Here is a 143,100-nt window from a genome sequence, read left to right on the forward strand (position 1 = left end):
CTGTCCTCCGTCCTGGGAACTTGTGAACTCCTACCCACCTCCAACAGATGTAGCTTGGAATCACCTATTGTGGAATACATATGAGCAATCACTCCAAAAAGAAAAGACTGTTACCTTTTCCATAACTGGTTTCTTCGAGATGTGTTGCTCATGTCTATTCCACATCCCACCCTCCTTCCCCTCTATCGGAGTTGTCTGGCAAGAAGGAACTGAGGGTGGGGGGAGCGCGCAGCTCCCCCCACCCTCCTTCCCCTCTATCGGAGTTGTCTGGCAAGAAGGAACTGAGGGTGGGGGGAGCGCGCAGCTCCCTTATACCATGCCAGGCAGGCGCCACTCCAGCGGTCGCGGGGGGTGCTCCCCCCCAGGGGTACTGCTAGGGGGAAAACTTCCGGCACGTGGTACGCATGCACACCTATTGTGGAATAGACATGAGCAACACATCTCGAAGAACACCAGTTACGGAAAAGGTAACTGTCTTTTTTGTCTTAGCGTTTCTGATTTTAAGCAAGTACCTGTAACCTGGCAGGATATCGGTCAGTATATTATCCACCTTCTGTACATACAGGCAACATTTCTACTACCTCTTTCTTCAAACACATTCAGTTAAGGCCTAGCAGAGTTTGAAAATCTGAAATTACCAGTATCCTGTTGGTTATAAGGTAAGTGGAAATGGATAACATTTACCCTGGCTTTCAGTTCCCAAATAGTTTTAATGGCAAATTTTGGTTGTGGCATCTGGGAAGTCACCTGCAGTAACTGCAAGAACATATAATTCTGAAACACATGAAAAAAGTTGATAACTAGTGGGACAGAACTGCAGAGAGGTGGGAATGGGAGAGTAGCAACCCTCCTTGTCCAAATATTATAGATTGCAATTAGGACAGAGCAAATGCAAAATACAGCGAACAATTTCTTTATTCCAGGAATTTCTAACAAACAGATTGTGCGTCAACCACTCTTCTAGCAATGCAGGTTAAACTTTTTGAAAGCATCTGAGTGATAAAGGAGCATAAGAGCTGCTGAAAGTAGCTGGGACTTGTGTTCCTGAGGCACTTTTGAAAATCGCACTCTCCTGGAGAAAGGATGCACCTACTTCATCCAGCAGACTGTGAGGGGAACTCATGTCACTATGCCATACCCAGAAACCAACTCTGAGGTTTCTTTTCCTTTTGCAGTTTCATTTGAGTAACTGGCTTTGATTCACACATTCTTTAATTTTATACAGCACCTCAGATGCCTGGAGATGGATGGGTCCTTTAGAAAACAAATGAATAAACTATTCCCTTTCTCTTACCCATTGAATGAAAATGTGACATTAGACCAGACCTAACGGTGATTCCTGTGACATCCTGCTAGAGACTTCCCTGAAACTAGTTACAATGTCTGTCTTTGTTTGCAGCCAGTTAGAAGCTTGGTGCCCTGTGCTAATGTATGCTTATTCTATAGACTTCACTTTGAGTGGTGGGTGCCCAGTTCTTCTGCAAACCCGGCCTTTAGTGTTTATGAAGCACTTTGACTCCCCTCACTATGAAACTCATTATAGATGTGCAAGGTATTGTTTTTGTTATGCTGAAAGTTACCGCCCAATCAATGTAACTTCAATTGCTAATGGAACACATTTAAGAGAAAATCTTTGTAAACACCTTCAGGTAAATGGAATGAGGAGTAATAAAATCAACCTGAGTTTATAAAGAGGGGACAATAGTCTTGGGCCTAAAGCAGGTGAATGGCAGACAGGAATCTAGTCTCTACTCCTGTATCAGACTTCTTCTGTGACTACAGAGAAGAATAAAACCCCCCACAACATCTTTTTGCCCCCCCATCCCAAAACCACCCCACTGTTGAACCAAAACTCTCTGCTGTGCACACAACTCTCCCCCTGGGGAGAGGATGAGAGTGAATGAACCGCGTGTGACAGATATTAATTATGTCACTTAATGCACCTCTGGAAGTTGCTCAGATACTATGGTATAAACACCTGTCTAGAATAGAAGCCACTGAATAATTGTAAATAATTGTAAACATTGTAAGGAAAGTGGTCACTTTAGATAAGCTATTACCAGCAGGAGAGTGGGTTTGTGTGTGGGGGGTGAGAAAACCTGGATTTGTGCTGGAAATGGCCCAACTTGATTATCATACACATTGTAAGGAGAGTGATCACTTTAGATAAGCTATTACCAGCAGGAGAGTGGGGTGTGGGGAGGTATTTTTTCATGCTTTGTGTGTATAAAAGATCTTCTATACTTTCCACAGTATGCATCCGATGAAGTGAGCTGTAGCTCACGAAAGCTTATGCTCAAATAAATTGGTTAGTCTCTAAGGTGCCACAAGTACTCCTTTTCTTTTTGCGAATACAGACTAACACGGCTGTTACTCTGAAACCTGAATAATTAAGCTTCACAATAGTCCTGTGAGGTAGTCAGTTTCACTCGCCACTGAAATGCGCTACTTCTGAGATGAAATAGGGTAGCTGTTTAAAAGCACACAACAATTCTGCATGACAGGAAGCAGAGGATACCGTATCCACTTGAAATGGCAGGAGGAATTTAAATAGAATAAATATTTGAGATGGAATTTGCTCAGACATCAGGACAAACATCCTTACTCCTATAGAGAGTTCTATGGGATATTTAATGTCTATATGTGGTCAGACTTTGATAGGTAATATCAGAAGTAACACAGTCCCACAATACCATGGTGGAGAACTGGTTTAATAGATATTCAGATGGGAAAGCATTGCCCACTGAATTGTCACTACAGCACCTATGTGCCCATTGGACGTCAGTCTACTATAATCTATATATAAGAACCTGGCTCAACCAAGATTATCCTGGGAGATACCACAATGAGAGGTGGTATGTCAAAACTGCAGATCCCTTCTCTTTCCTTTCTTTGTGGATTGGTACCACATTTGCTTTTTCCTGGTCCTCTGGTATCTCCCCACTTTTCCTTTATTTTAAAATGTATCAGTATCTTAGTAAATTTGATAACTAAATAAGTCTCTTAAGCTGGGATGCATACTGTCCAAACGCACTTATTTTATGTTTGTATTTTCCAATATTCCTTTACCGGCTTTTTATGACGTTATTTCGGTCATATTTCTGATGGTTTGAACCTCTCTTATTCGTTCTTATTGAAGACATTTTTCAACATTCTGTGTATCAGCCATTTTGAGTTCATCCTTTTCCTCTTTTTTTCCCTACAGACCTTTTTTACCCTAACATATTGGTTCAAAGTCCTTCTCATTCCCATTAACTTCTTTGGCTTGTATAACTCATTTAAATGTGTTATTGAACTTCTCTCTTTCCTGTAAGCCTCAACTGATTCTGTATTTATTTGTTCTTTCCTTCTATTTCCAATTATGAGCTTATTTTTTTAATCCTCAGATCTATTGAGTTAGTCTCTGAACTATACTGACTGTTTCTTGTTCTTTTTCCAGAAGAACTCTAATGTGGTGCACCTTAATTATGTTATGTTTTAGTCTTTTCTCCAGCCTTCTTTTGTACTTGTGGATTTTAATACTTCTTCCCGTTGCATTGTGCTCATTCAATACTTTAATTCCTGAAAATTTGCTTTCCTTCATTCTGCTGCATTCTGTGCATTCTGACCTGACTTGACTCAAGTAAAATAGTTTGACTGGTTATGGACTTCCCAATTGTCCTCCATTGTTCCTCCCAACTGGCTTCTCTTCTGTCTGGAGCTCTACTTTCTAGATCATAAAGTTGTTGTCTTTGTAACTTGGGAACATCTTTGCATATCTACGCTTATTATCCAATACACGTCTTGGTAGCTAAGTCCCTTGTGAGTACAATATACAGTGGTTTCAAGAAACTCCAAGAAATTTTAGATAATTGATCTCTTTTTGTCCTGGGTGGGTCTGTAGCCTATAATTTTGCTCCTTTTAATCCACTGTATCATTGTCCAAAATACTTTACTACACTCTTTATTGTCAGACTGTATTTCTCACTGGGATATTCCCTAATGTCTCACGCATTAAGAGTGAGATCTGTGGCAGTTCAATAGTTCTGTAGCTATGCCTTGCTGTCTCTCTTGTGAAACACCAATGACACACATCTTCTGTTATTGGAAGAGACACCTAGGTAAGAGCTCACTGGCCTGAGAAAGGAGTGGGGCAGAGATTAGTGGAATGTACTCCCACCATTGGGGCCTGTCTCCTCCTCCTACCATCTTAATATCCTGTTTGTGAAATAATTACAGTGTAATAATCCATAATAGAGATCTAAAAATTTGCCCCCACTTTCCCCCATCATCGAGAGGTAAATCCATGCAGAGAGGTCACTGGGGTTTGCCCATGTGTTGTGCTCATTCACTAGCATTCCAAGGGAAGGCTTAAATCTGTGTTATAGAGACTGCAGTGAAAATTCACTCTGAGTTAGATTCTGGTCTTACCTGTTTCTGATGTAGACTGGAACTTGAACTTGTCTCTGGTATGGACTTGACAGGCATGTGTGAATTTTTCATTTATTGTCCCTTGAACTGGGGGAAGAGAGAGACAGAATGAGTAACAGAGGGAAAGAGGAAGAGAAGTAGACAGAGAGGGGAAGAAACAAACTGAGATAGAAGTAGACACAGGGTGAGAGACTGACAGACAAAAGCAAGGTGGAGGTACACATGGAGCCAGCCACTCCCCCCTCCCCCTGCCCCCAAGGAAAAAGTAAGACACTTTCATGAACAGGGGAGAGAGCCCCTTTTGCAATGGTCATGCAATCAGTCATGTGTAGGTTGTTGTCCAGCCCTGGGGGAGTGGGGGAAGGAATGTGGGTTGGGCAAAGTGTAGAATTGCACCACTGCAGAATTTTTCTTCCACACTTTAAATAGCCAGTACCTTTCACTACAGCTTTCACATTTCCCTCCAATCAGACCCTTGACAGCTCCTTCCTTAAGGTAAATGGCTCACTGTTGTCTTCTGCTTTCCTTCCCCCAACTCCTTTAGTTACCTTGTGGTTGGCTGTTTAATAATTTTCTAGTGTGTAAAGTTTTTTTCTTCTTCTTCTGAGGAATTGCTGTCAGATGCTTGGGAGTGTTCCTTACTGCGGGGTGTGTGTGTGTGTGTGTGTGTGTACACAAGCACACTTTCTGGAGTATGCTGGGGTACAACCCCCACTCTTCTGGCTATTTTTGGGGAACACCATTTGTTGACATTGTGTTTTTCTGCTCTTTGCGAGAACTGGCGGTACAGGAGAACTAGACGGGGCTTTGCCAAGCTGCCTCAGTGGGGCACAGGGGGGATCAATGGCAGATGCTGTGTGCAGGAATGTGCTTCCATTGCTCAAAGAGTTCTCAGCAATCCTTACTTATGCACAGTACCGAAGTAGGAGCTGCAGCCATCCTCTTCCTCCTCTGCTGATGCATCCTGCTGAGTTTTGCTGCCATTAGTACTCCTCGTAGGGAATGAATATGCACAAATATCCCATGAATTGCTGCAGCAAAATCATGGTACAATCTGCACCCCCTATCCAATGTTTCCCTGCAGTATTCTGGAAACACTGGCTGTGTAGGAATTTGCACTTAATTCAGTCCCAGTCTTTAGTAAAAGACTCTCTAGGGACCTTTGCAGGACAGTGAGCAAACAGGATTAAAGCAGCTGTGAGCTTTCCTACCAGCAGAAGCACTTTATTAAATAGTGTATGAGCACCAGCTCTGCAGGCTACTGCAGTCCCAGCCTCTGCTAGCAGGAGTCACTGTAGGGAATAGCATAGAAGCATTGGCTTTGGGCTGCTCACAGCTATTGGTTCCTAGCCTCACCTAGCAGACATTGTAGGGCAATGGTTTAGGGGAATGGAGCTGGGGCACTGGCTGTGGTGGAATTCACAGCTCTTGCCGCTCCTTTGTTATACATAATTTCATAACTGCTATGCCTTTTCCTCCCCCCATAAACTGCACCTTTAAATCACTGAGAACTCTGCTCTCTGCGGAGAGAGGCAGTTATTTTGAGAGGCAGAGCTGCTGCAGCCTGTTGCAAAGGAAACTCTCTGTGCCCCCATCGAAGCCGTAGTTTACTGAGCATTCTTGTTCTCCTAAAGGGACACGGTCAGCGTGGAAAAAATCCCATTTCTGTCTGAAAAACTTGTTATCCTCTACTTACAAGTAACACTGGTAAGATCGCTTCACCTGACAGTCAAAAGAAAACACTTTTTCCTCTATTTGTTGGTTTGTTTACTTTGTGCATGTGATGGTGGTTGGTGCATGTGAGGTAACTGAGTATAGTTAATTTCATGACTTCCCTGTGAGTTAATCAGTTTCTTCCTCCCTGAAAAAACCCTTATAAACTACAACAGGGGAGTAGAAAAACCCTTATAAAATATCTTCAAGACATTTAAAAAAAATTGGTTAAGGCTTGTCTCCTATGTTTGTACAACTCCTGGGGCAGTGTGGCCTCGGTGCTAGATTAATGTACATAGCTAATAATATTAGTAATATGTGTACTATTTAAAGGATGCGCTTTCAAAAGGATGGAGTGTTTTGAAATGAGTCTGTTTTAAATGATGATAAAGAAGGTAGCACCCCTTTAACCCAGAATAAATCCATGAGATTGAAGGTATGTAGGTGCATTTAGTATATGGAAAAAAACATAACATTCCCTATCAGGAATTGTAAGGATTGATACAAGAGTAACTAGTGGGATGTGTCTGTCTGTGTCCCTCAGCTGCTCTATCCTGAAAGAGAGGTAAATAACAGGGTCCCCCAAGGATCTGTACTGGGACCAGTGCTGTTCAACACATTCATAAATGATCAGGAAAAAGGGGTAAATGATGAGGTGGCAAAGTTTGCAGACACAAAATTGCTTAAGATAGTTAGGTCTAAAGCTGACTGTGAAGAGTCACAAAACTAGGTGACTGGCCAACAATATGGCAGATGAAATTCAATGTCGGTAAGTGCACATTGGAAAACATAATTCCAACTATACATACAAAATGATGAGATCTTGGAGTCATTGTGAAACAGCCGTTCAATGTGCAACTGCAGTCAGAAAAGATAACAATATTAGGAACCATTAAGAAAGGGATAGACAATAAGACAGAAAATATCACAATGTCACTATATAAATCTATGGTACACTCACACCATGAATACTGCATGCATTCTGTTTGCCCCATCTCAAAGACATATTAGAATAGGAAAAGGCACAGAGAAGGGCAACAAAAATAATTAGGGGTATGGAACAGTTTCCATATGAGGAGAGATTAAAAAGACTAGGACTGCTCATTTTTGGCGAGATAACTAAGCGGGGGGGATAAGATAAGAGGCTTATAAAATTAAGAATGGTACTGAGCAGGTGAATAATGAAGTTTTATTTAAGCCTTCACATAACACAAGAAATAGGGGTCACTTGATGAAATTAATAGGCAGCAGGTTTAAAACAAACATAAGGAAGTACGTCTCCATACAACACACAGTTAACCTGTGGAACTCATTGCCAGGGGATACTGTGAAGGCCAAAAATATAACTGGGTTCAAATAAGGACTAGATAAGTTCATGGAGGATAGGTCCATCAATGACTATTAGCCAAGATGCCCAGGGACACAACCCCATGCTCTGGGTGTCCCCAAGTCTCTGACTGCCAGAAGCTGACCTTGGATGAAGGGAGATGGATCACTTGATGATTACCCTGTTCCGTTCATTATCTCTGAAGCATCTGGCATTGGCCACTGTCAGAAGACAGGATACTTGGTTAAATAGACCACTGGTTTGACCCAGTATGTTCTTATAAATTTCTGACTAGTTGAATGAATTGTAAACATAATGCTGAAAAATGGTACCAATTCTTTGAAGGTGGGATGGATTACAGAGTCCCGGGGGCAGTTAGCAATGGAGAGACGATACCTGCTCATCCAGGCATGGAAAAGCAGAAGGAAGAAGAGAATCAAACACTGGAACGAGGCCATTGGAACAACAAGCTGGAATATGTGCTATCCGTGGCTGGGGAGATTATTGGCCTGGGTAATGTCTGGAGGTTCCCCTACCTCTGTTACAAGAATGGTGGAGGTAAGTACAGCCCTAGCTCTAACCACTTACATCAGCTACCCCATCTAGCCACTGATGTCCCTCTGTTGTTCTCCATTGGCCTTAAAGCTCCATGGTCACTTGCATTTTGAATTGCTCTGTGCCTATCTGCACTTGAGAGCTTTGTTTCCAAGAGGTGGTCTGAACTTGTCTGTACCTCTGGGGTATGCACCTGTGTGCACAGCGGGCCTGATTTCTAGACGATCTATACTTGCCCAAGAAATGCATTTCCTTGGGGGAGGGCAGAGGCAGCCGTATGCGCTTGGCACCATACATCTTGCAGTTTTTCAGAGTGTCCGTCTGTACCAAATTTCCCACAAGTGCTCAGTGTGTTTGTCCACTGCTAGGAAGCTTGTTTCCTAGAGGTTTCCAGAGTCCACATCTGTGCCCCAGGGACCCATTTGCTGGAATGCCTGGGGCCTGGCTGTCTATGCCCAAGAGGCCAATTTCCCAGCAGTGACCAGACTGGAGTTCTTCACATACAGGCCTGACATATCTGCATATTTCCTGGAAGTTCCCGAGGAGTTAAGGACTCCTGGTATAGTATAGGGGTTCTCTGTACCCGTGCCACAACAACTGTTTTTCTACGTGTAAAACTAGGGCCGGTGTTAGGGGGTAGCAAGCAGGGCAATTGCCCGGGGCCCCACAAAGCTAAATTGCTCAGGCTTCAGCTCCAGATGGTAGGGCTTGGGGCCCTGGGCTGCAGTCCTGTGCAGCGGGGCTTTGGCTTTCTGCCCTGGGCCCAAGCAAGTCTAATGCTGATCATGCTTGGCAGACCCCCTGAAACCTGCTAGAGAACCACTGGTGTAGTACATGTCCTGGATGCTACCCAGCATGTCTGTCTGGCCCTGCAGGGATGCCTGTCGTACTCATTGTGTGTGTGGCAGGGATGGGATCCTGTAACATGTGTAGATATTAAATCCTTGTAAGTGAAGGGCCTGACTACCATGAAGGTGAACATTTAATAACTAAATGCCTGTGCACCTCGAGGGCACCAGTTTTCCAGAGGTGCCAGGCACGCAGCATTACTGAGGGGATTCAGGACTAGTTTTTCTCTCATATCCTCTGACTCTCTTCGGGTATGTATCGCTAGTCAATGGGTGCTAACATTAGTGGTACACCGTCTCCAGGAGAGACATCGGGGTGAGTACAAGCGCAGAGACAGCAGTGTCTGTGAGACTGGCTTTATGGGGAAAAGAGCTGAGGTAGTATTCAGAGACTCCTTTGGTGTCTGTGAAGAACCCCAACATTGCTTCCATTCCCTGCAAAATCTTCTTGCCTGAGTGGGATGGTGTGTATGTGAGATGTGTGCACGCTCATGTACATGGGGAACGTGACTGACAGTGTGATGTAGGTGGGAGATGGAGTGTGCATCTTTGTGTGTGTGTGAGACCTGCCTTCCAAGCACCCTGGGGCTATGCAGGTAATAATTAGTAATGGATATGTGAGCCTGTGGGGTGTATTTCCATTCATCTTTTCTATGGGGAATTCCCCAGTGCAGCAAATTCACTTTGTGGGTAGATTGTTGTTTTTAGGCTTTGCCGTTAGACTTTTTTCTTAAAGAAAAATTGAAACCGTCTCCCCTCCCCGCAAGTCCTGCTAGAGGTCAGAGATATTTCTGTGTTTTCTGTGGAGAACTTCTCCAGTGTGTAGAGCAGGAATTACTCTCCCTGTTTATGTTTGGTGATTTATTACTGATCAGACTCTCCGGAAGGTCTCAGTTGGCAAAGTGAGTGGCATGGGGACCTTGCACTGAAATCTCCTGGATTTCACTTGGAAAAGTCTCCTGGGTCTAACTAAATGTTAGGGGGCTTATTTCTTCATCCACTTACTTCCCTGGTCCTTCTCGCATGAACAGAGAGCAACAATACCCGAAGTCCAAAGGTGCAAACAATTCAATGTTTATTGGGGTGAACTTCCAGCAAGCATGATTCCAGTTTCCTTCCTTAGTGTCCCCCTTCCCAGCTCTGACACCACAGAGCCTTACACCTGTGCCCTGTTCCCATTCCTGCCCTTAGCCAAACATGATTCCAATTTCCTTACCCCCATTCCCTGTTCCCATTTCCCCCTTTAGCAAAACATGATTCCAATTTCCCTGTTCCCATTTTCCCCACATACCAGGTGTAGGGGTCAACCTGGGATGAGATTAAAAAGGAAATGGAGGAAGTGTCAGGGGACCCAGAGGGATGGGAGGTGGCTGAGGAGCCCACCCTCCTTGGTATACGAGTAGTGGAAAAAGGTCCCTGACCATGGGGACTGAATGCCTCCCAGGGAAAGGAGGCATTTCAGTCTGCTTGTGAGAGGTTTGAAGTAAGGGCAGCATTATGGGAAGCTGTTAGAGTTAACAGACCACCTTTAGAGACTGGAGCTGGGACCTGGTCCTGGGGGAGTGGAGAGAAAGAAGGAAAAAAAAAAAAGTTTCAAAGTGCAACCTGCCTTTCCATGCTCTTTTTTGTTTTTCTGATGTTTTAATGGAGGATACTTTGGATACTTTATGTGAGATGTCAAGAAGGAAGTTTTTGTTTAATGATAAAACCCAGTTATATAAATGTAACTGTATGTGCAACTCTGAGCAGTCACATTGGATGGAAGCTTGGTAATTAAATTATCCAAAGGGGTCAGGTTAAGTGGCTACTACCACCACTATGCTTCTGTCCCCAGAAGCCTTTACAGCTATTCTGAGGGGAAATGGGCCCTTTTCCCACAGAAATGGTCTATAAGGGACTGCTGCAGGCAGCAGGCGGAGAAAGAATCTGAGCAAAAGTATTTGACTATTGGGTAACGTAATCAAAATCACTTAAGGATGTAAGGGGTTTCTATTGGAACTTAACTTGGCTCCCCCTGGTTGTGTCTAGTTGTACAAGATGGGAGTGTAATCAGGTACAGTTGTATAAAAAAGAGTAATCACAGTGCAAGGGATGTTAGGCAAAAGAGAATTTTGTGCGTGTGCATGGGAAAAAGAAAAGGAAAAGGGGAGGAATGATGCGAACACTGACTCTTGGGGTGTCTCTGGAGGATCAGATTGTTGCTTTGGTGGGTGTGCATGAAAACTCTCTGGGCATGGGGGAGGCAGTTACACCTTGTGTAAAATTAATATGGCTAATGTTATGGAGGTTAAACTATATGGAAGGAATTTGCATTTTCCCAGGACATATGCAGTGTATATTGGAGAAGGGGTAAAAGAAATGCAAATAAAACATGGTATTTTATTAAAATCCTATTAGGGCTCCAAAAGGGGCCACAATAGGTTGTGCTTTCTTTTTCAGATCTCTGTGTGTTTTGGAGCAGGAGATGAAAGTGGAAAGTAATCAGAACTCTAGTGGAAGTAAAATGTTTCCCTTTTAAGACAGTGTCTGAGATGCCAACAGCTTTGGATCCAGAAGCAAGCTAGTAAGCCTCTGTGTAAATGCAAATTATCTAGCTGATGGGCACAAAGGAGCTGCAAATAATGAATACATCTGGTCAGCAAACAAGCTACTACAAGACTCAGATTACGGCCCTCCAGGAAAGGGAGGTGAAAAACAAGTCAAGCCTGAAAATAAGGGGGACAGGTTAACCATAAGGGGTGGGTGTGTGTGGGGAAAATGGGAACAGGGAATGGGGGTGGGGAAATTGGAATCATGTTTTGCTAAAGGGGGAAATGGGAACAGGGAATGGGGGTAAGGAAATTGGAATCATGTTTGGCTAAGGGCAGGAATGGGAACAGGGACACAGGTGTAAGGCTCTGTGGTGTCAGAGCTGGGAAGGGGGACACTAAGGAAGGAAACTGGAATCATGCTTGCTGGAAGTTCACCCCAATAAACATTGAATTGTTTGCACCTTTGGACTTCGGGTATTGTTGCTCTGTTCATGCGAGAAGAACCAGGGAAGTAAGTGGGTGAAGGAATAAGCCCCCTAACACTAAACCACTTTCTCATGCCACTGGCATGAAGAGGATTAGCCAGTTAGCTGCTTTCACTTGGTATTTGCTTCTTTTCACCTGGTGCTTGGGAATGTTTTATTTTTGAGGGGGATTAGAAGGGAGGATTTTTCTTGTTTTTCATTTTTAATCTGGAATGTATCTAGGTTGCAAGCTGCATGGTTTCTGCTTTCATTCACCGTACTGTTCCCTTGGGCTACCTGCACAGCCCCTGGAAGTACTTGGGGATAATGTGAAGACTGCTCACTGCTGGAATGGGAAAAGCAGTTCACAGAGCCACCTTCCTGCCCCTGTTGTTGGTGTTTGTTAGTGAACCAGGATGTGGTAATGATTATCAAGTGCTAGAGTCCTGGAAGGAAAGGGATGGCTTTGGGTGGTGTAGAACCTTTGTGAAGCTATCTTATCAGAGAGAACCCAATTTGCTCAGATAGTTCAGGATAAAGAGAGATGGACTTCCCAAATTTCATAAGCGCTAGAGGTGAGCCAGACCCAGAACTATGGATCCAAACACTCACAGGCTGTGGTGGGGTTGAACTCTGTATCAGAATCTGGCATTTGGGGACAAAAGCTGCGTGAAATTATTTGTGCAATATTTTTCAACAGAAAATGCAGATTCAGTTTGACCAAAACAATTTGTGAATTCAGGTTGATTTTTGTAAATTGTTTCAGTTGGGGGGGACACCTGGAAATGTCAAAATGGTTTGTTTCAGCATTTCCAAAACAAAATGTGTTTTGTTCTGGAAGGACTTTTTGTTTCACAGCATCCCTCAATTATATTTAAAAAATTAAACATTTAAAAGCATCAAAATCCAAATGAAACTCTTTTTTGATGGTTTGGTTCACTAAACATGTTTGAAATATTTTTCTTTTGGGTCGACCAGAAATGTATTTCTTATTTTTCAAAAAAAAATTTGGACCTGCACTTGAACTGGATATTTTGCATTTGGGACCTTTAGCTGCCTTCCCCCTAGGTTAGAAAAAGAATGAGTCATAATGTGACATTGGGGGGGGGGGGAGGAGAGGAGGTGGTTGCCAAACAGCCTTTATTGGGGAAGAAGAAAGTGAAATGGGGGGTAGGTGAGAAATCATCCGTTTGAACTTTGTGAAACGGAGCAGCTTGTTACTTTTCCTTTCTTTTTGGCTCTCTCCACTTTGCAAACAAAGAATCATCTTTTGAATATTTAGAAAGAAAAGGAGTACTTGTGGCACCTTAGAGACTAACGAATTTATTTGAACATGAGCTTTCGTGAGCCACAGCTCACTTCATCGGATGCATCCGATGAAGTGAGCTGTGGCTCACGAAAGCTCATGCTCAAATAAATTGGTTAGTCTCTAAGGTGCCACAAGTACTCCTTTTCTTTTTGCGAATATAGACTAACACGGCTGTTACTCTGAAACCTGAATATTTAGAGTTCAGTATCCAATACCCAAGTCCAACATGAAAAAAGGAATAACTGTTCCTTCTTTTTCACTCTGACTGGGCTTAGGTTATGCCTCCCCTGGAAGGGGTTAAACCCTCTCTAGGGACGTTGGCCTCTCTGATTGAGAAATACTGGGGAAGTGTGTGGGTGTGCATGGGTGTGCCTTTCTCCTCTCTCATTGTGTCTCACCCCCACATTCACACCACCTCTGGTCTTGTGCTTGGTTGGAATCTTATTTGTGAGAACAAAGCAATCACACAATGGAACAGAGGGAGGCTAGAATTACAAAGCCAGACCTCAGAGTCCTTTATCAGGGTCAAACTCCCCCTGGCTTCACTAGATTAAAAATTTTGTGAGGGCTTCAGGATTTGACCTAGCCTGTGCCTGAGGCAGGATAAAATGAGATTCAAACTGGCAAAATTGAACTAAGACTTGAGCCTGTTTCGGAGATGCAATTAAGAGGCCTCTCTTGAAGTACAAAACGGAACCCTGTAACCAGGTTGGCTGTGTTGTAACCGCTTCCTCTGACTGTTGTCTTGTCCCTAGGGCCTCAGGCCTGAGCAGTTGTGAAATGTCCTTGCTTCACTACATTGTACCACTCTTTGGCTGTCTATGTAGCGGCAATCCTACCCCCATCCCCCACTGCTGTAACTACATCAGAGGCCCTTGTGTTTTACACTTGGTTCGTAACCAGTCTCAATCATAGTTCCTTATCATGGTTGTGACATGTATTTTCCAATCTGTGCAGGCAAGAAAAAATGGTCATGTAATGGTTTTGTATGTGTGATGCCCACTACTGGTTGGGCCATAAGGAGGATAAGAGACTGCCGCCCAAACAAAGCATCCTCCTTTCCTACTAGATGCCTGGGAGCCCATGAAGGGGCCTATAGAGCTTCATGTTCAGATTCCTTGCGCCTCTTTCCTGTGAGCTTGCAGTACACGCAGCATGCTACCAGAAAGGGTCCAGTGCACTGCACTTTCACCGTAACCCCCTGCAAGGCACAAGTTACCCATGGAGGTTCCAAGAGAAAAGAATGGTGAAGGCTGTTTGGCAGGTCAAGTGTGAAAAGGCCACAGTTCATCAGTGTGGGAAAGTGCTAAGGGTGGGACTAGGCTTTGCTTGGAAATGAAACAGGGAAGTGCTAGAAGGGGTGTCCCAGGTATATGTAAAAAGAAAAGGAGGACTTGTGGCACCTTAGAGACTAACCAATTTATTAGAGCAGGAGAGTGAGTTTGTGTGTGTATGGGGGTGGGGGGGATGTGAGAAAACCTGGATTTGTGCAGGAAATAGCCCAACTTGATTGTCATGCACATTGTGTAAAGAGTTGTCACTTTGGATGGGCTATCACCAGCAGGAGAGTGAATTTGTGTGGGGGGGTGGAGAGTGAGAAAACCTGGATTTGTGCTGGAAATGGCCCACCTGATGATCACTTTAGATAAGCTATTACCAGCAGGACAGTGGGGTGGGAGGAGGTATTGTTTCATATTCTCTGTGTATATATAAAGTCTGCTGCAGTTTCCACGATATGCATCTGATGAAGTGAGCTGTAGCTCACGAAAGCTTATGCTCTAATAAATTGGTTAGTCTCTAAGGTGCCACAAGTACTCCTTTTCTTTTTGCGAATACAGACTAACACGGCTGTTACTCTGAAACCAGGTATATGTGTGTGTGTGATGACCTACCCTTGCATCCTTATGCCTGAGGTGTGCAATGGAGTGGTGTCTCAAGCACAGGTGCTGCCTCACCCCCCCGGCTTGAAATGGTTTCCATCATATTGGGGTTTACAGTTTGGTTCAATGGCTCTCAGCACCCCCCATTACACACATTGTTCCAGCGCCCCTGGTCTCAAAGCAGAAAGCCCTGTAATTGACTGGCATTGAAAGCTAAATTGCAACAGCCCCTATGCCTCACACAAAGACAAAGCTAAGATGTGTCAGCTGGAGGTCAGGCAGAGGCAAGCCTGCCTTAGCTTTGGGTTGTATGCTCCAGGAAATAGCCACTTGGCATTCACATGTGTGCAAACTTGATCGTGAGTAATTTTATAATCCATGCGATAGAAGGGGAGTCTGAGTTAGGATTCCAAAATGAGCAAACCTTTAGGTTTATTGGAAGCCATCTTGCTAATGGACAAACTAGAGAAGTGTTTCTCAAACTGTGGGTCAGGACATCAAAGTGGGTCGCGACCCCTTTTTAAAGGGGTTGCCAGGGCTGGCATTAGATTTTCTGGGTCCAGGGCCAAAGCCCAACTCCCACCACCCGGGGCTGAAGCCGTAGCCCGAGTCCCACCACTCAGGGCTGAGGGCTTCAGCCCTGGGTGGCAGGGCTCAGTTTACAGGCCCCCCGCCTGAGGCTGAAGCCCTTGGGCTTCGGCTTTGCATCCCCCCACCCCCCCAGGGTGGTGGGGCTTTGGCCCCCCAGCCCGGGGCGGCGGGACTCAGGCAGGCTCAGGCTTTGATCCCCCCCCCTCCTGGGGTCATGCAGTAATTTTTGTTGTCATAAGGGGGTCGTGGTGCAATAAAGTTTGAGAACCCCTGAACTAGAAATAGCCAGAGATCCTGAGGAAGAGGGAGGGCCAGAGCTCAGGGTACAAGTGGATGAAGCCCAAGTAAGACAACTATTGTTGCTAGATAGGAGAGGTCATTTGGTAGCCTGTGTGAAATAAGTGAGGGAGGCTGCAGTACTTTTCCTACTGGACAGAGGTCCACCTCAGAAAGACACCCCCCTCCACATGGCACCAACAACACTCTCAGGAGAGGTCAAGGACTGTGAATAGGCCATGAAGACTGGTCTCTCCTCTTGTTCCTGGCTGTGGCCTCTCTGCCTCAGGGCTGAAGCTTCCTGGGGAGGCTGGTGTTGCTGTCCCTGGGTGAGCCTGTTCTGCGAGTGAGAGGACGTCTGCTTCCAGACCTGTCAAGCCAGCACCTTTTACTAACATTACATTCATGTGAATTATTTTTCAAAGTTTGTGTGGGAAGATACCAACCCAACCCGGAGAGGCCAGCTTTAGCTCAGTACTGAATTTTAAAAAACAAGAGAGCAATTCTGAAGCAACCGCATCTGAAAGGCTGAACTCCTTTCTGCTGGAGGAGGTGAAAGCATCACCTATGGGCTCCCATTCAGTCAATAAAGCAGATTTACCTAGGCAGTGCTTTGCAGCAGCAGCCGCAGCCAGAAGGAGCCATTCTGTGTCATAGCCCAGTGCCTCATTCGAAGGACCAGTCAACTTCTGTACTAGCCTGGCCAGACTTCAATCGCAATGGCAGTGCCAGGACCAGTAGAAAGCAGACGCAGCAGCTTTGCTGATTCAGGGCTGAATGAAGTTCACTATAATTTGCAATTTCTCACAGTTACAATATTGGCCTGGCCCGGGGATGGAGGAAGGAGTTTAATAACAGCAGCAATTAGTGCACAGAAACGGTGTTAAACCTTGCAAGAGCCCATTACAGTAGGAGAACCAGGCAGAGAAACAGCTCTTGAGTTTCCTTGAGCAAGTTCACTCATTTCATTTGGCACAAATTTCTTCTTTAGATAAAATGGATGTCAGCAAGATCCATTCTCAAGCCCATGCTGATGCGATGTAAACTGGAGCACCTTCTGTGTGCGCCATGGGATCACTCCAGAGCCCGACTTGGATACACACTGCAGAACTGTAATGCTGCTGCAGCTCACCCAAAGATGTCTTTAGAAAACTTTTCTGGCCAAAAAATTAATTTCCCTAAAACCGTTCCCACTCCTGTGTCAGCAGGATGCCAGCTTGCTCACAGGTGGGGTATGTGGTGGTGGTGATGTGGGAATAACGGTACTGAAGTAGCAGCAGATTTGAAAAACAAGAGATTTTGTTAAGAAGCTTACTTCAACTACATGGGTAGAAGAGAGAAGGAAAGCTTCTAGCCTTGTTCCAGAACTCCACCCACACAACTCCCCCAGCAGGACACTGAGTGATGAACGGCTGAGCCAATAAAACACAAGATAGCAGTATTGCATCTTCAGAACTTTTGGTGGCTCAACTTACTGTGAGTGGGGACGATGCTGTTACCTAGCAACTCTGGGGAGATGATTAAGGCCTGGCCTACACACAGGTATACTATGTTGGTTAGGGGGGTGATTTTTGTACCAATTTGGTTATACAAATACAAGCCTAGCGTGGACGCAGTTGTATCAGCACAAATGAGAGGCCCTATAGACTATTCCTATGTGAAAAGGGGAATAAACTATACAGGAATGAGCTATATCGGTATAAGCACCTTTACACTGGCATAACTCTGACCACACTAGGCAGATGTACTGATATAACTATACCAGTGTAGTTAAAGTGGTGTAACTTTTGTGTCTAGGCAAAAAGTAACTCTCATCCCCCACACTCCTCCCCAGCATTTTGGCCCTGCAAGTTGCACTAACCAGTGAAAAGCTGTTTAAAATAAAATAAAACCACACAAGATTAGAGCCGATTGACAAATAAAAACTAATTACATACACCAGTTGTAACTGGCTTCATTTTTCTGGTGACATTTTAATTGAAAATGTGAATCAAGTTTTGTTATTTCCCATGTTTTCAATTTTTGAAATATTTTTCAGAAAGGTTTTTGGTCAGCTCAGACACAAGACGTGTGTGTATTTTAAATCCAAATAGTTGATTTCTTACTTCTCTGATGTTCCTGGGGCCTCTCGCTCCCACTGTAGGTAGTGGGAAATTTGCCATAAACTCCAGTAGCAGCAGCAGGACTGGGCGCCCAATGTGAGTGAAATACCTTTCTGTACTACTTTCCTTTAAGTTGTGCTTCTGCCTCTTACAAACTGCTAGGAAATAAGGTGAACAAAAATCCAAATTGGGTGGAATGGTGGGAGCAGGCTGAGTTTATTCAATATTTGTACATTAGCCATCCTGATTATTACCAACTCCAAGCATTCAAAAATCATGTCAGTTTCCAAAAAAATGCTGAGATTTCTTAAAAAGTGTAAGTGTGTGTCTGGAGTTTCTTTGTATTTGCCTTCTGGTTTTTGAGCCTTTAGGGTTCATGTTTAAGCTTTTCTTCCCACCATAGGAGCTAGAAACATTTATAAAAAGATGAATCTGAGATTCTCATGGAATTATATGACTCCAGGAGTTGAGGCTTTAAGAAACTATCATGAGACTCGTGCTAAAATTTGTGAGAACATAGGCCACGTAGGCCTGTGCATACACATGTAAAGACATTGACCCTGCCCAGGAGAGCTTACAACTGAAGCAGTAACAAGACTTGGGTAATGCAATCTGGCCTCTTCACCACAGATGCAGATTTTCATTTCCTGAGGCAACTGGCAGGTTTGTCTTTATACTACATCAGGTTTTAATGCCTCATTCACACTATGGTTGAGACTATGCAAGCAGTAATTGTGTTTGAACGGGTTATTGCTAGCACCATTTCCTTGATAAATTGATAGGGATTTTTTTTCTTTACCGTGTCTCCCAGGCCCCTTGCATCCTGGCCCTTCCCTCTTCTGTTCTCTACAGCCCATATCGCCATCTGTGTCTCCTTTCTCAGGGACCCTTCTTGGAGCATTCTCTGTCCTGGGGGAAATTTTCAGTCTATGGTCAATGGTCTAACATGTTTTCTTTCCCATGTACAATGCTTAAATCTGCCAGGTGCTTTCTTTATCCCCTACCTCATCTTCCTCTTCACCTGTGGGATCCCAGTGTTCTTCCTGGAGACAGCGCTAGGGCAGTACACCAGCCAGGGAGGGGTCACTGCCTGGCGGAAGCTCTGCCCTCTCTTTGAAGGTGAGTAGACCTCAGAGTGCACCACTTTTTTGGTGGGGGAATGAGGGGAAAAATAGTGCAAGGGTCAGGAACTAGAGCTGGGACATCTATCCCTCTTAAGAGACCCAGGTAAAGCTCTCCCACTGTACCCATGCTGTTCTCTGAGAAATTCTTTGAAAGTGCCTATGGTGTTACCATGAAGAATTGTGTTTACCCTCTCAGATCAGTTCATGATGTACCTCATCTGGTATTCTGCTGCCTTTCACACCATCAGTATATGATGATGCTTTAGAGGAAGGTGAGAGCCTGCCCTAAAAGTCTCCTGGACTCTCCCCTCGCTCCCCTGTTGTTCATCCAAAATGGTGCTGAAAAAAATCTCTTGCCTTTCCCATCACTCTGGTCACGTTCGTTCTCCTTGTCAAATCACATCACTGGCTCTCTTCACCTCCTGCACTGAGGTGTGAGCTCTGGCTATGGAATCTGCCCACAGGCAGAATTGTGCTCCTGGAGGGAAATTTTTATTTAAATAATTAAAACTGCTGTAACCCTTATTATTGCAAAGAAAACCTAAAATATATGAACTTACATTTAAACTGATGCCATGTCATCTTCCTGAGTTTGCAGACAGCCTGAAACAATAGTTCTGAGAGGTGTGAACTACCCCAGTCATCTTAATGTGGTGTTAACTCTCAAACCAATTATGACATCATTTTAGCATAATCATCCAATGGGGTGTTTATCCCTCAATCCAAACACTACTGATGCTTTCCTAGGTACCAGAAGTCTCAACTGTCTCCTATCCATCTGCCAAAACCCTCCAGCTCCTCCCCTAACAACTTCTACAGATCTGGTAGTTTGCTGCTCATATAAAAACTTCCAGCACATTGAAAACTAAAAATGTGAGGTCGAGCAAAATCAAAACTCAGTGTAATATTGAACTGAATGACAGGAGACACACTTCTCACTTCCATATTTAATTCAATAAAAAAACCTTCATGTTCCAACTTCCCTGAAAGGGCTGCAAGGTGTTCTGTCCAAAACACCAGGTGCTGTGGAAAGCCAGGGAGATAGCTACTGAATTAACTGAGGATTGCCAGAGTACATGTGGCCACTTGGCTAAATGGAACAGTGGTGTAAATTTCTGTTTCTTTATGTTAGTAGGTGGCTGCTCACCCTGCTGTGCAAATACAATCCACATGCTGTGCAAAGTCCAAACTCCCATCCCTTCCTGGGGCATGGCTTTATTAACAAACAAATGCATTATATGAAAACACAAAGAGCAGCTCACATCTCCTCAGGCATGGCTGCTCCTAGAGTGCCTCCCTGAGGACTGCTCAGTCCACTCACAGATCCTCATGCCCCAGGAAGCCTCCCACTCTCCATTATCTCCAGATGAAATAATGAGTTACCTGCAAAGCCTGCTTAACCCTTTCCCAGAGGAATCATCCCTTGCTAACAGGGTGCAGTATTTCAGGAAAACACCACAGAGGCTGGAACTGCAATAGCTTGGAGCGCCCTATACAGCTACAACTCTGCAGCCATTCTCCTACTGCAGGGGTTCTCAAACTGGGGGTCGGGAAACCTCAGGGGGTCGGGAGATTATTACATGCGAGGGGGGGGGCAGGGTTATGAGCTGCCAGCCTCCACCCCAACGCTGCTTTGCGTCCTGCATTTATAATGATGTTAAATATATAAAAAAGTGTTTTTAATTTATAAGGGGGGGGGTCGCACTCAGAAGCTTGCTATGTGAAAGGGGTCACCAGTACAAAAGTTTGAGAATCACTTTCCTATCATGAGCTCCTTACAGAGATGCCTGCTGGCACATGTTGCTCGGAGTATCTGTAAACAACACTCTCCCTTTCCCTCCAACTCAGCAAACGCTCCTGCATCATTTCCTAAAGTGAGTCCTGAGTGGAGTAGCTCATAATAGACTGTGGTTTATTTGAACCATGAATATCCCAGCAGCTGTGTCTGAATTGGTATAAGAGATGCTGGCCTATAGAGGACCCCAATGTGTACAGTGCTTTGCCTTTAGAGGTTGTTGACCTCCAGGAGTTATAAACATTATTCCATAGCTTTGGCTTTTCTCTTTTCGCTGCTGGTAAAAGTTTGGTTCCAGTGATTATTAAAGCGTAATTCTGACCCTGCTGTACTCATTAGTCTCTACAGACTCTAGCCAGGATTCTCCAGCCACTTAGCAGCATGAATAAGGCAGGGGTCATGAGGAAACCCTGACACCTGTTGGCAACTGCCCTGAAAGTTGCAGCCCACAGGTGCAGTAGATCACAAACACTTTTCTTATGTGGAAGTCCGTCTCCCAAGGGAGCTTCACTGCCTGCCATGACAACGTGAGGCCATGGAAGGTAGTCTGGATATCACTGGGAAGATGGTGATGGATGGATTGGTCGCCAGGCCAATGTTCACATTGCAGCAAGGGAACCCCAAAATGGTGAGAGAACTGGAGCAGTGGGCAGTACAGACAGAGGCGGATTTGGAGGGCTTGGAGAAGCAGGGTGCTGTGGCAGGCTCTGGCCCTGAGGCTATTCTAGCTCGTGTTCCTCTCCTTGTTTATGAACACTGAGGCCCTTCTCTCTGCAGGAATTGGTTATGCTTCCCAGGTGATCGTCGTACTCCTGAATTTCTATTACGTTATTGTCCTGGCTTGGGCCTTGTTTTACCTCTTCAGTTCGTTCACTATAGACCTTCCCTGGGGCAGCTGTGACCACGAGTGGAACACAGGTAACACTGAATTCCTCTCTATCTTGTTGTCTCCTCCAACTCTCCATCAGTTTGCAGGGAAAAATCTGCCACAAGCAAATACCATCTAACCTGAGAAAGCAACATCCAGCTTGCTCTGGGGGAGGGGCCAAGGCCGGTGTGAGTGGGGGAGGGGCCTGGTTTATTGCCATACTACCTGACACAACATCAGTCCTCCTGATGGTAGAGGAGAAGAGGCTTGAAATTTCATTTGATTAGCTGGGTCTCTTCTAGAAAATGCTCTAAAATGCCAGCCACCCACAGCTCCCATTGATTTCAGTCTTTCACTATGCTTGATCAGAGCAATGAACCAGCTGGTGTGTTATGCAGGCTCCCCCGTGCTGCTCCAACAACAGATCTCAGTTCTGGAAGAGGCTTCCCTTTCCTGGCAGCTGTGGGGACGGGAGGGAAATTCAGTCTATATTCAGCCCTCTGCTTCCTGGGCTCTGCTTCAATAATGGGAGCCCATTCCTACTTGGGAGGGCCCACCTCTCCCCTTGGAGGGAAAAGGGGCATTTAACCTTTATGATCATACAGTCCTTGGTTTCATCCCAGCACTGCTTTGCCAATGGGACCCCAACCCTGCCCTGGAAGGACCTCTTGTTCTGAGCAAGAGTAGGGATTTTAGAATATTTGTCTCCCTTTGAACATTATGCTGCTGGATGGAAAGGGGATCTGCAGCATTTCCAGAGGTGAAAGTGGGCCGGTATGGCATACCGGTAAGAAAGTGGCTGCCGGTACACAGCCAGTGTTAAAATGCTGCTGTGGCAGCGCTTTAAGCACCGTACCGCAGGGCCGCTGAGGGAGTAGGGCAAAAGGGGCAGCTGCCTTGGGACCTGGCGATTTAAAAGGGCCCGGGGCTCCTGGCAGCGGCTGGAGTCCCAGGCCCTTTAAATTGCTGCCAGAGCCCTGGGCGGTACGGGCTGTGCAGTGCTGAAGGGCTGGCAGGGGGAGTCTGGCCCCAGCCCTGCCCCTTTTGGGGGCCCAGAGCTGCCCCCCCGCCTGACCTTGTCCAGGAGCCCAGCTGCCCTGCATACCAGTAAGTCCTTTGTTACTTTTGCCCCTGAGCATTTCCCAGGGGCTTGGCTGTTCCAGTTGTATCTGTTTATGTTCTCTCTCCCTGGGCCTGTCCTGCAGAGAACTGCGTGGAATTCCAGAAGGCAAACGCCTCTCTAAACGTGACGACCGAAAACGCCACCTCCCCTGTCATCGAGTTCTGGGAGTAAGTGAAAGGCTTGTGTTTCTCTGACTCCTCTGGGAGTTACAATTCCCCAGCGATGACTCTCAGCCCCACCAGGCACTTCTGAAAACCCTGAGGTGTATAAACTAGGAACACCTCAAACAGGATAGCACCCAGGAGAAAAACATGGGCCAAATTCTGCTCTTGATTACCATTCTGTTAATTTAGAGTAACTTCACTGAGGTCAGTGGAGTGCCTCTGGATTCACACAGGTGTACCTGAGAGGATACTCTGGCATCCTGTGTTGTTTATGTTCTCCCTGTCTTTCCTACACTGTGACCCAAATGTTGGCCCCACACCTATGCAGCCTCACTGACTTCAGTGAGGGGTTGCACAGGGGTAAATGAGATTAGAACTGGTTCTCTGTGAACAGACCTCATCTTCACTGCTCTTTCTCCTGCCCCTGGTCCGATTCGTTCTCTGTTGATCGTTCTCATCTCACATCCTCTACCTGTTTCTGTTCTCTTCTCTCTCTCTCTCTCTCTCCTTCCGGTTACAACACAACTACTCTTCTCTTCCAGCTCTTTTCTCCCATATTCTCTTTCTCTTCAACCTGCTCGCTGTCATTCTTTATACGAGCGTAGCCCGATGCGATCACAGATTTTCAGTCTAAATCTCTTCTTGACACATCGGGTCAAGTTCATCCTGGGTATAAACTCCACTGACACAGTGGAGTTAAAGTAGGATATCAGTGGAGTTGCACCAGGGATGAACTTGGCCCTTGTTTCTGCTCTAGAGAGAAGCTCAACTGGCCTCGGGGTTACTCTATGGGTTATCTTTGTAATTTTATCCCGGGCTAGTATAATGTGGAAAACACTGTCAGTACAGCTGGGAATGGGGTGAGATCAGTGGACCTCCATAGGGTAGCAGCCACACCCCTCGTGTCTTGCAAGGTTGGGCCTTCTCAGTGTGTGAATTTGGGGGGGCCCCTCAAGAAACATTAGTGCTGCAGGACTCAGTGCTGGTGACTCAGCAGATGGGACTCTCCCTTAGCGTCAGTACTCAGCCCAGCACGTTGGGCTGGAGGATGGGGACGTTTGGATAAGATGTAAAAACAAGGGCTTGTGACCACTGAAGATTCCACAGCCCCTGGTGGGAGGAGGGGAATTGCTAGGCATGGTGTCTCGGCTTCATTTCAGTCGGAGTAAACTCCCTTCGGCAACCCTAAATCCCCCTTGCAGATGTAAACGGCTGCAGTGTTCCTCCCTGCCTGTCCCAAACTGCTGTGCAGAGCTGCTGTGCACTGTTGAGCAGCAACCTTTGGCAGCTCCTGTTGAGCACAGGGACATGATTCTGACCTCTCTGATCCGCACAGGAACGCGGGGGGTTCCTTCTGGGATGGAAGGTGCTGTGTCGATGTGTTGTTAATAAGCAAACAGAGTTTGCTTCTCTCCTCTCTCGTGCTGCCTTTCACTAACTCTCCTTGTTTATCCCCCCCTCTTCTCTCTCCTGTGGCTTCTCTTGGATTATCACGTGTACAGCGTGAGCTGCAGGGCTGGCATTTCTTGGCCTGCTCTGCCCATGGCTGGCAGTTGAGAGACTGAGATTAAAATCCAATGTTTTGAACGGTTCTGTAGTATTGGGACAACAGCACATGGGAGTGGAAATTTCCATTGTTCCAGCTCCTTGGTCTCAGCCTCTGATACAGGGGAGAAGCAGGCTCTGCTCTCACTCGCTGGGAAATGGAGGGTAGGGGCAGGGGAAGAGGGTAGACGTTTGCTTGAAAGATGCAAATCTGCACTGTATTGTGTGCCCTTCTGGGACTCCCTTGAGCTGCACTTGGTGCCTCCTTGGTCTATAGTCCCATGCTCTGTTACTGTTTTGCTCTTGTACCCTGCCAGGGTCCCTTCATGCTGTATGTCCTTGTGCCGTTCACTGCTGCATGCACACACGAGGCCTCCATTTAGCTGGCCCTAGGAAAATAAGTGAGATGGGGAAATGCCAGAAAGGGAAGGGGGATTTCCCTTGGGCTCTGTGAGATCCTGCCTTTGTGCGGGACTGTTGATGGGGAGAGCAGGTATTTTCTGGGTCCCTGGCTGATGGGGCTGTGGAGCAGGAAAGGGTGCAAGTGCATTGCCCATCTTGGATTGTTGGCGTTCCAGGAGGCGCATCTTTTAGTTGTTGGATGATGCAGCAGGAGAGGGCACATGTGCATCACCTGCCTCTAACTGCTGGGGCTCTAGGGTGTCGCTTGGCCCAACCTTTGTGGGTGGGGACTGCAGAAAAGAGGAGGGGTTCATCTTCTGATCTCTGGGTGTGGGGACAATATCGTGGGAGAGGCCTGCAACTTCCATTCTTCAGCAGCTGGGAAAGAGTAGCTGAGGCTGCAGCAATGGAAGCTGCTGTGCAGTTAGTGTCCTCGGTGATCTGCATTATTCTCTTGCTTTGTCACGCTGTCTTCTACAGTCCTGGGCGTGGCATGTGCTGCCTTGCAGATTTGGCTCCTAAAGGGGAATACCTTTATACTGTGTGATCCCAACCCTTTGTCATCCCACCTAACGGGGTTGGAAGGAATTAGCTGAGGGTGGTCCACATGTAGAATCCCTTGTGATCTCTGTCAGAACACCAGCTGGTTTAAAGCACTTCTGAGAGGTAGGGAAATCTTATTATTTGTCATGCAGTATGCAGCAGCTGTGATCAGAGGCCATGTTGTGTTAGGTGCTGTACACTCATGTAGTAAGAGAGTTCCTGACCCAAAGACCCTGCAGTCTAAATAGACAAGACAAAGGGAGGGAGAGGGAATGGAGGTGAAGTGTCCTGCCCAAGCAGGTCAGTGACACAGCTGGGAATGGAGCCCAGGTCTCCTGCCCCCTAGGCTGGGATTCTGCCCACCAGACCTTTCATTTTGGAGAGGGAAACAGCTGAGGAATGTCCTTTGTGCTTTCCTGAGGTGCACAGTTCAGGGTTAGGGCTTGTTCTCCCGAAACGGCAAGGCATCATAGGGGCCCTCAAGGACGACTGGCTGGTCACAGAGGATCTAACAGCTGAACTTAGCAAGACTCAGTGTCTGTCTGCCTTCCCAGGAGGAGAGTGTTGAAGATTTCCACTGGCATAGAGCACTTGGGAAGCCTGCGCTGGGAGCTATCTCTCTGCCTCCTGCTCGCCTGGGTCATCTGCTACTTCTGCATCTGGAAAGGAGTCAAGTCCACAGGCAAGGTGAGTGCCTGGCTCAGGTCTGGCCTCCGCCTTCATTGCAGTCCAAGGTGCTGCAGCTCCTGAGCTGAAACCCAGCTCTCCCAGACCCAATGAGAACTGGCAACTCCCTCTAGAGCTGGGCAAGGCCAACAGGGTTCAGCTGCCAAAGAGGTTTTTGAACTGGACTCTGTAGGGGATGGGAGCTGATGGGTTTCTACGAATTTGAACCTCCAAGAAGAACACCTGTCTTTGGACCCCTCCTCCAAAGAGGACTCACTTACCACCCCCAGCTACCTCATCACCCCAGAAAACCCCGAGACCCATTCTTATCATACATGTCTGCAGAGGAGGCCCAGTGCTCTCCCCCTGCATTCCCACTCCTTCAGGCCAGGTCCTCAAGTAGCTGCCACTTCTCTCCATCGGGGTCTTCAGGAGAGGCTACTTGGCATGGGCTGGTGCTTCTCCCACATCCTTAAAGGATCTTTTTTATTTGGGGGCATGTGTGATGTGCCAGCCACCTGTCCCCCACTTATACAGAAAGAATAGGGAGAACATTCCTTCTCCAGCTGGCAGCTGGGGTTCAGACTAGCTTCCAAATCCTTCACGTGATAGCTAAGGAAACCCTGAAGGGTCAAAGGGCCCTCTCTGCCCCAAGGCCAAAGGAATTTTCTATCTCCTGCTCTTAGTCCCAAAGATATCTGTATCCTAGCATGAGTTATAGAACTGAGGGGCTGCCAGTGAATTTACTCCTGGGTAATACAGCCCCAGCCTACTCCTTTCCATTCCTGCTTGCTCGCCCACTTCCTGACTGAATTATTTGTGAGTTATTTGCCCATCTGAGATATCACTAATCCAAGAATGTCCAAGGTGTTTGACTTTTTGCATGACATTTTGATTTAAAAAAATCTAGAAGGATATAAAATTAACATGCAGTGTAGTTGTAGCCATGTCAGTCCCAGGATATTAGAAAGACCAGGCGAGTGAGGTAATATCTTTTATTGGACCAACTTCTGCTAGTGAGAGAGACAAGCTTTCAAGCCATACAGAGTTCTCCTCCTCCACCTCCGCACTCGGTCTGGCACTAAAGCTAGTCTCTCAACAACAGAGGTTGGTCCAATAAAAAATATTGCCTCACCCATCTTGTTTATCTAAAATTAACATGGCACGCATTCAGTAGGTTAAAAGCTGGCTAGCTGATGAGCCTCAAAATGTAATTGTAAATAGGAAATCATCGTTGAGTGGGTGTGTTTCTAGTGGAGTTCTGCAGGAGTCAGTTCTTAGCCATGTGCTATTTAAGGTATATCGCAATGAACTGGAAGAAAACATAAAATCACGACTGATAAAGTTTGCAGGTGACCCACAAATTGGGGGCATGGCAAATGAAGAGGACGCGTCACAGATACAGCGTCATCTGGATTGCTTGGTAAACTAGGCACAAGCAAACAATGTGATTTAATACATCTAAATTTAAATGTATACAATGGAACATGGACTGGAGGCCATATTTCCGGGCTGGGAACTCTATCCTGGGAAGCAGAGACTCTGAAAAAGATTTTGAGGTTGCAGTGGACAATCAGCTGAACGTGAGCTACTAGTGTGATGCCGTGGCCAGAAGGGCTAATGCAGTCCTTGGATGTATAACAGGGGAATCCTGAGTAGGGGCAGAGAGGTTATTTTACCTCTGTATTTGGCACTGGTGCAACCATTGCTGTAATTCTGTATCCAGCTCTGGTGTCCACAATTCAGTAGAGATGTTAATAAATTGGAGAGGATACAGAGAAGAGCCACAAAACTTATCAGAGGATTAGAAAACATGCCTTATAGTCATAGACTCAAAGAACATAGTCTATTTAGCTTAACAAAGAGACGGTTAAGGGTTATCTTGATTAGTCTATCTAGATATGTACCTACCTGGGGAACAGATATTTGATAATGGGCCCCTCAGTTTAGCAGAGAATGGTATAACGTAATGTCATGGCTGGAAGCTGAAGCTAGACTAAATTCAGACAGGAATTAAGGGGTCAATATTTAATAATGAGGGTAATCATTGGACTATTGGAACAATTTCCCAAGGGTCGTGATGGATTCTCTCTCACTGATAATTTTTAAATCAGGGTTGGACGTTTTTGTCAAAGATCTGCTCTCGGAATTATTTTGGGGCAGTTCTATGGCCAGTGTTATATGTGAGGTCAGACTAGTTGATCACAGTGGTCCCTTCTGGCCTTGGAATCTATGAACCTAAGTGTTGTGTCTCAGTGCTTTGAGGTGTGGAGTGCCCTGGTTTGCAGTGCCTGCAAATACCTGCTTTGGGAAGTGGACAAGCCGATGAACTAGCATCACCAGGACCCAGCAAAGAGGCAGCCATACCCCAGGGTCCTTTAACAAAGGTTGGAGGTGGAGGGGGGAGGAGGCAGGTGTTGCAAGGAGATGTTGCCTGCCTGAGAGGAGATGGGGCTTAATTCACTCATCTTTGTAAAGTGACTTGTTCTCCTCAAATGAAAGGCACAGTAGAAGTGCAAATTATAATAAATGCAATCATGGGCAGTAGAGGGCAGGAGACTGGAATTAACAGGGAAAGAGAAAATAACTAGATGATCATAATGGTCCCTTCTGACCTAAATATCTATGAATCTATGAAACTCTTCTGCTCCATGACAAGCACCCCGACCTAATCTGCTCAGCTACCAAGCCCTCCCACACCCTTGGTGACAAGACCACTACTCTCCTGCATGCACCCCTTTCCCCCCTGTGACAACAAAGATGTCTCAGTTAATCGTCCTGCTCACCTTAGTTGCACTTCCTTGGTTGCCTGCATTCTCTCTCACTCATTCTCTTCTGGTATGGAGCTGTGTAACTCTGTCCTGATTCTATCCCATCCCTGCTCCCTTGATCTTTGTTAATACAAATGACAGTAGCATGTTCTGTAAGATCATTAGTTAGTTTCTGTTCCCCCTCTTGAACCATTCCCAGCCGGCTTTATGCTTGGAGTCAGCAAGAGCAGAGGGACATAAAAAAGTTTTAATAACAAATGGTGTCCTCTTCATGCACTTTAAACAAAACAGAACCATTACATTGTGGTCGAGCTGACCGAATCCACTTGCCATGAGCGATAGCATGGATGTTGGTGGCTTTCTTGAGCTCATTATGGCCTCCGGAGCTGGCAAACCTCTTAAGAATTTGCAGGAGTAGGAGGGATGGAGTAAAGGAAATCAGCCTGTGAAGCTGATCCTCCCTGGCTCCTATGGAGCAAACTATGAAGAAGAAAAAGGCAGTTACTTACTGCTGTAGCCTAGTGAAAGAAGGCAGAGGCATTTATAACACATTACTACCAGCAGGGGCACTGCAAACTAATTTACAAAGCATATGCTATGCCAAAAGCAAACCCAGTTGATGCTAGATACATATTCCTTGCAGAAACACCAAAGGATCATAACAAAAAAGAATGGTGAGAGTAATTTCTTTCGCACAGACCCCGTGGTCAGAGAAAGACTTCTCAATGAAGGAGCTCTGCTTTCCCTAGAAACAGGGAATAGATGCGTCTAGGGCTGATCAACGTACAGAAACCCAGCATCAAACAATGGCTGGTGGACTGCAAGCCTGTCCGAGGCGAAAGGCTTTGCCTGTACTGGGGAGTTACCAGTTGCCAAAAGAAAGGGACAAAGAGTAACCTGAAATCACCCCCCACTAAAAGCAGCAGGAGTGACCTCATGCATCCAAAGACACAGATATCCAGGCAGACCCCTGAGTGTGGATATTTTCCTGGAGCAGATTGTCACAGATGGAATCACTTTGCAGAGGCTGACTAAACACGACCATGTATGTTGTTGATCAGCGTGTGACTCTGATCCCAGCAAGGGTTCTAGCAATAGGGTTTGTGCTAACGATGCTTGAGAAATAACAAGGTTGTGTCTGAGCCAAGCGTTGAGTAATCCCCCTCATTAGACCCAGATGTTCACGTTCTTCCACCGGAGAAACCAGTCTCCGGATTGGGACCGCCCGTTTCACAGCAGACACTCGCAAGCACTAAATGAAAAGCTTAAATCTGGGAGCCCATGCAAGCTACAAAGCAGATCTACAACAGCCACAATGAAGTGGGAATCATCTGCTGTGGGCACTTGGGCAGCACCAGGTTATGGGCCTGGAATCGTGAGTGGATCTTGAACTTATAAAAACTGATGCAAGCGCTAGATCCAAATGGGCATGCGAAGCCTGATAGTCTCACAGAAAGCTTCAAAGCGGATGGGCTATTACCGTCCAACATTTCCTTTTATCTTACCCCAATTCTCACCCCACTCATCTGTGGGCCAGGAAAGACCTCACCTGAGTACTCTGATCACCTGCATCAGGTAGTAGATCACATAGTAAATACAGGGATAATAATTAAAATGACAGCCTACAGACTGGACTTACTTGCTAGCTATTGAACAGAAGCCCCCAACAGGCAAATCTGGAGTCTGCGTAAATCCTCGAGATCTTAAATGAGTGGTAAAACCTTTGCCAATATTTGAAGACATTACCCCTAAGTTTCCTGGATGCAAAGTCAGAGTGTCAGTCAAGTAAACATCCTGAACCGTCAATCCAAAAGACCACATATTTTGTGGATGTGGATTCCTTCACCTACCTTTTTGGCACAATCTGAGCCTGAGATAAAATAGAGTGCAAGGCTGATGAGATATGTGAAGGATTCATTGGAGTTGTAGCCATCATCAATGACATTCTAGTATTTCCTTGTTCAAAGGGAGGACACCATGCAAACCTTTCTCCCCTTCCCTACTTCAGAGCTGACCAAAGGTGCTGGAACAATTTTTATAGTGGGGCGCTGATGACAGAAACCATGTATTTGGTGTTTGTTATTACTACTTCAAGCCAGGGGGTGCAGCAGCAGCCCCAGCACCCTGGAGGTGACAGAGAAAAAGATGTGCACGTGACCTAGGAAAAAGCATGATTTGCATTACAGCAGAAGATGGGTTGGCCATTGCTTTATGGCAGGCAGATAGAAGGAATCCAGATCCAGTGAACATCACTGTGGTAGAGGAACTGCCACCTAATCTGGCAGAAGAGGGGGAAATTCTTGTATAAGAAATATGGCAGACTGTAAAGCACATGGTTCTATTGTGAGCTATCCGGGGCAGGGAACCCTCTTCATTATGTGTGTAGAATGCCTAGCATGATGGGAATCAGTCCCTGACGGGAGTCTCTAGGCACCACTGCAATACAACTGATTGATGATCCTAATAAAAGAAACGGATGCAGTGGTTTTCCTACTTTGATCCTCACAGAACTATCAGCAGACAGGTCGAGGAAGGGAATTGGTGCAGCATTGCTCTAGGAAGGCTAGCTGCTACGTTGTATATCAAAGTCCTTCATGCCACCAGAAGAACAGCATGCACAAATGGGAAAATGTATGTACATGCATGTATGTAGTTGTATTTGAGTACAGTCTCCTTTGTCCGCATATGTCAGAATATGTAACAGTTGAATCTGACCACCTAACTGCTTGGATCAGTCCAGAAGAAACCATCCATCGCATCACCGTCCAGGTTACAGACCAGGTCTTCAGTTGCAGAGGGATAATGGCCAAGTTGTGTATTTCCCAGGAAAATACACCCGCCCCCTCCATGCAGGTGCTAATGCTGACACTGGTACTTCAGGCAAGACACATGTTGGCGTTCATAGGCCGGTGCACAGAATCTTCCAGCACACAGGCTAGGGTTAGAGGCAACTGAGATGGCAGGAGGAACAAATGAAACAAGTAATATTGGATGGATGGGGAGAAATTAGAAAGAAAATGGTTTCACATCATCATGCAATACAGGCACCGTATAGATGAACTTTCACTCTTGTGTGGCATAACCTTTAAAGGTGAAAAAAATAGTTATCCCATTGCATTCAGACTAAATATGCGGAGATGAAACCTCACTAGGCACATGGCCATGGAAAAATCCAAACAGAGGCTTTGACATATTCTTTTGGCCTAGTACGTGTTAACCAGCTTGTCTTAAGATGTCCGATATGCCTTAAATGCAAGCGTGTCAGTGATACTACATGAAATGCCAACAAAACCATGTCAACCCATGGGCACTGATTTGTTTATGTTGAACAATGAAGACTACAGTATGTCATTGTTGTGGATTACTATAGCAATTAGTTTGAACAATCCCCAAAGTACCACAATAACCCAAGTTTTATAGTTGCAAGACCTAGAATCCCAGAAAGGATTAGCACTGACATTGGACTTCAGTATTCCTCAAAGGAATGCAGCTACTTTGCCAAAGTAAGGGCTGCCAAACATCTCTAAGTCCATCTTATTCATAAGGCAAGTAGGCTAAGTAGTAGAACACATGATGCATAAAACAAAGCATAATGGTAAGACCCCTATGTTGGACTACCTGAGTATTAGAACACTCCTGTTAAAGCTCTAAATCACACGGTCCTGATGTTGATGGGATGTCTGTGTTCAGCTTTGCTCTTTATGTAGGAACAGCTGAAACATGAAGCAGTGAGTCTCTGCCAAATGCCAGCAGCTAGTCCCAGTGCTCAATGCTGATGCTTCAGTACAAGGGAGGCAGGATGGTGGCCACTGGAAACCCCTTGCTCTGAAACTGGCAAATACTGAAAGACCATATCGGGTTCACACCCTGAATGCATGTGAACGTTAATACAACCATTGTTTGCTTCAGATGCCAGAAAACCATCAAATTCTCTGAACTTGCTGACTGTATCCTGGCTCTAACATCAATATGGAACTCAGCAGTCCAGAAACTGATATAGACACACCCGTCAGTTCCACATACTGTTTCTCCACCTGTAATCCCAACTTGTGAACTACTGTAAGTAGTGGCAGGAACAATAGTGCCCTCTGGAATGGCACAAATGCCCCTACTTATGAACCCATTTGTTACCAGGTCTGTCTGATCAGCAGAGCCGAGGGAAAGTTTAGACCCGCAATGTTTTTCATGTGACATCACAGTTTAAATGGGCTTCTGTCTTACAACACCCAGGCAGCCAGTGCATGTCTTTATTACTTCAATAAAGAGTTGAAATGGCTATTTACTGCTAGGTTACATTCACTTCAAACAATAAGACTAACTCTTATTACTACTGATGATTCCTTGATGATATCCCAAGGACTGTCTCATCATGAAGGGAGATGTACTAGGACAAGTTGCTGTTGTTTGCATCCGTCTTGTTAGTTTTAGATTATGCCCTCCTGGCCTACTCCTAAATAGGGAGAGACTTGCTCGGTTTGACTCCTTCCTTTGCTTTCCTGTCAGAATGAGCAGATGGAAAGAAGAGCCCAGATTCTCAGCTGGTGTAGATTGATGGAACTACATTGAGTTCAATGGAGCTACCCTGACTTACGCCAGCTAAGACCAGGCCTGGTGCTTAGGTCACTACCAAGACTAGAGAGGGATTTTCTAGTTGTAGATATAATGGCCACATTGCGACTTTACTAACTGCTCAATAAGAGTGAATTGCTTTCTACCTTGCTTTAAAGAAGACCTAAAACATAGTAACCCTGCCCCTTTCCTGCCCCCATCTTACTGATCCTGTCTCATCTGGCCTTTCTAACTTGCTCTTGCACTGCACTTGCTCTCCTTGTGGCAAGATTTCATTGGTGTCCTAGGTTTCTGCCCATTTCCCAGGCTGCCCTCTCACATTTGCTCTGTTGTGTTCTCCTGCTAGGTGGTGTATTTCACTGCCACGTTCCCATACCTCATGCTGGTAGTTTTGCTGATCAGGGGAATCTCTCTGCCAGGGGCGATGCAGGGAGTCCTGTTCTACCTTTACCCAGACCTCACTCGTCTCATGGATCCTCAGGTAAGATGGAAGGAGGACTGACTGGCTGAGCTCTGCTTGGGTGTGTGCATGTGTCTGTAATTCTCTTTCTCTTCCATCCAATTCCCTTCTTTGCCCCCCATTCTCCTTTTTAATTTCCCCCCTGTTCTTTCTCAGTCTCTCTCTCCACTCCATCACTTACTCTTTGCCTTTTCCTCTTTCATTCACTCTTCTTCTGTGTCCTCCTCCTCCTCCTCCTCCCCCTCCGCCCCCCCGTGAACGTAATGCACGTTGACATTCACAAGCATTCGGCTGACACCATCAGGGTCCCCCAGCTAAGCTAGCTTCACTGTTCAGTTTTTACCAGCAGAGTTCCTAAAATCCCAAAGCTCTTTCTCTCCACGATGTTCCTTGGCTGATGCTATTGGTAAATGATGTAGGCTTCAGGCGCAACTGATGGGGCCACTAAACTTTTTAGCTGCTTGGTGACACCAGTCAATCACCTCTGTCTTCTGGAGACACTCATTGTAAAACTCCATTCCTCTCCTGAGCCAGATCGAGGGGGTATGGAGGTCCCATGGCCACAAAGATTTTGGAACCTTTATTTTTTGCTGGAATGTTGTGATATTTAATATCTTTGGAGGCAAAGCAGAGGCCATCAGCCCTTCCCACCCCGTCCTAGAGTATGGGCAGAAGGTACTTCTGAATGCTGCTGTGGTGTCAATCCACTAAACACACTGCTCCCCATCTCCCTTGTTTTCCTCTTTCCCCTTTCCCTTGATTAGAAATTCCTGCCAGTTTGACTGAAGGTTCAGTGCCCGACTGCCGTTTTTAATCTCTTCAGGACAAGTTCCTCCACGTTAAATCCTGGCTCCAGCTGAGCTGCTGTACCAGCCTTTGTGCGAAGGTGTCTCCAAAGGAGATTAAAGGGTGCCTGCCTGGAAAATAGGTCAGCGAAACCCTTCGTAACCCCTTTAACTCTTTCCAGTCCTGGCCAAGCATTTTTTATTTTGAGTACAGATGCGTGAATGCACAGTGTGCGGGAGGGGATGACCTAGGGAGGCCATGCTGTAGCAAGCCCCTGATGCACTGCTCTGTGTATGGAGAATGGACTTTTTTGGATGTGAGGCAGCGTTCTCTAGTGGTTCCAGTCAGGGAGTCAGAGTCAGGACCTCCGGGTTCTGTGCTTGGTTCTGCCATTGATTCTCTCTGACCTTGAGCAGGTCATTTAGGCCAACATTTTCAAATCTGGGCGCATAAATGTGGAATCACGCAGTTAAATAAAAGCGGTCCTGATTTTCTGAGTCGGCGACTACACTCAAATCCTGCTGAAATCAGTGGCAGCCAGAGCTGCTCCGTACCTGTGCACATCAGGCCACTTTTAACTATGGGCCTAAACAATGATTTAGAAGCCTAGTGTCAGGCACCCATGTGTGAAAATGGGGGCCTTTCTCTCTCTGTTTATGTATCAGTTAAATGGAGGTGACAGTGACCTCCCTTGTAGTAAGGATGTTACGAGACTTAAGCTCTTTTGAGCTCCCTCCCCCAAGTGACTTAGGCCAGATCCACACTAGAAACGTGTGCCAGCATAGTAATGTCGGCTAGGGGGTGATTTTTTTTGACACTTTTATCCTGGTGAAAGTCAAAGTGTAGGCCCAGTTACCCTGGCAGAAAATTTCTTTTGCTTAGGGAACCTGTATAAGCTATACCAGGAAAAGCTGGTTTTGGGCTGGAATAAGCTGCACCTACACTATAGCTATACTGACCAACCCTTTCTGGTGTGTACTAGAAACACAACTGCCAGTGAAAATCAACTTATTTACATACATTTATTAATTGCACTTTTAATATTAATAAAGCACTTTGAAGTTCCCTGATAGAAAGTACTATGGAAACCCACATGTGGGAAAGTCCCGTAGAACTTACTAGGGATGAAATCCAGCAGGTGGGGAGGTCGTTTCCAGCCATACGTTGGATTTGGGAAGCTCCTCTTTTCATGACTGATGCTTCTCCTATATGAAAAGTGTCCTATAGATTCAACAGAAAATGATCACCTTTCTATAGTGGTTTTTAATCATCCTGTAGAATTTAACAGAAAGGCTGTAAGTTTTAATTAAATTCTATAAGACTTTCACATGAGGGAAGGAATGGTCAATGTGTGTCGTAGGAAAGCCTCCACTTTGCAAGGACCGTGTGATTCCTGCTAGCCATTCTGATGCCCAGGCAGTTTGAGCAGGCTCTAATTGGCTCTAGAGGGCACTCCTGCAATATGTTGGTACTTGGAAAACTGCAAGTTTCTTTCCTGCCTCGCAAATCATTATAGAAAATAAAACCCATCCGTTCCAATCTGATCCTCGCAACCAGACGCCTCACTGATAGGCAAACGATACATCAGAAGAGTGGGGGATGATAACCCCTTACAAGTATTTGAAAGATGTCATTGCCGAGGAGGGAGGGGAATTGTTTTGGGTGATACCAAGGAGGATGTACAGTTGAGGCATGGTACAGTGGTCAGGGCATCGGATTGGTATTTAGAAGACCTTGGGTCTGTGACTGACTCTGCTAGGTGATCTTGGGCAAGATTTTTAAATTCTCCAGCCTGTGTTATACAGGAGGCCAGACTAAATGATCTGATGGTCCTTCTGGGCTTAAATTTTATGGATCTATGACAGTCCCTGAAACCTTTCTGGCCTCAGTTCTCCCTCTGTAAAATGCTTACATTTAAAACACCAAATATAATGGACTCCTTGTCGGCAAGCCAGCAACCAAGAAATAGTCACTGAAATAATTCCACAAAGATTTTTGGGTAATAAAGAATTCTGAGAGAATCTTGATCTTCCCCCGGACGATATGAAACCAGGACAAGGTAAAATTCACCAAACAAACTATTCATTTGGAATTATTTGACCAGCTGTAATAATCATTTTCTTTTTTGAAAAAGGAGTTGAGTATCCCAGCCATTATTGGGGCAGCATTAATTTAATCCCCTTCCTTATTTATTATTGATCCTATGTTATCTCTAAACCAGAAGGTCTCACTCTTTCACAGCAGGTGGCCCATTTCAATTGAGTGTCTCAAGGACATCTACTGATCACATAATTTCCCATATAACTGTTATGTGCGAAATTAATACTGGGAAATTCCTGATGTAATCTATTAGCCAAAGGCATAACAAGATCCATTGTTTTGAGCTGAAACTAGAAAATTCAGATGATGTTAAGCAGGAGGACAGTCTAGATCAGTGGTTCTCAACCAGGAGCCTGGGGCCCACTGGAGGGCTGCGAGCTGGTTTCAGGGGTCCACCAAGCAGGGCCGGCATTAGACTTGCTGGGGCCCTGGGCAGAAAGACGAAGCCCTCCTGTATGGGGCTGAAGCTCGGGGCCCCAAACCCCACCGCTTGGGGCTGACACCGAAGCCTGAGCAACTAAGCTTTGTGGGGGCCCCCTATGGTGGGGGACCTCAGGAAATTGCCCTGATTGCTACCCCCTAATGTTGGTCCTGGCTTTTATATGCAGAAAATCAGTTGTTGTGACACAGGTGGACCGTGGAGTTTTTGTAGCATGTTGCGGGGGGGGGGGAGTGCCCTCAGGAAGAAAAAAAGGTCGAGAACCCCTGCTCTAGATTATGATGGTTGACCCTTTTAGGGATGAAATCCAGCTTCTAGCCTCAATGCCTATGAATCTATTCTGGCTCTCTCTCATGTGATTTAGCAGGTGCAAATAAGAAGGAGGAGCAGTTATCTTTCTGGACCAACAGCAAGGGTTCCAGAGACTGCAGTTTGAGAACCTGTGGTGTAGTGTTGGTTTCCCATTGACCTTTCTAAAAGCCCTCCCTAATCTCTCTGACCCTCTGGCTAGCAGGAACTCATTCTGCTTACATAAGAACTAATTAATTATGTTCCGTAGTGCTGAAAAGCCTCTGTTGGTGTTTGGGGCCCCTCTCTACTAAGCATTGTACAGACACATAGGAGGACATTGTGTAGGAAGAGCTTGCAGTCTGTGCTTCCGATTCTGCAGTGAGACCCACTTGGGGGAGCTCTTACAGCTGCCCAGAGTCCCAATGAACTTGATGAGACACGACATGGTTAAAATGTCTGCCCCCAAGGATCCAAGCAGGACAGGGGCTTAACTTGAGACAAGATGCAACAAGAACGTGTGAGAAACAAGAAGGCGGGTGAAAATTACAGTAATAAGCTCCCACGGTTACAGAGGCTAACAGTGAGCTCAAGCCTGGAAAGGGCTGAGACCTCTGGCCCTGACCCAGGAAGCACTTAGCTCCATGAGGAGTTCCACTGACTTCAGTGCAACTGCTTGGGCGCAAAGTTAAATATGTGTCAGTGCTTTCCCTGATCCAGAGAGCACCACCCATGGCAGGTTTGGGCCCTGTATGCCCAACTTGCTGGCTCTGAAGCATTTGTCTTTTTTTTAAACCTCTGTCTATTTCAGTTTTTTTAATAACCTCTGCCTAGTCGATTTTATTTTGTCAGACGGTTGCCTGTTTCTCTCCTTTTTTTTTTTTTTTAAGAGACTGTCTCTGCATATTTCCCCCTCTCACATTTACATTTAATAATGGTACCAGTTTTGGTTTCCTTCTGTAAACTTTTGCCTGTTAGAAATAGCATTGATCTTTAGTACAAAAATCTTAGCTTAAACTGCTCTCTTACCCTAGGCCCCATCATGCACCATCCTCCCTCCAAACAGTGAGGTTGGCCTCTTTCCTTGCAGCCTGCCCAAACCCCTCTCTGCCAGCTGCAGTGCACAGATCAGGGGAGAGATTCCAGAGGATGTTACAGCAAAGGTGGCCTGGGGGAGAGAGGTTAGAGTGCCCTGGGGAAGCACCACCCTGGTGGATGAAGGGAGGTCAGAGAGAGTGGCCAATCAGGCGGGAGGGGGCATCTGCAGGGTTTGTTTCAGAACATGCCTTGTGCTGACATCACTGCTAGGAACAAAGGGCTGCGAAGGAATTTGACTATATGGCTGAGGGAGGAGGGAAGCATGGGGCTTTGTACCCATGGTGAGGGAAGGATTTGAATCCCCTTGCTTCAGTCTGGATTTGGGAGAGGCCCCAGCTAGGCCCCTCCCCACCACGCTGCTGCTGCTGTTACTGCTTGGGGAGCCTCGTTGCTTCATAGCCGGAGGGGGGGAGCGTGGTTGGAGCCAGCTAAATATTATTTGTTCCCCTTATTTATTTTTCCCGGCATGCCTTTAACTGACTCTGTACATTCTTGTTTGGTTGTCGCCTCCCCTGCCCCATTTCCATTTCTGAGAAAGAGAGAGAATATTGGTGGGTGTGTTTTGTTTTTGCTTCCCTGCCTCACACATGGAGGGCAGAGTGCTGGGGTGTGTATGTGTGCACAGATGATGTTTGTTTACGTGATGATCTGCTCTCTTCTGTGCACGTCTATGTCTAATAGTATCTCCAGGCATGTGCCTGCGTGGCCTCCTGATCTCTGCTCCCATGCACGTTGGTAGGGGCACACGGGACAGCATACATCTATCTGTATCCAGTGAAATGAGCCTGGCTTGTGGCCGCACTGGAGCGGTGTGCAAGTTGCTACCTGATTGCACTGAGCCTCTGCTTGCTCTCTTGCTTTGCGTCCCCAGGTTCTTCCCTGTCACCTGATGGGTGTGTGTCGGTCGGGTAATGGTTCAAAGGGATGCTACTTGCTCCTCTTCCCTGGCTTTTGCACCCTGCAGTCTAGATGGCTCTGGGCTGGGCTTCCTCTTGCAAGGGCCAGTTCCCCACTCCCCATCTCTTCTTGTTTTTGGACCTCCCTGCGCTATCCTAGTGGAATTATGTACAGCTGTGTTTATCTTGCTGCCCCCTCCGCACCGTTTCTCTTGAACCTCTCCAGTTTGTGCAACTGGGAACTAGTTCTGCTGGCCAGATCACTCCGCCTGGGGTGGCACCCCCATGCTGAGTTTGTCCACGGTGCTGACATCTAAGGAACAATTAGGGACGTTGTTTTTAATTCATCAAACAGCGGGAGGGGGCCGAGCAAAGAGAGGCTCTAGAACTCTGGCTCCCGGGCTGTGTAAACAAGGGGCAGGGAGTGGATTCCCTCCTCCCATCTCCTGTCTGCAAGCCGCTGTGCTTTGCAGTTTCAAACAAAAACCTATTTGCTTTCTTGTGGGGTTTAAAGCGTAGGTAAAGGAAAATGGCCCCTCTTTTGCTCAGTCCAGTGGTTGGAAAGTTCACAGAGGCCAAGAGCCCTCATTTCTCTGCATACACTGTGAAACGTGTATCTTATAGAACGCAGTGTTGTTTTCGCCGTGTTGGTCCCAGGATATTAGAGAGACAAGGTGGGTGAGGTAATATCTTTTATTGGACCAACTTCTGAGAGGCAGCACAGGCTAGAGCATGTGGCTGGTAGGCAGGAGCTTCCAAGCTCTGGTCCCATCTCTGATTTGCCTTAGTTTCTGGGGTACAAGTTGAGACACCCACGGCCTGGTATTCACAAAAGGAGGGGCAGGGAGTATGGTACCCTGGCTATGTTCTCTGCCACTGTCTGGCCAGGTTAAGAGTATATATCTGTGCAGCAAAGGAAAACCCTCAGCTGGCCCATGCCATGTAGACTTCCAGGCTCGGGCTGGAGCCTGAGCTCTGGGACCCTCCCATCTCACAGGGTCCTAGCCCCGGGTTCCAGGCCAGGTTAAGGGTATGTCTACACAACGGTGAAACAGCCCCGCAGCCTGAGGTCCGCGAGCCCAAGTTGGCTGGCATGGGCCAGCCATGGGTGTCTAGTTCCTGTGTAGACATACCCTTAACCTGGCCAGGCATGATGGGAAAAGTAAACGGGAGGTCCCTTTGAGAAGCTGCAGTAACTTATTCCGTGCCTTCCTCCCTCCCCTTGGAGTGAGAGGGCAACAGGGGAGGAATTGTGTGATTTCCCCCTCAGTTCTATTCCTGAGTGTTGCGTTGCACACCATGCATTGCTAAGGGCTGTGCCCAAAAGGCACACTGTAGCCCTTAGGCTGTGCTCTCTTTGGGGCTGGGGCCATGTCTTCCTATGTGTTTGTACAGCTGGCAGCACAATGGGGCCCTGAGCCTGAGTGGGGCCTTTGGGCGCTGTGCTTAATAATAACAGCGTAAATATTAATTGACTGAGCACCTCTGGAAATCAGGCCCTAGGTGCCTCAAGCAGAGCTCCCAAAAATCAGAGGCCCTGCTTGTAAATTTGGACTCAGGAGACTTGTTCAGTGTCTCACACTGTGTTAGTGGTGGTCAGAAATAGAGCCCAGGCCCATCTTCTACCTACCAGGCCATGCTGCAAAGCTGTGTGCACAGCCAGGCACTCTAGTGCCAGTGGCCTGTTCTCTCTACCAACGCCAATGGCCTTTGCTCTGCATGATCACTGGGGCAAGCAGGTTTTTGTTCCCACTAATGTTTGGGGCAAGGGGAAAAACTGGATTGTGAATGAAGGACAGAGATTCGTGGAGGGAATGATGCTATTTGCACTTCTCCTGTTTTTATAAAGTTTGTCATCCAGCCGGGGCAGATGTGTCACGCTGCCAGTTAGTCTTGTGGCACGGTGGCCACAGTACAGTCTTTCTAGCCCTCGGTGCTTCAGCTGTATGACGAGCATACATATGAGCCATTGCCATGTACAGGATGAGCTGAGGCAGCTGATGGTGTGCATCTCACTCTCCTGCTGCTGCTATGGAGCCTTGGCTAGCTGTGCTGCGAGCATCACAGGGCATGGGTAGCCTCTGGATGTCAGCAGCTCTCTGCAACAGAACAAGAAGGGAGAAGAGGCGAGAGGAAATTACGGGAGGCGAGTTCAGTAGAACAGATGAGCAAAGCAATTCTGCAGAGCGAGCCGGGGAGGTAGGGCCAGGGGACAGAGAGAAACAGTAGTTGTGCTGGAGGGGTAATGATGGTCAGTGTCTCATCATATCTCTCATTTTGGTGGTCTAAACCCTGCATTGTAGCCCTGGGACAGGGGGAGGCTGCTCTTGCACAAGGCATTTAGGGAGACTAGGCAGATGGGTGCAGGCACTGTTCCTACTCTGGAATCCACGAGCTGAGCAGGTGATGAAGATCTCTGCAGACATTTGCAAAGTGGCAACTTGGGAGGTAGGATGTTCCCAGCTTGCCTCTTCATTAAAAGCTTTATATCCCGCTATGGCTGATTGAGATGATGCATTGCCACCAGGAGAACTTCTTTGAATGCCCCATGTCTCCAGCTATGTCAATAAAGCAAGTTCACTAATTCAAAAGAAATGTTGGCAGCTCAGGCAACCAGTGAAAGGGGTTTTGGACTGTGTTCTCTGGTCCCACCCCAGAGTGGCTGGGTGCAGGGTTGCTGGAGAGGTGCAGAAATGCAGAGGTTTCTCCTCTGTCACTGCTGCCCCCAAGCTGGTATCACCAAAGTCCCTTTGCTGGCAGCAAAGTCTTTCCAAAGAATCACACTCTTCTTTAGCAGAGTAGCGGGTCCCAGGGCTTCTCTCTGGGCCTCTCACTAGAACAAACAAATTTAACACTATCAAAACATCTTTTGACCCTCTCAGGACTTGAGCCTCTCCTCTCTCTTGGGTTCCTCTTCAGCTCCTTGTTCGTTGTGTGGATCACTGGCCCTGGAGCCTGGCCCCTTGTTCCAGGGGCACGTTAGAGTGGTTAGTTCCACTCCTGTACCTCCGCGCTCCAGCCACAACCCAGCTCAACTATTCCCCTCAGCAGCCAGCCCCTAACTGTTGGGTTTCCTCTCTTTTTAAGTCCTATACTCAGCACAGATGTGGCAAGGCAGGCCTAATTAAACAGGGCTGGCTAGCCCCAGGATCTTGGCCCTTACAGGTATGTCCACGCTGCGCACTAACCAGAGGTTCTGACTCAGGTTTGAACCCAAGCCCCCATTCTGTCCACACACACATCAGTCTGACTCAGGTCAGCAAGCACTCAGGACCCATGTCGCAGGACCCTGGTGGGTCAGAGCCTGAGTCCCACTGTGACTTGGGTCTGAGCCCTGTCATTCTGCAATGTGGATGCAGGGAAAGGCTCTAGCAGCAGGCTAAAAATGAGCAGTATAGATGTGAGAGGCACTGCTCAGCTGTGTGGAGATACCCCGAGGTTCTAGCATGTCTTTACTCTGCTTGTCTAAGCACTGCCTTCCCATCTACTCTGATCTTTATACTTGTGCTAGGTGTGTGTGCAGTGCACGTACTCTACACGTTACCATATGTGTAGATGTAGCCATAGAGTTTAAGGCTAGAAGGGCCCACTGGATTATCTAGTCTGACCTCCTGCATATTACAGGCCACCAACACCACCTAGCACCTGAACAAATGAAATTAGACCAAAGTTTTACAGCCCCACAAGAGTCTAGACTATGATGTGCCATGGGCAGAGAATAGAGGACCTGAGGCCCCTGCAATGGCAGGCAAATGATTGTGAGATGTACCCAGATAATCCTGGCAAGTGACCAGCAGTCACATGCTGCAGAGGGAGGCGAAAACACCCTGAGGTCCCTGCCAATCTGACTAGGGGAAAAATTCCTTTCCAACTCCACATATGGCTTTCAATTATAGACCCTGAGCATGTGAGCAAGAACCAGCCAGCCAAGCACCTAAGAGAGAGAATGCTCGGTGCCATTTCAGGGCCCTGTCCCTCCTCTTCCAAAGTCCCATGTCCAACCATGGCCATCCCTGTGCTGTCAGAGGACTCTGGTAGCCATGATTGTTGTAGTCCATAGGGTCAGACCCTCTAGAGCAGTGGTGGGCAACCTGTGGTCTGAGGGCCGCATGCAGGGTAATCTGCTGGCGGGCTGCGAGACTGTTCGTTTACATTGGCCGTCTGCAGGCATGGCCGCCTGTAGCTCCCAGTGGCCGTGGTTCGCCGGTCCCAGAGAATGGGAGCTGTGGGAAGCGACGTGGACCACAGGGATGTGCTGGCTGCCGCTTCCCACAGTTCCCATTGGCCAGGAACGGCGAACTGCGGCCACTGGGAGCTCCAGGCGGCCGTGCCTGCGGACGGTCAATGTAAACAAACTGTCTCATGGCTCGCCAGCAGATTACCCTGATGGGCTGTAGGTTGCTCACCACTGCTCTAGAGGCTCAGCCAAGAGTTCCGGGAGCTGGCAAATGCCGAGTGGGGGTTACCTGTGCATTGGATGGTAATAGCATTTTGCTCTGAGACAGCTCCTTTTGTTATTTGTAAAGTGCTTTGAGATATTCCAAATGGAGGCACTATTTCAGTGCAAAATATTATTAAATTCCAGTACTTATAATAAATCAAACATAGCTGGGACAAGTAAGCAAGGAAGTGCCCTCTAATAGGTTATAACCTTTCTGACGAACTGTATCTCAGATGTTGGAGGCTGAAGTTGAAAACAGAGTGGGAGGTTACTTTGGTGAACAGGAATAAATAAAGCATAGAAGGAAAATGAATTAAATGAACTGGATCATTTAGAAGACTACATCCAATAATCAAATTAATATCCAGGTGGGCAGGGGTTTGGAGAATTCTGAACACCAAGATAAAGGGTACCATTCTCCTTGGGACTGAAGTCCAAGGAAGAGCTATACCCTCTTAAATTGGGTACAAAGAGCTCTTTCAGGTTCTCTTAGGTGGATTGATTTAAATGAAATGGAAGCCTCAATTTAAATCAGCAATGTTAATTGGCTATTTCATTTGTACTTCAGTTGTTTGCTAAAGACAGGTGCATTCTCATTGGTTTGTCTAACCATTATTTAGTTGTAAATCACCATATTTTAAGAGCTTTACACTAGATTTGGTACATATTTTTGCTACCTGGGATGGTACACTGTAACTATATACATTTATTTAAGCAATTATATAGCTTAATATTTTCAGATTCTTATTCTATATTTTTAAGTATGTTAGAAAATGGTGAATGATATATTTCTCAGGTTTCAGAGTAACAGCCGTGTTAGTCTGTATTTGCAAAAAAAAAAAAAAAAAAAAGGAGTACTTGTGGCACCTTAGAGACTAACCAATTTATTTGAGCATAAGCTTTCGTGAGCTACAGCTCACTTCATCGGATGCATACTGTGGAAAGTACAGAAGACGTGTTTATACACACAAACCATGAAAAAATGGGTGATTATCACTACAAAAGGTTTTCTCTCCCCCCACCCCACTCTCCTGCTGGTAATAGCTTATGTAAAGTGATCACTCTCCTTACAATGTGTATGATAATCAAGGTGGGCCATTTCCAGCACAAATCCAGGTTTTCTCCCCCCCCGAACACACACCCAAACCCACTCTCCTGTTGGTAATAGCTTATCTAAAGTGATGACTCTCCTTACAATGTGTATGATGATCAAGGTGGACCATTTCCAGCACAAATCCAGGGTTTAACAAGAATGTCTGAGGAAGACGGGTGGTAGGAAAAAACAAGGGGAAATAGGTTACCTTGCATAATGACTTAGCCACTCCCGGTCTCTATTCAAGCCTAAGTTAATTGTATCCAATTTGCAAATGAATTCCAATTCAGCAGTCTCTCGCTGGAGTCTGGATTTGAAGTTTTTCTGTTGTAATATCGCAACTTTCATGTCTGTAATCGCGTGACCAGAGAGATTGAAGTGTTCTCTGACTGGTTTATGAATGTTATAATTCTTGACATCTGATTTGTGTCCATTTATTCTTTTACGGAGAGACTGTCCAGTTTGACCAATGTACATGGCAGAGGGACATTGCTGGCACGATGTCATATATCACATTGGTAGATGTGCAGGTGAACGAGCCTCTGATAGTGTGGCTGATGTTATTAGGCCCTGTGATGGTGTCCCCTGAATAGATATGTAGGCACAGTTGGCAATGGGCTTTGTTGCAAGGATAGGTCCCTGGGTTAGTGGTTCTGTTGTGTGGTATGTGGTTGCTGGTGAGTATTTGCTTCAGGTTGGGGGGCTGTCTGTAGGCAAGGACTGGCCTGTCTCTCAAGATTTGTGAGAGTGATGGGTCATCCTTCAGGATAGGTTGTAGATCCTTGATAATGCGTTGGAGGGGTTTTAGTTGGGGGCTGAAGGTGACGGCTAGTGGCGTTCTGTTATTTTCTTTGTTAGGCCTGTCCTGTAGTAGGTGACTTCTGGGAACTCTTCTGGCTCTATCAGTCTGTTTCTTCACTTCAGCAGGTGGGTATTGTAGTTGTAAGAATGCTTGATAGAGATCTTGTAGGTGTTTATCTCTGTCTGAGTGGTTGGAGCAAATGCGGTTGTATTGCAGAGCTTGGCTGTAGACAATGGATCGTGTGGTGTGGTCAGGGTAAAAGCTGGAGGCATGTAGGTAGGAATAGCGGTCAGTAGGTTTCCGGTATAGGGTGGTGTTTATGTGACCATTGTTTATTAGCACTGTAGTGTCCAGGAAGTGGATCTCTTGTGTGGACTGGACCAGGCTGAGGTTGATGGTGGGATGGAAATTGTTGAAATCATGGTGGAATTCCTCAAGGGCTTCTTTTCCATGGGTCCAGATGATGAATTATGTCATCAATATAGCACAAGTAGAGTAGGGGACGAGAGCTGAGGAAGCATTGTTCTAAGTCGGCCATAAAAATGTTGGCATTCTGTGGGGCCATGCGGGTACCCATAGCAGTGCCGCTGATTTGAAGGTATACATTGTCCCCAAATGTAAAATAGTTATGGATAAGAGCAAAGTCACAAAGTTCAGCCACCAGGTTAGCCGTGGCATTATCGGGGATAGTGTTCTTGATGGCTTGTAGTCCATCTTTGTGTGGAATGTTGGTGTAGAGGGCTTCTGTCAAGGTTCCTCCCCCACTCTGAACTCTAGGGTACAGATGTGGGGACCTGCATGAAAAACCTCCTAAGCTTATCTTTACCAGCTTAGGTCAAAACTTCCCCAAGGTACAAAATATTCCACCCGTTGTCCTTGGACTGGCCGCTACCACCACCAAACTAATACTGGTTACTGGGGAAGAGCTGTTTGGACGCGTCCTTCCCCCCAAAATACTTCCCAAAACCTTGCACCCCACTTCCTGGACAAGGTTTGGTAAAAAGCCTCACCAATTTGCCTAGGTGATTACAGACCCAGACCCTTGGATCTTAAGAACAATGAACAATCCTCCCAACACTTGCACCCCCCCCTTTCCTGGGAAATGTTGGATAAAAAGCCTCACCAATTTGCATAGGTGACCACAGACCCAAACCCTTGGATCTGAGAACAATGAAAAAGCATTCAGTTTTTTACAAGAAGACTTTTAATAAAAAATAGAAGTAAATAGAAAGAAAGAAATCCCCCCTGTAAAATCAGGATGGTAGATATCTTACAGGGTAATTAGATTCAAAAACATAGAGAACCCCTCTAGGCAAAACCTTAAGTTACAAAAAAGATACAGACAGAAATAGTTATTCTATTCAGCACAATTCTTTTCTCAGCCATTTAAAGAAATCATAATCTAACACATACCTAGCTAGATTACTTACTAAAAGTTCTAAGACTCCATTCCTGGTCTATCCCCGGTAAAGACCAGCATATAGACAGACACAGACCCTTTGTTTCTCTCCCTCCTCCCAGCTTTTGAAAGTATCTTGTCTCCTCATTGGTCATTTTGGTCAGGTGCCAGCGAGGTTACCTTTAGCTTCTTAACCCTTTACAGGTGAGAGGAGCTTTCCCCTGGCCAGGAGGGATTTCAAAGGGGTTTACCCTTCCCTTTATATTTATGACAGCTTCTACATTCATAGTGGCCAGGATGGTGTTATCAGGAAGATCACCGATGGATTGTAGTTTCCTCAGGAAGTCAGTGGTGTCTCGAAGGTAGCTGGAAGTGCTGGTAGCATAGGGCCTGAGGAGGGAGTCTACATAGCCAGACAATCCTGCTGTCAGGGTGCCAATGCCTGAGATGATGGGGCATCCAGGATTTCCAGGTTTATGGATCTTGGGTAGTAGATAGAATATCCCAGGTCGGGGTTCCAGGGGTCTGTCTGTGCGGATTTGATCTTGTGCTTTTTCAGGGAGTTTCTTGAGCAGATGGTGTAGTTTCTTTTGGTAACTCTCAGTGGGATCAGAGGGTAATGGCTTGTAGAAAGTGGTGTTGGAGAGCTGCCGAGCAGCCTCTTGTTCATATTCCGACCTATTCATGATGACAATATTTCTCGTTTACTAGCTAATTAACTTTTTGCTCATGATTTATGTCAAGCTGCATTAGGATGGTAACTGGAATTTAATTACATACACAAAACTGCATATAAAATTTATTTTAATTAAACAAATCAACCTTAAATGTTTTGGATATGAAAACTTCAGTGTTCTTCCATGAGTTTTCTTGGTGGATGAAGTCATAAATATTCGTAATTTGAGAACTGAGCCAATCATTGTTCAGCTAGGGAGAAGCTATGAGAAATACAACTATGAGCCCACCAAAGTGGGCTCAGTGGAAGAGCCTGATGAGATAAAGGATGATGTCTCCTGGAGTCACAGACAGGGCCCCAGTACCTGTGATGGCTTTACCAGTCTCTTGAACCCAATAGCCCCTGGGTCCCCCACACGATCAAGCCCTTAATATAGTACATGACCAATTGTGCTGTATTTATAAAGCTTGATCTCAAAAGTTAGATATTTCCCCCCTGATTCTTTCTTTATATAGAAAAGCATCTTTTAAAGCAAAGTTTTTGATAGAGGTTCATGGATTCAGCATATTTATTTTGTAATATGTTTCAGCGTTAGCATCTTTTCTACTAAATTCAGATTTCATTTTAAACAGGTTTATTTTTCAAAAGAACAATTTATTATAATTTAAATAAAAAAATCCAATTTAAATTAAAAAAATCTGATTCAAATTAATTTTTTTATCTGGCGAAAGGTCATGACCAACTATCATAAAATTAATAAATGACAAGGAATTTTTGTCAGACATGCAGAAGGAATTTTTTTTTGAAAAAATGTATTTCTTCCAAGACATTGTGGGAGAGAGAACTCAGAGAGAAAGGGTTGTTTTGTTTTTAAAGTAACTCCTGATATGTGTAATCCAACAAGAAATATTGTTCTCAGGATAGCTCTGGATCAGGTATAGAGAGGCACCTTTCATGATGAACTAGAGGTAGTCGTACCTGTGCAAGAGGTCTCCTTTGATCTCTATTGTGCAATCAATAGTCTTGTTGGCTGGCTGAATTTTTAAAAAATACAACCAATATGGTGAGTTGGTAGGGTTCAAACTGAGCTCTTATGGTAACCAAAGTTCTAACACTGGACATCCAAAATAAAATGCTATGGGCTTGCCTACATGGAGGCACTCAGAAAATTTAATCCAAATTAACTAAAGTTTTGAAGTTAAAGTGGATTAGTTAAACCACATTAAAACCCATTAATTAAATGTATCTTAATTCACAAACTAAATCGAATTAAGGGCACTTTAATTCTGAATAAGAGCATCCGCACAAGTTAAATGCAGTTTAACTAATCCACTTTGAAAATTAATTTGGATGAACTTGGATGAACCTGATTTTCCCCTTGTAGACAAGCCTTGAACTGATTAAACTGGGATCTGTTCACCTTAAATTGCCAAAAGACAATATCCTACACAATAGCAAGGGTGATTCATTTTTAACCCTCTGCATGCCTGCTATCTCCAGGCAAACTTCATTTTCTGTTCCCTCTGGCCTCACAGATCATAGACCTCTGACATAACACCCAATGAAATCGCTGGGAATCTTTCCACTGTCTTTGGAGGATGGATTGAAAATTTTGGCTGGATCCCTTACAGAAGGGAAACAGTCTGTGGAAGAAATCAAAAGAAAGTGTAACATAAGGGCTCTGCCTTTTCTACCATCCTTACCGATTTTGCTACTTTATGGTGATTGGGGGGAAAACATTTAATGCAGCTGCCTAATGAGCTAGAACAGATTTTCCTCTAGAAAACAACAGGGAAAGGCATCACAGCATCCCGTTACAATGCACATTGACATAGGAATAAGATTAAAAAAATACAAACCCAAACCACCAATGACAATTGAATCAAATCAACACTGACACGCACAATAGCCTGGGAGAAAGAAATACAAATGGATGAATGAGAAGAGTTCTGGGAAAAAAACTATTCAACCGCACCTTTGATCTGAATACCTACCCTGATATTCTACATTAGGCTTGCTTGCCTTTCATCGGAGAACTTGTGCAAAAGAGAGAGAACTGAGTTATCCCTTTTGTGGGAGCAACTACAGAGAGAGGTGATTTAGGGCATATGGAGTGGGCTTGCCCAAAAGTCAGTGTTGTGAGAGATGGTTCAGCTGTGCCCCTGGAAGATGCAGGAGGGGACCATCTTTCTTGTTGCCTGAGAGAGAAGGGTCTAATTCAAAGCCCACTGAAGTCAATGGGAGTCTTTCAGTGACTTTAAGCTTTGGATCAGGCCTTCTTTTTTTTGTAAATAACCCAGTGAACTCTCGTGCAGTGTTGTTAGCTAAGACTGACTTCCTCCTTCTTCATATCCTGTTTTTCACTGCCTCCCTGAGTGCTAAAGGCGAAAGGTGGTATAAAACGGGCGGTGTTATTAATACTCATTATTATTTCCTTCCTCATTAACTTCTCCTTTAGCTTGTCTCTACATCAAGCTATAACAAAGCCTTTTGAATGAATGTGAATGGTATCAGTGATTGCACAAAGCTAGGCTTTTAGATTAAAGGTGGCATTGACAGACACATGATGTGACTTCCTTAGAACACTCAGACATGTCCTTGACAGTGATTGCAATGTAGTTCAAATGGACCTCATGAATTCTGACAGGGACTAAAATCTCTCTCCTGTTTCCTCTTTTAGTAACTTTTTATTGTAATAGTTTCAAGTAACTTTTTTCATGAATTTGTTTTTAAGGGTTTGAATCTTAATATCAAGCCTCAGAGCCAAGTAATACTATAATAAATTGCCAGTCTGTATGTTTAGCATTGCCCTCTAGTGGATGGAATCATAACTGCCAAACTGTGTGTGAGCTTCTAAACTGCTAACGGCAAATGGAGAGTCTCCTTTAGCTCCAGCAGTTGGACTCTCCTCTGTGGCATCTGATCTCCTGTTGCTGTTTGGAGAGCTCTTATAGCCACAAAGTCTTGTAGGTTGCTCTAAGGGAAAAATCAGAATCCTTACAAGGTCCCTGGAATTCCCACACATGTGACTCTAAACACCAGTGGGTGCTTTGACCATGCTCTAGAATTTAGGAGATCCTGTACATGCAGTTCTAGAACCCAGCTGTATCTAGACATTCTGTCCTAGAGCATGCTTATCTGCATACTCCATGTTTAATTTTTCTCAGTCACTGTTCATGCTGGTTCGGTCATGGCCTCTGAACCCAGCTGTCTCTCCTCACTTTCTGGAATCTGTGTAGCTGCCTGCCATGTTGGCCTTTTCGCCTCCTCAGCTGCGTTTGTCTTTTCCTTGCAGGTGTGGATGGACGCAGGCACGCAGATCTTCTTCTCTTATGCCATTTGCCTGGGGTGCCTGACAGCCTTGGGTAGCTACAACAAGTACCACAACAACTGTTACAGGTAATCAGGATGAGATTCTATTGTTCAGGGACCCCCACCCCCACTGTTGCCCATTTTCCTCCCTGAATGCCATTGAGCCCTTGCAGATAGCAGACGGCTCTGCCAAAGGAGACAGCTGACCAGGTTCATTTTGAGGAAGTGCCTCCTGCTCTCTTTTCTCTTGAGGCAGAAGCGTGCTCTTGCCAGTTGCTGCTTTACTTGAAAACTAGTTTCTCCTGCCATATTTCTGAAACCAAATCCTCCATGATCTGTCCCCAGGAAGAACTTCAGTAGTTTCCCAGTCGATTCACAGGTGAGAGGTCCTCCTTCCCCTGCTGAGCTTGCCGCTTGCTCACATTGTAACCCTTTAAAAGCTCTGAGGCAGAATTCTGCTTATGATGCCATTAAGCAGAACCATTCTCCCCTTTACAAAGGTTTGTGAATGGATTTAGAACACACACACATGATTTGCTGGAAGCAGTTGAATTGAGTCTTTCCCCCGAAGCTCTGCCATTCCAGTCAATCCTCACCTTGCAATTCTCTTTGCTATTGCAGTCCTTATCCCTCACACAACTTCTCACTAAACCTCACTCCTGTCCTATAGCAACCACGGGCATTCCAGTCCTGGAAACCACATTCAGTCTTGCCAATGCATCTGACTCCTAACTTGCAGCCTTCCCCCTGCTGTTCTAGTTAGCGCTGAGCTATCCTTGAACAGAAACTGGCAATCCTATTAAATTGTACCAAGTTGTCTGATAGTCTTGTGAGGTGTGCAGGTGGGGAAGAATGTGAGAGCAAAGTCATTTTCACATTAGATGCTTCCAGCATTTGGAACCATGTCTCCAGCGGTGAAAGGCTCGTGCAGCCCCAGAAAGCTGCCCACTCACCAATCAGAACACCTCTTTATCTTGATGCGACGTTTATCGGTCAGCACGCTATCCAGATGAATTATATGAAGTGGGAGGAACTGGGGCATTGAGTTTATATCCAGACAAGTCCCACCTACTCTGTCAGTTAAACTACTCTTTAAACTGGGATATCTTTTCTTTAAATATATTATAATTTTGTTTGTTGTTGTTGTGACCCCTGTAGGTTTGCATGGTGCTTCTCTAAAAGCTAAAGACCTGGGCTGTGCTGTGCCCTGAGGAGCTTATGCTCCAGTGCCGCAGTCTCTTCTCCCCCTTCAAGTAAGGTTCACTGCCAGTTGTAGTGGCGTGGACACCTGTCCAGTGAGAACTGGACTGAGAGCCCCCATCTCATTTGAGGGGAAGAAGGATGGCAGAGGAAGGAACAAAGGATTTGTGGTTGAGGCATGGTACAGGAAGACCTGGATTCTTTTCCTGGCTCTGCTGCTGGTAACACAGGCAATCTATCTGTGTCTCCATTTCCCTACCTGTAAAATGGAGATAATGACAATTACCTACATCACAACAAAGTTGTAAAGAACTTTGATAGCCTCAGATGGAAAGTGCCTTTGAAGTAGAAAGTGATGGTGTTCCATACAAGCCATTTAACCATCTAGCGATCAAATAGTAACAACATTTCTTTGCTGCTGAGCTGTGCTAGATGAATAGCTCTTTATACTGGTGCCAGTCCTTCATACCATCCTTTTTCCTAGGTAGTTCTATTTCACATGGGTCTGTCCTACATTCTGCAAGCCTGGGGCTTACATAGAAATAAACAGTCCATTTTCAACGTGGCAAAAAAATAACAGCAGGATGCCCTATAGATCCTTACCAGGACCAGTGTTGTTCCATATAGTCATTAACGATTTGGAAAATGGGGTGGACAGAGAGATGATTTAGGTCAGTCAAAGCTAGAGAAGATGGTGAGGAACGTCAGAGGGACATAACCAAGCCAGGTGATTGACCAGCGTGATGGCAGATGCTGTTCAGTGTTGACATATGCAAAGTAATTTATGTAGAAATGAATAATTTGCACTATTCTCACCTTGTGTGTCCTAAATTAACTGTAACTTCTCTGGAAAAACAGCTGGGTGGTGTTGTGGATGGATCAGTGAAGACAACTACTCATTGTGCAGGGGGTCTGAAAAGCAAATCCATCATTAGCTTGATTAGCTTATTGATGGATGGATTCATTCATATTATTTATTAATCTGTTAGCACATAGTGGTCACTATAGGTTCAGTCTCCAGAGGGCTGCTATTATCAGTCCCGTTAGAATCAGAGACCCTAGAAGCACATGAGAAACAACTGCAATTTATCACAAGTCCCTTTATTAACAAATCCACTGAAAAGATAAACCAATCCCCCAAACACTGAAATACAATAGCAGACAGAGAGTGCAAAGTGTTTAGCCTTTTGACTAGCATCACATCTCCTTTTGGCAGACCCTGGAGTGTCAGTGGTCATCTTCATCACCATCATAGTCACCTGGAGTTGTCATCCTGGCATCTTCCCATGTGTGTCCCTCCACAGCACTCAGGCCAGTCAACACCCATTTATCCTGAGTTATGCTTATGCCTACTAAGGCCCATATATATATGCATAAGGGATTCAATCCCTTTTTTATACTTCCACATCCCACTAATTTAGAGATGCCCAATTTCCTATAGGCTATTTCCCTTTATTCTCATTAACATCTGTGTTAATGAGTTACTATAGCAACTTGAGGTTATTAAAGAATCCCCCAAAATGTCACTATTGGGCATCTTGCAGTGTCAACCAGCTCTACTGCTGCATAGTTTCCAGGCCATCAGCACTTAACACATCTTTTACTGTAATCATCCCCTTTGCTGGTACCACCTTTATCTGTCAGTCAACTAATTATGCCAACCTGTTTCAGGACTAAGGCCTTGTGTCACTAAACTGAATATCTTACAGGCCTATAGGCTGTTACGTGTTACGATGTTAAGTAATACTTACATTTCACCTCTATATCCTAAATATACTTAATGTCTTGAATTCTTGGCTACAAATTATGTAAAGAATGGATAGATGATAATACTGAATATATTAAATTCCATAAATTAATAGAAATCAATGTATGGCCTTTCCTGGAATGTAGTGTTCAGTTCTGCTCTCTTCATCTCTAAAAGGTAAAACAGAAACATAGTGCTTCAGAGACCGTGAGAATGACTAGAGGCCTGGGGAGACTTGAGTATATAGGGAGACTGAAAAGATTGGGATTGTTTAGTTTAAAGATTTGATGAATAAAAGAAGACATGATAGAGGTATACAAAATGAATAGTTTAGAGGAAGTGAATTGGGTGCTTCTCTTTACCATGTCTCATAACCAGGGGACAGCCAATGGCACTGAAAGGCAATGAATTTAAAATTGATACAACAAAATTGCAAAAACCCTAATGTGCGTAACATGTGGAACTCATTGCTGCAAGATATTCTTGGGGGCAGAAGTTTACTAGGGTTAAAAAAAAAAATCAGGCATTTTTATAAGTAATGAGACTATCCACAAGTACATTAGATAGGATACACTGGTCTGATTCAGTATGGCAATTGCTATAAGTGGTAGGATGGCCTGGTGGTTAGGGTGCTAGTCTGGGATATGGGAGACCTGGGTTCCATTCCCTGTTCTGTTGCAGACTCACTGTATGACTTTGGGCAAGTTGCTTAGTCTCTATGTGCCTCCATTCCCCATTTATAAAATGAACAGAATACCGACCTCACAAGGGTGTTGAGGATAAATAAAGATTGTTAGGGACACAGACACTGTAGTAATGGAGGGCCAGCTGTACCTGAGATAGAGAGAGACAGGTTGATGTTAATAAATAAAGAGTTCTGAATTTATTTTAGGTTTTATTTTGTGACATTATGAGGCTGTCAGTATGTGGGATGAAGAAGCAGCATCAGTGTTATGATGTGAAGATGCACATGTCCTATATTTATCCCTGGATGAATCCACAGCCGCACACTGTCAAGACATCTGCTCAAACATCTGCATAGAAATTATTAATATAGATGTATGTGCGTGTTTCTATGTGGGCGCTTTCATCTCATTGGCTGCTGTGCCTCACTGATGCTTGTTTTTGATTGGCTTCTCCCCCTCCCCTACCATGCTGACGCTCTTTTCTGATTGGCTGGCTGGTTCCCCCACACTGATGTTCGTCTTTTCTCCTTCCCAGGGACTGCATTGCGCTGTGTTTTTTGAACAGTGGTACGAGTTTTGTGGCTGGCTTTGCAATCTTTTCCATCTTGGGCTTTATGGCACAGGAACAAGGCGTGCCTATTTCTGAGGTAGCTGAGTCAGGTGAGTAGGCTCGGTGTGCAGGAAGAGCAGAGTGCAGGATAGGGTGGGCCATTGCTAATGTGGGGCAATCTCTGGTCACCTGACACTGACCCTGGATTCCTTTTCTGCATTGCCTCTGACAAAAGAGCTCCTGTTAAGAGAGCAGAGCAGAGAACAGAGTGACTGAGGGGTGTCCCAAAGGTGCTGACCCCCTAAGATGTACAATGAACCACAATGAAATGAGATTAATTGCAACCCCAGGTTCAAATCCCAGAAGGGTCAACTCAGCTCTTCTGGTTACGGCGTGTGGATCTTTGGCATGAAACCTTAAGATCTGTTTGCTCTGCAGGGACATTAACAATCCATCAGCTCCCAGCCCTAGCCATGGAGGTGGAGCCCACAGCCTGCTGTGGCTTGTCTGCCCCCACTCCTGGCAGTAAAGCCGTAGCCTGCTCTGGTTCCTCTGATCTTCCTCACCCAGCAATGGAGCCACTGTTTCTTGAATGGTGGTTCCTAGTGCCAGGAGTGAATTTACTGGGGAAGGTGGGGTGTGTTTTACAGATGGGTGGGTGCCATAGACCAGTTCTGAGCTGCTAGTCTCCCTGATTCTGCTTTGGTGGCCTCTTCCTCACAGCCTGGCAGGGCGATGATACAGCTGATGGCTTCTAGATTTGGCCCCTACCATCTTCTATAAATGACCCTCTTCTCACAGGGCCTGGCCTGGCTTTTATCGCATACCCTCGAGCTGTTGTCATGCTGCCTTTCTCCCCACTCTGGGCCTGCTGCTTCTTCCTGATGGTTGTTCTGCTGGGACTGGACAGCCAGGTACAGACGCACAGACAGGACACGAGTGCTTCCTTCTTGTCTGACCAGCTTCCCTTCAAACTGACAGCTAATACATTCCACTTGATAAATGGCCAGCTTGTGAGGGAAAGACCTGGGTACAAGTTCTGAGGTAGCAAAGCACGTTCCCCTGTCTAGACAGAGTAGAGCGCCCCTGCATCCAGTCAGCTCTCATTTAATCTAGTATGGGCTCAGATATACAGATGGGCCCAGTGGACAGGGCACTTGACGGGGATTCAGGTGATCTGGGTTCTATTCCCAGTTCTACTACTGACCTGCTGTGTGACCTTGGGCCAGTCACTTCACCTCAATTGCCTGTCTGGTCTATTTGGAGCGTAAACTCTCTGGCGCAGGAGCTGTCCCGTTATGTGTTTGTCCAGTGCCTGGCACAATGGGGGCCCAATCTCAGCTGGAGCATCTGTGCGCTATGATAATAAAAAATGTCATGCTCCCTGTGAGCTTCCTCCTTCCATCCAGCCCATACAGCATAGGGAAGAGCTGCAGCCCATTCTGTGGTTGTGTGGGAAAGGGTCTGAGCAGGTGTCCTGTGAACCATGATGCTAGTTTCCAGCAATACCTTCTGGAGTCAGAGCCATGATTTCAGCAGCATGCCTAGTGAGGGATTGGGAAATGGCCTGGCACTGGTTTCCAGCAGCACGTCCTTAGTAAGGGATTGAGGCATGGATGCCCATGGAAGTTCCCAGGACAGCTGTGGCATGGCTGGGGCTAGCTCTCAATGTTGAATGTGTGCAGTATCTCTTGGCTGAGGGAAACCTGTCCTGTGAGCAAGAGGCCGTGGCGCAATGAAGACCAGCCAGCTGGCATAGTTGGAGCGTGCTGACAGGTGTGTGAATTTTCTTCTTCCTAGTTCGTCTGTGTGGAGAGCCTAGTGACAGCTGTTGTTGACATGTACCCCACCATCTTCCGGAAGCAAAACCGCCGTGAGACCCTCATCTTGCTTGTCTCCATCCTCTCCTACCTTGTAGGACTGGTCATGCTCACAGAGGTAGAGCTCAGAGACAGGAGTCCCTCCGTCCATCCTCCTATAGCTCACAGTCTGTGGGGTGCTCTGGTCACGTCTGACTGAAATTTCTCTGGGTGGAAAGAGGACTCTAGACCCTATGGCTGGATTAGGAGCAATTCCACCTGGGGCTGCAGTCTGTGCTCTCCTAAGCTAATAAGTGTTGGGTCAGTGCTCAGATGGGAGACCTCTGAGGCGCACCCCAGGTGCTGCAGACAGTGGTGTTACTGATTCAGTACGTGGTGCTCTGCCCTCTTTCTCAGCCTGGTACTAGTGGGCACTGTGTGGTTGGAGTTGCCAGTTCTGGGGCGGGTTTTAAAGTGAAGCCCTGGCCCGAGTGGTCAGTAAGGATTCCGGGGTGTATTTTACAAGAGCTGCTCTGCAGTGTTGTGGCCCAATTCCAGTGCAGCGTTTTACATTCTGCCTCGCTAAAAATTCTTTCAACTGGATATTGCAGTTTTCATTGCCTGTCCTAAACTCTCGTGGACCATTGCTCTGTGCTGGCCTGTGAGAGAGTGTTTTGGAGGTCAGGACTTTTCAGAGTTTCATGCAAACCAAGCCCTATCCCTGTCTCATTTGAAGGCTATTGGAGCATCTTTATCCCTTTCTTCCCTACTTGATGGGACCCTCCTGAGCACTGTGTGTACAGCTAGCTGCTGGGCCTGGTTCTGACCTCACGTCCATTTGCATGATTAGCCCCATGGAAGGGAATAGAATTCCGTCGGTATGAAAATTGGTCTGAGATCAGAATTGGGACCAGGTTCCCTTTTTGGCAGTGGGAGGAGGTGACTCCAGTGTGTTTTTTCTCTCTCTCTGATATTTGAAAATCTGCACCTGATTTTGCAGCTGCAGTTTTGCGCCTGGAATTAATTGCAGGCCCGTGTTGTAGCAGCGCCTGTAGAATTAGGCAACTAAGCCAGCTAAAATTTGGGTCCCCAACGATTTGTGCCTGCAAAATTGCACTCAGTTATATCTGGGTGCAAATTTGGAGTCTGGGTTGATTTTTGAACATCAGAGAGATAGGCCTGTGGGTCTCTCTTCCCATTTCCCACTACCGGGCTTATTTTTTCAGATTGTCCTAAAAGTAACCCTGCGCTCCTGGACAGTGACTAGGGTGACCATATGTCCCAAGTTTATAGGGACAGTCCCGATATTTGGGGCTTTTTAAAATATGGGCTCCTATTATCCCCCCACCCCCTCACACACACCCTGTTTCAATTTTTCACGCTTGCTATCTGGTCACCCTAACAGTGACTTATCCTCTCCTGGAAATGACAGGCTGCAGAGAGAGCAGGGATGGGATCTGGGGAGAACAGGATTTCCACAGATGTCCCCAGTGCTGATCCGGGTTTTGACCAGGTTGGGCTTATAAGGGGAATGCTTGTCATCAGGGTCTGCCAGGAGAGGGTGGGGCAGGAAGGTGCCAAAGACCTGAGTTGGTTCTTTCTCTAGCTGAATGGCTTGACCTGTCCCTTAGTTAGATTTCTTCTCCCTGCTTGGCCCCTCCCAGGGTGGGATGTACATCTTCCAGCTCTTCGATTACTATGCTGCCAGTGGCATGTGCCTGCTCTTCGTTGCCATCTTTGAAACACTTTGTATTGCCTGGGTGTATGGTGAGTATGGGCCTGGCGGCCAGCGGCTTTCACTGACTCCAAATCCCTGTGTGAACTCTTGTCCACTCACTGGGGCTGGTCTCTCTGTTATCCCCAAGAGCACCAGGCCCAGATCCCCTTAGTAAACCTTTTACAGACAGTAACACAACGTGTCCTCACTTCAGTGCCCTGGGACTTAGATGGTGGGAGCTTCCTTACAGCAGAGCCCTGGGGGAGCTAGCTGGAGAAGCTGCTTCATGCCAGCAAGGAAGTCTGTGACCCTAACAAATTTCCCTTGTTTGCGCTTATCTGTATTACCCATAATGCCCCATTTCTGAGCTCCCTCCTCTCCACATGGGTCTTCCTGTCAGTCAGTATCCTCTCTGGGCCATGCAGACCCTGTTACTCTTGTTCCCTTTTATTAACAGGCTCTCCTTCCCTGTCTTTCTCAGGTGCTGATCGTTTCTATGATAACATTGAAGACATGATTGGTTACAGGCCATGGCCTATTATCAAATACTGCTGGCTCTTCATCACGCCAGCTGTCTGCATGGTGAGAGCTTGGAGGCCTTTGGTCTGGGGGTCTGAGAGAGGAGTGGGGCTGGTTTAGGTTGTTGTGGGAGTGGGGGAAATGGCTAGCTCTGGGGCCACTGTGTTGGGGACATATTGAGTAGGTAGTAAGCACTTTCCCATGGAGCGGGCAAGGTTGTAATGGCTCACTGGCTCTGTGTGGCCATCATGTTGTCCTCCAGCAGCTGATCCATAAAAGGTAAGAACCCTATTGCTCCTGGCAGCTCTGGTACATCTCCACGGCCAGCAGAAACCCGTGGCAGCAAGTCTCAGAGCCAGGGTCTGCAGATGCAGGCTCATGCTATGCAGCTAAAAAAAAGCTATGTAGACACTTGGGGTGGAGCTCAGGCTCTGCCTCAGAACCTGAACTTCAGGCCAGTCCTGAACATATGCACAGCTATTTCTCATGCTATCAAATGAGCCTGAATCTGTAGACCCAGGCTCTGAGACTGGCTGCCGCAGGTTTCTGCTGGCCATGTAAATATACCCCTCGTGAGTAGACTCCCGCTTTAGCTCAAGTGGCCTGTGATTTGGAAGCCAAAGGCTTTAACCCTGCTGCTGTGTGTGGTCTATCTGATCACCATGGACATCCGTGAGTGGGGATGGAATAACTGGGGGAGGGAATAGATCACCTGCTCGGAAGAGCTCTTGGCTGAGATAACAAACACTAATTGAAGGGACAGCAGCACCAAAGTGGGTCTGATGGATGCTCTGATTGTTGCCCCTTGCGGGCTGTCTGTCCCAAGGAAGTCCTGCAGTGGGTGTGAAGTCAGAAGGCAGATCATGTTGGCTAATGGCATTGCTTCCCCACTTCCTCTCTTCTTGGCTTCTTCCATCTCCCCAGGCTACCTTCCTGTTTTCTCTGATTAAATATACCCCTCTGACCTACAACAAGAAGTACGTGTACCCCTGGTGGGGAGACACCCTGGGCTGGCTGCTGGCCCTCTCATCTATGGTCTGCATCCCTCTCTGGATTGTCTACAAACTCTCCATGATCAAGGGCTCCCTGAGAGAGGTGAGTCTGCTGCTTCGGGAGTGGGGTCTGGGCCACACAGGGGCTGATGGAGGGCCTTACAGGTCACTGGCATATTGAAGTGACAGCCTCTTGAGGTGTGATTGGTGTGTTGTAGGTTAATAAACAGGAGCGTAGAATTAAGTTAAGAAGCTCAGTCTATTACTGTAAAGAATTAGTGGCTTTATTGAATTCAAGCTGGCTGGAGGGCTACGCAGAGCTAGCTGCCTTCCTGTGCCTTGCAGTCAGTGATGAGCTGCCAAAATCTTAACAACTGGTTCCCTCCTCACCCACAAGGGGGTTGTGGCCCGCCCCCCGGGACTCCTGTCCCATCCAACCTCCTGTGTTCCTTGATGCCCCCACCCCAGGGACCCCTGCTCCATCCATCCCCCTCCCCTGTCCCCTGACTGCCCCCAGAAGTGGCCAGGAGGGTCTCATGGGCCACAGTAGTGGGTGCCCACACCGCCTCTAAGAGCCGGAGGGACCGTCCGGGGGGCGAGGTGGGGAGTCCCAGCGGTGCTTACCTGGGGCAGCTCCCGGGAAGCATTGGGCAGGTCCCTCTGGCTCCTAGGGGTGTGGTAGCGTAGCTAGTGGGGGAGTAGGGAGAGCAGCCGCTACCCACACTGATCACATCAAAAGTGGTGCCTTAGGCACCGACTCCATGGGTGCTCTGGGGCTGGAGTCCCCATGGGGAAAATTTGGTGGGTGCAGAGCCCCCACTGACAGCTCCCGCCCCGTGCCCGCCCTCAGCTCACCTCTGCTCCGCCTCCTCCCCTGAATGCGCTGCCCTGCTCTGCTTCTCCACCCCCGCCCCCCCCCCCCCCCGGCTTCCCACAAATCAGCTGTTTGCATGGGAAGCCTGGGAGGGCTGAGAAGCAAGTGGTGGCTTCGCGCTCAGGCCCAGGGAGACGGAGAGAAGGGGAGCTGGGGTGGGGGGCGCAAGGAGGGCTGTCCATGCCACAGCACGTAACCCGGGGGCTCGCAGGGGAACCGCTCCCCGCCCCAGCTCACCTCCACCTCTCTGGGCCTGAGCACAAAGCCACCGCTTGCTTCTCAGCCTTCCCAGGCTTCCTGCATGAACAGCTGATTTGCGGGAAGTCGGGGGTGGGGTGGAGAAGCAGAGTGGGGTGGAGCGTAACTAGCGGAGTGGAGGTGAGCTGGGGCTTGGGGCACGGAGGGGAGCTGCCGGTGGGGGCTCTGCACCCACCAAATTTTCCCCGTGGGTGCTCCAGGGCCACTTTTGGCCGGTTGTTAAATTTAGAAGCCCTTTTAGAACCGGTTGTCCCGCGACCAGCGAACTGGTGTGAACCGGCTCCAGCTCACGACTGCTCGCAGTTATTGGCTCTCCATCACTTGTCAAATGCCATAGGAAAACCACTTTGTGGGAAGTGCTGATAGGAGACCAAGTGCAGGCCTCAGGCCAAATGCAGTCCACAGTCATGATTACCAAATTCCTCTCTGCCTCTCCCCTCCATGCTGCCCTTGCTGGAAGGCTACTTAGAAAGGGGCTGTTTGGTGGGGGTGAGGTTTTAGGGAGGAGGCTGTGGGTGAGCCGGATCCATCCCTTCATCCTTGTTCAACACCCTACTTTGTCTTTCAGAGATTCCGCCAGTTGGTCTGCCCAGATGAGGATTTACCTTTCAGTCTGCGTGCGGGGCAGCCCATTCCTTCCTCCAGACCTGGCCTCCTGATGCTGACAGAGCTAGAGTCCCATTGTTAGGGCCACCGTGGCCCCCCGGATTGTTTGATACATCCCTTCTAACTGTCGGATGACTCAAGGATACTCCACTTGCTGGGGGGAGCAGGACTTGTGAGTTGATCTCTCTTCCGCTGGAGGATTTGATGGGCTCAGCAGGGGCTGCCATAGAAGGGTCTCCAGGGACAGTGTGGAGTCAGCGATGCACCTTAATGGTCTCCTGGGGAGCACACACAGGAGCTGATTCAAACAGCTGAGAGTCCCCAGCGCTCCAGTGGGTGGGACAGGAGATACTCAGCCCTGGAGTGGAGACTGTCAAAGGGTCACGGAGGCTATTCTCCAACATGGACTTTGAGGACCTCTCCATTCATTCCATTAAATCCTTTATCTTATCAGTCCTGAGTGGATCTGCCTCAGTTTTGTGTCTTGTGGTTTTTTTGTAAGGGAACTCTCCCCTCCACACCAGGAGTCCTTGCTGCTAAAGGTGCTGCTTGATTCCAGAACTACATGGAGTCCAATCTACCAGGACCACCTCTCTGGGCAGGGGTGATGGGTATTCTGCTGGCCCAAGAAGCCAAGTCCCAGGTGGTAATGGGGGTGTGTGTGGCTAGTCTAAAGAGGAAAGTCCACACCGAATTAGTTATGACTTCCCCTCACTCACCTCCCAGAATTAGAGAAATATTATATACTGTTACTCCTTTTTGACCCAAGTGGTTATTAGGATAAACCGATGATGGAGTCAGGCATTCCTGTTTATTTACAAGGAATGTATAAAGTCCAGTTTCTCTGACCACAGTAGGAATTAAATAAGAGATTGTGTCTTTACTCTCAGTTCCAAGCCTCTCGTCAGCACTTAGCCCAAAACTCTCTCAGCTTTTGTTCAGGGCCACATTCCCAGTGTTTATCCTGACTCTGTCTTTGCTGTGATTCTCCTTACTTCTCTGCCTTTTTGCCTCTCTTCCACAGACACACAAACCTTCTCAAAACAATAACCAGCAAAACCTATCCACCCACAAATGCCTTGTGCCTGTGTTGCAGATGGAGGCCTCTGTTTCAGCTACCTGGCTCCATATAGGAGCTTAAATGTTTCTTACAATTATCTTAAAGGAAGGGCGGCACTTACATCCAACCTATAACAACCATCCCAAGGAGGGCCACACAGATGCCTCCTCCTTCATCAGGCCCTGAACAGTGCTGGTAAACCCAAAGGAATGTAGGAGCTCAGATCCGTGACTCTAAAACCCAAGAGCAGAGGCTGCTGCAAGGCAGGAGTGAGGTGTGCTGGCCAAGCTGTGTGGGGATGCAGGACTGGAAGAGCAGGAGATGCAGTAAGAGCAGGAGTAGAGTAATGCATTGGCAGAGGGTCTGTGTTTTTTTCCTGGGGAGGGGGTTGATTTTAGGACTAAGGAAGTTTTTGCAGGTCAGGACTATGGTGTTCAGGCAGGTCTGGAGGTTTCTGCAGCTCAGGTGCTTTGCAGGGCAGATGGGAGGGAGAACTGGAGTAGCAGGGGATGCTGCAGGCCAGCATGGAGGTGCATTAGCAGATCTGCATTGGGACCCTAGGACTGGAATAGCAGCTAGTAACTGATGTATTAGGAGGACAGAACTGGGGAGCCCAGGCAAAGCTGTGCAGCCCAATTTAAAAGTAATCGTTCTCTGTGAATATTGTTTAGGTGGTATCTTTAAGCAGTAAGTTCCCACGTAAATATTCAGGGTGGGTGCAGATCCTAATGTGTCCCTGGCCCCAGAGGTCAGGTGCTCTTTTTGCTCTCCTCACGTCATGTGTTCCAAAGCAGGAACACACAAGAAGTTGAGCCCAGGCTCCCAGCAATTTCTGGATTGTAGCTGAATCCTTGAATACATTGCTGCATGATTCAGTCCCCTGAGTCCTTACTGTGAGCTCTCACTAGGGCTGCTCAGGATATCCCAATTGGGTGTTTAATGAAAAACAAAACAGGAAAGGTGCAATTGCTGCTGGTAGTCACAAGGTGGCCTCGCTGCTTTAGATCCTGCTAAGATATGAGCAACCACTGCAAAAAAATGTCATTTGGGTGAATTTACAGCTAAGCTGGCCAGAGGCTTGGGAAGCTCCCAGTTTGTGAAGGCAGCTGGATTCACATCCTGGAAATCACATTCCTAGTGCAAGGAGGAACTACAGTCCGGCTCCACTAGTGTTCGGCTTCTCATTCCCGGCCTCCCCAGGCAGCAGGATCCTGATCCCCATGGCGGGACTTGGATGTTAACTTGGGTCTGTTGTGGTCAGAGCTGGTGCTATAAGAAGTGGGCAGAATGGTAATTAAAATTCCTTTCCTCTGGAACAGTGTCAGCTGTGACTTTATGCAAGGTGCTATATATGGTTGCCTACAGGGGACAAGAAGGATTTTTACACAATTGAGCTATCAGCAGTTGGTCACAGCTGGAGACCGGACACCAGAGAGGGTGGACCAGTGCGCTGAGGTGGTGCACAGAAGCCTCTTTTGTTGGATACGTTGTCTGTGATTGCTGCTCAGGCAGACATAACTGCACAAGCTGCAATCTACCTAGCACAGCTAAAACTAGCAGTGAGGATGCAGTGGCATGGGTTGTTCCGCTTGTTGCTAGCCCTCACTGGAGCCCATACTGCTAGTTTTAGCTGTGCTAGGTAGATTACAGCTAGCATGGGTATGTCTGTCCAAGCTGCAATATCACCTCCACCTGCAGTGTAGAGATCTACTTAGGTGCATGGCTGGTTCTTGCTCACATACTTAGGGTCACACTGATCACCAGAATTGGGGTTGGGAAGGTCAGACTGGCAGGGACCCTTGAGGGGTTTTGCCTTCCTCTGCAACATGGGGTGTGGATCACCTCATAGCATCATTTGGCCATGTCTCCTCCAATCAATTCCCTCCCCTCACAAGGGCCTCAGGCACCTCCGTATCAGCTGTTCTGTGCCTGTGACACACAACAGTGTGCTCTCCTGAGGACCGAAGTCATTAGGCTCAACAAAGAGGAATCTGGGTGAACTATAGTGGCCTGTGATATACGGGAGATCAGACTGGGTGACTTGGTGGTCCTTTCTCGCCTGAATCTCTGGTAAATTCCAAAGGGCTGAGCAAATCTTTTGTTCAGAAGGATTCTTATGAAGTTGTCAGTCTGCGAGCACTTTAACAACAAGGTCAGGGTCCTCTGATTGAAGTCCCTGGAGTGGTCATGTGCAAGGAAAAGGCCTATAACTTATCAGCATGTGTGGCAGCATTCACCCCCTTCCAAGGTGGCAGGTTGCAAGAGGTGGGCCCGGGAAGCCTGATTTCTGGCATCCAGAGCAAAAGGGCCAATTTTCCATTTCCTAGAATTGAGCATTTTGATTCATTTAAAGGATTTTAGTGGCGTGTGGGACCCATGGCCAGACCTCTGCTGTCATCCCCGGCACGGTGCCATTTAAAGGCCCAATCAATTACTTGGATTTCTGAAAAGACTCAGTTACTGTTCCTGTATATGGGCGAAAGGCTGGTCTGGAGGTTCAAGCACGGGCCTGGGAGGTAGGTGACCTGCATTCAGTTCCTGTTTTTGGCACGGATTTTGTGTGGCCTCGAGCAAGTCTTGTAACCTTACTGTCCCTTAGTTTCCCCCATTTGTGACAGAGAGAGAGTAATACTTCCCTATATTGCAGTGGTGGTATGAGAGTCCATATTTGAAAGTACTTTGAAATCTATGGAAAGGCCCTTATGGAAAAATCCCATAGAATTTAATAGAGATGTTACCAGTAGGATTCCATATGAAGTTAGTACAGAACTATAAAAATGACATTGAAAACCAATGGAATTTAATAGACAATGAAATCCTTTCCATTGGGTTCCTGGGTTTTTTTGTTTTGTTTTGCAATCTGCTGAAGAATGCAGTAGCAGGGCTACTGTTCTCCACTGAATTTTATAGGATTGTTCCAAAAAATCTATAGAGATTTTGATTTTCCATTCATCTGTGTAGGATTTTCCAGTGCAAATTACTATTAATATAAATATTACCGCTGTGGAATGTCCAGTGAGTTGTAGTTAATCAAAGAGGGAGCCCAGAGATCCATTGAAAGGGTTCTTTCAGTCTGCTTAATTAACCAGTGACTAGGACGCATGGACAAAGTCAGCTCATTGATGGGGTGAAATGTCCTAGCTGCAAACCAACGATGCAACAGGTAAGGTAAATGTGAGTGCTCTTGATCAGGACTCCCAGAGCTGAAATCAATCTACAGGGTCATTACAAAACAACCAGTAAAACAAGGCTGTGAATTTAGGATAATTCTTGGAAACCAAGAGTTTGAACTGATTATATTTGAAATTCTCTCTCCAGACCTCCAGTTCCAAAAGTCTTTGCATGGCTCTTCTCTAAGGCAACTTAAGAATCTCCCAGCTGGAGCAGGGCAGGAATATGCACCAGAATTTAGCATGTGCAATTTTCAAGCACTCATGTTGGCTCAGCTCTGCTGCCATTGAAATCAATGGGAACTTTACCATTACTCCTGCCTGGTCCACTTGGGGAGACTCGTATGTTACATTAGCTCAGAGGCCACCTACTCTGAAAAGTGAATCTAATAGTTTGGGAAGATGGGGTGAGTAGAGAGAGCCGCATCTGTTCTGTTTTGCGTTCTTGCATAAAAAATTAAGAGGCTTATGAGATTGTGAATTGCCTCAGCAATCCCTGGAAAGAGGTCAGACTCTTCTTTTCCATCTGATCTTAAAAATAAATCTCTCCTTTCTTTCTCTTCTACCCTCCCCTCCCCCCCACCCCCCGGCATTAGATGGGGCACCTTCTTAGGCAACACTAAGAAGAAATTTTAAAAATGCAGAGTCCTGAGTGGGAGGGTAAGGATGAACTGCTTGGCAACATTGCAGGATCCTCTCAGACAGAGAGCCACCGCAGTGTTGTTAAGACTCTCTCCTAGATGCCTGTGTGAATGAGCATTTCAGTGGAGAAAATGATGGGTGTTTGAAAACCCAGACAATGCGTCGCTGACCTGGCATCCAGGAAGTCTCTATACCAGCCTCCTTTTGGAGCACTGGGCACAGCAGTTGTAGGGGGTAGCGTATCTGGGGGAGTTATGGTATAACTACTTGTGAAGGGGCTGTACCAGGTGACTCAGTCTCCACCCCCTCCGTTGTTTCACCGTAGCTGTTCACAGTCCCACCACTTTGCCAGCAGGTGCCACAACCAACCCCAATTTGCCTGTCCTCCCAGATCCACATTGCTCTTTGCACCCTCACAGCCTGTGTAGTCCAGGTATCTGTTGGTCTCCTGAACCTATGTCCTGTTCCAACAGGTTCATCTCCTGTCCAGTCAGCCACCCGAGCATGGGGAGAACAGATGTCCAAGACTTTGCCATATTCTTTCTTCTGGGGCCCTCTCTGCCACTGTCCCTAGCAGAGCAAATGTCTCTGTTACAGAATCACAAAGGCCAACTGTCAGCAGATGTCTCCATTACCTACATGCCCCTGCGTACAGACACCTCTTCTACTGCTACGACTGAGATCTTTATGATGAGGCCCCTTCTGACTGCTCTCCATCTCAGTCTGTGTCCCTACTTTTTGGGGCAGCGCAATAGATGATTCACCACATCACATCCACCCTGAAGCAGAGACACCTTGACAGCCCTTCTCCATCCAAACTAGTGCAGAGGGCTAGGAATGATGTTCTGCCATAGGGGAAAGCACTGGCAGGGAATCCCAGCTCGTGAATCTTTTGTGGACTTTGCGACATCTCCTGGCCAGTATTCAGGATGACTGTTGATGGACGCATGGAAGATGTGAGCCAATCACACAGCTAGCTTCTGGGATATAGTGAGCAACAACCCCCAACAAAAAAACCAAAACCTCGTAGGAGGGATGGAGAGTTTAGGATAAGAAATGTGAATCTACCACAAATCTGTCTGTCACTTCAACAAGGCGTGGCCAGTATATCCAATTATAGTTTTCACTGCATAAGGAAAGACCAAGCCTGTTTTCAGTTGTATGGAAGCCCAAATAGCAACATTGTGGACTAAGTTACAATTTTGGTAGGAACTGAGGCTGGAAGGACATTGCCAAGATTTTTGGCTAGGATTTTTTAGTTTAACTTAATTAGTGCATTGGGGTGATAGATGATGTCATTAGTCTCTTTTCCCTGCTTACGAATTTAGGGCAGATGTGGTGTTTCAGGAAGACGGGAGTCCCCAGGGAGGTGAGATCAGACAGAATTCATCCTCATCTAATGGGATGTTGGACATCTTGGGGAAAGGAAGCGAAAGGCCTGCACTGAGCTGTGTGGAATTGTTGGGGATATAGCTTTGTGACTTGGTACTGTGCTGCTGAACTTCTAAGGCATCAGCCTATCTGTGTGCACAGCTGCCATTTTGTGAGGCAGAGTAGATGTAGCATGTTCTATGGGAGATTTGCACTGTGCTCTCTCACTGAGATTTCACTACTTGTTGTGTCCCTTGATTCAGGCTGGAAAGAAATACTAGGAACACTCAACTCTAGAGCTGTCATGGTTTTGGAAGCCGTGTGTGTGTGTTACCACTTGATCTCAAAATCTAGAAGGCTTTTATTAAGGGTATGAGTCTGGGGGAAGGGGAAGAAGATGCAGCATATTCAAAAATAAGCTTCTGCACTTTGTGGCACTGTCAGAATTGCTAGCAGATAAGATGATATGGAAAAAAGCAAATTCCTGGGAAATATCATGAATGACCCCAATATCTCTTGCCTTGTGGACCAAAGCAATTGGGCGACCAGCTGTGTTACTCCGCCGGTGAACCATTATTTCCCCAGCTTTATTAGAAAAAGCATGTAACCCTTCTGCCCGTCAGAGTTGGCAGCAACAAGGGCCGGGTTCAATATCTAGGGGATTCATTCCAATAACACAATGCAAACCAGCCCGAGCCCCCACCCAGTGACCTGGGACAAATATATACCACCCCCGCTGGGTGCCTCCAAGAGGCAATACTTCCCCTCTCCCAAGCACATAGTCTGAGTGTAGCAAAAGCCTTTTAATAACAGAGAGAAACAATGTGGCATTATGTTGGGGAAACACCACCAACAGGATTCGTAACACAACCCATGAGCAAAAACCCACCCCAAGCAAATTGGGGCATGCTCTTTCCCTTTGGTTCTTGAGTCCAGCAACCCTAAATCACCCAAAGTCCCAAAAGTCCAATGACCCAAAAGTCTCTTTCCCTGGTCAGGGGAGCCCCAGAGTTCGAAAGTTTATCTGCAGAGCTTTACCTCCCAGCCTGGGTGGAGATGGGGGAAGAGGGGGAAGAGAGGTAAGGGGCACCTTACATGATCTGAAGCTGACCACCCCACAACTCCATAGGCCTTTGCTCCGCTCCACCAGCCGCCCCACGAACTGCTTCGCTCGGCTCGGCTCCGCTGCCCACCAGCAGCTCCCGCCATCCCACAAACTGCGCCACCAGCCTGTCCACAAGGCACTCCAGCTGTCCCGCAAACTGCTCCACAATATATCTTCAGGCTCCCCCACTACTTAACACAACACTCAGTGATTTCAGCTCTTAGTCAGTTCAGCTCTTTGGTGAATTCAGCTTGCAGTAGGGGAGCCTCAGTGCTGGTATACCATTAGCCCAAAGTGAGCTCAGCAGCCTGTAACTAGACTCCTAATGGAATCAAAATTAGCTCTGATATTCCACAGTGGAGAGAGGAGGAAGTGCAATTAGCATGTAAGGCCCTCACCAAGGAGCCCATGCCACCAAGTATTAATACTTGTCCCCAGCCTCTCTCAATTCACAGAGTTTTGGAACCCATGACCCTTGCCTAGCGAGTGCTACTTAATTGATGGCCTTTTGTTATGATGGAGAGATTCACCAAGTACAGTTCCCAGCACAGTTCCCATAATCAGGGTAATAACAATTTATTCTTCCTGCCCCAATAACAGAGACACTGGGGATCCCACAGCAGCCAAAGTGACCATTTGGGCAGCTATGGCCTCATTGTAGGCGGGGCGGGTGTGCCTATGCAAATGAGATCGGCCCCTGAAGTTCTTTTCCACAATTTGCCACACCTCACCACCAGATGTCAGGATGGAGCTCATCCTGACACTGCTTACATCCATAAATGCAGGACTCTTGATAATGGATTGCAATGGCAGCTCTTCTTGAAGGAGGGAATTATGGCAGGGGACGTGTGTGTGTGGGTGGGTGCATTGGCTTCAGGGGGAGCAGATCTTGGGGCAGGGAAAATGATACAGCTGCATTTCGGTTCTTAGCAGGTGACTGTTTAGCTGGGGAATGTCTGTTTGTCAGGCAGTGTTCTGTGAAATACAGGAACAGTTGGCCCTGATTCTCCCCATTAGGGTTCCTAGTACCCCAGAACAGCCTCCTGTGCTCCCCACGGGTGACCATCAGCTGCCAGCAACATCTGGCTGGTTTTGGCTGTGGCTTCACTCCCAAGAGAACTGCCCCCTTCCTTCTGGAAAGGAGGCTGAATTGTTCCCAGCCTTCTCTTAAAGGCACCGTAATGCACCATAACAAAGGGTTGCAACACAACTGTGTGGAGCGGTCACAATTTCAGACGTCTCTTGCTGCACTATGGACTTTATTTGGGTGTAGTGTAAGCATTTGCTGATTATTAACTTATCTCCTCGCTGCAGTGTAGAAAATCAGAATGCCCCTCTTAATCCCCAGGTTCTGCTGCATCTGTATATGAGTGTGCTTGTGTGTGTTTGCAAAGGTCTGTGTGTGAACATGCATGCCTGTGTGCATGCTTGCCTATCTGGTTCCACACAGGTGCATGAGTGCGCCTCGCTCATGGAGCACTTTCCCAGAGGTTGGCTGAAGTCTAGGTGCAGGTGAGTCAGGAAGCTTAGACCACCAACAGAGAGTCTTGAGAGCTGTGCCCAGCCATCCAATGGTGCAAAGATGGGGGAGGGGAAATATTAGAGTTGTCCCTTGATAGCCCCACTTGATTGGAGGAGGCAGCACGGGTGCTAAAGAACACATGGGAGAAACATACCCTTATATCAGCACTGGCTGTTTGAATGCAGTAATTTCTTAGATTGCATCAATAGTATTTGAGAGCCACTGTTTGCATCCCCAGCGTTTGCTCTGCTGGTGGATCAAGAGTGACACTAACTACGGGGTGAGGGGCGCTGTCTGAAATTGACCTTATTTCCAGGACCTCGGTAGGTACTCTACTATCTCTGGAGGCAGCGTGGCTGATGGGGAGAGAGCTGTGCCCGCCATGCCAGGAGAGGGGCTCCTAGCAATTGCTGTTGTTGCTAGGGCGGTGCTGCAGGGTGTCTGTGGGCACGCCTGGATGGCCTGGTTGGTGTGTGCCCTCTGCTAGCTAGAGCATTGGGCATGCTCGTGTGTGTGGGGGTGGGGGTGGGGGAGTGCATTGTCCTTGAGGCCCACGGTGGCAATAAGACCTAACGCTAGCACAGTTACCAGAGTTGTCTTTAACTCACGTTAGCTCAGCTGCACATGGAGCTGGAGGTGTAAATCCAGCCCGAGAGCACATACCCCAAGCTAGCAATGAGCGAGCTAGCATGCTAAATATAGAAGAGTAGCCACACTAATGCAAGCCATGGGAGAGGCTAGCCGGGTGAGTATGTGATCATCCAAGACACTAGGCCTGTATCTGGGGCGGCTAGCACCCCACCGTGTGCCACTGTGGCTACGCTCCATATTTAGCGTGATAGCTCAGTCGGAGCTGGTTTGGGTATGTCTCCTCAAGCTGGAATATATACCTCCTGCGTGAAGTGTAGACATACTCTTAGAGGGCCCTTTTCAGCAGAAGGATCTGGGTTCTATCCCTGCTAATGATTGTGAAGTTCACGTGGTCCCAGGGAGAGGAATAGCCGCGGTCCATGCATTATCAATATGCCACCCCACAAGCCTTCAGAAATCATGAGCTGGTCTCCCAGAATCATGAGACTTTAAAAGTAACTAAGTTGGGGTTCTTTTTCTTTGCCTTCTGGTTTCTGGACATTTTGGGTGCACTCAGGTCACGCTGCCAAGCTTTTCTCTGCAACCCATGGAACTAGAAAGTTTTTAAATGAATGCTCTGAGTCTCCCCTCATCCCATAATTCTATACTCCTGGGGGAATTCTGTGCCACTGCGCAATGTGGAATTTTTGTGTGTGTCGGTATTGTCACAGACATACTTGCTGATAGGTATTTTGAAATAAATTGCCACCCGTCTGATTTTCACCCGAACAGTCTGGAGTTTGGCTTGTGTGTCTGGGTGCCATTTGACAAGCCCCGATGTCCGTTCTTTTTTAATCCATGGCAACTCTAAGCAGAGGGAAGGAGGCAGCGCAGCAGCAGCCGCCTCTGGGGCCAGGCTGCTTGTGCAGCTGGCAGGGTGCAGAGGTGGGGCTCTGGGAGGAAAAGGTGGGGGCAGGGGTGGGACCTTGGGAGGAAGAGGCAGAGCAGAGGTGGAACCTTGGGGGGAAGATGTGGGGCAGGGGGTGGAGCCTCCGTGGTCTGGTTATCCATTGGAAAGGTGACCACCCTACTTTATGCTCCCCTAAGTCCCAGGGGTGCTGTAGGCCAGTTTGGTTCTCAGTGAATGGATTCTTCATTCAACTTATACTGGCTGTAATAGCGCCAAGGGATTGTTCCACCAGCCAGAGATCAGCAGAACAGAGCAGCCCTCTAGTCCCAGCCTGAATCTGTCCCCTATACTGGGAGCACTGGGGCTGGGAAGGGGCAGCATGCAGCTTTTCCCCAATTTGGAGGACTTCCCAGCAGCCCAATTAAAGCAGCTTTAAAGTGTCTTTATGTGGCACTGGCGGCTCAGGGGACTGGTAGAGTGGATCAGGCTCTGGCCCTACAGTTCAGTGGTTGTATGGAGACAAGTGCAGTCCAAAACAGAACATAGGCCCTTTCCCCCTGCTTCGTAAAACGCAATCCTGAGTGGCTGTCTTATGGCTCATGCTGGTGGAACTACCATTCACAGGTGACCATCTAAACGCTGCCCAGACGTCCCTGAGCTCCTTGCCTCCATCAGGAGTCACTGAGCATTTGCAGATTTACCAGCTCCCTTTTGGAGTCTAAGCAGGATTTTGTTGGGAATTGATATAAAAGAGCCCACAGAGTCTCTCAGAAGGCCCAGCACAGCCCGGAGCTGGGTGCTTCCTGCTGCTCCCCAAGTGCCCTCAACTTCCACCTAATGGGCTACCGCTGATGGCAACTGAGGGTGCTGGGCACCCAGTAGTGTCCAACCCAAATAAATGGATCAGGAAATGTGCTGGAGCCCTGTGTGACTGTATAGGCCCTGATCCTGCAAACACATCGCTTTAGCACATGGGTCTGTGTCTGCAGGATGGGCGCCAAAGAGAGGGGAAGATACTGAATGCTAATGAGAAAACTGGAGGCACTGGCATCCTGGGTCCTGCAGCTGATCATGTGAGTAGCCCTGCCAAAATCACTACAGAAAGAGGTACAAATACAGCTACAGAGATGTTGCTCTAAAGAGGAAATCGGAGCATTTCTGAAACGCACATGGGGAGTGTTCCTTTAAATAAGACCCGTCCTCACGTGAAAACAAAGGGGTCAATTGGCATGTGTCAAAATAAAGGCTTTGGGCATGCTGACACTGGCCCACAACTATAGTGTTACACCAGCCGTGAACTCAGACTGGGTGTACGTGTATGTGCGTGGTAAAAACACAGACATTTCAATATGTTGCCCTGAGTGCAGTAGAATAAATATCCCCCTCGCACAGCTCCCAGTTCCTCCATTGCATTCTGCAGGTTGACAGCTGGATTCTTCATTCTTGTTGTTCTGTTCTGAGCTCCAGCACTGAAGCAGGTTTAGCATAATCATTCCTGGTGGAGTTTGAGGTGATTCGTTCCATGTCCCAGGGCACTGTAAGGGGATTCCACAGTTTAAAGAGCTGGGAATGTGAGGCAGTCTGGTTAGGCTTTATCAAACTGTGTGTGAGAGGAGAGCTTGTTTCGTTCCAGTGAGTGTAAAGGGACTTGGATTAGTTCCACTGAATGTTGTAACTGTTGCCTGCAAACTTCTGACCTTAGTTCTGCCTGGCATGGCCTCTTTCCCTCCTTCTCTCTCTGCCAGTGCCTCTTATTATAGGTCAAGGTCTGGAGAGGGAAGTATTGGAAGGGAGGTGAGGAGAAATTTCCATTGCTCACACACATTCCCCCTCTCTCCCACTCCACCCACCAGTGAACTTGATAATCATTTAACAGGGAGATCTGATGGAGGGGGGTGGGAGGGAAGAATCTTTTGCCCAACCCCATTTCTCTCAGAATTGTAGGCACCTTGACTTGCCTCTTCTTGTGTATAGTGAATTGCCTGTTGGTGACTCAGTGGGACAGTACTGCACTTCACTGCCTGCGGAGACTTGAGCTGGATTCAGGTAAGCTGGGTAACTGTTCTGTCCCTGTGTCTGTTTGAGTCTGTACGTCATGCTGCCAGTGCTGGGGCCGCAGGGGACTCCACAGCCCCTGATTGTCACTGAGGCAGTCACCTTGCAGGCTTCACGAACATTTCAACAGAACTGCTTGCTGGAGTCCAGGGGTGCCTGGAGTATTTTGATGGGTGGGCAAAGGAGTTTGAAAGAGGGAGAAGCCCCCACCGCTGTTAGGCTAGGAAGAGGGACCTGAAGAAAGTAAATGAATTCATTTTGAGGGACCAACTGAAGGGAACTTTCCTTATTGATTTCCAATGGAAATTCTGAGGTGAGAAGGTAGGGACACCAGAGGGGGAAATGGGTAGTGAGGGGACTTGGCAGCAAGGGATGCTAGAGAGATTGGCAAAGAGGTGGATGGATAGCAAAGGGAATGGGCACCGAGGGATTGCTAGGGGGGTGGAGAGCACAGGGCTGAGAGAGGGACAGGCAACAGGTACTGTTAGGGTTAAGGAGTGCATGGGCCAGGTAGCAAAAGGGATGGGCAGAGACAGTTACGGGCTGTGAGAAGGACACAGGCTGAGAGGAGCAGGCAGTGATGGGGTTGTAAAGCAGGGATGGGTGGAGTGGGAGGGAGCACACAGTGGGATAGGCTGCAGGAATTTCATTTGCTGTAAGCAAAGTATAGAAATTCCTTCTCTTCTCTCCCCGGGGAGAACAGCGTTCTGACATATACTGGGTGCCTGCAGGCGCTGCTCTGTGAGAAGAACTTTACCGGTCTCCTGGTGTGCGCGTTTGTCTGTGTGTTGGGGAATGTCCTGATCTGAGGATTCTGCAGAGGGGCGTGGGGAAGCACTGTGAATAGGGCAGTGTGAAAACTAACCACTTTTTTTTTTGGTTTGCTGGTATTGGAAAAAATATTTGGTTTTGGTTGACCCGGATCTACACATTGTGGAAAATATCAGTGAACTGAAGAAGTCTGTGCTAGGTTGAATGAAGATGGTAGGCCCCCTTGTAACTTTTAGGCTACATCTACATTAGACACCTTAATGCGGCACAGATGTACTGATGTAGGTGCGCTGCTGTAAGGTCTCCCATGTAGCCGCTCTATGTTGACAGAAGAGAGCTCTCCCCTTGGCATAATTAAACCACCCCCAACAAGTGGCATTAGGTATGTCGGTGGGAGAAGCTCTCCCACCAAAATAGCTCTGTCCACACTGACACTTCTTTCAGTGTAACTTATGTCAGTCGGGGTGTGTTTTTTCACACCCCCTGACAGACAAAATTTTACTGACAAAAGTGCTGGTGTAGACATAGCCTTAGACCAGTATTTAAGGCATTAAAGGTTCATTGGCACGGGGACTTGAAGTTGGATCTCCCACATTCCAGGGGAGTGCCCTAATCTCCAGACTATAGAGTTATTCTCATTGTGTCTTGCTCTCTGGCCCAATGACTATTCAAGTATTTCATACAAAGCACAACAATTTCAACAGGAGAGATGGAGAGAGAGACCCACCCCAGAAGAGCTAAGAGCCTGCTGGTTAGGGCAGAGTTGGGTTCAAATCCTTGTTCCAGAGCTTGGGGGACACCTGGATTTAAGTCCCTGCTCCAGGGGAGGAACTCAGACCTAGGTCTCCCATATCCCTGGTGAGTGCACTGTGCTAAAAGCTATAAAGTACCCAACCTCTGCCTTCTCTGGCTGTTTTGTGAATCTAGTCTGGAAATGTCTCTCTCTCGCTGAAACTATTCAGCAAATTTGTATTAGATTCATGAGTAGTTTCAGGTTGACTGAATGGTGTTCATCAGAAAAACGATTCACCTGAAAAAATGTGCCAAGCTCTAATTGAATCCCTTGCTGAGAGCGAGAGAGAATGTGTGGAGCTAAGATGTCTATAGGAAGAGGGAGTTTTGTTTGTTTATACTTGGACCATCACATCTTAAAAAAAAGTCTTGTTTTACTAACTTTAGTATTGTTAAAAATTCACAGAGAGAGAAAATGATTTTGAAAGTTGAGTATGGAAAAACCACCTCCCCCCCCCGCCCTTCTGCCTTTTGAGGTACTGTTACTCAAATATTTGCACGGCACATTTTGAAAGTCAACTGAAAAACAATGAACTCCATATCAACTAAGCCAACAAGTAGTTAGGTTTCCAGAGGATGCAGGGAGAGAAATACATATTTTTTTATCTAAGAGATAAAGAGCCTAGATTTTCATGAAAGTTGCTGAAAGTTAGATGAGCAATTAACTGAGTGGGATTTGTCAACTGCAAAGTTGATTCTTGGTAGGCTATGCCAAGTGACTTTGTTTATTAATTTGGATTTCATCCTAAAAGAAACATCCCACAGCCATATGCACCACGGACAACCTGCACAGGTGTTTGCCTATGCACCTGTTATATCATGTCTTTAGACTGTAAACACCTGGGGACTATCATTTACTATGTATCAATTTAGTTCCTAGCACAATGGGGCCCCAACATGGTTGACGCCTCTGGCAATATAAATCTTTAATATTAATATTTTTGAAACACCGCGCCATGGGAAGGGTAATACATAACTCCACTACCAGAGTGGCAGTGCTTCCAGGCACTGAAGCATGTGAGTAACTTTAAACATAGCAGGATTACTCACATGGTTGAAGTTATGCAAGTGCTTCAGTGCTGTATTGTCTAATCAGTTAGTAGATGCAATGGCATTTGAAGTGCTCTTGAACCACAAACTGACAGATATGTGTTGTCCTACACCCTAGGACACATAGTACATGGTTGCAAGTACCCCTGCTTCAGGGACTCACTCTGGGGACCCTTGGTGCACAAATTCCCTCAAAATGTGCTGGGCCGCAGACTTGGTCATGTTCCCCTTACACCTTTCTCCACATTGGTTGCAAATATGGTAGCATGTCCTCTAGGGATGGTGTGCCATGCACACACCCTATCCCTGCTCGCTGGAGTTCTTGGGAGGCAATGTGCCTATTCAATTGAAAATGAGGCATATGGGTGTCATGTTGGCCCAAGGATGTGTCTATTTAAGAGCTAGCTCTTCTAGATGTTCCTCTGAGTTGCCTTGCAAGGGAGAAGAATGTGTGTGTTGCAGGAATTCTGAGGAAAAGCTGGGAATAGAACATGGATCTGCTCACTCCCAGGCACGTGACTCTCACACAAGACCTTCCTTCTTAGCAGCATGTATGATTTATATTGTAAGAGGAAAAAGATTTATAACCCAAGAATAAAATATCCCCTCTGCCCTTGTATATTATGATTGTATTCATTATTGATCATTAAGAAATATCTTTTTAATAATCAAGAGGTAACAGGTGCAGTTAGAGCTATAAAGGCTTGTTGGGATTTGCCCCTCAATGAACCGATGTGCCGGGGGGTGGGAAGTTTCGCCTAGGGTGCAAAATATCCTTGCACTGGCCCCTGGTTGGGATCTGGGAATTTCTGATTTGGGCCCATCTCTGACTTGGCAGTATAGTCCCTCTAATCTCCAGCCAGTCTTCAAGAACCCATTCAACAATTCGTATAGTGGGGGTGCTGAGAGCCATTGAATCAAACTGCAAACCCTTTATATGATGAAAACCACTTCAAGTCAGGGGTGCAGGTGCACCCCCAGTACCCCTAGTTCCAGCACTGGTGTGTGCAGCCTCCTGTTAGATGATGGCCTGGATCAGTGGAAAGCAGCCAAGTTGATGTAATTCCAGGCAGGAGTCCTCTCCCCTTTGTCACTCATTGGCCTTCCTCTCCCATCCTGGTATATTTCAGATGGTGTCTGGGTTTGAGTGGCTGGTGAGTCACAAGTATATATTTATGCCATCTCTGAGCTAAGGTTCTTGCTATTCACCTTCTTGTCTCTCTTGAAGTCTCCATGTCTACACTAGCAAGCTTACTGCGGCACAGCTGTACTGATACAGCTATGCCACTGTAAGATTGCTCATGTAGCTGCTCTATGCCGATGGGAGAGAGCTCTCCCATTGACATAAATAAAACCACCTAACAAGCGGCGGTAGCTATGTTGGTGGGAAAGCATCTGCCACTAACATAGTGCTGTGCACACGGGTGCTTATGCCAGTGAAACTTATGTTGCTCAGGGGGGCGTATTTGTGTGTGGCACGTACCTGGAAGAATGTGAGCCGTGGTGTTTCTGTGAGGTGCAGCTCCCTATTCCTTCGGAACATGCTGGGAGCTCTTTGTTCTCTGGTAGCAAGTAGAACCAGCCTGGGAGTTGAGCAGTAATTGTTTCTTTAACTTACTTGGATCAAAACAGTTACTTTTCTTTAATACAAAGGCAGAGGGAGCTGATTCTGCTCTTCCTTACACCAGTGTAATGCTGGTGACTTTACCAGTTCCTCCTGATTTACCCTGGTCTATGTGAGAGCAGAATCTGGCTCGCGCTCTCTCTCTCTCTCTCTGTACAGTAGATACAACGTGAACCTTGCCTGACCAGTAGATACAATGTGTGCCATAACGAAGCAAAAGGGGCAGGGCAGGAGAAGCTCCTTCCTAAATTCAGCAGGGTGCTTGTTCCCTGAAGCGTGAGGATCAATAATCCTTGTAATTAAAATCCTAGTTCACTGTGTTGGCAGATGCAGAGTCAGATTTTGATCTCACCCACATGTGTGTAAATCCAAAACCACTAAACTGATTTCAGTAGAGTTACTATGGTTTACCACTAGTACTATGGGTATGTCTACACTACGAAATTAGGTTGAATTTATAGAAGTCGGTTTTTTAGAAATGTTTTATATATTCGAGTGTGTGTGTCCCCACAGAAAATGCTCTAAGTGCATTAAGTGCATTAACTCGGCGGAGCGCTTCCACAGTACCGAGGCAAGCGTCGACTTCCGGAGCGTTGCACTGTGGGTAGCTATCCCACAGTTCCCGCAGTCTCCGCTGCCCATTGGAATTCTGGGTTGAGATCCCAATGCCTGATGGGGCTAAAACATTGTCGCGGGTGGTTCTGGGTACATATCGTCAGGCCCCCGTTCCCTCCCTCCCCCCATGAAAGCAAGGGCAGACAATCATTTCGCGCCTTTTTTCCTGAGTTACCTGTGCAGACGCCATACCACGGCAAGCATGGAGCCCGCTCAGGTAACCGTCACCCTATGTCTCCTGGGTGCTGGCAAACGCGGTACGGCTTTGCTGCACAGTAGCAGCAACCCATTGCCTTCTGGCAGCAGACGGTGCAATACGATTGGTAGTCGTCCTCGTCGTGTCCGAGGTGCTCCTGGCCACGTCGGCTGGGAGCGCCTGGGCAGACATGGGCGCAGGGACTAAATTTGGAGTGACTTGACCAGGTCATTCTCTTTAGTCCTGCAGTCCTATTGAACCGTCTTATGGTGAGCGGGCAGGCGATACAGACTGCTAGCAGTCGTACTGTACCATCTTCTGCCAGGCAGGCAAGAGATGAGGATTGCTAGCAGTCGTATTGTACCATCTTATGCCAGGCAGGCAAGAGATGAAGATGGCTAGCCGTCGTACTGTACCATCTTCTGCCGAGCAGCCATGAGATGTGGATGGCATGCAGTCCTTCTGCACCGTCTGCTGCCAGCCAAAGATGTAAAAGATAGATGGAGTGGGTCAGAACAAGAAATAGACCAGATTTGTTTTGTACTCATTTGCCTCCTCCCCTGTCTAGATCACACTGCACTCACTCACAGAGAAGGTGCAGCGAGGTAAATCTAGCCATGTATCAATCAGAGGCCAGGCTAACCTCCTTGTTCCAATAACAACGATAACTTAGGTGCACCATTTCTTATTGGAACCCTCCGTGCAGTTCTGCCTGAAATACTCCTTGATGTACAGGCACACCCTTTGTTGATTTTAGCTCCCTGAAGCCAACCCTGTAAGCCGTGTCGTCAGTCGCCCCTCCCTCCGTCAGAGCAACGGCAGACAATCGTTCCGCGCCTTTTTTCTGTGCGGACGCCATACCAAGGCAAGCATGGAGGCCGCTCAGCTCACTTTGGCAATTAGGAGCACATTAACCACCACACGCATTATCCAGCAGTATATGCAGCACCAGAACATGGCAACGCGATACCGGGCGAGGAGGCGACGTCAGCGCGGTCCCGTGAGTGATCAGGACATGGACACAGATTTCTCTGAAAGCATGGGCCCTGACAATGCATGCATCATGGTGCTAATGGGGCAGGTTCATGCTGTGGAACGCCGATTCTGGGCTCGGGAAACAAGCACAGACTGGTGGGACCGCATAGTGTTGCAGGTCTGGGACGATTCCCAGTGGCTGCGAAACTTTCGCATGCGTAGGGGCACTTTCATGGAACTTTGTGACTTGCTTTCCCCTGCCCTGAAGCGCATGAATACCAAGATGAGAGTAGCCCTCACAGTTGAGAAGTGAGTGGCAATAGCCCTGTGGAAGCTTGCAACGCCAGACAGCTACCGGTCAGTTGGGAATCAATTTGGAGTGGGCAAATCTACTGTGGGGGCTGCTGTGATGCAAGTAGCCCACGCAATCAAAGATCTGCTGATATCAAGGGTAGTGACCCTGGGAAATGTGCAGGTCATAGTGGATGGCTTTGCTGCAATGGGATTCCCTAACTGTGGTGGGGCTATAGACGGAACCCATATCCCTATCTTGGCACCGGAGCACCAAGCCGCCGAGTACATAAACCGCAAGGGGTACTTTTCGATAGTGCTGCAAGCTCTGGTGGATCACAAGGGACGTTTCACCAACATCAACGTGGGATGGCTGGGAAAGGTGATGATGCTGGCATCTTCAGGAACTCTGGTCTGTTTCAAAAGCTGCAGGAAGGGACTTTATTCCCAGACCAGAAAATAACTGTTGGGGATGTTGAAATGCCTATATGTATCCTTGGGGACCCAGCCTACCCCTTAATGCCATGGCTCATGAAGCCGTACACAGGCAGCCTGGACAGTAGTCAGGAGCTGTTCAACTACAGGCTGAGCAAGTGCAGAATGGTGGTAGAATGTGTATTTGGACGTTTAAAGGCGCGCTGGCGCAGTTTACTGACTCGCTTAGACCTCAGCGAAACCAATATTCCCACTGTTATTACTGCTTGCTGTGTGCTCCACAATATCTGTGAGAGTAAGGGGGAGACGTTTATGGCGAGGTGGGAGGTTGAGGCAAATCGCCTAGCTGCTGGTTACGCGCAGCCAGACACCAGGGCGGTTAGAAGAGCACAGGAGGGCGCGGTACGCATCAGAGAAGCTTTGAAAACCAGTTTCATGACTGGCCAGGCTACGGTGTGAAAGTTCTGTTTGTTTCTCCTTGATGAAACCCCCCGTCCCTTGGTTCACTCTACTTCCCTGTAAGCTAACCACCCTCCCCTCCTCCCTTTAATCATTGCTTGCAGAGGCAATAAAGTCATTGCTGCTTCACACCGAGTACATAAGTCATGCATTCACAGTCATGCATTCGTTATTCATTCATCACACAAATAGGGAGATGACTACCAAGGTAGCCCAGGAGGGGTGGTGGAGGAGGGAAGGAAAATGCCACACAGCACTTTAAGCACAGCACTTTAAAAGTTTACAACTTTAAAATTTATTGAATGACAGCCTTCTTTTTTTTGGGCAATCCTCTGTGGTGGAGTGGCTGGTTGGCCGGAGGCCCCCCCACCGCGTTCTTGGGCGTCTGGGTGTGGAGACTATGGAACTTGGGGAGGAGGGCGGTTGGTTACAGAGGGGCAGCAGTGGCAGTCTGTGCTCCAGCTGCCTTTGCTGCAGCTCAACCATACACTGGAGCATACTGGTTTGGTCCTGCAGCAGCCTCAGCATTGAATCCTGCCTCCTCTCATCACGCTGCCGCCACATTTGAGCTTCAGCCCTCTCTTCAGCCCGCCACTTACTCTCTTCAGCCCGCCACTTACTCTCTTCAGCCCTCCACCTCTCCTCCCGGTCATTTTGTGCTTTCCTGCACTCTGACATTATTTGCCTCCACGCATTCGTCTGTGCTCTGTCAGTGTGGGAGGACAGCATGAGCTCGGAGAACATTTCATCGCGAGTGCGTTTTTTTTTTCTTTCTAAGCTTCACTAGCCTCTGGGAAGGAGAAGATCCTGTGATCATTGAAACACATGCAGCTGGTGAAGAAAAAAAAAGGGACAGCGGTATTTAAAAAGACACATTTTATAAAACAGTCGCTACACTCTTTCAGGGTAAACCTTGCTGTTAACATTACATACATAGCACATGTGCTTTCGTTACAAGGTCGCATTTTGCCTCCTCCCACCGCGTGACTACCCCCTCAACCTTCCCCCCTCCCTGTGGCTAACAGCGGGGAACATTTCTGTTTAGCCACAGGCAAACAGCCCAGCAGGAATGGGCTCCTCTGAGTGTCCCCTGAAGAAAAGCACTCTATTTCAACCAGGTGACCATGAATTATATCTCACTCTCCTGAGGATAACACAGAGAGATAAAGAACGGATTTTGGTTGAATGCCAGCAAACATACACTGCAATGCTTTGTTCTACAGTGATTCCCGAGTACGTGTTACTGGCCTGGAGTGGTAAAGTGTCCTACCATGAAGGATGAAATAAGGCTGCCCTCCCCAGAAACCTTTTGCAAAGGCTTTAGGACTACATCTAGGAGAACCGCAAATGCCAGGGCAAAGTAATCTTTTCACATGCTTGCTTTTAAACCATGTATAGCATTTTAAAAGGTACACTCACCAGAGGTCCCTTCTCCGCCTGCTGGGTCCAGGAGGCAGCCTTGGGTGGGTTCGGGGGGTACTGGCTCCAGGTCTAGGGTGAGAAACAGTTCCTGGCTGTCGGGAAAACCGGTTTCTCCGCTTGCTTGCTGTGAGCTATCTACAACCTCCTCCTCCTCCTCATCTTCTTCATCCCCAAAACCTACTTCCGTACTGCCTCCATCTCCATTGAAGGAGTCAAACAACACGGCTGGGGTAGTGGTGGCTGAACCCCCTAAGATGGCATGCAGCTCATCATAGAAGCGGCATGTTTGGGGCTCTGACCCAGAGCGGCTGTTCGCCTCTCTGGTTTTCTGGTAGGCTTGCCTCAGCTCCTTCAGTTTCACGCGGCACTGCTTTGGGTCCCTGTTATGGCCTCTGTCCTTCATGCCCTGGGAGATTTTCACAAAGGTTTTGGCATTTCGAAAACTGGAACGGAGTTCTGATAGCACGGATTCCTCTCCCCAAACAGCGATCAGATCCCGTACCTCCCGTTCGGTCCATGCTGGAGCTCTTTTGCGATTCTGGGACTCCATCATGGTCACCTGTGCTGATGAGCTCTGCATGGTCACCTGCAGCTTGCCACGCTGGCCAAACAGGAAATGAGATTCAAAAGTTCACGGTTCTTTTCCTGTCTACCTGGCCAGTGCATCTGAGTTGAGAGTGCTGTCCAGAGCGGTCAGAATGGAGCACTCTGGGATAGCTCCCGGAGGCCAATACCATCAAATTGTGTCCACAGTACCCCAAATTCGCGCCGGCAACGTCAATTTAAGCGCTAATCCACTTGTCAGGGGTGGAGTAAGGAAATCGATTTTAAGAGCCCTTTAAGTTGAAATAAAGGGCTTCATTGTGTGGACGGGTGCAGGTTTAAATCGATTTAATGCTGCTAAATTCGACCTAAAGTCCTAGTGTAGACCAGGGCTATGAGAGCAACATCTGGTCCATTGTTCAACTTCTCATTCCTGCCACTGGCCTCCATGAATCTCACTGAGCGTACACCTTGAAAATACCCTGCGACAGCAAGTATCATGAGTTAATTATAAGAGGAGTACAACAAAAAAATAATTTGCCCTTTTCAATTTCAAATAAGCAGCTCTTTAATTTTGAGTGCTGTCTTGTAGGCTAGGGTAAATAGGTATGTTGAGCGCATGCTTTCCCTCCCCACCCCCATACCTCTTTGCCGTTCTCCTTTCTACACTGGGAGCTGGTCTGCACAGCTTGGTATGGCTCAAAATATATTGCTTTAGAAACAGATATAGTTAAAGCAGTACAACCCCCTAGTGTGGATGTAGTTATATGGGTAAAAAGACACTTCCATTGCTGTAGCTTTCCTGTAAATTTACAGGCATAAACTGTACCAGCAGAGGCACATTTGTACCGCTTTAACTATACTGCTTTCTAAACCAATACAGTACTAGTGGTGCAAAATCTGTGTGTAGGCCAGCACTAAATAATCCTGTTTTTTAATATTTCCTTCTATGCACTTCCTTCCCCCGGTATCTCTCCCCATTGTTGTTGCCCTTGTGATGCTGGCCAGTCAGGTGCCAGCTTATGCTAAGGACTCCATGCCTCAGTGGAACACTGACAAATCCATAGCTGAAACCGGTCTGGCCAACCTGGGTGTTACTATTGGTCAAATTGGTATTAGATTAATACAAATGTGCTTTGTTTAGGCTGTACTGAATGTTTGTAAGTTCCTGCATGTATCAATCTCACGTCTAACCTCTCTGTCCCATGTCGTAAGGTGATAATTGAACATTTGCATTGTAAGCCTTTGTAACAGCCGGGATAGAAGCATTAACTAGTGTGAAATACTAGTCTCCAACAGAAAGGACAATGTCCTGCCGGACGAAGAAGTCCCATCGATATCAGGCAAACTATCAGACCACAAAAAATATTGCTGCTGGCTCTCCCCCCACCCTGCAGCCCCTGTGAAGAGCAGACATGCAAGTGAATTCTACCCATCAGCTAAATTTGCAACTTGAAGCAGAAGAGGGTAGGGAGGAAAAACCCCTAACAAGGAGGAACTGTATTATTATGCTGCTTGGAGGGTGAGCAGCAAGAAGTTTTAAGCATAAGCAGAAGAGCCCCAGTGCTCAGCCTGGGTCAGACCAAAAGGACATATAGAGCTTGCTCACTATAGAAGCTTCTATTCATAGGTGGCGTGAGTGCCGGAAGATCTCTAGAAGTGGCAGGGGGGGCCATCGGCAGCTGGACTGTGGCTCTGCCCCCTGCTCCGCCCTAGGCCCCAGCCTTGCTCGACCCCCCCCCCGAGGCCCTGCCCGTGCTCCACCTCCGCTCTGCCCTGAGGCCCTGCTCTGGCTTGACCTCTTCCCCTGAGACCCTCCTGACCGCCGCTCGCTCCTCTTTGCCCCTTTTTTTGCCCTCCCCCTTTTTTCCTGAGTTAAGGGCGAGCAACGGGAGGCGGGGGAAGGGGCGGAGAAGAGTGAGTGATGGGTGGGGAGGGCCTTGGGGCAGAGGGTTGAGAGGAGTGGGCGGGGAAGGCCTCGGGGGAGCGAGGGCACAGTGATAGGGAGAACTGGCGCAGCATGGGCAGGGCCACGGGGGAAGAGGCCAAATGGGAGTGGAGCCTCAGTCTGGTCACCAGCGGCCCCACACCTTTTCAGGAGCTTCCGGTGGTGGTGCTCCAAAGACAGTGGGCTGGCTTGCCTCTAAAGAGAAGTGTGTTGCATCTGGCATTTCTTGCCTTATTTGGGGAGGCTCAGCCTCCCCAAGCCTCTTCTACCCACCGCCCATGGCAGCTTGCTGGGACAGTACAACCACTTTGTCAGCACTTGAATGGATATGTAAGCGGGGGAATAGTCCCGCTATTTTGGGGAACTTTCCTGGCTTCTGCACTACCCTGGTGAAGTGGGCTAGTGAAAGGATCTGAGTCCTCGCTCCCACTTCCTTTACCCAGTGGCCTCCCTGCTCTTGAGGACTCCCCTTCCTCTCTCCTGTCTGGCAGAGTCCTCGTAACCCCAACAAGGCTGGGCCCAGGATTCCCGGGGGGCTCGACCCCCAACCCTGCTGTGGTCACCTAGGACAGGGGCTAGGGTGTCCCACTCCGGGGTACTCTCTCTGCACTCGCCACTTCTCTGACCCACTGACCATTACATACATACATACAAATGCAAGTTATTTAATCAACAATGAATTTTAAAAAGAATAAGGAATAATGGGAAAGGTGAAAGGAAACACATCAACCCGCTCTGTGGGTGGGAACATCACAGTGTCTCTGGAATGTCAGGGCAGTTCACAGTCTGTTCCTTGTAAGTCCCAGGCCTCCTTCTCAGGCCCTGGCTGTGCTGCAGGGATGCTGTGGGTTGGACACTCGCTCTGGTGGTGGCTCTCAGGCTCTCAGTGGTAGGACCCTCCTTCCCAGTGTCGCCCCCGCCCTGTCGGGGTTACGATCCAAGCCTGGCCTGCAGAGCCTCCTGGCTGAGGCGTCTCCCTGTGCTGGGCCTGCTGCCCAGGGTCCCCCTCGCTCTCGCCAGCTGCTCACCCCACCCAGCTCCGGACTGCTCCAGCCCCAGCTCCACCACTCGGTCTCAGCACTGCTGCTGCTGCTCTGCCTCCAGCTCCCGGGGCTGCTTCTTTGGCCCCTCTGCCTCTGGTTGCTACAGCTCCTCTGCTCCCAGGACAGGTCTGTTCTGCAGGCTGCTTCTGTCGCTCTGCTCCCAGCACTGACCTGCTTCCTGGGCTGCTTTTCTGGCCCCTCTGGCTCTGGTTGCTGCAGCTCTGCTCCCAGGGCAAGTCTGCTCTCTCTGGGCTGCGCCTCTGGCTTTGGGGCTGCAGCTCTGCTCCCAGGACAGGGTCTGCTCTCTCTGGATCTGGCCCAGCTCTGCTCCCCAGCTCAGCTTGGGCCCCAACTTTCTCCTTAGCTCGGCCCCACTCTGTCTGACCCAGGCAATTCCAGCTCACATGGAGGACGGGACCTCCCTGGCCTCGTGACTCCCTGATAGCCTGCTCGCCCTGTCATTCAGGCTGACCTGGAGCATTGGTCTCTCCCCATTGCTCCTAGGGACTGGCAGTCTCAGGGTCCTGATTCCCCATCGACCCTTCCCCTTTTAGTACTGGGAGCTAGCAACTAAAACACCCCCACTGAATGTTAGTAAGGGGGCAACAGTCCCCTTACAGAAAGAAAAGCTTTAGAAACATTGAGGAAAAGGAGGAGAGAATTGGACACAAGTTTATAGAGATGATTAAACCAGTTTTCCACGTTGTGGCTCTTAGGTACTTATGAATGACCTTCCTACTTCCCCATTATCCTATAAGTAAATCTAATGAAGGGTTTATTAAATAGCGTGATATCAAATGCTACAACAACAGGCACTGTTATAAATGTATGTAATAATTTCTTAGTTCTTTTTAGATGCACCCTGCAGTGTCTGGTCTGGGAGAGGTAAGCTTTGTTCAGTTCTGCGTGGGGTGGTGGTTATTATTGCAATAGTGCCTAGGACTAGGGCCCCATTGTGCTAGGGGCTGTACACATACAGAACAAAATATGGCCAGTGAGAGAACAGAACAGCTCATTCTAGTATTGGACTTTGAAGAAGAGAAGCTGTATAGAAGTGCCAAGTGCTGAATGGTGTAGCCTGTACTTACTGCTACCTCCAGGTTGTGGTCGTTGGTTTTAGTGGCTGTCTGAATTTCAGTCCCCATATGGTTCCCTATTTCTCCCACATTAAGTCCCTCCTGTGAAAGGTGGCCACCTGCAAACAGTGTTTCAGGCCGCATGCTGACCCACCCAGCTGCAGTTCTTTTGTGCAGTGTCATGTGTTAAAGCAGCCAGATAGGAAACCGCCCACCTGCCCTGGAAGCTGACAAAGTGTTGTTGCACACAGACAAGCTGCCTACAGATGCAGATAAAGGCACCAGACAGAAGTGTTGAGTTTGGAAAGCTGCAATAAAAGGCATCAGTGAGCGTGGTCAGAGAATCAGGAACAGAACAGAAAAGGTAGCTGTAACACAGATCCAGGATATTTTTACGGAGCATAGAATCTTTTTCATGTAAACGGGAGGAAAACTTTACTGGTGAAAGTGCGTTCTGAAGAAGGAAAGAGTCTGAGAATGATGGTCTCCAAGAAGTACGGACTGGGAGCATCTTTATGTTAATAGACTGCAGAATGCTCCTATCAAGTGACTTTTACTCCAGTTTGAGGTATTTGAGCGGTGGTGCAAGAACGGTGGTACGGTACAGTACACCATATGAGTAAGGTATTTATAGCTGGCATGGTGTACCGGAAAGACACAGGAGGAGCCCGCCCCCAGCCCTTCCTCGCAGCGGCATCTCCTGAGTCCTCCTGCCTGGGGTCTGTACAGCAGCACGGCCAGAGGACAGGGCTGGTGGGGGGTGCGGCTGACAGCGGTACAGCAGCTGTGCCGGAGGAGCTGCCGGCGTGGGGCTGCCCGGTGGCCCCACATTCTGCTCCTTTCCCCGCTGCGGTTCCAGAGAGCCCTGATCAGCAGTGGTAAAGGAGCAGAACGTGGACTGCCAGGCGGCTCCACGCTGGTAGCCCCCAGTCCTTCCACACAGCTGCATCTCCTGAATCCTGCCTGGGGTCTGTACAGCAGAAGGCTCCAGGGCAGTGGGAGGAGAACAGAGCCACCCTCCCCGGCAATGTGGCCCATGATGCGTATCATGGGAAGGGGACGAACGGGGAGAGCGTGGGGAGGTTACGTGTCACCCCTTTGTGTCCCTCCCAGCAAGAAATGAGGTCTGCCTGCACCGCTGTATTTGAGATCGCAAAACAGGTGGAGATGGGAAAAACTCACCTCTGAGGAGATGGAGAATGCATCCCGCGTTGTGTCTAAAAATGATGCAGCGAGGCTGCTGCTGGTCCCTGAGCATGGACAGTGTTCAAAGGAAACCAGAAACCATCCAGGATTTCCTCTGACCTGAAAGCACGAGGGAAAGGAATGAAATAGGGCCTCACGGCTGTGGGTTGTGCAGAGATTTTTTTCTTAGAAGCAACAGGCAAAGCAAAGGTGGTGAACTGACCAAAGGCAGCATAACTGTTGTGCTGGGTGGTAGAGAGAGAGAAGCTGTTACTGAGTAAGCAACACAACCCTGAGCATCTGTTTCAATTGCAGCCCTGCCAGTTACTTGGGGGCCCAAGAAGAGAGCCTGGATGCCATCTGACATAACGGGTACATTTTCAATCACATCTTTTTTTTATAGGAAAATTAGGCTACAAAAGCACCGTGACTTGCTGTTATTAGACAGCACTCCTTGCCATCTGTCTGTCTAGGTGTTTATCCCATGCTTGCTATTGTATACACTACCTCAGAGTCACTGCAGTTTCATTTGGCCTATTATAGAGAGAAGGGCCGTCTGCAAAGTCCACATCCATGTTCTGATGTCTCTGAGGTTCAGGGTAGTTTGTGGTCAGGGAGTGGGCACAGGGGTGGGAACTAAGAGTATGGGCGGGTGCTGCAGCACCCCCAGGTTTTACGTGGGGCTCCGCTACTGGCTCCGCATGCAGAGTCCTGGCTCCCAGCCCTGTGCCCAGGCTCCACTCCTGGTCCCCCACACAGGGTCTTGGCTGCTGGCCCCAGACTCAGCCCCCTTACCCCTGTCTGAGTCCCCCCTTCCTGGAGACACAGCCCTGCTCCCAGCCTCAGCTCAGGGGTTAGGGGCCTGGCTTTTTCCGCCCCCCCTATTCAAAATGTTCCAGCGCCACTGGGAGAGGAACCAGAACTAACTGAAACCAGAGAACCACTTTGAACCGCTATTTTTATCTGAACTGGAATTGAACCTGATCCATAATTTTGTTCTACCGACTGAACCTGAACCAGAACTGGAGTAGGGTGAGCGGATAGCAAGTGTGAAAAATCAGGATGGCAGCTGGGTGAGGGGGAATAGGTATAATGGGACCCCCGGCATGCAGCTTGGGACGGTGGGACTGCTGTGCCCCCTTAACTCTCCAGCCTGGGCTGTTGCTCACAATGCTTTGCTAATGACAAGCAGCAAACCCCTGGTTAAGATAAAACATTAAAATAAGTTTCTTAACTACAGAAAGATAGGTTATAAGTGATAAGTGGTAGGCATAAAGGCCAGAAATAGTTACCCAAGAAATAAAAATAAACACGCATTCCAAATCCTAAATGTTATCAGACTCAGTAAGTTTTGAATCAAGCAGCTTTTCTTGCCCCACTAGATGTTGCAGACAGGTTATAGTTCTTAATACACAGGCTGAATTCTCTGTTCAGCCTGAGACCCGTCTCCCCAGTTCAAAGTCTTTGTCTTTCTCGTGTTCCTGTTGCCTTCAGTGCAAGTGGGGGAGGAGAGAGGAGATGTCATGACGCCACCATCCTGTATTTTTTATTCTCAGTTCATGTCCCATGAGCATTTCCCATAAACTCGGTACCAGGAGTCGGGCTTTCCAACATGGCAAGGTGCTTGCTGGAGGCACTGTGTCCCTGTAAACCCATCTAGTGATCATAACTGCCTGCGAGAAGAGCAGGAAAGCTCTCCAGGCCTGCCCTCCATCCCTGGGGTTAGGGGTACATGGCTGTCAGTTGTCCCTGCCTTGCTGCCCCCCTCTTTGTCTAGGACCAGAGCCTGGACCCATTTTCTGAGGCCCTTTGGGGCTAGACCCCGAATGGCCTCATGAAGCGAGCTGGGCAGGGCAGTGCCCGGCTCAAATAAATGGGTTAGTCTCTAAGGTGCCACAAGTACTCCTTTTCTTTTTGTGAATACAGACTAACATGGCTGCTACTCTGAAACCAGGGAAGATACTGGCCCAAGCATGTCCTGGTAGGCCCTTGCTGAGTCACAGAGTCATCCCTATTGTGTGGTGCTTGCACACTGTGTCTTATTGAATTGTAAATCCCTTGTTTACAGTTCCCTTGCTGTTCAATGGCTGGTGATAGTCATTTAACGCTCACCTGGGTGTGGGTCCCCTCTTTTGTTGCCACTGGAGAGCTAACTGTAGGCGTCTCCCAGCCTTACAACATATTTCAATAACAACCATATGGCAAAATCTTACAACTTCCCCCTGGGGAGAGAAGAGGTGGAATGCTCCCTTGTCCCAGAAGTTAACAATAACGTGTCAAGCCCACAGGCAAAGGTATTGGCACCCCAACCCTTCTCCCCCTTAGATGGACCTCCTCCCTCCCATCCCCAACCCCTGGGGCAGCCTCTCCCTCCATTTGCTCTCCCTGAACTAAAGCCCAGGCCCCAAACTCAAATGTATCCTGTCACTGCAGAAGTCCAATATTATGTAGCAAATATTAGATGTTAGTTTAGTCCGCGCAAACAAATAAAAAAATGTGTTTGACAATACCAAACCACGAGGACAACTCATGTCAAGTTAAATAAATGGTGAAAAATAAAAATAGTTTCAATTTTAAGTTTCAACTCCCCTTTTTTCTAATTTACTTCACTAAGATTGAAATTTGATCTGAACTGGTGATTTTTTTTGAGTGGCTGGAACCGAAGCTGAACCCGAACACATTGAATACAGTTGGTCCCGAACCTGAACCAAACCAAAATAAATACCAGTTTGACTCTCTGCAAGGTTAAGGTACTGGACTGTGACTCAGGAGATCTGAGTTCCAATCCTGGTTCTACCGCAGATTTTTGTGTGAGATCTTCAGCAAGGGACTGAATCTCTCTCTGCCTCAGTTCACAATCTCTAGAATGGAGATAAGCTGCCTTTTCTCTCACCCATGGCCTTGTCCATTTAGGGACTTTCTCTCTCTCTGGTGTATGTGTAGCACCTAACATAATGGGGCCCTGATTTAACCAGAGTCCCCTAGGGACTTCTATAATACAAAGAGATATGAATAAAAGGAGGCTGACTCTGTGGTTTTGCTTCAGGTCCATCTCAAATAAATGAAGTTAAACCTTCTGCTCCCAGCATCGAACAACATCTCCAGTCAGCACAGACAAAAGCATCATCCTGAGTGATGATGTGCACTGGGCTACAGCAAATCGGCGTGTAGTGAAGACTGTGACAGATCAAACGAGGCATCTAAACTTCCTCTCTCCTTCTTTGCTCTTGTGCAGAAGCATTGCGATGAAATCATTAGCTGGGTGGCCTATATGCTGCAGATGAGGTGGCAATGAAAGATGCTTTGCCCACTTGGGAAGCTTAGAGAAGGCTGTCAAGAGAAAGCTCTCAGAAGTGGCTAGAATTCAGAATGACATGTTGGTAGGAGATCTGACTGACGGTGACAGTGTGCTGTCTGACAGGTTCCCCACCCCGCTGAGCCAGAGGGAAATGCACTTGTGCTTCAGCAGTCAACAACCTGGGACAATTTAGGGATTTCTGTAGATAACAAAACTTTAAGGGATCTCTGTGCCTAATAAGAATCATACTAGATTTTATATAATACTTTTCATCAGCTGATCTCAAAACACTTTACAAAGGAGGTCAGTATCATTATCCACATTTCACAGATGGGGAAACTGAGGTACAGGGCAGGAAGTGACTTACCAAAGATTGCCATCAGGTCAGTGGCCTGGAGTAGAAACCAGGTCTCCTGGATCCCAGTCCAGTGCTCTGTCCACTAGGCAGCACTGTTCTAGAGAAATGTGGGGCTGGATCCTGTATGTTGCTAGACATATGGGCTCTGATCCAGCATAGCACATAACCATGGGACTGCTCACAAGCTTAAAGTTAAGCACATGCTTAAGTGCTATACTCCACACCTTGCAGGATCAAGCCCTTACTAGAAGTCTGCAGAAATTCTAAATTACTCTAGAATTCAACAGGGAGTGAGAGCTACACGAAGGAGTTTTTTAAGCCAACCTAAAGAGTTCTACGGTAGGGTAGAATTCTATTAAACTCTTCTACCACCCATGCTTTTACTCTTGTTGCTGCAATCTCTCTTAGAAAAGACAGGATCACCTGCTTTGCTCAGGGCCCAATCCCCTTTGCGTTTAAGTCAATGGGGGTTTTGCATATTGATGTCAAAGACAGCAGGTCACGATGGGGCCTTCTAGCCCCCAACCAGTTGCAGAAGTGAACGCAGTCCTTGCTTTGCTATGCATGCCCGTAGGAGAAAACACATTGCCCCACAATTTATGCTGTGATTTCTTTATTTGTTTGAAATGTAGAGATAAGATGCATTATCCCTGAGAGTTTTGTTATGAAACTTAGATAAAAGTATCCTTCTCAGCTGTCTGCTCCTTTCTTTGCCCTTGGCCTATTATGTACAGAGAGTTAGCGTTTATCAGATCATTTTATTTGCATTGTGCTACCTATAGATGCAAATAAGACAGTGATGATAATGTTCTGTACTGCACAGTACTGTGTCAGCTTCCCCTCTTCCCCTGCCCATTTCCCACCTCCCTTCCCCCTCCAAGCAAAATTCTGCTTCATCTTCACCCTGGTGTGCATTTCTCCATTAAAATGCATGGAGAATGATTGACGTTTGTAGCATTACCTGGTTAACAAACTATTAAGACACCACCTGTTAGAGCAGCCCCAAAAAATAATAAAGCCCATAGTTATCCAGTTTCACTGTGCTCTATAATTAGTCTTGTAGGGGTAATGAAGACCGTGGGTGAAATTCAGCTTGCTATAAGCAAGAACTTACACCAGGGCTTGATTTGGCTCAGAAAGTAGGTACAAAGTAGAAATGGCCCCTAACCAGAGCCTCTCTTAACTTTGGGGACGTTGAGATCCAACTGTAGGTCTGAGCTTTCTGGCTCAGGCCTGTCTCTAGTGGGCCAAACCATGACACGTTTTCCAACCCCCATGATTTTCTCATGAGTCTTGTGATATCTGTTTCTTTTCTTAATGCTCCTGGAGGTGCTGTGGTTTTAAAAAATAAATAACTAAGAGAGCGAGAAAGAAAGATCTTAATTCTCATGTAATTCTCAAATTCTCATAGTTGTGGAGAAAAGCTTGAAAATGTGACCCGATTGCACGCTAAAGACTAACAAACCAAAGAGTAAATACAAAAAATCCCCAAATGTATTTTTTTTAAAAAATCATGTTTTTTATGCTAATATCATGAGTTTTTGACCTGGCCTGATTCCTGATTTTTGTGCCCGGCAATAGTGGAAACCCTAAATATGATTCCTGAACCTAACTTTGCAACTTGGACCCATCTCTGGTGCCAAGAGACCAAAGTCTATTCCATGGTTCCACAAATGAACTTTAGCCACGACTAGGATTTCACTGGAATAATTCATTAGCTGACACTTTTCCCGTGACCAGTCGCAGGTGAATCTCTGTGTAGAGATCAATGCTTAACGTAAGTCATGTAAGGATCTCCCCACCCTCGGAGCTGTCCTTAGAATATATGGGGCCTTACACAGTATTATTAAACTGGTGCCCCTCTGCCCGACTTGGGGCACAGCCACCACCCATGGCTGATACGCACCGAGCGGCAGCCTGGACTTGCAGCGTGGAGGGGAGGGACGAGGCAGCAAAGAGTCTACTGAGCCGCCCAGTGGAAGGTCACAGTTCCCCACAGAGACCTTACCCCCATATCTCTTCCCTCATGCAGAATGGTGCATTCGGCTCTGTGAATATGGCCCCTGCCTTCTGCCTAGTGAGGAGACTCCAGCGCGTGCTGGGCGTGCGGGAGCTGACCCGCTCTTACCTGCTGTTCTGGTCATAGGCGCTGTCAGGGTTCCTTCCCCACTCTGAACTCTAGGGTACAGATGTGGGGACCTGCACGAAAGACCCCCTAAGCTTATTCTTACCAGCTTAGGTTAAAAACTTCCCCAGGGTACAAACTTTGCCTTGTCTTTGAACAGTATGCTGCTACCACCAAGCGTTTTAAACAAAGAACAGGGAAAGAGCCCACTTGGAGATGTCTTTCCCCAAAATATACCCCCAAGCCCTACACCCCCTTTTCTGGGGAAGGCTTGATAATAATCCTCACCAATTTGTACAGGTGAACACAGACCCAAACCCTTGGATCTTATGAACAATGAAAAATCAAGCAGGTTCTTTAAAGAAGAATTTTAATTAAAGAAAAGGTAAAAGAATCACCTCTGTAAAATCAGGATGGTAAGTACCTTACAGGGTATTCAGATTCAAAACACAGAGGATCCCCCTCTGGGCAAAACCTTAAAGTTACAGAAAACAGGAATAAACCTCCCTCTTAACACAAGGAAAATTCACATAAAACAAAAGATAAACTATTCCACCTTGCCTGGGTTACCTATACTGGTTGCAATATTGGAGACTTGGATTAGGATGGGTTGGAGTAAAATGGATTTCTGTCTGGCCTCTCTCAGTCCCAAGAGAGAACAACCACATAAACAAAGAGCACAAACAAAAGCCTTCCCTCCTCCCCGCCCCCCCCACCAAGATTTGAAAGTATCCTGTCCCCTTATTTGTCCTTTGGGTCAGGTGCCAGCCAGGTTACCTAAGTTCCTTAATCCTTTACAGGTAACAGGATGTTGCCTCTGGCCAGGAGGCATTTTATAGCACTGTATACAGAAAGGTGGTTACCCTTCCCTTTATATTTATGACAGGCGTGGACTCTGTGGGTGGGTTCTCTGGGGCTGGAGCACCCACAGGGAAAATGTAGTGGGTGTAACAGAGCACCCACTGGTGCCAAGCTCCCCCGCCCACTCTTCTGCCCCCAGCGCCTCTTGCGTGCTGGCGGCCCCATGCTTACCAACTCCTCCCCCCTCCTCCCAGTGTTTCTGGAGCGCCGTGAAAAGCTGATTTGCGGTGTTCAAGCTCTGGAAGGGAGGGGGAGGAGTGGGGATGGGGCACGCTTGGGGAAGGGGGTGGAGCAGGGGCGGAAAGAGGTGGGGCGGGGCCTGGAGCAGGGATGGGGGTCAAGCACCTCATGGCAAGATGAGAAGTTGGCGCCTATGGTCCTGGTGGTGCCCTACGCAGCTGCGTGTGCTGTGTATGCCTAAGGACGGCCCTGCCATTCTCCTGTGCAGAAGTTAAGATGGCACCTTCAGCTGAGTCATGGCTTTCTACCTTACCCCTGACTTTTCTTTACCACTCTCAAATGTCAGCTACTAGTGTGAAGGTGTTGATGTTAATGGGACCCATTCATGTGGGTTTGGGCTAGGTTTAAACTCATTAGCCAATCAAAAAGACCATGGGTATGCGGGGAAATGCATCAAGTGAGTGCTCTCTAATACTTTTTAATGAATAGGATGTTCAACGCAATTTAGGACGTACTGTAGAAAGAGAGAAGTCATGGTTAAAACCTGTTAGCTGGTCATTATTTGTACAGATTAAATTTTTTCAGCAAATAGTAAATTTGATGAAAAATGCATCTGTGGGGGACACTGAAACTATTCATGAAATTGGGTGAAATTTGGCAAATAGTTTTGGCCAAAAAAAAGAAATGGAAAAGTTTTGAAAGAATCAAAACCGGTCTTTTGCCATTTCAAAATGAAATGTTTCAACATTTTGTTTCAAAATGAAACATTTTGACCATTTTGAAATGTTTTGTTTTTGACTTTTCATTTTAAGAGGATATTTCAGTTAGAAGTTTAGCTAAATAAAATACACACACACAAAAAGGGTAAAGAGCGCCTGGAAATCACCTGAAATGAACTCCCTCTTCCAAATCATTTCAAGTTGAAACTATTTTTTTTTTTCCATTTCAGCAGTGGGGAAAATTATTTCAGTTAGAACCAAACCTAATTTTCTCTCCCAGATTTTCTTTTGTCTCCTGAATTGAAAAATCAGCACTGCAGAGCTCTGGCTCCAGCCTGAGCCCAAATGTCTATACCACACTTTTACAGCCCTGCAGCTTGAACCCTGCAAGCCTGAGTCTGCGGGCGTGGGCCAGCCATGGATGTTTAATTGTCATGTGGCCATATCTTGCCTGTCTAATCTTATTATATCCTGCCCTTCATTAAAGTATCTGAGCATTTCACACATTTATAGAAGTGTATGTAAAAATTTCTCTCTCTCTCTCTCTCTCTAATTTCAGGGACTTTGTGTCTTTTGGTTTGTTTGTTTGCGAGGTTGGATCCTAGTGTGAAGGTTTGTTCTTCTTTGAGCGCTTGCTCATGTCAGTTCCATTCTAGCTGTGCGTGCGCCCATGTGTGCGGCCGTCAGAGATTTTTGCCTTTAGTGGTACCTGCAGTGCCAGCTGTAGTTAGGGTCCCAGTGGGATTTCGCCACAGGCGGGGCATGCCCTGGTCTCCCGGGTTCAAGCCCTGTTCAGACTGCAGCAGGCCCATGCCTGTGAGTGAACTCCACAGCAACTGCCTTAAGTGCCTGGGGGAGTCGCACGTTAAGGAACGGTGCCAGATCTGCAAAAGCTTTTGGCCCCACACCCAGAAGGAGCAGGGCATCCGCCTCAGGGCTCTCCTGATGGAGTCCACCCTTCGCCTGGCTTTTGAGTCAGCTGGGCAGGTCGCACCAAGTGCCTCAGCCTGCACCTGTTACCTCTTGATTATTAAAAAGATATTTCTTAATGATCAGTCATGAATACAGCCATACAATACAAGGGCAGAGGGGATATTGTATTCTTGGGTTATAAATCTTTTTCCTCTTACAATGTAAATCATACACGCTGCTAAGAAGGAAGGTCTTGTGTATGAGTCACATGCCTGGGAGTGAGCAGATCCATGTTCTATTCCCAGCTTTTCCTCAGAATTCCTGCAACACACACATTCTTCTCCCTTGCAAGGCAACTCAGAGGAACATCTAGAAGAGCTAGCTCTTAAATAGACACATCCTTGGGCCAACATGACACCCATATGCCTCATTTTCAATTGAATAGGCACATTGCCTCCCAAGAACTCCAGCGAGCAGGAATAGGGCGTGTGCATGGCACACCATCCCTAGAGGACATGCTACCATATTTATCTCTTAGATAAAAAAATATGTATTTCTCTCTCCCCATCCTCTGGAAACCTAACTACCTGGTGGCTTAGCTGATATGAGTTCATTGTTTTTCATTTGACTTTCAAAATATGCTGTGCAAATATTTGAGTAACAATACCTCAAAAGGCAGAAAAGGGGAGGGGAAGGTTGTTTTTTCCATACTCAACTTTCAAAATCATTTTCTTTCTTTGTGAATTTTTAACAATATTAAAGTTAGTAAAACAAGACTTTTTTAAAGATGTGATGGTCCAAGTATAAACAAACTCACTGTGTATAAACACATTAAAATACTTTATATTTACTCCTCAACCATGTAATTGGTCTTTTTTTTATCTGAAATTTGAAGAATATTCCCATCTTGCATGATTAGCTATAATCTAGGCAGGGCTTCTTCTGAATTCTGTACCATTGTTCTGGAATGTAACCAAGATTTTTCAATGGTGAATACAGAATCTGCTTTTCAAACACAAAACACAAAAGGCCAAAAATGCAATGTGATGGGATATCAAGTTATTGAAGAACCCTAAATAAGCATTTATGCGCCGGCTCCCGTGCACCCCCTGGCTAACCTTGCCACACTCGGGCTCTGAGGCTCCCAGGCATGTGAGCTGCCGCGACTGCCGGGGCATGGGGCCCTGAGCCTGCTCTGGAGGCTCACACTCCCAGGAGCCGCAGAGCCCAAGCACGGTGAGGGGGGAGCCGGAGGGTGCACAGGGGCCGCTGCCCACATGCATCTCCTGCAGGAGCCACCTGGGGTGGGGGGTGGGGGGGCGCCGGTCCGCAGCCTGGGCAGGAGGGGCGGGGGGCACGGCTGTTTCCCACTAGCAGCGCTGCTGCCTTTGCAGGGCTGCTCCACTCCCCCCACCCCCCACCCAGCGCTGTACCAGCTCCTCCATGGCTGGGGCTCGCCACCCCCACAAGCTGATGCTCTGGCTTTCTGGTGCCTCCAGAAGGCGGCTTCTCCCTGCCGAGCCAGGGCACCGCTTTTTGGCGCCCCCAACCACTTGGTGCCCTAGGCAATCGCCTAGTTCGCCTCGTGGTTGCACCGGCCCTGGGGACATATAAGGCAAAGGATTCTTCTTCCGCTACTTCCTAATCCTGAAGGAAGAAGGCCAAAGGGGGCCTCAGGCCCATCCTGGACCTGCGTGGCCTCAACAAGTCTCTCAAGAACTTGAAGTTCTACATGGTTTCCCTGGCCTCCATCATCCGCTCCATGGATCCGGGGGGACTGGTATGCCGCTCTCGACTTAAAGGACGCTTACTTCCATGTCTCCATATTCCCGGGCCACAGGCGCTTTCTGTGATTCATAGTGGCTGGGTGTTGCTTCCAGTTCATGGCATTACCCTTTGGCCTGTCCTAGGCCCCCAGGGTGTTCACAAAATGCGTGGTGCTGGTTGCAGCTTACCTGAGACGTCAGGGGGTCCAGATCTTCCCGTATCTTGACAACTGGCTCATCAAGGGCTGGTCCAATGGAGCCTCGACCTGGTGCAATCCATCTGCGATGATCTGGGCTTGTTAATAAACACAGAAGAGTCCACATTAACACCAGTCCAATGCATATTGTTTATCGGAGCAGTTCTCGACTCCACACAAGCCAGGGCCTTCCTTCTGGAGGCATGCTTCCAGGCCATGTCGGACTTGATTGCCCATGTAAAGAGCCATCCACCTACCACAGCCCACACATGCCTGCAACTGATGGGCCACATGGCTGCGTGCACATACGTGGTCCACCATGCCCATCTTCATCTATGAACTCTGCAGACATGGCTGGCCTCAGTCTATATTCCCGTGCCGAGCCACGTCCTTTCATCCTTGGACTGGTGATTGGATTGGGCGTTGGTGTTGCAGGGGGTTCCCTTCATGTTCCCGACTCCGTCGCTTACTCTGGTTTCAGACACATTTGACCTGGGCTGGGGAGCCCATCTGGGTGAGCTCAGCACCCAGGGCTGTTGGCTTCACAGCGATCTGGCCGTTCATATCAATGTTAGGAAGCTCGAAGCGGTTCACCTGGCCTGCCAGGCATTTTTGCTTCACCTGAAGGGCAGGGTGATGCAGGTCCTGATGGACAATTCAATCGCGATGTACTACATCAACAGGCAGGGCGGAGCCAGGTCTTCGGCCCTTTGTCAGGAAGCTCTCAGTCTCCGGGATTTTTGTGTGCGACATGCCATTCATCTGGTAGCCGCCCACCTGTCCGGAGCCAAGAATATCTTGGTATATCGCCTCAGCAAGACCTTCTCGTCTCGCCACGAGTTGTCGCTTCATCCAGAGGTGGTCAGCCTGATCTTCCACAGGTGGGGGACTCCCCAGGTAAACCTGTTTACGTCCAGACAGAACAGGAAGTGCCACATGTTCTGTTCTCTGCAGGGCAGGGACAAGGGCTCCCTGTCGGATGCCTTCTTGATTCCATGGTCAGGAGCGCAGATGTACACCTTCCCGCCAGTGCCGCAAATACACAAGGTAAAGTAACACAAAGCATTGATCATTCTCATAGCTCTGGCGTGGTCTCATCATCACTGGTTCAGCATGCTGCTGAGTCTCTTGGCAGCCACCCTGCTGCAGCTGCCTCTTCGACTGGATCTGCTATCACAGAACCACAGCAACCTGCTGCACCCGAACCTAGAGTCGCTGCACTTGGCAGCTTGGCTGCTGCATGGCTAAGTGCAGACGAATGGGGGTGTTCCACTGGTGTCCAGCAGGTCTTACTGTGCAGCAGAAAACCGTCCACCAGGGCTACATATGAGGAAAAGTGGAAGCAGTTCATGTGTTGGGCCACAGACCAACACATTCATGTGGATGAGGCCCCGCTGCAGGACATCCTGGACTATTTACTGCACTTTAAGCACCAGGGTCTGTCGCTATCTTCGATCAAGGTACACCTAGTGGCCATTTTGGCGTTCCACCCTCCGCTTCGAGGCAGGTCAGTCTTCACCCATCCCATGACGGGGAGCTTCCTGAAGGGGTTGTAGCACCTTTACCCGCATGTATGAGACCCGGTCCCCCCTTGGGACCTGAATCTTGTGCTGTCCAGGCTCATGGGGCCCACCTTCAAACTCTTGCTCCCTTCTGCTTCTCTCTTGGAAGGTGTCTGTCTTGGTTGCTATAACTTCGGCCTGTAGGGTGTCCGAGACCAGGACGCTCATGTCAAAGCTGCCCTAGACAATCTTCTACAAGGACAAGATCCAGCTGCGTCGACACCCGGCCTTTCTGCCCAAGGTTGTCTCCCAGTTCCACACTGGTCAGGACATTTATTTACCAGTTCTTTGTCCAAAGCCTCATGCAAAGTATGAGGAGAGCAGGCTGCATACCTTGGATGTCAGAAGGGCATTGGCCTTCTACATTGATAGATCAAGGCCATTCTGTAAGTCAACACAGTTGTTTGTTGCTGTCGCTGACAAGATGGAAGGTTGCCCAGAGTTAGCCCAGAAAATCTCATCTTGGATCATGGCCTGCATCCGCTATTGCTACGAGCTGGCAAGGGTGCCCCCGCTGGTGATCGTGATGGCTCATTTGACTAGGGCACAGGTGTCATCAGCTGCCTTCCTGGAGCAGGTGCTGATCCAAGAGATCTGTCAGGCTGGGACCTGGTCATCCGTTCACACGTTCGTGTCACACAATATGCGCTGACCCAGCAAGTGCGAGATGATGCTGGCTTTGGCAGAGCATGCTGCAAGCTGTGAGACTCTAAACTCTGAGTCCACCTCCGTTCATTCTGCTTGTGAGTCTCCTAGAATGGAATCTACATGAGTAAGCACTTGAAGAAGAAAAAACAGTTACCTATCTTTTGTAACTGTTGTTCTTCGAGATATGTTGCTAATGTCCATCCCATTACTCTGTGCATATCTCTCTATCAGTGTTATAAAGGCGGACAATTTATGAGTTTACCCTGTATAAGCTTTATACAGAGTAAAATGGATTTATTTGGGGTTTGGATTGGGATCTGGGTGCTAGAGACAGGAGCACTTCTTAAGCTGTTTTCAGTTAAGTATGCAGTTTTGGGGGACGTGGTTCAGGCCTGGGTCTGTGTTTGCAGTAGGTTAGCATGTCTTGCTCTTCAAGACAGGGTACTGAAGTCCCAAGCTGGCAGGGAAAACGGGCTCAGAGGTAGTCTCAGGACATCAGGTGGCAGTCCCAAGGGGGTCTCTGTGACCCAAACCGTCACACCGGACATTTTAAAAAGGTTTTGTCATCAGTGACAGGGAGGCTATTGGGAATAAGAGGATGGGGAGGAGGTGGGTCTAGTCAAAGGGAGGTGGAGATGAAGGTGGGGCCAGGACTCTGTTTCAGCTGACGAATCAGTTGGCTTCTGTCTTTTAAGAAACAGCCCCTTGTATGGTGCAACTAGTTCTCAGATGGAGTTTCCCTGGACTATGCTGGGAATTGCCCTGAGCTGAGGCTTCTGTCACAATACGAATTTGGGTGGCTGAGTCCCTTCCCAGCTCATTTCACCTGTGTGTTCTGTAACAGCTTCTTACAGTATGTTCTCTGTTTTCCCTCCCAGTTTCCCCTGCTCAGTTGGGCCATGGAGAGTAAAGCAGCTGTGGAGGCTGAGCCAAATGGGGGCATGGTGCTGCTCAAAGAAGAGAAGCCTGAAATGGAGGCAAGAGGCCAGTGGAGTAATAAAATAGAGTTTATGCTATCCGTGGCTGGGGAGATCATCGGCCTGGGCAATGTCTGGAGATTCCCTTATCTCTGTTACAAAAATGGAGGTGGTAAGTCCATAAAAGTGCAGGCTACGTGAGATGTTGGCCGAGGAATATGAGCACCAGAGCAGGCATTTCATCCGTTCATATATACATGCCCATATATACAGCGCTTTCATCCGTTCATATATACACGATGCTGCCTTTGGTGGGACACAACTGAGAGTATCAATGCAGGACAAATTGCTAAGAGCATGGCAGTTACATCCCCCTTCACTGCTGCTTCTTGCATGACTTGCTTAATTCCTTAGTCCAGTAAAACTGCAGTAAGTTCTTCACTACTAAGGCACGCCAAGCCAGCCAAACAGAGAGGGCTTTGGTCTCACCCCACTGGCTAACCATAAGTCATACAATTCCCTTAGACACTCCAGTTTCCCAGAATCACCACCAGTGTCACTCGTTATGGGGATGAATGGTTACGAAAACCAATACCCCAGTAAAAGAAAAAAGGTTCTCCCAATCCCAAAGGACCAAGCCCCAGACCCAGGTCAATATACCAGTTAGACCTTACCGACAAATCATGCTGTTGCCAATCCTTTAGAATCTAAAATCTAAAGGTTTATTCATAAAAAGAAAGAAATATAGATGAGAGCTAAAATTGGTTAAATGGAATCAATTACATACAGTAATGGCAAAGTTCTTGGTTCAGGCTTGTAGCAGTGATGGAATAAATTGCAGGTTCAAATCAAGTCTCTGGAATACATCCACAGCTTGGATGGGTCAATCAGTCCTTTGTTCAGAGCTTCAGTGTAGCACAGTTCCTCTAGAGGTTAGAAGCAGGATTGAAGACAAGATGGAGGAGCTGCAGCAGCCTTTTATAGTCTCTTGCCATGTGGCCTCTGCTTTCTTTGTCCTAAAAACAAGCTGTCTAGCTCATGGCATGGAAAAACCTTGGAGTTCTGTCTATAGGTGTGTCCCTGCATGCCTTGCTGAGTCACAAGGTGTATCTGCCTTCTCTCAATGGGTCACTTGTGTAGCTGATGGTCCTTAATGGGCATCAAGGAAGCTAGGCTGTGCTGATGCCAAATTGTCTGGGGTGCCACCCAGAAGAATAGCACAATTTTGAAATACAGACAGTATAAAGCCAATACTTATAACTTTAAATACCAAAATGATGCATGCAAACAGATAGCATAATCATAACAAGCAAACCATAACCTTGTCTTAGACACCTTATTTGACTCCCTTTATACAAGATTTGGTGCCACTACAGGACCTGGGTTGCAACAATGACCTATATGGTCCCAGTTTGTGTCAGTAATGTCACAGCCCATACATAGAGACCAAGCCCACCCCCATGCCTTTAATGAAGCAATCACGCAGTGAGGTAAAATGAGCTGTGGGAGACAAATCTCACTCCATGGGTGGATGCTCAGAGTAGCTCTGCCAGACAGAGAGGAGCAATCCAGCTTTCAGTAGGCTCCCCATCTTAATAATGGATGAACCTCTAGGTTTGCCATTTGTAGAGGCAGCCAACAGGTGAGATGCTTATCTAAAACCACAGCTGAATTATCAGAACCTTTGGGGGCTCCCACTCCCAGGGAACCCACCCTGACAGTTCCCCCACCCAACAGTCCCTGGGACCCTTCCTCCCCAGCCCCAATGCATTCCCCCTCCTCCCAGCTATTCCTAAGCTCTCTCTGATCATAGCTGATCTTCTGGCAGGGGAAAATGCTTAGTTGCTGTTATCTCCTTCAGGGCCTGGGCTCCTCCTCAAGGGCACCTGGACAACTGTTCCCCTATCCTGTATGTTCTGTGACCCAGCTGGTGCTCCTGTCCCCACGAAACTCACCCTTCAGGCCTGACTGGCCCATGATTGTAGCCTTTCTCACAGTACTTTGGTATTTTTGGAAATCCCTGACAGGAAAAACACTTATTCCAACAGAGGTGTGTTGTCCCCAATGAATTCTAAAGCTGAGTAAGGTCACCAGATTTTCAAAGCCAAAGGGCAAGGCACTTGTCCTGGTGGTTGTCATAAATATAAAGGGAAGGGTAAACCCCTTTGAAATCCCTCCTGGCCAGGGGAAAGCTCCTCTCACCTGTAAAGGGTTAAGAAGCTAAAGGTAACCTCGCTGGCACCTGACCAAAATGACCAATGAGGAGACAAGATACTTTCAAAAGCTGGGAGGAGGGAGAGAAACAAAGGGTCTGTGTCTGTCTGTATGCTGTTCTTGCTAGGGACAGAACAGGAATGGAGTCTTAGAACTTTTAGTAAGTAATCTAGCTAGGTATGTGTTAGATTATGATTTCTTTAAATGGCTGAGAAAGGAATTGTGCTGAATAGAATAACTATTTCTGTCTGTGTATCTTTTTTGTAACTTAAGGTTTTGCCTAGAGGGGTTCTCTATGTTTTTGAATCTAATTACCCTGTAAGATATCTACCATCCTGATTTTACAGGGGGGATTTCTTTATTTCTATTTACTTCTATTTTTTATTAAAAGTCTTCTTGTAAAAAACTGAATGCTTTTTCATTGTTCTCAGATCCAAGGGTTTGGGTCTGTGGTCACCTATGCAAATTGGTGAGGCTTTTTATCCAACATTTCCCAGGAAAGGGGGGGGTGCAAGTGTTGGGAGGATTGTTCATTGTTCTTAAGATCCAAGGGTCTGGGTCTGTAGTCACCTAGGCAAATTGGTGAGGCTTTTTACCAAACCTTGTCCAGGAAGTGGGGTGCAGGGTTTTGGGAAGTATTTTGGGGGGAAAGACGCGTCCAAACAGCTCTTCCCCAGTAACCAGTATTAGTTTGGTGGTGGTAGCGGCCAGTCCAAGGACAACGGGGGGAATATTTTGTACCTTGGGGAAGTTTTGACCTAAGCTGGTAAAGATAAGCTTAGGAGGTTTTTTCATGCAGGTCCCCACATCTGTACCCTAGAGTTCAGAGTGGGGGAGGAACCTTGACAGTGGTAAAGATGAATTTGAGGAGCTTCAGGAAGGTGTGCCTGGGACGATGAGCAAGGAAAGGATACCTCTACTTCTTTCCCAGTAATAGATCTATAAGTAGCCAACTCCTGGCCCGGGGAAACATTCCCACAGAAAGAGTCCATCCCCCTTCACTGCTGCTTCTTGCATGACTTGCTTAATTCCTTAGTCCAGTAAAACTGCAGTAAGATCTTTAACATGGTTAAAAATGAGATTTTTCTAGTGACCATAAAATGAAACACAGAGCAGCGGGGGGTGGGAGATAATTGAACGTCAGCAGTTTGTTTATAAAAATGGTTGGATTTTGATTTATTAAGGAAAACTAAAACTGAAAGAACATAGTCCTGTAAGGTATTAAGAACACACCTTGTGCTTCCATTCCATGGTCAGGTCCTGAGATAATGTTTACAATCATATATACCACTCTCCCTTTGACTTCCCATTCAGTAAAGGCCAGGTCACAGTGACCTTGCATTTGGATCTCTTTTCCCAGGTGAAGCAGGAGTATCAGGATTGATAATCCTTGCAGTCTCTATCGTGACCAGTGTAACTGAAAAGACTACTTGCATACTTTCTGTTGCATTAAAAATTACTGAATTATTTGCCTCAGTGATTTTTTCTAATGTAGCTGTAACATATCAGGCTGTGATCTTATTAGATCTCTCAAACTGAACACAGCTGGGTCTGGGCAAAACTTGGCTGGGAGACTACCACAGAAAATTCAAGATGCTGCAGAAAGTGGCTTTCATGTTTTAGTACAAAGCACCCTTCCCGTTGAGAACCAATGGCTCAGAACTGTGTTGGGGGGAGGAGGGGGTCGGCTGACCACTTGTACAGTCATGAGAGCTTCCATGTCATTTTTTGCAAAAGTAGATGTTAACCCTGGTGTCCTGGCCAGCACTTTGGGAACTTCAGAATGGAAAGAAGCTTTATAAATGTAAGGTGGCACTCTTATAAATGATTATTGATTAAATTGATCAGCCCAGGACAATCAGAATCAGAAAACAGGGTATGGGATCTCCCTATGGATTCATCTAATCAAGTACTGGATAATACTGTTGCCTCACAAGAACTCTGACTGAAGGTCTTTTATGTGGCTGTGCAGTGAGGTGGTGTGGCTCCCTGCCACCCTGGAGAGAGACGAGTCACTCCGGGCACCAGAGTGGGCGGAGCCAGGGAGCTCTAAGACCGCCCCCAAGGGGGTCAGGCGTTGCCCCGGAAGTATAAAGGCCCGACCTCAGAGCTCACTGGGAGAGCAGCTGCCGGGGAGGTCTGATGCCTCCGGCCCAGCTCACAACTGGGAAACCCCAGCGGCATGCAGTAAACCCGAGGACTGGCCTGACCTGCCCCGTGCCAGCTACCCGGAGGAGTAGCTGAGTCTGTCCCACGCCAGCTACCAGGAGGAGCTGCCGAGTCTACCCCTCGCCAGCTATCCCAAGGAACCCATGGTGCTGGACCCCCCTGAGGACACCACCCTGATGCAGGTTCCTCAAGAGGGGGAGTCTGGAAGTAGCACGGAGGCAGCTGACCCTAGTCTGGCTGCGACACTGCCAGAACCCATGTCCGTGTGTTGCAGCCAGGATCCCCACTGATGCAGCTGCTGCTGGTAGGGCCCCGGGTTGGGACGCAGTGGAGTGGGAGGGCCTGCATCCCCCCTGCCACCCAACTCGCGGGTGGCAGTCTCCCCCTCTCCCAGGCCCTTTGGAACCTAGGGCCTGGGCTCACTGTGTATCTACTGTTGTTGCTCAGCCCCGGCCTGAGGGCCTGACTCACCATTGCCTCGCCCTGACCTAGGGTCTGGGCTTACTGTGTTTATTTCTGCCCTCACAAAGGCCGCAGAGGAAGACTCCCGTGCCCGAACTAATTCCCCACAAGACATCTTCCTGAGTTTAGTGAGGTGGTATGGTTCCCCGCCGCCCCGGAAAGAGATGAGCCCTGGCTAATCTGTCTACACGTGGTGGAGAACATGGGCATGATCACTCGACCCCTGTGAGAAGGGGTCTCGGGGGGAACGTACCCCAGAAAAAGCCATGGATATGGACAAACTTATCAAGTTCCTGACTGAGAGTCAGGAGTGGCAGCTTCCTCGTGGTTGAAGCGCCGGTGGGGCCAGCTACCAGAGCCCACCCCCAGGGCCAGAGCACCCTAAACCAAAAAAGAAAGGGGGCATTCAGACCGAAGTGCGGAGTCTCCCATGCGGGCAAGAGGCTAGCTCGGGGCTTTGGGCCAAATGCCCTAAACTCCCACCTCAACAAGGATCCATGCCCACCGTATCGAATGTTCTGAGGACCAATCGGAGTCCACCAGGGGCCCAACAGGAGCCCCCACCTAGGGTGGTCGCCCGGAAATCGGGAAATATGGCCACTTGCAGTGTGACTGCACTGAGATGGACTGCAGCTTCGGCCACGTCTGTGCGGGAGAGACCCGGGCCCGGCTGTCACAGGTCCCCAAGATCACGGTTCTGGTAGTTGTCGGGGACCACCTAACCCTGGCCCTGATCAATTCAGGCTGTGGCCAGATGCTAATCCGTCAGACCTTGGGGCCCCGGGCCAACCCCCACCTGGGGACGATCTGGCTGCAATGCATCCATGGCAGTGTGCGGCCCTCCCCCAGTGCCTGGATCCCGCTAACGGTGTCCTCGGTCACACAACAGATGGTTGTCAGCCTGGCTCCTCGACTAGCCTACCAGGTGATTCTGGGGCGGGACTGGCCTGTGTTCGAGGAGATCCTCCGCTCGACCCCTGCACTGGAAGGAGATTGCCCCGAGGTCCAATTGGAGGAGGAGACCCCGGACCCTGAGGGAGGGACCGAGGAAACTGAGGACCCCCTGCCTGGGCCGACTGTTGAACCCCGACTTAACACCAACTTTTGCCATGATCAAAGAGCAGACCCCACTCTTAGTTGGGTCTACAAATGACTAGCCGCTGTTGATGGAGCCGTGATCGACCCACATTGTGCATATCAGTGGCCCTGTTTCGAGCTATGTCATGACCGTCTTTACCAGGCGGAACGGGATCCACACATGGAAGAACCATGGACGCAGCTGCTGGTGCCTCGGTGCCACCGACGAGCAGTAATGAAGCTCGCACACGACATCCCTGCCGCAGGGCACTTGGGCCATGAAAAGACCCTTGCCCGGATTTTGACATGGTTCTTCTGGCCCAGCGTTCAGCAGGAGGTGAGGAACTATTGTAGCTCCTGCCCAGAGTGCCAGTTAGCGCCTTCCCCCACGGGTGCCCAATGCCCCTTTGGTTTCCATGTCCATAGTGGAGATGCCATTTGAGTGGGTGGCCATGGGCCTGGTGGGCCCGCTCCCGAGAAGTGCCGCGGGATTCCACTATGTGCTGGTCATCATTGATTATGCTGCCCATTTTCCCCTAGGCTGTGCCACTGCGGAGCACTACTGCCTGAACCATTGCTGATGAACTAGTGAAGATCTTCTCTCGAGTGGGCCTGCCCTGGGAAATCCTAACGGACCAGGGCACCAATTTCACCTCCTGGCTGTTGCAGCAGGTATGCGAGCTCCTGGGATTTAAACAGTTACACACTTCCGTCTACCACCACAGATTGACAGGCTGGTGGAACGATTCAATCGGACCCTGAAGGAGATGTTGTGCAAGTTTCCCCCAGAGGAGCGACGCCTGGGACCAGATACTCCCACCCTTACTGCTGGCAATCTGCAAGGTACCCCAGTCATCAACAAAATTTTCCTTGTTCGAGCTACTATATGGCCACCGCCCATGGGGCCTGTTAGATTTAATGTAGGAGACATGGGAGCAATCTCCATCTCCAACCCAGGGCCTCCTGAAGTATGGTCTCCAGCTCCAGGAGCACCTTGTTCAGGCTGGAACCCTAGCACACAAAAACTTAAAAGCTGCGCAGGAAGTCCAGGCACGAACCTATAACCAGGAAGCACGGGTCCATGCCTTTGAGCCAGGTGATCAGGTCCTGCTCCTCCTACCGTCGAGCGAATCGAACCTACTGGCCCTTGGGCAGGGACCCTATGAGGTGGCCCGGAAGGTCGGGCCCGTCACCTATGAGGTCCACCAGCCCGACCGGCGCAAGAAGACCCAGCAATATCATGTGAATCTATTGAAACCATGGCGAAAGCGGGAGGGCCTATTAATTAACCCTTACCCGCCAGAACCAGAGTTACGGCCCAGTGCGCCCCTGACAGAAGACCCTGCAGGCCCCCAGCTCGGCGACACACTCACAGAGGAGCAGCGAAAGCAGGCCCAATGCCTCCTGCAGGCTTTCAGGAGAACCTTTATGGTCCTACCTGGTTACATGACCCTGGTCCATCATGCCATCCCAGACCAAGCCAGGGAAGGTAATCTGCTGCACCGAATGCGGCAGGAGGTCGAGGAGGAAGTACAGGCCAGGCTAGCCCTAGGAGTCATCGAGCCGCTGCAGAGTGAGTGGCGCAGTCCAGTGGTCTTGGTTCCCAAACCTGATGCAACACGGTACTCCTGTATAGACTTCCGGGGAGTCAACACCATCTCAAGGTTTGATGCATATCCTCTGCCCCGTGTGGATGAACTGCTTGGCCGCCTAGGGGAGGCCTGTTTCATCACCACCCTCGACCTCAGTAAGGAGTACTGGCAGATCCCGCTCGACTTCATCTCCAAGGAGAAGACGGCATTCGCCACCCCAACAGGACTTTACCAATTTACCCGAATGCCCTTCTGCCTCCTTGGTGACGTTCCAACAACTAATGGATCACCTTCTATGGCCCCATCAAAACTATGCTGCGGCGTATTTGGATGATGTAGTCTACAGCTGCCAGTGGGGGGACCACCTGGAATGTGTAGCCGCGGTCCTGAGATCCTGGTGAAAGGTGGGACTAATGGCCAATCCAAAAAAGTGTCGCATTGGATGGCAAGAGGCAATGTACCTCGGATACACCATAGGGGGAGGATGAGTGAAATCCCTTATGGGAAAGGTTCAAGCACTGGCAGCCTGGCCGCCACCGACCGCGAAACGCCAAGTGCGGCAATTCCTGGGGCTCGCCGGCTACTATCGGCGATTCATCCCCCCCGTTTGCTTCCATCGCAGCCCCCTTAATGGGACTTTTGACTAAGGACAGCCCCCGGTGCGTGCTGTGGACCCAAGAATATGAAGACGCCTTCCAGACACTCAAGGAGTGCCTCTGCCAGGAGCCGGTCCTATATAGCCCACAATTTGACTGTGACTTCATCCTCCACACGGACCTCCTTCCATCCTACCTCAGAGGTAGGGCTTGGGACCGTCCTGTCCCAAGAAGACCATCCGGTCTTGTATTAAATTATTCCCCCGCGAGAAGAACTACGCGGTAATAGCTGCAAGTGCTTCTTTCTCTAAATGGGCCTGTGACAACTTGCGGTACTACCTTCTCAGGGCCCCATTTACACTAGTCACGAACCATGCCCCACTCCAGTGGTTAACCTGAATGAAAAACAGTAGAGTAAAGTGCTGATACCTGGCATTACAGCCCTATGCTTTCGCCATCCGGCACAGGGCCGGCAAAGACCATGCAAATGCCGACTTCCTCTCCTGCCTAGGAGGGATGGAAGAGCCTGGCCTCAACGAGTGGGAGCCGGATTTGAGGGGATGTGTGTGTAGTGGGGCGGTGTGGTTCCCCATCGCCCCGGAGAGAGACGAGTCCCTCCAGACACCAGAATTGGTGGAGCCAGGGCGCTCTGAGCCTGTCCTCCCAGGGGGTCAGGCGTTGCCCCAGAAGTATAAAGTTCCAACCTCAGGGCTCACTGGGAGAGCAGCCGCCGGGGAGGCCAGACACCTCTGGCCTAGCTCACGATTGGGAAACCCCAGCGGCCTGCAGTATACCTGAGGACTGGCCCGACCTGCCCCGCGCCAGCTACCCGGAGGAGTTGCTGAGCCTACCCCTCGCCAGCTATCCCGAGGAACCCCTGGTGCTGGACCCCCCTGAGGACACCACCCTGACCCAGGTACCTCAAGAGGGGGAGTCTGGAAGTAGCCCAGGGACAGCCGACCCTAGTCTGGCTGCGACCCTGCCAGAACCCATGTCCGTGTGTTGCGGCCAGGATCCCCACTGATGCAGCAGTGCGTCTTCTGCTTGCTGCTAGGGCCCCAGGCTGGGACGCAGCGGAGTGGGAGGCCCTGCGGGTGGCAGTCTCCCCCTCTCCTAGGCCCTTTGGAACCTAGGGCCTGGGCTCACTGTGTATCTACTGATGTTGCTCAGCCCCGGCCTGAGGGCCTGACTCACCATTGCCCCGCCCTGACCTAGGGCCTGGGCTTACTGTTTATACTGTTGTCGCTCAGCCCCTGCCTGAAGGCCTGAGCACCTGACTCACCGTTGCCTCGCCCTGACCTAGAGCGTGGGTTTACTGTGTTTATTTCTGCCCTCACAAAGGCCGCAGAGGCAGATTCCCGCGGCCGAACTAATTCCCCATCTTCCCGAGTTTAATGAGGCGGTGTGGTTCCCTGCCGCCCAGGAGAGATGAGCCCCGGCTAACCTCTCTACAGGCTGTGAAAGGAGCAGCTGCCTTTAGCTGAATATGTACAGGATCTATGTTTCCTACTTCATGAACTTGGACTGATCCTGCCTGGATGTGACGGGTCTGCTCGCCCTAGGTCCCCTGCAGCTATAGTACATCTGTGTTTAGGGAATATTTTGATGTTGCTCTTTATTTTAACATTATTGGCATAAGAACAAGGGGAAATGCACTTTATTTAGACCCAATTGTTAATTATCCATCATAGGAAGGAATGTGGGGTCTGCAAGACTGATTCTGGCAAGGGAGAAACTGATCTAAGAAGAACCAGATTTGCCTTTGAGAGAAGGAGCCCAAATCTTTGTTCCAAACATCTGTGTTTTTTATCAGAGGACGGGGGCAAAGGATGGGAATATATACCATTTGTTTCCTGTGTCTGATGAAGCCCTGAGGGCTGTTGTTTCAACCAGGAGGGAATGGCATTTGCCTGCCTTGTGTCTGCCCTTAGACTGAGGTGGGTGGGTTCTTAAGTGTGGAATCCAGCTGCTCTCTTTGGAAAGGCAAATTAGGAGATGGGAGAAGGAAAGGCTGGAGACTAAACCAAGATCCTGGCAGCAATTTAGAATCAACTTGAGAGAGCTGTGCTGTTACTGCTAGGTAAGGAGGACCCAGTTTGGATACAATAAGATTTCCTCTTACCTTCCCAAACCTTTGCTCAAACCGGTTTTAAAGGTTGAAAAGTATAGTCAATGTTTATTTTCTGTGGGCTTTTCTTATCTTCTTGCCTTTCTGCTCTTCCAGGTTCTGGCCAGGACCAGATGCAGAAGTGCTGAAATAGCATGAGGACGGTGGTGCTTGTGATATTTCCAGGACAAGAAGAAGAAAGCCGAGAGGCTGTTCTCTTGCAAGATCTACACAGTTTTGCAGGCCCAACAGGTCCATTTAGTTCAGATAGGCATCTACATTCAAGGGTGTTTACCTGAGCCTTGATGGTACATCTCGCTTGTTTGTGTAGCTGGTAATGAGTGGTTATGATAATGTAGAGTAGTAAAGATTCCTCCATTTGCCACCCACCCACCCACTCTCTCTCTCTCTGCAGGTGCCTTCTTCATCCCCTACCTTATCTTCCTCTTTAGTTGTGGGATCCCAGTGTTCTTCCTGGAGACAGCTCTAGGACAGTACACCAGCCAGGGAGGGATCACTGCCTGGAGGAAGATCTGCCCTCTCTTTGAAGGTGAGTCAATGAATGGGTTTCTCAGGTCCATGATGGAATTTCTGGGTCTCATAGGCTTTTGTATGAAAAATTTCAAAAGGTCTAGTTCTTGTTCTGAAGCAGAATAAAAACAAATGACCAAAACCTTGACTTTTTTTGTTAAATGGAATTCTAGTTTTCTGGACAGCCCTTTAAAACCACAGAGAATTGACCTCACAACTATTCTGAAGTTTTATGATCCCCATTTTACAGAGGGGGAAACTGAGGCAGAGAAAGATTAAGTGATTTGCTCATATTGGCATTTGCTGATATTGGCAGAGCCAGGATTAGAAGCTACCTCCTACAATCATAGAAGATTAGGGTTGGAAGAGACCTCAGGAGGTCATCTAGTCCAACCCCCTGCTCAAAGCAGGACCAACCCCAACTAAATCATCCCAGCCAGGGCTTTGTCAAGCTGGGCTTTAAAAACCAAAATGATGGAGATTCCACCACCTTCCTGACCCTATGCTTTTTCTCTGGCCTCATTCTTTGGGCATGGGATGTAGTTAGCAGTGAAAACCCTTTTTATTTCTGATTTCTCCCCCATGATGAAACACATCTGGATCTCCCACCCCCAACCTGAATCTTACAGGATTCTTTGGTGAACCAAATTGCTCATTAATCTGCCATGCCCCCAGCTCCAGTGGGATGGTTTATGGCACTATTTGAAGCTAAAGTCTGCTATATTTGGGGCTAGCCTGGGGCCATTTCCTAACCCCTGTCACTTTCCCTCTTAGGAATTGGATATGCCTCACAAGTCATTGAATCCTATCTGAATATCTACTACATCGTCATCCTATCTTGGGCTATCTTCTACCTGTTCAGCTCCTTTACTGCTGTGCTTCCCTGGGCCACCTGTGATAATCCTTGGAACTCAGGTACAACTTCAGCTAGTCTGCTTCTGGAAAGAGGATCTGGGTTTGAAAACTTTCCATCAAAACTGCTTTTTGACAGAAAATTGGGTATTTGATTAAACAAATTTTTTTGCACTGCTTGCTTTATGTGGAAAATTTTGAAATTTCATTGAAATATTCAGCTGAAAACTAAAATATTTTTTTTTCAATATGCAGTTGTGGGCCAAATAGGTGGTGTTTGGTTTCCTCATGTGCAGGGCTGGATTTACACCTTGCATGCCCCTAGGCAGCTCCCCACACCTTCCCTCGTGTCTAGGCAGCTGCGGGGCTCCCATCTCCAAGCTCCCCACCCGTGCCCGCAGGGGCTTAGAGCTCCAGAGTCTCCTGCCACCCGTGACTCGGAGCTCTGGGGCCCCTCACTGCCTATGGAGGCTGGGAGCAGCGGAGGGCCCCCTGCCACGCGTGGCAGCCAGGACCTGCAGGGTCCCCCCATGGTTTGTGGCAGCTCGGAGATCCGGGGGCCCCATTGCCCCGCAGCACCCGGGAACTGTGGGGTGATCCCCAGCCACCCGCAGCAGCTGGGAACTGTGGCAGATTAGCCACTGGGCCAATGGGGCCCATGCCCAGGGGTCCTTGTCAATTGGGGGCCCCCGGAAAAATGGGTGCTCTGCTGCCCGCCCCGGCGCTCCTGCCCAGGAGCGGCATCAGGGTGCGGGGACTTGCCCCACTCCCCTCACCCACCTGGCGCTCCTGATGGGGAGGGAGAGAAGCCCCCCATGCCCTGACCCCTCTCCCCAGCAGGAGTAGTGTGTGTGTGTGTGTGGGAGGGAGGGGGTGGCGGGGCAAGCCCCCGTGCTCTGACCCCATTTCCCCAGCAGGAATGTGGTGGCAGGGGGCGGGTGTCGGAGGGACTGCAGATGGAAGCGGAGGGGAGGGGCCCCCACTTGCTCTGGCCCAGAGCCCCACAAACCCCTTATATCCGCCTCTGGCCGGGAGCTCTAGGGGTCCCCACTGCCTGGCAGCAGTCAGGAACTGTGGGGTACACCCACAGCAGCTTGGAGCTCCTAACCATTGCGGGCGGCGAGGGTACTGCCATTTTTAACTTTTAGGCATCCCGCCACCCAACCTCCTCCACCCACAGACCCCCCACTGCCCCAACACACACATACCTTCCCCACGTCCCACTGCCCAGCGCCCCTCCACAAACCCCCCATTGCCCAAAGCCTCCCCAGAGACCTACTCTCCTGTGCTCTGCCCCCTGGCTGCACTCACCAGCCCCACTGGGAGGTGACTGTGTCTGCTGGGCTGGGCGAGGAGTGCTCCAGCAGGGCTGCATGGGGCCATCTGCCACTCAGCCGGCCCTGGCCCCACCCCTGCTGGGACCTGGGAGTGGCAAAAATTGAATTTTTAGGCATCCCTAGTCATGTGCCTAATGGGAAATCCAGCCCTGCTCATGTGCCCATTCTTCTCTATGGGCTGAGTTCCCCAGCTAGACTACTTCTCCCATGATGCACCATGGTCAGGATGCAACAGCCTTCTGTCACCATGAGGAGAGACCATGGTGCATCATGGGTTAGCTAGTCTGACCAGGGAACTCGGCTCATAGTGGGAGCATGCGGCATCCAAACTACAACTCTTATGGCAGCATTTCTGAATCAAAATGTTTTGGTTTTCGATTTTTCAAAATTTTCAGCGGGGAAAAAAAGCCCATTTTCAAAGCAGCTTTAGTCTGGAGTCCTCACCCCACTCTAAGCCATGGAAGGAGCTTTTCACTGGAGCTGGCTCTCCCCTTATCTAGTGTAACAGGGTACAGCACAACCAACTCACTGCACCTCAGACCCTCAAGCATCTGGGCAGCCTCCATCACAGCAGAGAACTGTTTGTTCAATCAGTCTTTGGCTCACTCAGGCCAGGTCTCTGCTAGGAGTGCACTGTCATTATAGCTGCACCAGTGTACTGTACAGGCAAAGCACTTCTCATATGGTTGCAGCTTATACTGGCAAAATTGTGCTTTTTCCAGTGTAGCTTATTCTGGCCCGCCCTCTCATTCCCTAAGTAAAATAAGCTATGCTGGCAAAACTCTTAGTCTCAAATCAAGGTTGAATGTTTTTCTGAAAGATTTGCTCTGGGGATTATTTTGGGGAAGATCTATGGCCTGTGTCATCCAGGAAGCTAGACTGGATGGTTGCAGTGGTCCCTTCTGGCTGTGGAATCTGTGAATCTATGCAAGTTCCCCTCTCCACGTTCTTTCGACTCACAATCCTTGACGTACCCCTGACAGGGCTCACTGCCTTCCCCAAAGGGGGATCCAACTCTCGCAGCTCCACATGCAGAGCTTTATTTGTGGGGAAAGCCAAGGAAATTACTCTCTGAGCTATCTCTTAACATTAAGTAACTTTCCAGCCTGGGTAACCATAGTTGCTGTCCCACAATACCCTGCATTCCACCACCATCTGGGTTCTGTTCAGTAGAGAGCATCCTCTTCCTGCATCCCTCTGGCTGTTCCTGGACTAGGATTCTGGCAGGGGTGGGGGGTGAGTGATGTTTTACAGGGCAGCTTGAAGTGTTTGTGTGCAGCTGGAGTGAACAGGGAGGAGGCAGGAGGGAGCACAAGGCTGAGAAGCATGAGAATTTTCCGGGCTCACCAACTTGTTTCCTCCTTTGTAGATTGCTGCGTGGACTTTCTGAATCACTCTAACTTGGAGAACTGGACAGCGCCTGCTAATGCCACCTCCCCAGTTACTGAGTTCTGGGAGTACGTACCCCAGATTCAGACTCCTCTCTCCTGAAGAGGTCACAGCAGTGTGAATACTCCAAATGGAGTCTCTGTAAGGCCAAAAAAGATGTGCAAGTGCCACATCTCGGAACCCAGACCTATGGCACGGCGCACGTCATGGGGCACATGAGCACTCTCACTGCACACGCAAACTTGCACACGGACTGGGCATACTGATTGACAGAAATCCATGGGGCACGTGGGCACTCCCTGGACACACGCTGTCTCACCCCATGCACCACACAGCCCCAGAGGTCAGACGTTGACCCTAGCCGAGAACGCTTGCACGTACGCACACGGACACGTTCTTTCTGACATGGCAGATGCACTCAACACCCGCAGGTTGTGGATACACAGGGCCTGAACACATGTTGGTAGGGCCACCCTGACAGACACCTAGTGGGCACGCATGTACGCACACCAAGTGTGATGATCTATCTAGAGCAGGAGGCCAGGTGGGAGAGGGCTGGAAGACATTCTGCAAAGATGCTCTGCGGTGAAGCAGGAAGAGACAAAGTAGCTTTTCCCCTTATTCTAATTGAGTTCCTTGTTCAGTGTTAGAGGAAAGGAACTTTTCCTGTGATTCTTTACTGCTGGGCACTTATGCACCGTGTGAAAACACCCAGAGAGCAAACAGACATAGCACCTGGGAGGAGTGCTGCAAGGAGAAATGCAGCAGAATACACTGCAGGGAATCATCCGGCACTGGCCCTAAGAGGGCGTGAACAATATGGGACTTGTAATTCAAAGGACTCGCGCTCACAACCGTGCCCCCACCCAATCTAGAGAAGTCACAGGAAGCAAGTGGGAATCAGGGGCTCAATCACAATAGCACGTTTTCATCCATCTCTTTCAAAGTGCTTTGCAAAGGTGATCCGTATCCATTATCCCACTTAGCCTGTCTGGGTATGTCTACACAGCAACTAGACACCCACGGCTGGCCTGTGCCAGGTGACTCGGACTTGTGGGGCTGTTTCATTGCTGTGTAGACATCCAGGTTTGGGCTGGAGCCTGTGTTCTAGAACTCTGCAGAGTGGGAGGGTCCCTGAGTCTGGGCTCCAGTCCGAGTCCAGGAATCTACATTGCAGTGAAACAGCCCTGCAGCTAGGGTGACCAGATGTCCTGATTTTTAAAGGGACAGTCCTGATTTTTGGGTCTTTTTCTTATATAGGCTCTTATTACCCCCTCCTCCCCCACCACCACCTATCCCAATTTTTCACATTTGCATTCTGGTCACCCTACCTGCAGCCAAAGCCTTTCGAGCCTGAGTCAGTTGGCACGGGCCAGCTGCAGGTTTTTCTTTGCTGTGTCTCAGCTTCCCCATTGGTGAAGTGACTTGTAAAATGCCACAAGAGGAGTCAGAGGAAGAGCTGGGACTTCAGTGTCAGGCTCCTGTGCTCTGGGCCCATCCATCAATAGCTACAGAAACCATTGTGATTTCAGTACAATGTTGCCAGCTACCAGGGACCCACTGAGTTTTGGGGCGGTTTTGGCCCGGAAGGCACAGAGTTGTCATAGATATTAGGGTAGTGAGAGGCTGCAGGGGAGCTGTCTGGACATGGTGGTCGGCTCTCACATGGTCCCCGTTAGGCTATGTTTACACTATGAGCGAGGGGTGTGGTCCCAGCTCTTGTAGATATACTGGTGCAAGCTCTCATTGGAGCTAGCATGCTTAAAATAGTAGTGTAGCCATGGTAGCATAGGCCATAACCATAAGTGTTCCTAGAGGGAGCCACAGAACATGGGGTGGTTGGAGGAAACAAAGTAGCCAGCAGGTGAATGGGAGCCATTGATGATACCGGGGGGCTGCAGGGGAGGCTGCTGATGGAGTGTGTCCTGCGAGGCAGCCAAAGGGATTGCAGTGATGTGAGAATGGGAGTGACTGTGCTGTGAATGCTTGGGGGCTGCAATGGGGCTATTGAGGGCTTTGGGAGAGTTGGAGAGCCCAGGCTGACTAAAGGGGAGGTGGGACTGCGGGGGCCAGGCTCCTTGGGGATTCCAGAGAGACCTGAGGCATTATGGTGACCAAGAATACAGTCTTGCTGTGAGGACTAGGGTGATTGGAAGCAGCAGTGATGGGGGAGATTGGGCAGCCGTGCTATGGGATGTGTATGAAAATTCTGGGCTGGAGGCTGTTGGAAGAGTCAAGTCTGGGATGTTAACCTTTCTCTCTCCTCCTGCACTGGCAGGAATCGAGTCCTGGGACTCTCAGACGGTATTCACAATCTGGGCACTCTGCGCTGGGAGCTGGCTCTCTGCCTCTTGCTCGCCTGGGTCATCTGCTACTTCTGCATCTGGAAAGGAGTCAAGTCCACAGGCAAAGTAAGAGCAAACTCTGTCCCCTTAGTCCCTAAACCTCCTCCTAGCTGCCATTATATCTCTTCTCCACCTTCTTAGCCTTCTCCATGATACAGAGAGAGAAGAAGAAAGGAGGCAGGGACCACACAAGACATAGGGCCATACTCAGATTGGCATGGGTGGGTGCAACTGCATTGAAGTCACAGCTGCTTATGCTGGGTCTGAATTTACTCCATTATGAGAAGAGCAAAGAAAGTCAATCAAACAGAGAGGAGACAAGGGAAAGTGCTTAGAAGAAATGGTGAAATCCTAGACCAGCACTGTCCACTGTAAAGGTGAAATTTTATGAAAGATGCTGCTTCACCATTCGCAACACACAATCATCCAGTTGCTGATGCACAGTTCCCAAGTGGTCTGGTGGCTTTTGCAACATTAGCTTGTTTTACTGTCAAATCTCCAATCACCAATAATAAATACCAGAGCTGAGTGAATAACCCACTAGAAATAATCTCCTTAGGGGATTCTACTCAGTTACTTCCCATTTCCTCATTATTTGTAATTGCTCAGTTTGGGGTTTTTTGTCTTTTTTTTTTCTTTAACTCAATGGATTGCTCACAAACAGGGTGCTGCTGTGAGCATTCCACACTCGATATTGAAAATTTGAGCTGGCCTGGCTGGTTGTGATTGCATAAGTCACATGTTATTGTTTCTATTCCTGGATTGGATGAGCATAACATATTTCACATGGGAGGCCTAAAGAAGCCACTTGGGCTTTAATGGTGCAGGGCAGGAATATAACCCCCTGAGCAGTGGTGAGGGTTATACTACTCAGGGTTGGTCTTGCACATTTCTAGAGGACGTGTGACAATCACTGAGGTGTGAGTGACCAGTTTCTTCAATCCCCTTCTTCCATAAAAGATGTTTCCCACTATTTGCTCTCTCTCCATCCACGAAGCTCCCATCACTCTCACCTTTTTTGCCGGTACAGGTATTGGGACACATCCTTCACAATAGACACATCTCTTTAGTTCTGCATCAGTGAGCTGCTGAGTCCACAGGGCTGTCTTCATCTCCCATATTTACAATCTTTTTACCACTGTGCTCCTTGGCTCAACTTTCATATGGGAACGTGTGGAGCCTGCAAGACTCTTTGCCTTTAATGGAAATGTACTGAATTGCTCTCTCCTGCTTGCTGCATATGTGTGGAGACACAGAGAACTCAATTAAAATCCATGTCTCCTGCCCACTCGTCTCTCTTTGCACTTAAGAAAACAATCAAATAGTGAAGTATAAATATACAGATTTAAAATGATGTTGAAAAATTGGAAAGGTTTCAGAAGAGCTACAAGAATGATCTGGTGCCTGGAAAATCTGTCTTACAGTTAAAGCTGACCAGGAAACGGTTTTCCTGTCCTGTGACAATTTTTGAGATTTCAAAAAACTTTTCCCATCCTGAATCAGGACAAAAGATCAAAATAGTAAAAATTTTCACAAACTGAGAAAAAAAAAATTCAATTTGGGTCAATTGAAACACTAGTTTCATAATTTTGCAATGTTTCATTTCTATTACAAGTTTTCAAATTTTTTTTTTACTTCCATTAGTTTAGCTTTCTAACCCGAAAATTGTTTTGAACTGGTAAGCCAGAATTTGTCATGTTGGCAATTTTGATACTTTTTATATAAAAAAACATTTTGAGTAGAGATTTGTGGAAACCGACCCTTTTCCATGAAAAGTTTTGGTTTTGGCAAATCCGCATATTTTGATGGGCAAAAATAGTTTGATCAAAAAATTTCCAACCATATCTATTGACAGTGAAAGACTAAAAAAAGCTCAAGCTATTTATCTTAACAAAGAGAATGTTAAGAGGTGACTTGATCAGTCATAAGTATTTACATGGGCAGAATATTTCTGACAGGAGATGGCTCCTTAATCTAGCAAAGCCATAGCAAGATCCCACGGTTGTCAGCTGAAGTTTGACCAATTCAGACAAGAAATAAGGTGCAAATGTTTAACAGTGAGAGTAATTAACCATTGGAGCAATATACCTAGAGGAATGTGGTGGATTCTCCATCATTCCAAGTCTTTAAATCAAGACTAGGTGTTTTTCTACAATAAATGTTCTACCTCAGTCAGAAGTTATGAGCTTAATGAAGAAATTACTGTGTGAAATTCTATGACCTGTGCTATGCACGAGGTCAGACTAGATGATTGTAATGGTCCCTTTGCCTTAAAATCTACTAATCTGATGGGATGCTGTCAAGTAATTTAACTGTTCTGCTCTGTTTCTCACTGTCAGAAAAAGTTGTGCTTTGGCATATTATGAACAAGCAGTGGAGAGTTCACAGAATCTCTTCAAAAGTACATACCTTGGTTTAATATTTGCAGTGGTGTAAGATTATTTGCAGAGATCACCTACAGACCTTTGTAGTCAACAGAAAGTCAACTCTTGACTGAAAGTTCATTTTTAATAGTCAGTACTTAAAGGCCCGGTACCAGTACCTTAATGGTTACTAGAGGTGGGAGAATAATTCATATGAAAAGTCTGAATGAGTAGTTTTTTTTAAAACCAGTTCACTTTGGCCTCATTTGTTTTCCTTTTGTGTTTACTTTCCTCATACTTCGAATAAATCTGGTTTACTAGCATAAATGTTCACAAAAAGTGAATTTCAGAGACAAATTTCAGTGCCAGCAGTTCTTGTATGTTCCTCCAATTAGGGAACAGAAACAGTACCATCTGACTTATTTGACCAATCACAGTCAAATAACATAGTTTGACGTTTGAATATTTGCTATCAATCCATAGCATAAACAAAAATTCAAAAGGATATTATTTGAGTGAATCTGAATAATGAATACATTTAGGGAAATTGCAGCTTGCTCACTGATATTCAGTTCCACAAGCAGAAAAAGGGGCTTAGCTTAATGATGAATGACTCCAACAGTTCTCAAAACCAATCCATTTCATTTTCAAAACAAAAAAGGGGACAGGAGGGCTTTACAAAAACTGTGGTCAAGGCTTTCAAAAACACGTCAAGATTTTGGGGGCTGTCAGATTCAAGTTGAGATGCCTTAAAGAGGCTCAATTTTTCAGTGTAGTGAGCAATCACTTTTTGAAAATCAGGCCTCTGCCGGGTGTCTCAAATTTCTGCCCTGCGCCCCTCAAATTCACTGCTCACTTTTGGAAATCTTGGCCACGAATAAAAATATTTTCATGGCCTTTAATTAGAATTCAGTGACAGCAGAAGCTTTGGGTTTTTAAAAGCTCAGGTGTTGTTAATAATAGAGTTAGGGGATTTGCTTTGGATGTATAACCTATAGGGTGACAAGGTCCCCTTTTTATCCTTCTCTCTGCTTCCAGGTTGTTTACTTCACTGCCACATTTCCCTACTTGATGCTTTTTGTCTTGCTGATTCGAGGGGTCAGCCTGCCTGGTGCTGCTGAGGGGATCATGTTCTATCTGAAGCCAGACATTTCCAGGCTTGCAGACCCGCAGGTGAGTGAATACAGCCTGATAAAGTGGGGTGTGGAGAGACTCCAACAAAGTGGTAGTGATGGGAAAAGCAGGGGTCCAGCACCTTGCAGGATCAGGCCTTAATTGATGGCTATCTAGATCAGGTTGGACTGACAAAATATTAAGGCCTCTTTAAAAGGGTTGATGGGGGAATCTCGGCCCAGCACAAATACTGCCTTTTTGTCAGTGTATTTTAAACATATGGATGTGTTAGGTCATTGCCATTTAGGGGCCTGGCAAATGCAGAAGCATCTATTAAATATTCAGTGTATGACAGATGGTTTTGTTGAGCCTTAAGTGAAATGATGATGAACAAAAGGGGAAAAAATCTCTCTCTTCATTCTCTCTGGCCCAGCTTGAGCTTTTCTTGTAAGAGGCTGGAGCTTTCTCAGGGAGACCAGCTTCTTAGTATAAGAGAAACTGCAGTAGGTGTGTAGGTAACTATCAGAGCTATAAATGGTTGGTTTTTATAAACAGGAGTCCCTTTATTCTGAGATTTGGCATTTCTGGCATTTGCTGTGAAATCAGCACCTTCTTGCAGAATTGTGCTCCGGAATCTCTGCTTTAATTTAAAAAAAACATTATGTTTCTAATCCTGATCCGTATTGGGGGGAAAAAAACTTGAAACTGTGTAACTTGCATTCAGTGTTAGTTCCCCGAGTTTGCAGATAGCCTGAAATGATAGTTTCGAGAAGTGTGAACTGCCCAATGCATCCCAATGGGATGTTAATTCTGAGAACTAACGGTGAGTATTTAAATGTTATTTATTTCACTGCTGATCATTGTAGCAGAAGCATTCAGCTAATGTGCTTTTCCCACAATCTCAAACTGCCTTCCGCCTCTTCCAGGATGGCAAAAGGCCCAACTGCCCCCTACCGTTTAGGGGACAGCAAGGATACTGGACAAGGTTTTCTTTCCTGGCTGTTAACTTGCTATTAAGGTCCTTCCCTGGCTGTTTGGAAGATGCTGAGCACTGCAGCCCATCTTTTGTGGCTCTGTGTACTAGCATCACACAATGTGAGAGAAAGTGCTATCAATACAGTGATAGTGGAGGAGGAGCCAGTGGCTGAAGGCTGAAATAAACGACAAACTCTGCTGCTCTCGTTGGGTGCCAGGATGAGTTAATGAAAACCATGGTGGTGATGAGATACTATGAACCCAACATCTCCTGGCTGCTCCCGTTGTCCTGATCTTCCTCCACCCTGATGTGTAGTGAATACCCCCGGTGGTGTGGTGTCATATAAAGGTTCTATTGGCACTTGTTTGGGATGGCTTTGTGAGCTACTCATGGTTTTTTCACTCCCAAGCAGCTAAGTGACCTCCAACTTGTGCTGGTACAGACTTCATACCATGCCACATCCCCACACACCCTCTCTGTACAGTCTGTGGGCACTTTAGCTTAGAAAAAATGAATGGTGATCTAGCCCCCTGAATCAGTGCCTCTGGGGGAATGGATGATGACAGCCCTCTTGGAATATGCCCTCTGTCAGGGTAGCTGGTGAAGGACAGATTATGCAACAGACACCCGAGGGCAGTCAATTATTTTTTGTCAAGGTCCAAATTTCTTGGTCGAGGTCCAGACTCCAGAGAAATATTTTCACACCTCAATAACAATAATGATGATAATAAGTAAATAAAAATATGTTGTCTGTTCAAAAGTGTCTGGCAGTCCAGATTTGGCACATGGTCTGTCTATTGACTACCCCAGCCTGAGGGCTTAAAAATCACTCTCCGTTCCCTACTCAAATCCATTCTTCCTTGGACTATTTGAGAGAAGCTGTTGGGGTCCAGAAGGAAAATCCTCCCTTTTCATGGTGAAACCTTCATTCCAGTCTCCCAAGCTGGGACGATCAATCCAGAGACATGTCACACCTCGTATGGATTCTTCCCTTCTCTGCCTGATGTGGATTTCTCCATGTCTGACAGGGTGATTCCCCAAAGTGTGTGTACTCTGATAGGACTTAACCATTTATTTCCTTAGCCATGGCTGGAAATCCCTGTCCATTTCTGTTCTAGGTGTGGATGGATGCAGGCACTCAGATCTTCTTCTCTTATGCTATCTGCCAGGGGTGCCTGACAGCCTTGGGCAGCTACAATAAGTACAATAACAACTGTTACAGGTAGGAGCAGCCTGTGCCCCTTTCTCTCCCTCTCACATCCAGCTGAGGGCCCTGTGGGCAGCTGAGCAGACTGTAGTTGGAGCTGTGGCACAATCAAGGGTGAGGCCTAGGCCATTTCGTCCTATGCTCTTGTCAGCTCTCACAAGCTAGGCAGGGCTAAGCGACTGGATAGGAGACTACCCAGGAAAACCCAGGGGCTACAAGAAATGCCTTTGGTGGCTCTGCTGGTGGCACTCTTCCATCTGGGTCAGGGACAGAGGGCACGGGGCTCCTGGAGGTGCCATTGTTGTGTTGATATGGGTATTGTAAAATGTTACCTGATATGGAAATAAGATTTAGTGATGCATGTGGCCAAATTCAGTTCAGTTTGGGTCTGGGTCTGATCTCGGGGGAATTACACCAAATTCACAGTGGTCTAAAGAAGAGGAGAATCTGGCCCATGGCATCAAATGCCTTATTAAAATCCCGGGCCCTTTAGTGTGCCCTGTGTGTGTTTTAATTCTATCAGAAAGAGCAACAGAAAGGCTTGTCTGGGATGACAGGTTCTTTTTCATCCAGTGCTTATTGCTCCTAGTTCCCTTTTCCTCTCGGGCCTGATCCCCAGCCCATTCAAGTCAATGGGAGTCTTTCCATTGGTTTCAGAGGGCTTTGGATCGGGACCCTTGTTATTTAAGGATCTTTTTTCTCTCAATATTTGTTCCATTGCTCTACCCTCATATGATGATTCCTGTTGCCCCTTGTTGTGCCAAGTCCCTAGTGACTTCACTGGGACATCCAGCTTACAATATCTTGCTGCAGCCTTCTGTCATTTTTATTGCCAAGTATAATCATATAGCTCTTGTAGTGCCATGGGTCAAGGCTGTAGGCTGTCAAGTTCTGTTTTGGGCTGTTGGCCTCTGGAGGAGTCTCAGGCTAGTGTTAGTGTAAGCAAATGAATGGATTCCTGTCCCATTCAGAAAGCTGAGCACAAAAGCAATTGCCCAAAGTGGTAAATTTGCAGAGGAAAACAATGCCGTCTCTGTGTCTCTCTTTGGTTCTTCTCCAACAGGGACTGCTTCATGCTATGTTTCCTAAATAGCGCCACCAGCTTTGTGGCTGGCTTTGCTATCTTTTCTGTGCTGGGCTTCATGGCACAAGAACAGGGCGTGCCCATTTCAGAAGTGGCCGAGTCAGGTAGGTGCTTTCTAAATGTGGCAGGGCCAAAAGGAAAACTTAAAGCATGAGTGGACTTTTTAGGAACTGACATCTTTGAATATGAAGCCAACCCATGAGGTTATCAGTGCTGCTACCTTGAACCAACCCTAAATCCTCTGTAATTGCTAGTGTCCCCAGTCCAGTTGCCCAGAAAGAGCCTCTGCCTATTCTGCAGACTCAGAGGCCCTGGCTTCTGTCGTCCAGAACCACTGCTTTATTCTCTGCTATCCTGATGCACTTAGTTCCCCTGTCCAGAGCCAGAGCTGCATTCCCTGTTGTTTTGAAATCCTTGATTCTTCTTTCCAAAACCAGCCGCTCAACCCGTGTCAGCAGTCATTATCCTGTGTGTCAGTGACCATTGCACAATACATGCTGGGGAGGTGAGGTCTTGGCAGGCTAAGTTTTTTAAACAGCACATCAAACTGGTCTCTGTGTTGCTGGGTTGTATTGTTGGGGAAACCTCATTCTTACTCAGCTGTCTGATTGGCAGGTCCCGGCCTAGCATTCATTGCGTATCCAAAGGCTGTAACGCTGATGCCTGGGCCTCAGCTCTGGTCCTGCCTATTCTTCCTGATGCTGATCTTCCTGGGACTGGACAGCCAGGTACAGTAAATAACCCTCCTCTTTCCCTCTAACTCCAAAGTGTCTGTCACATATTTAAGAGCCTTGTGTAGTTCATAGCTCGTGGGTGGGAAATGGTGATGTGTCTCTCAGCCATCTGAAACACCTGTCACACATCCATGTTACTACTTCAGAAGGATAATACCTAGAGCTGACCAGTACATCCCAGCAGCCAGCTGGTGTCAGGTGTTACTCCTTAACAGTGACCTGCAGCACCTGAACCTTCCAGCATAAGCCTCTGACAATCCAGTGACAATCAGCAGCTGCACTTCTTTGTCCTTCCCACCAAGTCTGCCCTTAGGGGATAGCAGTCATCCCTCATGAACCAGGCACTTTACTACAAATTTTGCATAAATCTCCTCTAAGTTCACGAGGCCTCCTTTTGTACTGTGACAATCCCGTTCGGTAACTGTAGTTTGATGGCAGCTCCGACTGTACGACGAGTGTTCTCGATTCCAGGTGTGACTTGTGACCTGCAGTACTGTCTCCTGGCTCCGGAGTAGCTGGTTCCTGGCAGTAACTTCTTTTCTACCACAGTGGTTCCTTGTGACACATAATTCATTTCTTGATAACCCTTTGTAGCGAGGTGCAATTCCCTTCTTGTCTCCATGTTCCGTGTGTCATTTCTGTTGTACCTCAACATCCTCTCTACTCCAGGTGCAAGGCTTGTGATAATCTCACTCAATTCCAGATGTGGTTCCTGTCATTCCTCTGGGGTGCTCAATTCCTGATGTTGCACCTGTGGTAATTCCACTTCCTTTGGGACTCAGACACAGCTATGCCTCCCTGTTTCCAAGAAGTTCATGCTTCAGGTGTAGGAAAAAGAGGAGAGAGACTAACTGAGTGGAAGAATAGAAGTGGGAAAAGGATGGGTGGGGAAAGAGAGACATTTAGGTCTTTGGTTTCTTGACATGAATTCTTCTGCAGTTCGTCTGTGTTGAGAGCCTGGTGACAGCCATTGTTGACATTTACCCAGAAGTTCTCCAGAAGAAAGGGCACCGGGAGTTGCTGATCCTGGCCGTTGCAGTCATATGCTACCTGCTTGGCCTGATGCTAGTCACTGAGGTAAGAAGGGAAGTACATGGTGGGGGAAGAGGGATGTGGACTTGTCTGGAACAGTATTATGTGCAGTAAGTTTGTATTTCACACTGTTAGTTATTCTCTCTCTCTTTAGCTTAGTTTATTAGCTGGTGCATATCAGAACCAGTAGTTCTTCTTTCTTATATAGTGCCAGTTGAGATGTTGTCCTACTCTATAGCTGAGCCTTCCTCTGGAGTATGTCTCAGAGATAACCTAGCACCAGGGAAGGGCCACCTGAAAGGAACTTTGTATCCAAACTCCAGTCCTGATGGCTCTCAGATCAAAAGTAGATGAGCTACACATGAGATGTGAATGCTGCCAGTCTTTGCCATGATGGAGGTCTTCCAAGGGAAGGCACAGTTGGCTGGCCATCATCTGTGGAAAACAGGACTGAGGGTACGAAGGCTGTTGATAGCAGGTCCTAGACTAAGTTAGAGCAATGGCACTCAACTTTTCCAGACCACTGTACCCCTTTCAGGAGTCTGATTTGTCTTACCTACCCACAAGTTTCACCTCACTTAAAAACTACTTGCTTACAAAATCAGACATAAAAATACACAAGTGTCACAGCATGCTGTTACTGAAAAATAGCTTACGTTCTCATTTTTACCATACAATTATAAAATAAATCAATTGGAATATAAATATTATACTTACATTTCAGTGTATAGTATATAGAGCAGTATAAACAAGTCATTGTCTGTGTGAAATTTTAGTTTGTACTGACTTCGCAAGTGCTTTTATATGTAGCCTGTTGTAAAACTAGGCAAATATCTAGATGAGTTGATGTACCCCCTGGAAAACCTCAGAGTATCCCCAGAGGTAAGTGTACCCCTGGTTGAGAACCACTGATTTAGAGGAAAGAAGTCACTGATAGCTGCTCCCCACACTCTGGAGACACCAGGATCTTGCTATTTGATACAACCCGTAATCTCTCTTAGATGGCATTCCTGCAGTCATCTGAAAAGTCAGAGGTCCTTGCTGAGATTTTACTTGGGAGAATTCTCGCAGAAGGCAATAGGAGCTTTGCCTGAGTAAGGACTGGGTGAAAACTGCATCAGGACTTCAGGACCTATCTAACTTCCCTGAGGCTTTTACACAGTGCCCATCACTGAGGGATAATCTAAACATTGCACAAAGGTGGCCCAGTGTTCGGTGGGATTAATAGGAAAGCTTTTTTTCTGTCTCAGTGGCCATTCAAGGGGTTGATAATTTTTGAATGTATCTGCTCCACGTTTTTCTTTTATTGGAGGTGCTATTTTCTTGTCAAGACAAGGTGTGAGAATATGAGAGAGAGTCAGATGCTACAAATAGTTCTCCTGGGAGTAGAACAAGGGCTCAGGCCACCATACTGTCATTGCACAACAGAGAGCCAGAGGCCGTTGCCCCCACAGGGCTTCCAACTGTGCTTGGGACCCTTGCAACATGTAGAGATGGGCTCAAACTAGAAACCTGGCATCTAAACATACTGAACTTCAGAGTAGTTCATACCTGGATCTAAACTTTATGGCGTATGCCCGAAGCTCAACATAGCCAAGGACCACATTCAGAAACAGTGCTAGAAACTTGCCAGGGAGAATGGTCTATAGCAGTGTTTAAAAACATCCAAACCCCTGTTCTCTGTGGATACTGAAATCATGCTATGAAATGATTGGGAAACCTCATTCTGGACTCATGCCTGACGATCATTAGGGCATGGTGGTACCTAGCATAGTTAGTTTCCTAGTGTGGACAGGCTGAGAGACAGAAACCTCCTCCTATGCCCCTTTGCTCTGTGCGCAGTTCCCCTGTCCCTCAGCCTTATTTTTATATTTGTACAAATTCCATTCAAGCCATTTTCTCTTGCACATTCCCTTTTGCTGAACCCTCCATGTCTCCTCTTTCTCTGCCTGACACAGGGTGGAATGTACATCTTCCAGCTGTTTGATTATTATGCTGCCAGCGGTATGTGCCTACTATTCCTGGCCATTTTTGAAGTCATCTCTATTGGCTGGGTGTATGGTAAGTGGAACACAAGGATGCAGGCTGTTGTGGAGGGATGGGAATAGCCGTGTCAGCCCCAGGGAAAAGCAGGAGTGCCTCGTGCTTCTGATTTAATCTGTTCACCCATGGGATTCCTCAGTCCCCATACACTTAGTGTTGGAATGATTCTTATCTCTGCTCTGAAAGGGATTTTCCCAGGAAAAGAAGTGAATTCAGTCTTCCTGCTCATTCAGGCATAGGTTCTGTCTCCCATGCTCTGTGCTGGTCTGCCAGTGGACCTCTAGGCCTTTCTAGCTGACACAGACTATACTTACTTAGAGCAGAAGAGGATTCTCCACGTAGGAGTGGCAGTGGCTGCCATTTTATGGCTGACCTGTTATGCGATCTCCCTATGTCTTTCTGTTAATTTAATCCTGACAGTTTATTTAATCTGAAATTCCATAGACACACACACTGTAAATTAGCATGCATAAAACTCATTTGCATAGTATCTGGCCACAGTTACAAATGAAATTAAAGGTCTGATGTAGTGCCCAGTGAAATCGATAGCAAATCTGCCAATGACTTCAAGAGGAGCAAGGTTGGACTCCAAAAGCACAAATTTCTTGTGCCTGCTCCTTCTGTGTGTGCATGTGTCTGTGTGAGAGAGATTTATACACATGCAGAAAACAGAGCATTCATTGCAGGACCACCCAAAATGCTGCCTTAGGCCATCACACTTCGTGCCTGCTCTGGTTATCTAAAACAGTCCTCATGGTTTCAGTCTCAGCGCTGATGCAGCGACAGGACTGTATGTGAGCTCTCTTCTGGAACAGTTAATCCCAGTGTGTACACTATTGTTTGGAGAATGCTCCCTGCAGCATGTTGTTGTGGCCTCAGCCTTCAAATCCAGAGCTCCAAAAACGTATCAACTTATTCTGCGCTCGGTTTTCAGAGCTGGGAAAAAATTACATTAGTGTTTCCCCTTTGACAAATGCCATCAGTGGGTTTGACGCAGCCTGGTCTGTTTACAGCAATAAAGCTGTGCACCGGAAATCTCAGATCCTTGTAACAGTGCCGGGCTGACAGGCAGGAGGAAGCTACCTAGTGGTGGATGGCATCATAATTGCTGGCAATAGGCACGCTTGGAATGTGTGTTTGTGTTAACGCCACTGCTGTAATACTTTGCAGTGTAAGCCAAGGAATCGGTGCTGCCAACCCATAGGCATGGGAAAACCCATTAACTGGCATTAGTCACATATTTTTTTTAACTAACTCCCTCATTTTTTTCTACTGACTCCATTTCAACACTCTCAGAAATGAAGCCAGCAAGTGCAAATTAGAGTTAAGCCGTTACAATCACAACATGTATTGTCCTGACCTGACCTATGAGAAAATGTTAAAAAACCAAAACAAAACTAGGTATGTTTAGTCTTAAGAAAAGAAGATTGGGAGGGATGAGAACAGTCTTCAAATATATTAAGGGCTGTTCTAAAGAAGTCGGGGATCAATTGTTCTCCAGGTCCACTGAAGGTCAGACAAGACGTAATTGGCTTAATGTAAAATAAGGAAGATTTAGGTTAGATATGAGGAAAACTTTCTAACTATAAATAGGTTTCAGAGTAGCAGCCGTGTTAGTCTGTAGTCGCAAAAAGAAAAGGAGTACTTGTGGCACCTTAGAGACTAACAAATTTATTTGAGCATAAGCTTTTGTGAGCTGAATGCATCCGATGAAGTGAGCTGTAGCTCATGAAAGCTTATGCTCAAATAAATTTGTTAGTCTCTAAGGTGCCACAAGTCCTCCTTAACTATAAATAGTAGTTAAGCACTGGAATAGGCTTCCAAGGGAGGTTGTGGAATCCCCATCACTGGAGGTTTTTAAGAACAGGTTAGACAAACACCTGTCAGGGATGGTCTAGGTTCGCTTGGTACTGCCTCTGATCAGGGGCTGAACTCTATTACCTCTTGAGGTCCCTTCCCGCCCTACATATCTATGATTTTATGAATAAGCATAAAGGGGAGAGCAAAAAGTGAAAGACATAATGGAGCATGGATGAGGGTGCAAACCAAGGTCTAGCAAGGGACAACTGTCCCTCTTGCCCCATACCAAATAACGCCCCTGCACCTAACTCCATATTTAGGCATCTAAATAAGTGGCCTGAATTCCAGAAATTCTGAGCACCTGAAGGACCAAATACATCCCTGCTGTATGGAATTAGAGCTTCCATTTTAGTAAAACATAACTAACCTGGACTTGGCATGAGTAATTTCTAAAGAACAAAAATTCTCACCCCCCTTACCTCTCTCTTTCTCTGTCCCTTCCTCTGGTGGTCAAGGTGCAGACCATTTCTATGACAACATCGAGGACATGATTGGTTATCAGCCGTCGCCGCTGATTAAGATGTGCTGGAAGGTTGTCACCCCTGGTGTTTGCGTGGTAGGTACAAACTATGGTAAGGCATGTTTGTACAGGGATCCTAGAATCTGAGTGAAGAAGAGAATTTGAGAGGGGCACTATTGTTTTATAGAATTGCTGTGGAGGAGCAGTAGCTTCTCTGTAGTTGAAGCTGGAATCAATTTCCATTGTAAAGCCTTGTCTTAGGTCTGGAAATTTCATTTAGCCTGAAAATTGGCATATTTATTCTTCAGGCAAAGGAGAATGTATCTGCAAAGGCTTAAGGGAATTGATCAAATCATTTTTGAATTTCAGCCCATTAAAGAATTACCTTGTTATGAAATGTTCTCTTCTGTCTCCATTTCTATGACTCCCTCTAGTTCAAAAAATCTTGTTCCTGCCCCTCGCTTTCCATAAAGTCAAATCACCTTGAAAATGCACCCACTGACTATGTTTGAAGAAAACAGTTTATAATTAAGGAAATATATTAACTATTTTTGTCTCATGCCCAGTTCTGTTTCCATTGATTTCAACAGAAGGTATGGGTCTAATCCTGCTCCCGTGAACGTCATGGCATTTGTTTGTCAGTGACCTCAGGATCAGACACTATGGCCAAAATCTTCAACAGCTTGGATAGGCACAAATAGCCTGTGGAGCTGCCACCTGAGGGCTCCAGTGGGAGCTGAAAACCATCAGGGAGTTTTCAGAGCTGCTGCTTGGTCATGCATGAGTTTCTGAAAGCTGAATGGTTTGAGTGCTCTATAAGTCTGGGTGCAGGCTGAGAGATCATCTTTCAAAGAGTATTTTCAGAGAGAGCCTTGGGTGCCCCAGGGCTGTTCTCAGAGCTCAAAAGTCAGTCCTGTCAGAGGCATGACTAAGCCAGGAGTCACCAGAGAAGGTGCCCAAACTGCAGCCCCTGGCTGGCTGTTCCAGAGTTTCTGCACCCTGACTACAGAGAGCTTACAAATAAAGACCTTCCTCCTACACATACATTGGAGAGAGAGGGAATTTCCTGGAGGTTTAGAGGATCCATGTTAGAGAGGGAGAGGCAAGGATTTTGGTAGGGGCTGGAAAGGTGGAGGATAGGAGGTAGAAGAGCGTTGATACTCACATCCCAGGGGAGGGGAGGGGCTGGTGAATGGAAAACAGCACAAAGGGGGAGGGAAAATTCCAAAACCAAAAAATGTTTCAAAACTCAGTTAAGGCTGGTAAGTAACAGCAGTGTACATACCCATCACAATACTTCCAACTCCCAAACACTTAGGAACAAGGATATAACTAGGTAAGGAGGTCACAAATCTTCTACTGCTTATATATCCCTTGTCAGGAACAATCTCTCACCACCTGTTTCTGACTCACCATGTACCCACCTGCTGTTCTGACTTCTATGTTCTTCATTCCTCAGGTGACCTTCCTATTTTCACTGATCAAGTACACTCCCCTCAAATACAACAACTCCTACATGTACCCTCCCTGGGGCTATGCTCTGGGCTGGTTGATGGCTCTCTCTTCCATGATCTGCATTCCACTCTTCGTCATTTTCATCCTGCTGAAGACCAGAGGATCACTAAAGAAGGTAAAAGAAGGTCTAGAACTTCTAGGTCCCAGATTCAAATCCAGCCCAGGTCAGCAGTGAATAAAGACTGTGAGTACTTCCCATTGGCTTGTGTGAAATGAATAGATGGTCTCCATCCAGTACAATAAAACCTCAGAGTTATGAACCCTTAGGAATGGAGGTTGTTCATAATTCTGAAATGTTCGTAACTCTAAACAAAACATTGTGGTGGTTTTTTCAAAAGATTACAACTGAGCATTGACTTAATACAACTTTGAAAGTTTACTATGCAGAAGAAGAATGCTGCTTTCCCTTTATTTTTTTAGTAGTTTACGTTTAACACAGAACTGTACTGTATTTGGGTTTTGGGTTTTTTTGTCTCTGCTGCTGCCTGGTTGTGTACTTCCAGTTCCAAATGAGGTGTGTGGCTGATGGGTCAGTTCATAACTCTGATGTTTGTAATTCTGAGGTTCTACTGTACTAGTACGAAACCATCTTGTCAACTGGCCCTAATTGAACCTCTTGTTGACAGGCTTAGAAGAGAGGCCATGGATGAATAGAGGTGTGGGGAGTAAAGTACCCTCCTGCTCCCAGAGGTGGTCACTGTGGATCACATTTGAGACACATGAGTGGGACAGCGGGGATGAAGTTAGCCCTTCTGCTGCCTGTCCTTAAACTGTGGCGCTGTCAGTACCACAGTTTTCATGATGGTGAATGTCATTCAAACAATTCAGTGCATAACATTTCTTTAAAGGGATAGACATAGAGGAGGGTCTGGTTCACTGAGGCCTTGCACTGTATTCACTGGTTACATCTGTGTAAAGTGGGCATAAGTCAGAATGGGAGCAATTTGCACTAGTGTAAAATGATGACACGAGATGTGGGGAAAAGGAGAATCTGGCCCGAAGTGTTTGGAAGTGCTTCAAAAAGAATATAGTGAATCAATGGGGTGACCAAGTTGAAATGTCTCCTAACAGCTACATCTCCTCTCTAGGCATGTGACCATATCTGTCAGTTCTTTCCAATGCATCCCTTTTCCTGTCAGCTCTTTGGTTCTCTAGCTGAGTGTTGTAATGTGATGAGAATGAAAGGAGCTGTGTAAGAGAAGGCTCTCTTGCCAATATCATTTGAGACCATGAAAGGACAGGGAAGAGGCCAGTGTAGATGAATGGAGGGATTGGGAAGGGGTTCAGAGAGAAACCAGAATTGTGCATTTGGCTGGAAAAAGTCCATAGGGAGTTTTAAAAAGAAAGAGGAACATTTTGGACCGGATGCTGGAGAAAGTGGGGAAGCAGCAGGGTCATTTGACGTTGAGGCTGAAGGTGATGTGGTCAGGCTCCATGGGACATAGGTACTTTAATTTGGTACGGAGGAGAAGGAACATGGCACGCTGAGGGAGGAGGTGGAGAAGAGGTGGGGGAGGAGGGAGCTTGGCTGCTGGTGGGTGCGGGACAGAGGCGGGGGGGCGGAGAAGAGCTGGCGGGGCCTTGGACTGCAGCTCAAGCAGAGTGGGCCAGGCCGTGGCCCCTTTGGAGCCTGGGCCTGGCGGCATGGCACCATTGAAAACCCGGTACTGTTTGGTAGCTGCCAGTTTATAGGAGTCCAAATCTTGAAGCCCTTACTCACGGTGACTTCATTGGAAGATTTGCCTGTATAACGAGTTATGGGTCCATGATCAATGGGCGATACACAAAACAATGGTCAGGATCGCCTCCCACCTCCTATGGTAAAACTCACAAGGTGGGGCTCAGAGGACATCTCAGTGAGGACCTCCTTGGCTAAGTCCTCCTCTGATCATTCAGTCTGGGTGGCCTGGCGTTTGCCTACTACAGAATGGCCTGCAGCGGCTGTCTCTACACTGGGAAGGTTCTCATGAATTTGCTCAGCTCCCAGGGGACCAACAAGCACTCTGGCCTTCCTGGAGGGGGCCAGATCCACAGTTCTATGTGCAACTGATATGCATGACTATGGTGGTGCAAGGCAACCATAATGCTGACTTAACCGGCTCATGGAGGATTCCCCCAGTGTGGCACAGAGCTGTCATAGTAGCATCTATCTCTACCCCTCCCATTCCCTGGTGCAGAGAATGTCGATGGAAAAGGGAGTTTGACTGAGGCAACTCTATAATCCGTCAATCCCTGGCTCCCAGAAAGGCCCCCTGAGGACACAGGCTTCTGGGCTTAATTTCCACTGGAGATCAGCTGGCCCCAGGATCAGGGGGAGTGAAGGTGGTATAGAGCACGCTCCTGAGCTGTGCCAAGTGCAAGTCCTGGACCAGACTCTGGCTCTTTACCTCTGATCTCCCCCTTACTCCTTACCAGTGTCTCCCTTGGCCAAGGCTGCCCCAGATAATTCTTCACAAGGTATATTACCTAACCCTGCCCTAGCTTGCAGTCTCTCCAGGGTCAGTATGGGCAGGATATATGACTTGTTCCCAGTCTATACAAAGCTGCCTTTTCCCTGCCCAATCCCCTCTTCTTCCATCACAGGGATCCTGAGCCTGTGGAGAGCCTTATGCAAGGTTCTAAGATGTGCATGTGTTAGGGGAATGGGGCCATGGAGACGGCCACCCCCTATTCCAAGGTCCATACACACTGGGTTACTTCCTTGTGTAGACCAGGGGAACCACAATCTCTCCCCCTGTTTGTCCCAGTTTGAATGACAGCTCAGGCTGATGGAAACGTAAATGAATTGGGGAGGATGGAATGTAACTCCAGGGAGCTGGGGGGAGTTATTCAAATCTCGCTACATGAGATGAGTGGAGAGGAGAACCCTGCAGTACTATTGCATCAGGGAAAAAACTGGGCTCACAATGTCCTTTCCAGCTCTGTCACCTCAGGGAAGGTGAATCTGTGCCCATGAGGCTCTTATTTACTGGCTAGGAACTGTAACTTAATTAGAAGTGACAGGCTGTGTGGCAGTGCTGATTAGTGCCCCCCTCAAGTGCCTAATGAGTTACAAGGCAAAGCCCTGTTCAGAGGAGAAGGGGGGAAAAGCCTTGAGCAAATGGGGAAGGGAGGAAGGCAGAGAAGACAGTCAAGGAATGCAGCCTCCTGGATTGGAAACAGCACTGGGAGTCAGGAGACCTGCCTTCCAGTATTGACTACATCTGTGTTCTTAGGCAAGTGCCTTGGCTTTACTGGCCCTCTCTGCACAGTATCTGCTGAACCAGCTTTATGCAGTTGGAAAGGCCCTTAACGCCTGGGCCTAGTCTACGCTGATTTTATAGCAGTATAGCTATTTCGGTTAGGGTTGTTATACTGGTACAACCCTTAATGTGAATGCAGTTATATTGGTATAAAGGTGCCTTTTGTGGGTATACCTTGATCCCCTTACCACACGGAAATAAGCTAGACTGTATAAGCACTTTTATACTCGTGTAACTATTCTTGGCTTTTAGCTTTAACACCTGAGCCAAGTGGCACAGGAGGCAAGCCATTTTCCCCACTGCCTTCTGTCCAGAGCAAGATATTTGACTCAATCATGTGTAGTCTCCATGATGGCAACATCATTTTCAGTCATCCTGCAATAAGTCATTCATTGTCCTACATGCCTTCTTTCCCCCCCAAGAAAGAATCCAATTTAAGACATACCTTGTGCTTCTGCCATGGGGTAGCTTGATGGTATGGCCAAACCACCACAGCGGTCTCTGTCTGATCACAAAGGTCCTGGTGGATTCTCCATCACTGATAATTTTTAATTCAAGATTGAATGTTTTTCTAAAATATAAATTCTAGGAAGTTCTATGGCCTGTGTTATACAGGAGGTCAGACTAGATGGTCATAATGGTCCCTTCTGGCCTTAGCATCCATGAATCACTGAGTCCTCAGTCTGCTGACCCATGCGATGCAATACTTCCACATTGGTTACATGATCTTTCTAGTGAGTTCCTTAGATTCTTTTTAAGCAATGTTTGTGGAGTGCTTTCAGCATCCTCTTGTGTACTTCTGCAATCTGCCATGTTTCTGGGTGCACAATAGAATTGTACAATCTCATTTTTGTGTGTAGATGTGTCTTACTCTTCCAGATGTTGGACACATGGGAAAATGATCCACTGGCTTTGCAGATTGTTGCCTTCACATCTGTAGTGAGATGGCCATTAGCAGATATTGTACTTCCAAAATAGATTAAGTCATTAACTCTTCTTCTCCATCAATCACACATCTGCCTGCATCTTCATGCAGCTGATGAAGTGAGCTGTAGCTCACGAAAGCTTATGCTCAAAGAAATTGGTTAGTCTGTAAGGTGCCACAAGTACTCCTTTTCTTTTTGCGAATACAGACTAACATGGCTGCTACTCTGACATCTGCCTGTGTTGGTAGCATTCTCGCCTATCTCCATGATTTTGGTCTTCTGCATACAGATATGAAGTCCCACTTTGGCTGCTTCTGCTTTTAGGTTCATAAAGAGTCTTTTCATTCTATCCCAGTTGGTATCCAGCATGACTATATTGTCTGCAAAATCTAAGTCTTGCAGCCTATTTCTTGCCTAAACAATACCAGTGTTCTCTTCAGTAGCTGTTAGTCTTATCATCACAAAGTCTATGACAATACAGAAGACAATTGGGGAAAATATGCAACCTGGCCTTAATATGCAGTATTAATATGCAACCTGTCAGTAACACTCTTAAACCATTCTGTCTCTCTACTTTCAGTCCTGATGCAGCCTCGTCATACAAAGCTTTTATCAAATTAACAGTCTTTGCTGGAATTTCATAGTGTCTCAAGATCTTCCAGAGGGCTTCCCTGTGCATGCTATCAAATACTTTCATAAAATCAAGGATGTTAAAAAGTATCATCTTCTGGTATTCTAAGCCTTTCGCAATGAGTCTTCTTAAGGTGAAAATCTGTTCCAAACATGACCTACCAGATTGAAATCCAACCTGTTCTTCCCTGAGTACTTTATCAATAGCAGTTTTCATCTTATTCAAAATGATAATACAAAACACTTTTCCCAGGTACAGCTAGGAGTGTCACCCTTCTCTACTTATCACAAATAAGCTGTTCTACCTTTTCAGGGATTTTGCAGATAACACCTCTTCTCCAATTTTTGGACGGGTGTCCTTTCTCCAGACCATTCTGCATCTGATGAAGTGGGTTCTAACCCACGAAAGCTTATGCCCAAATAAATTTGTTAGTCTCTAAGGTGCCACAAGGACTCCTCATTATTTTTTCTCTCCTATGTGCCTCCTCAGTGTCTCTTGCATTATTTTCCATCCATTCTCTATGATCTCTTCTGGCTAATCTTCCTTGTCTCTTGTCCGCATATTCTTGTTGTAGAATAGTTCTTTTACTGCTGTCTCATTGTTAATTTCTCTTCTTTAATTCTTTCCTCTGTTCAACTAGCTTCCATGTGTTTAGTTGGAGCCATTCTTCTTTCTTAGATAGTCTCATCCCGCATGGTAGTCCTGGATGCATCCTCACTTGCTTCTTCGAAAAACTGCCATTGTTTTTCTGTGTCATCCATCTGTGTCTTTAACTCTTCAAATCTATTGCTAAATTGCATCTTGAAATGTGCCTTCACTGTTGGATATACTAACTTTCTAGTATCATACATACCTTCTGCCTTGAGTGGTGCTACTTTCTTTGGTTTCATTTTGATTGTCCCAATAACAAGATGGTGGTCACTTCTGATACTAGCACTCATATACAGCCTGGTGTCCAACTATGATCTCTAGCACCTACTAAAGGAACCATGATCAAGCTGTTTCTGGGTGAAGCCATCATTTCATCTCCACATCAGTTTTTCTTTCCTTGTGTGAAAATGCATAGATTGAATCCACAGAATTAAAAAAAAATTTCCATTATCAGTCCTGTTCTAATATGCCATGTCTGCCCATAACATGCTCAGATCCAGTATTATCATCACCAACCTGTGTATTTAGATCTTCCATAGAGATAACAATATCGTATTTATTGATCTTGCCAAGGATGCTCTGCAACCTTTCACAGAAACAATCTTTGCTTTGTTCATCGCAATCATTTGTTAGGTGCATAACACTGAACAAGTGTGACTTTTGCTTGGTTTGTCATAAAGCGAGCGGCCAGTATTCTTGAATATGCAGGTACCCATTCCTTCCGTGCTGTAGAAGCTTCCTTGCTAAACTTAACCTTCCCAATGTTTATCATCTCTTCAATCATGCTTTCCAATGATAATTAGATAGGTCCAGTCCACCTCATCTCAGTTAGTCCAGGTATACTTAGGCCAAAGATTTTCATTTCCCTGATAACTTGTGTCAGTCTACCTGTGCTCCGAAGTGATCTAACATTCCAGCTCCCAATTCTTGACTTAGTTTTAGCTGTGAAGATACCCCATTTCAGATTAAAAACTCCCTTGCAGATTTGATTCTCCAGCATCAGAATGTCAGCCGGATTTGCTGGTTGATCAGTACTATTTTGTCTTACATCCAGCACATCATGGTTCTCCACAGTTGATATGTGTATTTGCAAATCTGTGACAGATTCATCTTGTCTTCAGGCTGTTTCTGTAACAGAGAGCATTTTTGGTGAGGACCAGTGGATTGATTTTAGTTTGGCTCATACCCTTTCACCTTTCTATCTTGGATGACCCTACCAGGAGTTCTGCACCTGCCAGCATAGCTCTCAGGGTACCTGGAGCACACAAACATATGCACCACATCAAGGTGCAATCCCTGTGGAAACTATATATATATATTAGCTGTCCTCACACTTGAGGGGTGGTTATTGCATTAATGAGACCAATATAATTAAAGTGGTAAAACTTGTGTATAGACAAGACTTCAGCTACCTAGTCTACAACACAACCAGCTTACACATGAAAGATGTTAAACTGTCTGATATTAAAGGTAGATGGGGCCTTTGTGCCTTAACTTCCCCAGATGTAAAATGGGAATGATACTTACCCCCCTTTAGTAAGCATTTTGAGATCTACAGCCAAAAAGTTCCTGTAGGTGCCAAGTATTTTATTATGATGCATTAGTGCTAATTAATGATTGATTTAGTCAAGTACAGATGAGGGATTTTTTGTTTACCTCTCACTTTATATAATGTCAGATATAACTTCCATGGACTTTTTAACTGCATCTTTATAAAGAAGCTTCCAAGGACATGGTTTGGAAATGCAGGAAGGGGTCTGTGATTAAAACTGAGCATATTCTGTCAACCTCCTTTCCCACACCTCCCAATAAAAGAGAGAAAGAAAAATCCTCTATGAATATTTGTTCCAATTTTGAAACAGAGTCTACCTGACTGTGTTTGTGCCCCCTCTTTAATTCACTGCCTATGAATATTTTAAGAAATGAATGTACTGGCAGCAGAGCTCCAAGGAACAGCATACTCTATTTAAAGTGAATATTGCAGTATATTCATGGAAAGCAAATTTCTAATTGGTAATTGTGACTATTCACACCACCAAGCTGACCCCCAGAGTTCCACTGGGCCAATCAGGGAACACATTGTTACATTATGTGTCCAGTTAAAAACAGCTCAAAACATGGAATCACAAACAAACTACAGGCCAAGAACTATGCCAGAAATTACTGGATGAATATTTTTGAATAAATTAGAGAAAATAACAATCTGTTGGCAGGCAATTCACAAACAGAGAGAGCATCAAAATTAGTTACATAAATGAGTTAATTGCTCAGCCCTGTTTGTGGTATGGTCTGTAAGTATATGATCAGATGAGTGGTGTGTGCTGAGCCAGTCAGTCTGAGTAGAAAGATACATGTAGCTATGAATATCAGTATCTGTTAGAGAAATGTTTTGATGCTCAATGAGTCTGTGGAAACCACTGAGAAACACTTCTTTGTGGTAGTCCCAGGGAGTTCAGGGTCTCAGGAGGGTATAGGGTGTGAGACGAATGCTAGAAACATGGACTGGGGGAGAGCAATAACTAAAAGCATAACCTTTATGGAACTGCTCTGTGGGTAGGTATGTGCAGTGGGATGATATTACCTAGTGTCTTCTGTCCAATTATCGCAAAGCATGGCACAGCCTCTAATGAAAGCCTCCCAGGACCCCTGAAAGGAGGGTAGTATTAGTAACCCTGTTTTACAGTTGATGACATGGTTACAAAGAGTGGAAGATATTGATTTTCTATTGATTTGAACTGGATCTTTGACTGAGCAGCACTTCTTTATTATCAGCCCTCAGAATTGGATGAGTTCAGAGGAGCCACAACTCCCACTGCAGTCAGCGTAAGGTGTGACTACTCAGCACCACAGAAAAATTAAGTCATAAGGGGCTTGTCTGAGGCCACTGAAGATGTGAGACAGAACCAGGAATAGAACCCTTGTGTACTGATTCCCATTCCTGTGCCTTAAACAGAAGACCGTCCCTCCTCCCATAAATATACCTCTAGTGCATCTTGTGATACGTGTCCCAAAATGTAAACAAAGAGCAACATTGTAAGCCTGGAGGTTGAATAATCATAGATGAGAAATGGCTAAAGATCAGAAAAGTTGTGTGTGTTTGTGAGAGAGAGAGAGAGAAGATGGAGGAGACGAATGGAAAGTGGAGAGGATTAGCTCTCTAAAATGCCTTTGCCCACAGCAATTACTGTGGATTCCTATTGGGTGTCAGTTTGTTTACCAGTTTAATTAACAGAGATTCCCTCTGTCTGCCTGTCTCTCTGCAGAGGCTAAAGCAACTCACTTCCCCAGCGGAGGACTTGCCTCAGCCAAAGAAGCACCGGGCTAGTGTGTCTGAACCATGGGAGAGCCCCAAAGCAGAATACAGGATCTCATCCCCGTCAGCCAAGGAGGTGCTCATAACCACAGAGAAGGAAGCCCACTTGTAAAGAATATGGGAAAGGATTTTGCCTTTGCATTCTGGAGTGATTCCCCCTCTCATTCCTGAGATGGCTTCTCTTCACACCTGGGACAATGTACTCTTCATTTCTCCCCTGCACACCTGAGACCGAGCCATCCTAGTCAGTGATTCTGGGACATCCTTCACCCTCCCCAAGTTTATCAGGTAGTTAACTACACAGACTTGGGATGGCAGTTCTTTTGACACCCCTAGGACAGCTCTCTCCTTTTGCACCTGGGAAAGAGCAATGTGGCTTCACCAGAGGCGCTTTAGAGCCCTGACACTAAAAAAAGGAACAGTAGATATAAAATAATGGGGAAAAGAAATTGCAAGCAGTAGAGAGGTTCAGAAGTAAAGTCAGGAAGGCAAAGGCCCAAAATGAGGGCGTGTGAGCAAAAGGAACAAGTAAAATGGTTTATAAGTACATGAAAAGCAGGAGGCTGACATAGGAAAGTGCACCGGTAAGTCA

The 143,100-nt window shown here is 47.3% G+C and overlaps 2 protein-coding genes across 4 annotated transcripts in view; both read left to right on the forward strand.

Moving 5' to 3' along the window:
- Window positions 1-4,838: 4,838 nt before the first annotated feature.
- On the forward strand, window positions 4,839-62,788 carry LOC311523151 (sodium- and chloride-dependent GABA transporter 2). 3 transcript variants are annotated; one of them, XM_084632887.1, is made up of 15 exons: window positions 4,839-4,905; window positions 7,796-8,008; window positions 18,991-19,125; window positions 21,703-21,843; window positions 22,999-23,083; window positions 26,125-26,257; window positions 33,923-34,057; window positions 51,350-51,453; window positions 55,535-55,659; window positions 56,351-56,463; window positions 57,350-57,487; window positions 59,013-59,115; window positions 59,547-59,647; window positions 60,509-60,679; window positions 62,277-62,788. In XM_084632887.1, the coding sequence occupies exons 2-15, from the start codon at window positions 7,801-7,803 to the stop codon at window positions 62,394-62,396; spliced, it is 1,812 nt and encodes a 603-aa protein (XP_084489013.1). In that variant the 5' UTR covers window positions 4,839-4,905; window positions 7,796-7,800; the 3' UTR covers window positions 62,397-62,788. The 3 variants fall into 3 exon arrangements, with proteins under 3 accessions (XP_084489013.1, XP_084489015.1, XP_084489014.1); XM_084632888.1 differs by lacking the exon at window positions 4,839-4,905 and adding an exon at window positions 6,037-6,117; XM_084632889.1 differs by lacking the exon at window positions 33,923-34,057.
- Window positions 62,789-74,638: 11,850 nt separating this feature from the next.
- LOC311523146 (sodium- and chloride-dependent betaine transporter-like) overlaps window positions 74,639-143,100 on the forward strand; it is a 71,135-nt gene continuing 2,673 nt past the window's right edge. The window contains exons 1-15 of the mRNA XM_084632878.1: window positions 74,639-74,710; window positions 102,649-102,859; window positions 113,320-113,454; window positions 114,210-114,350; window positions 116,994-117,081; window positions 119,292-119,424; window positions 122,760-122,894; window positions 124,929-125,032; window positions 126,081-126,205; window positions 126,717-126,829; window positions 127,775-127,912; window positions 129,826-129,928; window positions 132,226-132,326; window positions 133,690-133,860; window positions 142,459-143,100. The exon at window positions 142,459-143,100 is cut by the window's right edge and continues 2,673 nt beyond it. Coding sequence (XP_084489004.1) covers window positions 102,670-102,859; window positions 113,320-113,454; window positions 114,210-114,350; window positions 116,994-117,081; window positions 119,292-119,424; window positions 122,760-122,894; window positions 124,929-125,032; window positions 126,081-126,205; window positions 126,717-126,829; window positions 127,775-127,912; window positions 129,826-129,928; window positions 132,226-132,326; window positions 133,690-133,860; window positions 142,459-142,620 — 1,839 coding nt within the window. The 5' untranslated portion in view covers window positions 74,639-74,710; window positions 102,649-102,669 and the 3' untranslated portion in view covers window positions 142,621-143,100. The remainder of the gene's footprint in view (window positions 74,711-102,648; window positions 102,860-113,319; window positions 113,455-114,209; window positions 114,351-116,993; window positions 117,082-119,291; window positions 119,425-122,759; window positions 122,895-124,928; window positions 125,033-126,080; window positions 126,206-126,716; window positions 126,830-127,774; window positions 127,913-129,825; window positions 129,929-132,225; window positions 132,327-133,689; window positions 133,861-142,458) is intronic.

Source organism: Lepidochelys olivacea, assembly GCF_965140295.1.
Source record: "Lepidochelys olivacea isolate rLepOli2 genome assembly, chromosome: 1".
Classification (NCBI taxonomy): domain Eukaryota; kingdom Metazoa; phylum Chordata; order Testudines; family Cheloniidae; genus Lepidochelys; species Lepidochelys olivacea.

What these genes read in the sequence shown, in the direction of transcription:
- LOC311523151 (XM_084632887.1), top strand. Translation starts at nt 7,801, where the DNA reads ATGGATTACAGAGTCCCGGGGGCAGTTAGCAATGGAGAGACGATACCT. An exon ending in TTGTATTGCCTGGGTGTATG is followed by an intron (nt 59,116 to 59,546) that starts GTGAGTATGGGC and finishes TGTCTTTCTCAG; the next exon opens with GTGCTGATCGTTTCTATGAT. An exon ending in TCACGCCAGCTGTCTGCATG is followed by an intron (nt 59,648 to 60,508) that starts GTGAGAGCTTGG and finishes CCATCTCCCCAG; the next exon opens with GCTACCTTCCTGTTTTCTCT.